The sequence below is a fragment of the Sciurus vulgaris genome, assembly GCF_902686455.1.
Source record: "Sciurus vulgaris genome assembly, chromosome: 6".
In the NCBI taxonomy this organism is placed as follows: Eukaryota; Metazoa; Chordata; class Mammalia; order Rodentia; family Sciuridae; genus Sciurus; species Sciurus vulgaris.
In genome coordinates, this window is record NC_136466.1 from 162,193,911 (window position 1) to 162,338,089 (window position 144,179).

The following is a 144,179-nucleotide window of genomic DNA, read 5'->3' on the forward strand; positions in this document are numbered from 1 at the left end:
GGTCTCCTCCTTTTCTACTTGGACCCACTTTCTTTCTTTTGCTTTATTCCTCTGTTCAAAATAGACTTCCTGATACTACATTAAATGAAAGTGGTAACAACACACTCCTGACAGTCCAGATTTTAGAGGAAACATTTTTTTTTTCTTTCTTATGATATAGTCTGTGGATTCCTATATTTTGCCTTTATTATTATGTATAACATTTTAAATGTGCTATTAGGTTCAGTTTCTCAGTATTTTATTTGAGTTTTGCATCTGTGTTATCTTCATAGATATTTGCTATAGTTTCCTTCCTTTTATTAATTTTATTTTTGCCCTCCTCTGGTGTCAGGGTAATGCTAGTCTCAGAAAGTGAGTAGGGAAGGTCTCCTTCCTTTGTAATATTTTGGAATAGTTTTGGAAGAATAGGCTTTAGTCCTAAAATATTAGGAATCATTCAGAAGTGACACCTTGGACTTTTCCTTATTGGGAGACTTTATTTCTTTTTAACTGATTTAATCTCATTTATTCATTTCTTTGGGTTTCTATGTTTTTATGGTTCAATTTTTCTAGGTTCTGTGTATCTAAAGATGTATCAATTTCTTCTAGATTTTCTAATTTTTTGAGTATTGCTTCTCACAAGACTCCCCAGTGATCCCTTATGCTTCTGTATTATTAGTGGCCATGTTTTATTTATAACTCTGATTTTTTTTCTAGTTGGGTCTTCCTTCTTTATATTTTGGTTAGATTTACTAAAACTTTGTTGATTTTGTGCCTCTTTGCACAGAAATCAATTTTACTATTTATCTTTGTAAGTTTTTCACTCTCTATATTGTTAAATTCTGTTCTGATCTTTGCTGTTTCTTTCCTTCCCTAATTTTGGTTTATTTTTTCATGTTTTCTAGCTCCTGGAGAAGCATCATTATGTTGTTTACTTGAAAATTTTCAGACTATTTAATGTAAGCAAATATTGCTCTAAAATTTCCCTCTTGCCTGCATTTATCTATTGTAAGTACAAAGGGAAAATTCACCCTGAAACAAACAACAAAAACATGCCTGCATGTGATTCTCAACTCAGTGTGGATTGTCATCTAAACTTTGCCAGATGTGAGGTTCATAATTCATCATGAATTTACACTCACGTATACTTGTACTTAAGAAATTCTGAACAATTAATTTTTAAATTTCTTCATTATAATATTTTTGTTATCCTTTCAAATGTTCTTATTGTAAAGATAGGCTTTCTTTAATACCTCATCTGACTACTGAGAAAATAGCTGTGCCGTTTAATATCATGAAGTTATTAAAAATAAATACATCTATGTAAGCAAATTTGAAATGATGTACAAGATGTAGTGTTTCATAAAAATAGTGAGTTAATAACAGAACCTATGCATTGCCTGTCTATTTACCTATAAGTCTCTTTTAGTTAAAAAACAGATAAAATACAATTTTTTCTTAGAGTGAGAGGATGACAAGAGACAAAGAGAAATAGCCTTCTATGGCTCACCTAGTGTGGCTATATTTTAGACTGACTGCCATCTAATGTGGGCCAGGCCATGGGTGGCATTCAGATGTGTGTCCTTTGATTCCTAGATTCCATATAAGTTTCCTATCAAAATTTTGAAGTATCTCAAAATTTTTCACTTAACACGATATGAACTTATTATCCAACAGCTATGGAGGTCAGAAGTTCAAAAATTAAGGTATTGGCAGGGCTCTGCTCTTTCTAGACACTCTAAGGGAAATCGTGGGTTTTTTTTTTTTTTTAATGTTATTGTTGTTTGTCCTTTCTGGTTTCTAAGTTCCTCCCATATTCCTGGACTATCATTCAGCTCCAATTTCTGTTTCTGTCATCATGCACCCTTTCTCTCTCTCTCTCTCTGTCTCTCTCTCTCTCTCTCTCTCTCTCTCTCTCTCTCTTTGTGTGTGTGTGTGTGTCTTTCTCCTATTTTCTTTTTACTAAAAAAATGATCACATCAGATCCACCCAGAAAATGGAAAATTTTCTCCTCACCTCAAGATTCTTAATCACATCTGCAAATCCCTTTGTCCTCTAAGATGGCATATTCAGACACAGAGACTAGTCTGTATATGTTTGGGAGAGAACAATAATTACTCCATTTGCAGAAGTCCAGGCTACAGACTCCTTGGATATTCGCTTCTCAGGAAAGGTGATCAGAGAGCAAGATGGAAGCTAAATGGAACGTTCATTAAAATCTCCAGTTCCCATCTCCCCTACAGCATTCCGCTGGACCAAAGAAGCCACATGGCCACCCACAACAGCAATAGGGTTAGTAAGAATGCTTGGTGCAGAGTAAGAGCACACAAAGTAAAACAGAGCTACTGCTGCATTATGGTAGTTTTCGGCATGGAGTGAAATCTCTTTGCATAAAAATCAGAAAAAAAATTGACGTCATAACCTAAGCCATGATAATTCTACCCAAGTTTCTGTTTTAAAGACATCTTCACTTTTTACAGGTTTTCATAAGTAAATATTGTATTTGTTCATTTCATGCTGCTATAAAAATAACTGATACTGAGTGATTTACTTTTTCAAAGAATGACTTTATGACATTTGGTGGTAAATGGAAGGATCTGGAGACAATCATGCTAAGTGAAATAAGCCAATTCCCAAAACCCAAAGATCAAATGGTCTCTCTGACATGTGGATACTAGCAAGCGGGTGGGGAGGGAATAATAGAAGTTCATTGGATTAGTCAAAGGGCAATGAAGGGAAGGGAGGGGGTGGTAATAGGAAAGACAGGGCAATGAATCCGATATGACTTTCTTATGTTCATATATAAATACACCACAGTGAATCTTCATATAGTGTACAACTACAAGAATGGGATCTTAATTAGAATAAGATATACTCTACATTTGTACAAATGTGTCCAAAAAGACTCTACTGTCACGTATAACTAAAAAGTAAATAAAATAGTATATAACTTAATGCACTTTCAAAAAAAAAAGAATTTTATTTATTACAGTCTGTGGGTTGAGGAGTCCAAGCTCCAAGAGTCAATATCTGAGGAGGTCTTCCTTGATGTAGACCCTATGGTAGAAGGCAGAGGGCAAATAAGGCTAGAAGACCAAGAAAGGGCTGGGGGTAGGGCTCAGTGGTACAGTGCTTGCCTGGCATGCCTGAGGCACTGGGTTCAATTCTCAGCACCTCATATAAATAAATAAAATAAAGATCTATTAAGAACCAAAAATAAATACATTAAATAAAGAAGACAAAGGAAAATAAGTGAGACAAGAGAGAGACAGAAAGACATGGGGCTGAACTTTCCCTTCTGTTGTTTTTCTATAGGAACGTCGCTAATCCGTGCATTCCTTTTTCACTGCCTAATCATGTCTCCTTAGGCTATAACTCCATACGTTGCTGCTGTGGTCATTAAGTTTCTAATGTATGCTCTTTGGAGGATACATTCACACCTCAGCAATTTTCTTCTATTGTCTGACTTTCTTTTTAAAGGGGTTGTGTCCTGATTTTACAGAGTAGGAAAGTAAATAAAAAAGCAGAAAATTAGAGTTTCTGCGAAACAGATGGTAAATTGCTCAAGGAAAACCTTCCTCTTCTGGTTGAGCCTATTTCCTTCAGGGTATTTTTAAGCAGACACATCTATAAGAGGATGCCTTAGCCCTGGTGGGAAGGCACCCTTGTTCTTCCTTCAGCCTCCTGAAGAGAGCTCTACAAATGGGCCAACAGCATCAATATCATGAACTCGATGTGTGGATTCCACAGCAGATATTCTGGGTTGCGCACTGAAAATTGTGCTTATGGAACTCTTATTAGGAAACATTTCCCAACCTTGTTTTATTATTTATGGAGTCCAGCTACTGTAGCTCAAAATGAAATGTTTCTTCTACAGAGGTTAAAAAGAAATTATATTTTAAGATGAAGCTTAGCCATTTTATAAAGAATCAAGCAGCAGATAGTCTCGGATAACTAGAGAAATTAATATTTATCTAATACATGATGGCATTTCCATTACCAGTCTTTGAATAGGGTGACGGAGGATTTTTTCTCCATTATGAAGAAATAAAGCATTATGACTTTGGTACACTAGTCAAACTCATTTTCCGAAAGGTCATCTTGTTGTAACAGCTGTACATTGAAAAATATTTTTATCCAGGCTTATCTGAGTGGGTAGATGTTCACAAAATAATTTTGCTTATGGGATGACACTTTCAGAACTTAACTATAGCCAGAATGGCTGCTGTGTTCAGCTGTTATGTTACCACTGGGGCCTTTCATGGGAATATCACTTTCTGCCTTTTGATTGCATTTTTTAAAATTTATGTCCTAAATTGTTTTGGATTACATCTGGCATTTCACTTTTGTACAGGTAGGCAATATTAACTGCTTAAATGAATAATAAATTCCACACACTTCCAATCTATAAAAAAAGGAAAGCAATAATTTTAAACAATACCATTAAATGGATTTAAAATATCAAAATAATGCATGAAACCTGCTTCAGAATAGAAATATACCAGACTCCTGGTTATAAAACTCATTTCACTATTATAAACAAGTCTCAATAAATAGAAAGTGATTGAAATCACACGTGGTATACTCCCTGACTAGAAATCTTTATAAATTTATGTATTTATTATTTATTGATACATAACATTTCCATAATAACATCAGGAAAACATTCATTAGATTCACCTGTGTTTGCAAATGATGCTTCCCTTAATGTCACATTGACAAAAACAGATTAATTGCAACACTATTTAATCTGCATTTAGACTCTCTTTTAGAACAAATTTTTAAATTACTGCACAATTAAATACTATGGTTTAAAACAAAATGAAAAAATGAATCCTTATTTATTTTGTCTTCCTGTGGCCTACTACCCTTTCCAAATTACTATTTGTATGGAAGAAATCTAAGGAAAAAAGATTCAGATAGGTTAGATTTCTAATTAATTAGAAATAATCTAATTAATTTAAGGTAAAAGATAATTAATATAAGGTAAAAGTTTAATAACTTAAGGTTATTTAAGGTAAATAACCCACACTGATATAAAGATCCTTTGAAAAGGCAAACAAGTATATCTGTATTCTTGCTTAACTTCTTAAGTACAGATGATATTAGTTTATTTAATTTTTTTGAAAAAAATATATATATTACAATCTACTAAGGGAACAGAAGTAAAACAAGATGAAATTTCATAAGCTCAGTAAACTTGTATTTACCTCTACCAAATAATTAGACTCAGATTATAATTTCTTATTTATTAAAATATATTATTCAGAACCATAATTATTTTCTTCATTTAATATAAAAAGATGATTCAAATTAATAAACAAAAATATTTTTTAACTTTTTTAAAACATTTTCAGAATATTCAAGATATTAGTTTCAATAGATAGTAAAACTAGGGATTCAAGGAGAGGTTTTATATTAAAAATTGAGCTAAAAAATGAACAATTTCACCCATTTTCAATATAACTTGTATTATAAGATATAACATTTCTATTAGAAATGATTCATATGTATTTTCATTATGTAATCATTAGAAAGCATAAATCAGTTTGAGGTCCTGTGTTAGTTTTCCATCTCTATATTGAAGTACTTGAGAGAATCTACTTATAAAAAGAGAAGTGTCTCTGGTTCAGTCCACCACTGGTTGGCCCATTTGCTCTGGACATGTGTTGGGGCAGAGCACCTGGTGGGAGCACATTGAGAAACACCCACATCACGGCTAAGAAGCATGAGAGTGAAGAAGGGAGAGTCCCGCAGGCCTTTGGAGGGCATTCCCACACGTCTTACTTCTTCAGGGTCCAACCGTATTCCAATATCTCCTCCTTGGGGACCAAGCTTTTTCTCTTGGGCTTTCAGTGGACATTAAACATCCAAACTACAGCAAAACTGCGTTATCGTTCTAATATCAATAAGAATGTTAAAACAAATCTGCATTCAATGTGAAAGAGTTTAAACTCTTCTTTTTGAAATATTCCTCCCAATCTGCATGCTTATGTGTGTTAATATGGGAGAAAAAAATTAGTTTTAAACATGGAATCTTCACTATTGTACTTGAAAAAAAGTCAGTATGTTAAAATATTGTATGTTGGTCTGCCCGACTCCCACACCGAGGTTGGATGCCATCACTGAGTGACCCCACCTGATCCCCACACCGAGGTCGGACCCATCGCTGAGCCTGCCTGCCTGTCACCCTACTGCTGAGGGACACTGCACTTGCCTCTGTGCTGACTCAGCACACCCTCACTGGGGCTCCCTTCTTTATAGGCTGGTGCAGGGTTTTGGAATTATTCCTCAGGGCGTGGCCATCATCATCAGAAGGGCAGCTCCCTTCCTGAGACACCTACAGGAGACTGGAGGCCCTTTGACAGACTCAGGATTCAAGAAGAGGAAGTAGTGAGAGTCTCAGGACCAACTTAGACACACCAGGTGAGTCTCTCCCAATGGGAGGGCTCCCTGGACAGGGCAGTAGTCCCAAAATGCAGGGAACTTGGTGGAGTAGAGTGGCCCACTGGGACTCCCCCACTGGAGCCATGAACCTGATCAACTGGGAGCATTGCAGAGGAGGGTACCATAGCAAGAGGCTTTGACCCAGAGTGAGGGTCCCAGGGCCGGGCACAGGAGGAGACCACAGGCAGCTTCTAAGAGGAGGGCCAATCAGCAAGACAGTCACTCGCAGGGCCAGGGTCCCTGAACCATGCGATAGTTCCAGACTCCAGGGAACGTCACAGAGGTGGACTGCCCAACGGGAGACTCACTCACAGGGTGAGGCTACCTGGCCCAGGCAGTAGCACCAGTCCCCAGGGAATGTAGCAGAGGAGGACCACTCAGTGAGAGAGTCCCTCTTACAGCCAGGCTCCCCAGTCCAGGAGTAGGTCCGGACCCCTGGGAGTGTCACAGAGGTGGACTGCCCAGTCCAGACGGTAGTTCTGGACTGAAGGGAACTTTGTGAAGGAGAGCTGCCAAGCAAAAGTTCCCCATGAGGTGAGTCTTCTCCACTGGGTGAGGCTTTCTCACCAGGGTAGTAGTACCAGAGACAAAGGCCCAGACCAGATGTGCCCCTGTCCACAGTCTAGACCCTCTTTGGCTGACCTTCAGTCAACAAGTGGAGGTGCCTCTGCCCACTGACAGGGAATATACCCAACCTGAAGTACACCACCCCTAGAGGGGCAGCTTCCTTGTGGAGCACCGCATTATCAAGTTCCTCCAAGACTTCAGGCTACTGAAGGCTAGGAGGTAAGTTATTGAAAACCTACAGGGACACTATAAGTCACTAGAGGAAATCGGCAATATCTCAGAGTTTCACTACTAGAGGGGTAGATACCTGAGCAATATGAGAAACAAGGGAAGAAAATGTCCCTTTTCAAACAAACCTAGTTGCTACATCAACAAAATCCAATGAGAGCATGGGAGAAGAAATGTCACAAAGGGAGATCACAATGTACATAAATAAAATGATCAGAGAAGCAAACGATGAGATGAGAGAGAAATGCAGGCTTTGAATGAACACACTACTCAACAGTTAAAAAAGCAAATGCAGAAAACAAGAGATCATTTCAATAAAGAGTTAGAGATACTGGAAAAAAAAAAAAAAAAAACAGAAATCCTTGAAATGAAGGAAACAATAAACCGAGTTAAAAACTCCATAGAAAGCACAACCAATAGGATAGAACACCTGGAAGACACAACCTTGGACACTGAAGACAAAATATTTAATCTTGAACACAAAGTTGTCCAAACAGAGGAGATGGTAAGAAATCATGAACAGAATCTACAAGAATTATGGGATATCATAAAAAGGCCAAATTTAAGAATTATTGGCATTGAGGAAGGCACAGAGAAACAAACCAAAGGCATGAATGATCTATTCAATGAAATAATATCAGAAAATTTCCCAAATCAGAAGAATGAAATGAAAAATCAAGTACAAGAAGTTTATAGGACTCCAAATATGCAAAATTACAACAAACCCACACCAAGGCACATTATAATGAAAATACCTAACATACAAAATAAAGACAGAATTTAAAGGCTGCAAGAGAAACAAATCAAATTACATTCAGGGGGAAACCAATATGGATATCATCAGATTTTTCAACCCAGACCCTAAAAGCTAGAAGGGCCTGGAACAACATTTTTTAAGCTCTAAAAGAAAACAGTTGCCAACCAAGAATCTTTTAAAACCAGAAAAACTTACCTTCAGATTTGACAACAAAATAAAATTCTTCCACGGTAAACAAAAGCTAAAAGAATTTACAAAAAGAAAGTCAGCGCTACAGAACATTCTCAGCAAAATATTCCATGAGGAAGAGATGAAAAAAAAGGAAAAGCCAAATAAAGGAGAAACCAAGGCATGTTAAAAAAAAATGAGCCAAATGACCAGGAATACAAATCATATCTCAATAATAACCTTGAATATTAATGAACTTGAACTCATCAATAAAAAGACATAGACTGGCAGATTGGATTAAAAAAAAAGATCCAACAATATGCTGCCTGCAAGTGACTCATCTCATAGAAAGAGATATCCACAGACTAAAGGTGAAAGGATGGGAAAAAACATACCAAGCACATGGACTCAGCAAAAAAGCCAGGGTATCCATCCTCATTTGAGATAATGTAGATGTGAAGCCAAAGTTAGTCAGAAGGGATAAAGAAGGACATTTCATACCACTTAAGGGAAGCATCAATCAGCAAGACATAATAATCATAAATATCTATGCCCCAAACAGTGGCTTGTCTATGCACATCAAACAAACCCTTCTCAATTCCAGAAATCAAATAGACCACAATACAATAATACTAGGTTATTTAAACACACCTCTCTCCCCACTGGACAGTTCTTCCAAACAAAAATTGAACAAAGAAACCATAGATCTTAATAACACAATCAATAATTTAGACTTAACGGACATACATAGAATAAACCATCCAACAAAGAACAAACACACTTTCTTCTAAGCAGCACATGGATCGTTTTATAAAATAGACCATATTTTATACCACAAAGCTAAGGTTAGCAAATACAAGAAGATAGAGGTACTACCTTGTATTCTATCAGATCATAATGGATTGAAATTAGAAACAAATGACAGAATAAAAAACAGAAACTACTCCAACACCTGGAGATTAAATAACACACTATTGTATGATGAATGGATAACAAAAGACATCAGGGGGGAAATAAAAAAAAGTTCTTAGAGGTAAACTAGAACAAAGTTACATCAGATCAAAATCTCCGGGACACTATGAAAGCAGTACTACAGGAAAATTTATTTCATGGAGTGCATTCAATGAAAGAAGTTAAAAATCAACAAATAAATGACCCAACACTATCGCTCAAAGCCCTAGAAAGAAGAACAGAGCAACACAAAAAGTAGTAGAAGACAGGAAATAGTTAAAATCAGAGCAGAAATCAATAAAATTGAAACAAAAGAAACAATCGAAAAAATTGACAAACAAAAAAGTTGTTTGTTTCTTTGAAAAAATAAACAAAATTGATAACCCATTAGACACACTAACAAAGAGAAGGGGAGAGAAAACTCAAATTACTAAAATTGAGAATAAACAAGGAAATATCACAACAGACACGATTGAAATAAAAAACATAATTAGAAGTTATTTTGAAAATCTATACTCCAACAAAATAGAAAAATCTCGAAGACATCAACAGGTTTCTAGAGACATATGAATTGCCTAAACTGAACGAGGAGGACATAAACAATTTAAATAGACCAATTTCAAGTACTGAAATAGAAGAAGTCATCAAAAGCCTACCAACAAAGAAGAAAAGTTCAGGACCGGATGGGTTCATAGCCGAGTTCTACAAAACCTTTAGAGAAGAGCTCATTCCAATACTTCTCACAGTATTCCATGAAATAGAAGAGGAGGGAACCCTCCCAAACTCATTCTATGAAGCCAATATCACCCTGATACCTAAACCAGACAGAGACACATCGAGGAAAGAACATTTCAGACCAATATCCTTAATGAACATCAACGCAAAAATTCTCAACAAAATTTTAGCAAATCACATACAAAAACATATTAAAAAGATAGTGCACCACGATCAAGTGGGTTTTATCCCAGGGATGCAAGGCTGGTTCAACATGAGGAAATCAATAAATGTAATTCACCATATTAATAGACTTAGAGTCAAGAATCACATGATTACTTCGATAGATGCAGAAAAAGCATTTGATAAAATGCAGCACCCCTTCATGCTCAAAACACTAGAAAAAATAGGGATATGGGAAGATTCCTTAACATTGTAAGGCCATCTATGCTAAGCCCATGGCTAATATCATTCTAAATGGTGAAAAACTGAAAGCATTCCCCCTAAAAACTGGAACAAGGCAGGGATGCCCTCTTTCACCACTTCTATTCAATATCGTCTTTGAAACTCTAGCCACAGCAATTAGACAGACCAAAGAAATAAAAGGGATATGAATAGGAAAAGAAGAACTCAAACTATCCCTATTTGCTGATGATATGATTATATACTTAGAGGAACCAGGAAATTCCATCAGAAAACTCGTAGAACTCATAAGTGAATTCAGTAAGGCAGCAGGTTACAAGATCAATGCTCATAAATCTAATGCATTTTTATACATAAGTGATGAATCTTCAGAAAGAGAAGTTAGGAAAACTACCTCATTCACAATAGCCTCGAAAAAAATAAAATACTTGGGAATCAATCTTACAAAAGAGGTGAAAGACCTCTACAAGGGAACTACAGAACACTAAAGAAAGAAATTAAAGAAAACCTTAGAAGATGGAAAGATCTCCCATGTTCATGGATTGGCAAAATTAATATTGTCAAAATGGCCATACTACGAAAAGTGCTATACAGATTCAATGCAATTCCAATTAAAATCCCAATGACATACCTCACAGAAATAGAGCAATCATGAAATTCATCTGGAAGAATAAGAAACCCAGAATAGGTACAGCAATCCTTAGCAGAAAGAGCGAAGCAGGGGTATCACAATACCAGATCTTCAACTCTACTACAAAGCAATAGTAACAAAAACAGCATGGTATTGTTACCAAAATAGACAGGTAGATCAATGGTACAGAATAGAGGACATGGTCACAAACCCAAATAAATACAATTTTCTCATACTAGACAAAGGTGCCAAAAATATGTAATGGAGAAAAGATAGCCTCTTCAACAAATGGTGCTTGGAGAATTGGAAATCCATATGCAACAGAATGAAGCTACACCAATATCTCTCATCATGCACGAAACTAAACTCAAAATGGATTAAGGACCTCGGAATCAGACCAGAGACTCTGCATATTATAGAAGAAAAAGTAGATCCAAATCTTCAACATGTCAGTTTAAGACCAGACTTCCTCAACAGGAGTCCCATAGCACAAGAAATAAAAGCAAGAATCAATAACTTGCATAGATTCAAACTAAAAAGCTTTCTCTCAGCAAAGGAAACTATCAGCAATGGGAAGAGAGAGCCTACAGAGTGGGAGAAAATCTTTGCCAATCATACTTCAGATAGAGCACTAATCTCCAGAATATATAGAGAACTCAAAAAACTCTACACCAAGAATGCAAATAACTCAATCGACAAATGGGCTAAGGAAATGAACAGACACTTCAAAGAAGAATATCTACAAGCAATCAACAAATATATGGATAAATGTTCAACATCTCTAGTAACAAGAGAAATGCAAATCAAAACCACCCTAAGATTCTATCTCACCCCAATTAGAATGGTGATTATCAAGAAAAGAACAACAGGTGTTGGCGAGGATGTGGGGAGAATGGTACACTCATACATTGCTGGTGGGCTTGCAAATTAGTGCAGCCACTCTGGAAAGCAGTGTGGAGATTCCTTAGAAAACTTGGAATGGAACCACCTTTTGACCCAGCTATCCCACTCCTTGGCCTATACCAAAAGGACTTAAAATCAGCATACTACAGAGATGCAGCCACATCAATGTTCATAGCTGCTCAATTCACAATAGCCAGACTGTGGACCCAACCTAGATGCCCTTCAGTTGATAAATGGATAAAGAAACTGTGGTTTATATATATATACAATGGAATATTACTCAGCCATAAAAATGATAAAATTATAACATTTGCAGGAAATGGATGAAATTGGAGAATATCATGGTAAGTGAGATAAGCCAATCTCAAAAAAAACAAAGGATGAATGATCGCACTGATAAGTGGATGATGACACATAATGGGGGGTGGGAGGGGTTAGTGTTAGGGTTAGAGTTAGGATTAGGGAGGGAGGCAAGAATGGAGGAAGGACTGTATAGAGGTAAAAGAAGGTTGGGAGGGGTAGGGGGAAGGGAAAAAATAACAGAATGAATCAAACAACATTACCCTATGTAAATTTATGATTACACAAATGGTACTCCTTTACTCCATGTACAAACAGAGAAACAACATGTATCCCATTTGTTTACAATAAAAAAATTTAAAAAAAAAAGAAATCACACTGTGTTTTATTCTTCTAGCAAACTAATATAGCAAGCATGAGTTATAAGTTGATCTACAATGCAAGACATTGTTTTAAAAATACAAAGAAAAAGTGAAATAAGAAAAAAAATCCCAATGACGTACCTCATGGAAATAGAGCAAGCAATCATGAAATTCATCTGGAAGAATAAGAAACCCAGAATAGCTAAAACAATTCTTATCAGGAAGAGTGAAGCAGGGGTATTGCAATACTCGAACTTCAACTATACTACAAAGCAATAGTAACAAAAACGGCATGGTATTGGCACTAACATACACAGGTAGATCAATGGTACAGAATAGAGGACATAGACTCAAACCCAAAAAAATATGCAATTTTCTCATACTAGACAAAGGTGCCAAAAATATGCTATGGAAAAAAGATAACCTCTTTAACAAATGGCGCTGGGAAAACTGAAAATCCATACGCAGCCGAATGAAACTAAACCCTTATCTCTCACCCTGCATAAAAATTAACTCAAAATGTATCAAGGACCTTGGAATCAGACCAGAGACCCTGCATCTTATAGAAGAAAAAGTAGGTCCAAATCTTTGACATTTTGGCTTAGGATCAGACTTCCTTAACAGGACTCCCATAGCCCAAGAAATAAAAGCAAGAATCAATAACTTGGATAGATTCAAACTAAAAAGCTTTCTCTCAGCAAAAGAAACTATCAGCAATTGAAGAGAGAGCTTACAGAGTGGGAGAAAATCTTTGCCATGAATATTTCAGATAAGGCACTAATATCCAGAATATATAAGGAACTCAAAAAACTCTACACTAAGAATGCAAGTAACCCAATCAACAAATGGGCTAAGGAAATGAACAGACATTTCACAGAAGAAAATGTACAAGCAATCAGCAGATACATGAAAAAATGTTCAACATCCTTAGTAATAAGAGAAATGCAAATCAAAACTACCCTAAAATTCCATCTCACCCCAATTAGAATGGCGATTATCAAGAATTCAGGCAACAATAGGTGTTGGCAAGGATGTGGGGAAAAAGGTACACTCATACATTGCTGGTGGGGCTGCAAATTAGTGCAGCCACTCTGGAAAGCAGTGTGGAGATTCCTTAGAAAACTTGGAATGGAACCACCATTTGACCCAGCTTTCCCACTCCTTGGCCTATACCGAAAGGACTTAAAATCAGTATACTACAGAGATATAGCTACAACCATGTTCATAGCTGCTTAGTTCACAATAGCCAGGTTGTGGAACCAACCTAGATGCCCTTTAATTGATGAATGAATAAAGAAACTGTGGTATAAATATAATGGAATATTACTCAGCCATAAAGAATAACAAAATTATGGCATTTGCAGCAAATGGATGAAATTGGAGAATATCATGCTAAGTGAGATAAGCCAATCTCAAAAAATCAAAGGACCAATAATAAATGTATGATGACACATAATGGGGGGTTGTAGGGGGCAACAATGGAGGAAGGAGGGACTGTACAGAGGGAAATAAAGGTGGAAGGGCTGGGGGGAGGAAAAAGTTACAGAATGAATCAAAAACTATTACTCTATGTAAATGTATGATTACACAAATGGTACACCTCTACTTCATGTACAAACAGAGAAACAAGATGTATCCCATTTGTTTACAATAAAAATATATTTAATAAATATTGTATATTGTTAAAAAACAGATAAAGTTTTAAGGTTTATTGCATTCCACATTTAGATAATTAATACTCATTAATTAAAGGTTTAAGGCAAATGATAATAAGTGAATTTTTAAAAAGATGCCACTCATTCAATTCTCCTTTCTCAGTACATATGAAAGTAATAAATAGCTATTCAGATTTTAAATTCTGATGGTTTTTCATGTGTTGTTTGTCTTCTGCCCGGAAAACATATTAGAGTACACACCATTTAAATATTCGAGTATAAGCTGTAGCATTAGAGTACAAAGTCTGTGTTTTTAGCATGTATTTAGGCCTATGTTGAAATTCTTAACTTTAAAATTTTTATCTTAAATCTTAAAGTATTTTCTTTTAGATTTGCCAACAAGCTTACCCACATTAAAGGAAGATGTTTCAGAAGTTCTGGGGCGAGACGGAGGGCCAGAAAAACAGGCACGGGTCTTCTGGGAATGCAGTTTCAGGTTTCATTCTCTTTTCTTTACAAATACTCGATTTTCAAATCCCATGGAGAAAATGGCTCCCAACACCTGTTCGACTGGGTGGGAGTGAAGCCATGGTCTTGCTCCACATCCCAGAGAAGGAGATTTGGACACAGCTTGTACCTTGTGGGCTAAAGAAAATCCTGAGGAAGTGAGTCAGGAACAGGCAGGTCCTGGGAAGAACTTCATGATTGGAATTTCACAGATAACCGCCCATTCCAAAAATTAGTTCTGCGTATGTGCTAGAGAGTTCTGACTCCTGAGAGGCTGGGGTGTGAGAGCCTCTATGGAGGTTTTCTGCCTTTGGAGCTGGAAGGGACACACCAGATGAGAACAGAGGAGGTCATCGCCCAGGTGTCGTGAAGGAAGCAGAGACACACTTCATAACATAAGCTGTGAAAATAAAAACCACGTTTCTTTAATGTTCTGTGGAAATCCTGTTTTTCAGCACCCTCCTGTGACAAGACTTTAGGAGAATGATGAGCTGAAGGAGAAATTGAAAACTGGAGTAAGGGGGAGGAGGACATGAAAGATGTCAGGCGGGTTAGTCAAAATGCAGACGTAGCATGTCAGAATGACCAGAAAAGAGTAACAAAGCTTAACCGAAAAGTTAGAGTAAAGGACAAAATAATTCATGAAAGAAAAAGTAATTTTATGGTCCAAATGTGTGTGTCCCCTCATAATTCATACAATGAAATCCTAACCCTAATGTAATGGGGTTAGGACGCGTGGTCCCGGGAAGTTATTAGGAGTCCTCATGATTGAGATCAGTACCCTTAGGAAAGAAGCCCCAGACAGGTCTCCCCAGCCACCTCCACCTTGTGAGGACAGTGAGAAGTCGCAACCCAGAGGTTGGGCCTCACCGGCATCCCACCCCACCAGCACCCTGACCTTGGACTCCCAACCTCCAGAACTGTGAGAATTAAATTTCCGCTATTGTATAAGCCCCAAATGTATGCCATTTTCTTATGGAAGTCCACAGATTGTGAAAAACAACAATAAAAGTATTCCTCTTTGCTAATTTTCTTAGTACTTTGTAACACAGTACTACTGATTTTGTTTGCAACAGCATGTTTGTCATCTCAAGGACTCTGCGTCTGGGGTCCTGGCCTCTCTCTGCTGGCTCCTCTGCCGAGTCTCACAGGGCTGCCATCAATGCGTTGGCAGAGCTTTGTTCCTTTCGGGAACCGTATCAAAGAGGGTGCTTGCTGGCAGAATTCAGGAATTGTGGTGGTCAGACTGAGACCCACTTTCCTTCGGTCTGTTCTCCTGGGTGCTGCCTGCAGACCCAGGGCAAGCACACCCCACAGGCCTTGGGGAAGAAATCTAGCCTTCCTGACTTCTGAGAAAAAATCGTAGTGATGTAAGTCATCAACATGGCTTTCCTATACACTCTGCCATACGCTGTTGGCTAAAAGCAAGTATTAATTCCCACCTGACTCAGGACACGGCGTTCACAGATGAGCCATTGGTTCACTCCAGTTTATGTCTGCCACACATCAATTAAGTATTTCTGTTGTTCCTTGCCCTTTATCTTCCAGGCCATGTACCCAAGCATAAATAAAAAAAGGAGACGGAATTCATGACAAGGGAGATAAAAAAGCCAAAACAGGCATTCCATAAAAACAAAAATATAACTGGTGGAGAAATGATAATAATAGAAGAGACCATTTCCTTGGTTAGAGTAAGTGGGAAAACGTAGCAAGTAACTCAGACTCATGCACTGCATTACGAACACAGCAAAATGAAGAGTACCCACCATGGAAAAAGCTGTTTGCTAGTTAACATGGCGAAATTTGAAACGCAGAGCAACATGACCCAATCAGAAGGGGAAAACCAGGAGCAGACCGTGTCAAAAATAACATCCTTAAAAAAACTTGAAGAAATCAAATCATGCAAGTTAATGTTCTGATATTCAGGTTAAGACACAAATTTTGCCAAAATTTTGCATGCATTTATTTATATCTGCCAAAAACCCCACATTTGCAGCAAGATTAGCATAGGTTGGAAAAAGGGGTGAGGTAAAGAGATACAGGCAAATGCAAAAAAAAAAAAAAAAAAAAAAAAAAAAGGCTGGATAAAAAAGGTACATTGGAAATCAGAAATCATAAATCACACATCTTATGACTAAAGTGGTCATAAGATGATCTTATGCAAACTTGATGAATTAAAAAAATATACATATATATGGCACAGGAGATAGTACAAGAAAGTGAGGCTTCTGACATATTCATCATTTCTACATAGAAATAGAGTATTTGAGCATTTGAAATTTCTGGCATTTGAGAGATAGGACCTTACAGTGCTCACTCAGGATTAGTATGCAAACATCATTGTACTTTTTATCTATGCCAGCCTGTGTAACAGGCTTAGACATGAATGCCTGCATGAAAATCATTGAATTCCCCATTCCGAATTAAAGGAGTAACCTGGGTAAAAACAAGAGAACTGTGTCCTGAGTTGTAGGTAAACTCGCAGATCTTTAAAAAATATAAATATTTGATTGAAATTAGGCATATGCAACAAATGCTAGCATGTTTGTTTATATATGCCCCTAATTATAATTGTAGCAAGAGTTTAACCAACCATGTTATGGTTTGGCTGTGACGTGTCCCCCCAAAGACATGCAGGAAGGTTCAGAAGAAAAATTATTGAATTGTAAGAGTATTAACCCAATCAGTGATTTAATCCCCTGATAGGGATTAACTGAGTGGTAACTAAAGAGGTGGGGTATGTCTGGAGCCAGTAGGAGTTGGGTCGTGGCTTTGGCTGTACATTTGAATCTGGTGAGTGGATTCTTTCTCTTTGCTTCCAGATCACCATGTGAGCTGCTTCCCTCTCCCATACTTTTCCATCATGATATTCTGGTCACCTTGAGCCTGGAGGCATTGAGCCAGCCTTCTACAGATGCAGACCTCTGAAACCTTGAGCCCTCTAATAAACTTTTCCTTCTCTACAATTGTTCTGGTGGGGCCCTTTAGTCAAAGCAGTGAACAAGCTGACTAAACAAACCTCACATGAACTAGAGATTTCAGCTCCCCTGCCTATCTTCAGGCTATATCTTCAGGACCATCCACCCCACATTGCTATTGCATATTTCTGTCTCAGCATTATTTATCTTCAACCCATCCTGGATAGATTAGAACAATGATAATAGGTGACAGATGACAAAGAGACAGATGGCTCATAGGTAGATAGACAAAGTATTTGAAAGATAAGAAGCAACATGCTATTTTAGGCTTTTAGTAAACATGTGATTGCACATTATTTCTTTATCAGATCCCAAAATATGAATGATGCCCCAATTATATATTGAAATCAATTTTCAAAATGTCAGTTAGTGAACTGATCAATTAGAGAAAGAAAAAGTTTGAGAAAATCAACTCGGTAAAAACTGAGCTATAGTTTAGTATGGGCTCTCAATACAATGTGTTGCCTGGGTTGAGATCATTGGAAGAATGTGTTTCAGTGATTCCTTAACCTTCCTCTTCTGTTTCCTGGTACCTCCTCATAAAGTATATGGGAAGATTAAGCGATTATTTTAAATTTTTGAAGTGACCATTGTCACATCACTTATTTGTAAAAGCTGTTCTCACATCTCCTACCTTTTCATTTATTTTGGCATAGGATATCAATAACAAACTGGGATTACTTAAAGTCATTCCATTCAATATATACACACTCACATTAGTATAGCTGAAATCATTTTGCCCCTGCATGTCAAAATTTAATTAATTCTGGGGAATAAGTTTCTATATTTTGGAATCTATGACATTATAAAATGAGAATGTCACATATGTTTTTGAATTCAAATGTAACACACAGGGCAAGTTTCTTTCTTCCAGACTTTTCATGCTAATGTTTTTCTGATTTTCCTCAATACTAGTTAGCCTGTTGTAGGAAACAGTTTATTCTGCTATTCACATATCTAAAATGGATTTAGTATTTGAAAACTGAAACCAAACTATTGTCATTTCATTGGATAAGACAAAGGCAGCACTAGCTAGGATAAGGTAGCTCAGATGAGCTGTGGGGAAATTAAAACTTCAAAAGAATTTTGAAAATTATTTGTGTAAAATTTATTAACTTTTTAAACAATTGCGATATATCATCTTAGTGAATCAAACTGTTATCCAGTTGCTCTTTACTGAAATGACATTCTCTAAATTGATGAGGCCATTGTGTATGATTCACAGGATTTCATACACACACGTGCACACACACACACATACTCAGATGCATACACATACTATCCACACATGTGGCTGAGAATAACTAAAATTTGCTGGTGTGCTATGAGAAACACTGAAAATAGTTATCAAGTGTGTTCCTAAAATTTTCACTGTTTAAGAGTATAGAAGGATCATTCCTCCTAAGAGTGGAAAAGAGGTGTATTCCATCTAGACTCTTTCAGGCAGAAACAAGGTTATCTTAAGAATGCAGGTCAGTAAAGCACAGAGGTTATGGCATAATATTGGGGACACTCCACTATTGACAGATTTCTGGAGATACAAATCTTAATTTTGAACTTATTTCCAAATAATTAGGGTAGCAAAGAAAAGGTGTGCCTCCTCTTGCATAATTGGGTTGAGTTGTCAATCATTGATTCCAATTATATCCTTGTAATAACTTGATTAAGTACTGGGAACCATAAAAAAAAACAAATGAAAATACAATTAGTTATTGCAGAAAGTTTCTAAGAGGTGACTTTTCTAGATCACTAATGATGGTTATTTATCCAAGAACTATGGTCATTTCAATGTGTCTTGTGGCAAAGGTGAAGTTTAATGAGTTAATGAAAGTGATGGTTTAAACATGGTATTAGAAAACATTTGATTTCATATTGAAGACATCCTTAACTTTTAAAAAATGTCATAATATTTCACCTGATAATACAGTTTGCTATGACTTTTTAAATCTTATAGAATTAAAATTTGATCAGTGGAATGAATTTTAGGATTTTAGAGAATGTGCTATCTAAAGGTAGTGGGAATAGAGGATGTACAGTTAAGAATTTATAAAGGTCACATTTTAATAATATATGTTAGTAAACATTTTTCTAAGTGTAAGTGTATTATTTTAAAATATATTTTAGTCACTTGCTACTACATCCTTCTAGGTTTTTTCTTCTTCAGTATTTTAAAAGGAGAAGAAAATTAAAATTGATATTTTCCTGATTCACACTTCTTTGGTGTTACTAGAGATTGACTCCCTGGTCTCAATATGCCAGGCAAGTACTCTACCACTGATGTACAACCTGACCCCCTTTTTATTAGACAGAGTCTGGATAAGCTAAGTTTCAATACTCCTATGTCAACCTCCTGAGAAATTGAGAGTTCAATTTGGTGCCAATGGTCTACTTTCTTAACCTTCTATTGCATTCCACTTGTTGTCTATACTTGTAATTTGAATAATTATAGGAAATGAATGACTGAATTAAAGCAACTTACTCAAAACATATCATGTGTATCTCAAAATGTTTGAGAATCTAAATAAAAATTCTTATCAAACCTTATTAACTTTAAAATATTGGACAACTTCATGTTAGAATGGATTATGCTGTGAAAAATTAAATACAGAAAGAAAAATTTGGCATCCAATCTTATGCTCATATATTGACAAAAATATCTCTCATGGCACTGATGAGTGATGTTTGTGAGGGTCACCCAAACTATTACCTTAGTCAGGCAAAGAGGACAGAAAGCAAAGCACTCTTTTTTGCTAAACTGAACATACACCATGTCAGTCACATCGTTTTGTCAGTAATTGGTCACCTGACACCCCAAACTTACTGCCTATGGGGTCAAGAAATGCAGGGAGACTTTCACTAGTAAACGCTGCAAGTCTGTGCATTTGCTTCCCTCCCCGAATTCAGATGTCCCTTTTGCATTCTTTTGTCTCACACAGAACTAACTGAATTCCTTCTGGAGGAAACAGTCCAGTGGCCCCTCTTTACGCTGCATCCAGTTAATGTGCTGAATCTCTGGTGGACACATAGATGTTTCTACATTCTCTTCCTCCTTGCTTTTCTTAATTTATCATCCGAGAGCTGGCAAATTGAGTTACCTCCACCGTATGTATGGAGATATGTATGGTGTATAAGTAATGATAAAGACCATCATAATTTTGATATTCATTACAACAAATCCAGAAGACAGTCCATTGTCCTAAAAGTACAAATGTCCCATGAGCCAGGACTAATATTTGTCTTCTGGAAGGGACATTCTTCTCCCTCATTCTCCATTATTCTCTGCCATCTCCTGAATCTAGGACTAGTCCCAGAAATGTTCCTAGCCCATCGTTCCTGGTCAGGCAGGATGGGCATGAATGAGCCTCCATGGGTAGTGGAACAGTCCCAGCCTGTTTCCTTCTTGAGTAAGCTTGTACGCCAAAGGACTGGCACACTTTTAAACATCAACATTTTATTAAGCAGTATGACTCTCTGGAACAAAGACCTCACTTTATGTATTTGACTAGAGTCATTTCCATGTGCATTAACCAAATACATGGTTATTTTGACAAATTAGCAATTTAAATAATAATATTCATACCTTTAGTTTGTTAAAACTAAAGCCTAAAATACAGAATTGTGACATTTGAATGTGAATACAGAAAAGAAAAAGAAAAATGAAAAACTAATATGAATTCTTTACCATTTCACTGACTGGAATTTAAAGCTCTCATTGAACTGATGTCACACTTGACAATGTTTCACTTGGCATAAATGTTGCAATTTATATAATTGCTGCAATAATGTTAAAAATGCCTTGAACTTCTGCACTGTGGATAAGAGCTGGAAAGCACTCAAACTTATATATAATAAAATTAACTACTTTCAGCTATCTCTAAATTAAAACAAGAGCTATCTAGTTTTCAAAAAGGAGTCATACAGAAAATATTTAATGAATATTGAATGCCAAAATAACCATTAATATAGTAAGTTAAAATGCATGGAATTATTAAAGTTTATATGTCCACATGGACCATTGAATTTGTTTTGTAGAGATCATGTGCTTAATTACTTACTATTTAGTATAGATTTCTTTCTTTTTGTATTTCTTCCATAGTCCATTGTTAGGGAAAAAAAAAAAAAACTTATTTACTTCTACAACTTAATTTGTGATAAGCTCTTTACACTATAATTTCCTGTTGAATCAGTAAATAAGCAGTTCATGGATTTAGGAGCTAAATATTCTAACAAATTCATGGATACAAGGCAATATTTGTAAAATGAATGCATAATATACAACCATATCAGCAAAATAAATTTAAAACAATATTTTAAGAATAGTCATATACATTAATATAATGAAAGAAGCTATATAATTTAAAATCAGAAATTGAAACTATTAAAAAGATCAGCAAAAAAGATAGATTTGCAAAGCAGGATCTAACAGATTAAGATAAATTTTGAAATTTATGAGAATATTTTAAAACTGAAGACTACACTAGAAAGAACTTAAAAGCTAAATAGCCCAATGTCTCATTCCATAAAAATAAAAGAAAGAAGGAAAATTTTAAAAAATGAACACAAAGTATGAAACTATTTCAAATTTCATAAATAAAATAAATTAGCCTGTAGTGGCTAAAATAAATTATAGATAAACATGTACTAGAAAAACATAGATGAAAAGATGTCAGAGGACACAAGTCACACATTTGAAAAGGTAGAATCCTGATTATAATATGAAGAGACAAGTGTGGCTATTTTGCAATGCTGCCTAAAGGCTACCATTCACAATACATATGTGGGGTATGAAAGACAGTGGAATGAGACAGACATCATTATCCTATACACATGTATGATTACACGAATGGTGTGAATCTACATCATACACAACCATAGAAATGAAAATTTGTACCCCATTTCTGTACAATGCATCAAAATGCAGTCTGTAAAGATTTTTTTTAAAAAAGAGTGAACAAGAGAAGATCCACCAAAAAATACAGAATACTTCAACACTAAAATATTTTTATATGTTGCTTTTTGGTAACTTCATATTTTTATGAGTTTCTTCTATAATTTGGAGTGCAGAGAGACATATTCTACTTCTACTAGACATGGAGAGCAGTATGAGATTTCCTCAAAATATTAGAAACAGAACTAGCCCTGATCCATGGATCCCACTCTTGGACGTGCAACCCAGGAAGTGAAGTCAGTAAGCTGAAGACACCCCTGCACATCCACGTTCATGGCAGCACTGTTCACAATAGCCAGGAAATAGGAACGACCCAAATGCCCATCCACTGAAATGTGGCACGTGTGCACAAAGAAACAGGACTCGTTATCCCATGTGCGACAACACGGATAGAACTGGAGAGCATCATGTTAAGTGAAAGAAGCCAGGCACTGAGAGACCAGCCCCATCTCATCTCACCCCTGTGGAACCTGGAAAAGTTGGTCTGGTGGAAACTGAGGGTGAATGGTGGTGGCTGGAGGCAGGAGAGAACAGGGGTAGGGAGAGGGGAAAAGCAGATCAATATGCACTGACCCGTAGCTGGAGAGGAGCAAGGGGTTCTGGTGTGCATTTTCACACAATAGGGACTGGAGGGAATAATAATGTGCTATTTACCTAAAAAGCTAGAAGGATTTTGACAGTTTTGACATAAAGAAATAATAAATGTGTAGAATGTATCAGAAGATGTTAACCCCTTAATACATATAAATTTATGCTTTTGTGCATTAGTAAGCATAAATTTAATTGTAAAATAAACTGAACATAGTATTGCCCTATGACTTAGCAGTTATACCCTTGGCATTTTCCCCAATGAATTTCAAAGTTAGATTCACACAAAAACCTACACATTTTTTACAGTAAAATTGTCCATAATTTCCACAACTTGCAAGCAACCGAAGATGCCCTTCTATAGCTGAATGGATAAACAGATGGTGGTATATCCAGGCAGTGGAATACTATTCATGGAATAAAAGAAACGAGCTATCAGGCCAAGGATGTCACAAAGGAACGACAAATGCTTTTTACTACAAGAATGAAATTAGTATGAAAAAGCTATACCACTGTACAATTCCCTCTACCCGCGGTTTGGGCAAACCACTAGGGATACTAAATAGATTACTGGTGGTCAAGATTTGGTGGGAAAGGAAGGATGAACAGGTGGAGCACAGGTTTCTTTTATGACATTTACACTTTCTTTTATTTTCAATTATAGACCATGGAATCTGTGAGAAAGCACCAATTCAAAGCAAGAAACTTAAAGCTCCAAATTTGGAGCTTTTACCATTGATCCTGTTTCCAAGGAGTTGTAGTGTGCTAGTGTTCCAGCAGAAAATTCTGCTGGATTGCCCAACTCTGAAACATCATGGCAGGTTTCCACCTTGCCCAAACTGGAATAGTGCATGTGATTTGAATAAAGTATAACAATAAACATTTTAAAAGGTATTCTGTCCTTGATTTGAAAACACCCATATGATACTTTATATGCTATAATTTTTAGATTACAATCAATCTAAAAAGCAATAAAATCTAAATTGTAATGCATGCACCTTTTGAATCTGAAATCATACTGTTTATAGAAGGTGACAAAAAGCAAATCTACACATACTGTGTATTTGGTACCACTGTGCATTAGTTAATTTATAAGTAAAATGTCACATAATGTTCTTTGACTTTGTCATAATAAAGTGGATTCAAACTGAAATAGTGAAATAACTAATGCCTAGGTCTTAATTACTTACAATGACTAAAACACATAATCAATATTTTGATTCCTACCTGTTATAAATCACCTCTCTCTAGGAAAATAGTGTCTCACATAAAAAACACTAATTGATTTAGCAATTTCAAACAGTGACTGAGTCATAACAGCAATCTATTTTAATTATCTAATTGTAAATTTAAGTGAATTCACTATCCAATTTGTTATAATAACCATTTTTTTGTTGTTGTGCTATGTAAGAGGTTCAGCTATTGTTAACTCTAACATGATGTCTCCATATTTTTTTTAAATCTTGGAGCAGTGAGATTCTATCTCTACTATACTTATATTTCTTCAGTGAACTCCCTGTTTTACAGACTTAAGATGTTCGAAAGAAAATACCCCCAAATCTGCACAGTTTTTTCCGTAATTAATTAAGAGTTGCAACATGGAGCACTCCATTCCTATTCCATGGCTTTAACATATCCCCAGTGCTTAACATTCTTGTCATCTTGTCCGTTTCCAGCAGTCAACATCTGCATACCTTGCCCAAGGAAGATCTCTGTCAGCAGGAGCCTGATTTCCCTTCATGCCTAATCAGCCTCTGTCTTAGAGGGCTCCAGCTGCTATACTTTGGGGAGTTTAAACAAAAGAAATTATTTTCTCACAGTTCTGAAGGCTGGAACATCGAAGAACTTCAATTTATGGAGAGGACTTGTCCTGTTCCTTTTCACTGTGTCTTCACAAGATGTGGGAAATGACTTCCCTTTCCTTTTGTAAAGTTATAGTCTATGGGATTAGGGTTCTGTTCTTAAGACTTCTTTTAATTTTACTTCCTAAAAATCATGTCTCCAGATCAGTCACTTGGGGATTAGGGTTTTGACCCATGAATTTTAGGGGACAAGGTTCAGTCCTTAAGCATCATGTGGTGCTGGGGGAAGTAATGGTTATTGATCCAGACTCTATTCCATGAGCCCTCAATCAATGACTGTAGACAGCTAATGCATAAATACTCCTTCTCAAGTGGGATTATTCTTAGGCAAGTGTTTCTACAGTGGTTTGCAGAATTTTTTAATTGGAATTAAGCTCTAGTTATTCACAAAGATAACTGATTGATAATATGATGCTTAATGTATGCCTTCCTGGAATAACTTACTTTCCTATTCTGTATTTGTGCTTTCTGGGATCATCTTTTAAATAAACTATTTGCATTTGAAACTGTTTGTAGCTGTCCTTTAGGGGAATCTAAACTAAGAGAGTTGGTACTGGATATTTTTCTAGGAAGCAGATTTTCAGAATAGGATTTTGGCATTGACTCTGAACACTGACCAAGTGACCTCCATTACTAATTTTAAATAGGGTGCTGATGCCCCTGATGTGTTTTGCAATTCCTCAGGTTATTACTTGCTGTCCATTGAAAGGTCACACAGTGAGAAAAAGCATTAATTGTCCCATGTCGTGTCCATAGTGCTTTAGATGCCTGAAAAGTAATTATGTTTGGCAGAGTTCCTTGGTTATTGTTAAAGCCGGCAAATATTCGGAAGGAAGCAAATGGTAGATTTCAAGGGAACTAGGTTCCCTTGAACCCGTGAGTGTTGGTGAAAATGGGAACTCCTCTCAGCAAAGGTACTCAACTCCTTGAGGCAAAAGAAAACTACTCATTGACTCTCAGACCTGATTTTAAGAGTATAAACTTTACACAGAAGGAAGGATAAATATGGAGCGCCTGGTATGTCCCGGGCTAGAGTGAGGTCCCTGATAGGGAAGTTAGGAAGCTCTTAGGCCTTGGGTTCTGGCATCTTGATGAATGAATTTTTACCTCTCGAACACCAGATTTGCTTTGGTCCTTACCAGTCTGAACATTCTTCTCACTTGTGCCATTTCCAAAGTCTACATGGGGGCTGCAAGAGACATCCCTCCCTCTTTTGCTTAGCATAACAGAATGGAAATGTCATGAAGACCTCAGATGAAGCATTCAACTACATGACATTTCATGTCATCACAGTCTCTTTAACTTCACCTCAACTGGTTCACAATGAAGAATCAGTTGAACAAAGAGGAATAATAAAGTATCTACTTCAGAAATATTCACCTAAATGTCAGGACCTAAGAGAAATGAACCAAAGTAATGAAAAGGAAGGAAGGAGAGAAAGGAGGAATAGAGGAAGAGAGACAGAGGGGGTAAGGGAGAAGAAGATAGGCATCACGTTATTCAAGAAAAAACAGCACAACAAAAAGCTGTGAACCCTACATCAGCTAGATCTACCCCAAAACAGCAACACATATCACTGGCTAAAGAATTCTTAGACATCGTTCAGCCTTCTAAACAACAGACTTGCTTATCTGAAAGAGGATCTGACTGCAGGAACAGCAATCCTAGCCACCTCGAAGGAGGAACTTCTGCTGTGTTCCATAGCATAGCATGATGGGGCAGCAAGTGAGGTTTCACTAGTATAGAAATGTGGATACCTAAAATATATCTGAGATAGTGGAGTAGAGCTACCTCAAATAATCTTCCTTAGTGTTTCCATGTACTTTTTGCTAACAATGAAAATAGTGAAATGTTTGGTGAAGATGTGTCAGAGGCTGGCATTGATTTTTTTAAACACATTTTTGGTTGTCAGTGGACCTTTACTTTATTCATTTATATGAGATGCTAAGAATCAAATCCAGGGTCTCACACAGGCTAGCAAGCACTCCACCACTTAGCTACAATCCCAGCCCACTGGCATTGACTTTAAATTGGAATTCTTTCATTGATTTCTGCCAATAATTTACAGTGTACTTCTTATAGTAGCATCTTAATTGCACTAAAGTGTGACTGGATGTAAATATGAGTACAAGGTATGTTTCTCCTGTATCATCACAGCCATATGTGAATAGCCTATTGATTTAAAGTTTTGAAATGACCTGATCAACAGTAATTAAATAGATGGACAGAATGTAATACTTTGTCTCACATCCTCACTTGTTCTGTGTTGCTTCAGGGAGTAGTCAGATGAGGCATTTATCACTGGGGAAGAACTCACCTGAGGCACATACATACCTATTGTATATTTATTTTCCATGGATGTATTCACTGCTCTGCTTACATATTGATATGAGACTAAGTGCAAATAGATGGATGTGTTTTTAAGCATGAATTATATATTATGAACTTCACCTTTTGGTATTGTTCCAAATGGCCAGAATACCTATTTTCTTTGTTATTGTTTTTCTTTTTCTCTAATTCTGTTCCTTATAGTAAATAACATTTTCTAATACTCTCAGTAAACGTTTCTTAAATTTATATTTATCACAGTTGGTTGAAATAATTATAAGAAACCAGTCCTTTAAAAGTATTTTAAGACATTTAAATAGACCTGTTATTTAAATTTTCATTTTGAAAATTTTCAAATCTGAAGGAAAACTGCAAGCATGCAGTAGTAGAATAAAAAATGGATTGATATTTGTTCAGATGTGCATACTTCTAACATTGCTTTAGTTATTCCAAATTATCCATAAATATAAATGTGCTATTATTAGCATTATTTATGTTGAAAATCTGAAATTAAGTGGTAAATAGGATGCTTTTTCAACCAAAAATATTTTCAGTATGAATATCCTGAACACTAAAAGTCCATTCTCTTCAAACCACAAGCCAAAAATTACATTAAGAAAATTTACATGGATACACCCCTAACCCTTATCTAATTCGTGTTTAAATTTTATAGTCTTAATGAATTCTTCCAAGAAATTTTCTCCAAAGTAGACTTCACTGCAGGAATATATTTTGTATTTCATTAATATCCTAATAACATACTATTTTCTGGAACCATTTCTCGGCCTTTCCCAACATTGATACCTTCGAACTGTAAAGGTCAAGAGATTGAGGAAGTTACCCCGGTTCTCTTTGCTGGCATATGTCCTTACAACTCAGTCATCATAATGAATTTTTGGCAGAAACACGACATATTTGAAGTTGTGTCATTTTCAGTGCATCATATCCGAGAACACCTGGTGTCTGTTCTTGCATTATTGACGATGATAACCTCAACATGGTGATGTCTGTCAGATTACTCCTACAAAGAATGCTTTCTTCCCTTAAAATTTAATGAGTAATTAATCCCCACCAATGTTTTTGATCCTGTTTTCAAAAAAATCTCACCTAAAGTTTGAATATTCCATTGACACATATTAAAATCAAACTTTCTTGCAAAGATTTTAACTATCATCTCCTATACAAATTTTAGTTGCTATTATAGCTTGAACAACAACCAGACTTCTGCTAATTTCATGTGTTCATTTCTTTTACTCACGTTAAGTATTTTTATTAGCATTTAAAAATTGAGGGTGGGATTCAGAAGGGTTTGCTTTTGTTCTGTGAGCACATAAATATACTAAAATTTTTGAAGAGTAAACATACATTAAAATCAAGTGAATTTTATAACAGGTAGAACTCTAGGATGATTCCTTGTGGCCAAAAATATCATATAATTCCTTCCTTTCCCTGTGATTATAAGACCAGTGGATATGAAGGGTTATAATTTCCATGGTAATTTGCTATAGAATAAAAAGGATTTTTGTAGGTGCAAAGCAATTCTCAAATTTAAAAAAAAATGGGCACTAGTTGAGGAAATATCTATTCAGTCTATAACATTTGTTCTTAAGAAAAAGAGATAATATGATATGTAAAGATAAATGTTATAAAGATATAAAATATCATTAAACTATACTGCTAGTATTCACAGATAGAATATAAAACTTCTTTATTCTATGTTCACCATCAGAAACACCATAGAATTACAGAGCTTCTGGGCTAATAGTTTATTCTTTGAGAGGACATATGTAAGACACACTGAGTGTAACTTTTAGTACATCAGTCCTCTACTTGAGTCTATATGAAGCCTAATTCTGTCACAACACAATGTACTTTAAGTTTTCTTCTACATAGAATGAATCATATGGCTTTGTAGAAAATATGGACAGATTATATTTTAAAAAAATGAAAATAAGTTTTCGGAAGAATTTTAGCAGCTATCACCCCACTCCCATTCCTAATTAAGCTATAGAAACCATAAATTCTCGTAAGATACATTTTTATGTGGGTTTTTATACTGGTTAACTTTTTGGGAGCACATTCTCACAACGTTGGCTACTGTTTATTCTTCAGGCAGGATAGTTGTGGATGATAGATAACACACATTTTAGTCTGTAGCTCAGTGAATTAATTTCGAGTTCCTGCAGAATATTTGAGTGACTGCCATCTGGTCCTGGTGATTTTGTTGCAATATAATTTATTGATATAGTTCATCATCTCTAAGTTAAAAGGTTGTCTAGCATAAAGCCTTACCTCCTACCAATAACAAGAATAACTACCAAGGTAAATGTTGTGTGTTACACTGTGAATGTCACTTCAGAAGAGCTATGTGTTTTTATAGCATTATTCCTGGTTGCCAATATTAATATAGCGATTTAGAAAAATGAGTTTTAGCCTAATATTGGCAATGAGAAGCCTTTCTTCTGATTACTTGCACTTCAATAAGTACTTTTCTCCATATGCACTTTGAACATTATAGGAAGTGCTTGGCAAGGGGCAGATGGATCATCACTGCGTGATTGCTTTATAGTGCATTAATATCCCACACCAGCGTGACTCTCCTTTCCACTCACTTCTTCCTTCCACAGGAACTGGATCTTCCTTCTCTTCTCTACCTTTCCCAGACTTCTACTTCACTTGTCTTCCATCCATATTCTAGAATTCCAAATTTTCACATATTTTTCAACTCTAGTGGAACTTATCATTTTATATAATAGAAATAAGTGAAAATGATTCAATCAAGAAATGTGTAAAAAACTTAGGCCAGTGATGTTGATGAGGAACAGTGAGTGTGTGTGTGTGTGTGTGTGTGTGTTCACAAGTGTCTGGAAATGCTTACAAAAAGGTGAACCCTCAGGTGCTGAAGTAGGTGATCACATCTCCGTATCTGACTCGGAGGGTGCTGTCTCTCTCAAAGGGATGACTGAGATTGTATTTGGCACATCCAGATAAAACAGATTAAACCATGTGGGATCTTAATCCTAGTCTGAATTGTGTCTGCAAAGTGCCTTTTGCCAGGTGAGATAAAGTTCCCAGGCCCCAAGTGTTAGGACATGGGCTTTCGGAGCCCAGGATTGTGCCCATGACACTGATATGCCAACAGCTTTTCCTGTCCTTGGTTTTTAGAATTTTGATATAATGTATCTTGGCTAGATTTATTTTGGCTTTTTTTTTTCTTGAGGTTTATTCAGTTTCTTGAATATGTAGTGTGGTGCCTTTTAGAAAATGTGGAGTTTTTCAGCCATTTTTTCTTTCAGTATTAGTTCAGTTTTACCCTTCTTTCTTTCTTTAAAGGACGGCAGATTCTGTCTTATATCCTGTTTTGCCATTAAGCCTATTCATAGTTTTTTTTTTTTATTTCTGTTATTATATTGCTCAATTGTCCTCAAAGTTAATTTAGTCTTTCTTTATATATTTTATATCTCAAAGTACCTTGTATCTATTTATTTGCTATAGCTTTCCCAGATTGTATGCGTTTCAAGCATGTAATTGGTGAGACATTTTTATGACATCTGCTTTAGTGTCTGTTAGATAATTCTAACTTCCAAAATTAAATCCTATTTTGGAAATTTTTGTTTTTTTTTTTTACATGTAGTTTGTGATCCACCTAGTTCTTGGTGAGGAGTCATTTTGGGTTGAAATCTGGCCTTTTGGATATTGTATAAAACTCTGAGTCTTCAGAAACCTTGCAACTGCTAGAAAAAAAAAAAAAAGTCAACACTCTTATCACATAGGTTGCAGGAACCGACTTCCTCAATAAGACCCCTAAAGCTCAAGAAACAAAACCGAGAATCAATAAGTGGCATATCAGCAAATTAAAAATCTTCTGCACAGCAAAGGAAATGATTAACACAGTGAATAGATCCTAAAAAGTTGAAGTTCTCATACTCCAGTGATTCCTGCACACTCATGTTTATAGCAGCACAATTCACAATAGTCTAACTATGGAACCAGCCTAGGTGTCCATCAATGGAAGAATGGATAAAGAAAATGTGGGATTTATACTCAATGTAGTTTTACTCAGTCACAAAGAAAAATGAAATTACATCATTTGGAAGAAAATGTGTGGAATTAGGAACCATTATGTCAAGCAAAATTAGTCAAACTCAGACAGTCAAAGGACCTATGTTTTCTCTCAAATGTGAAAGTAACTGAGGAAAAGAAAGGTCAGGGCAGAACTCAAGATCAAAAGGAGATCAGTGGTGGATAAAGACCAAGAGGTGAGAGGTAGAGAACAAGGGAGGAAGTAGTGGGGAGAAATATTGGCCAAATTATATTGTTATATTGTGTGCATGTCTAAATATGTAACAACAAATCCCATCACTAAGTACAACTATAATGTACCAACAAAAATGTGGGGGAAATAATATGAATAATAAATGCTGGTAAGGATGTAGGGAAAAAGATACACTCATACACTGCTGGTGGGACTACAAATTAGTACAATCTTATTGGAAAACAGTGTCAAGATTCCTTAAAAATCTAGAAATGGAACCACCATATGACCCAGTTATCCCACTCTGGTATTTATCCCAAAAGAACTAAAATAAGTACAGTACTATAGCCACAACGATGTTTATAGCAGCACAATTCACAGTAACCAAATCGTGGAATCAACCAGATGCCTGTCAACAGATGAATGGATAAAGAAATTGTGCTCTGTGTACACAACGGAGTCTTACTCAGCCATAAATAAAATTGAAATAATGGCATGTCCTGGAGAACGGACAGAAATGGAGAACATCATGCTAGGTGAAATAAGCCAGGCTCAGAAAAGCAAGAGTGGAGTATTTTCTCTCATATGTGGAAGTTAGGGCAGTGTAAGGGAAAGAAAGCAGGGGATCGGATATCACAAAGATTTAGGGAAGATCGGTGGCATAGAAGTAGGAGAATGAGAGGGAGTGAGGAAGACCGTGAAGAAGTGTGGAATGAACCATGTTGTATACACAAGGGGAATTTCTGCTTTATGTCCATGTAGAAAGTGCCAATCAAATAAAAAAGGTAATGCAGGGAAGATCAGAGGAACAGAGGAGGGGAAAAAGGGGCCTGAGGAGAAGAGGAAAGGGGGAGAGAGGAGGGGGAATGAAAATTGAAAAAAAATCCCTTGTGTGGAATCCAAATACTATGTGTAATTATAGTGCTGTAATAAAAAAATCCTCAGGTTTTATTTATTATCATATTATTTTAAGTCATGTACATAAGCAGATTTCCAGCTGTAAATAAAGTGGTTATGACTTTATTTAAATGTGTAGAGTAAAATATTGAGTTATATATAAATATACATAATAATTTTTATATTTAAAAGAGTTTTGAATATTTAATAGGAAAGTTGTCATTTTAATAGTATTTTAATTACTTCTTCTGCATTTAATCTATATTCAGTTTTAGATTCATACTTTCCAACTTGTGTGTTTGTGAACCAAAGAATGAACACTTCCCTGTTACGTTATTTTGCATTTTGCCATTAGCCTGTTGAATAAAAAGTATAGTTCCTACATACCAAGAATTTATAAACTTCATTAGTAGAATGGATTTCCTTTTACTAGAGGAATTTACAAATCACTTACTACAATTGTCTCCATATGTTTTATGAACTTCTGTAGGAGAAATAAGGCACATTTTATCTTAACTCTGATACGGTTTGGGTGTGGTTTGTGTCCCACAAGTGTCCATTATGACCAAAGGCTTGTTCTCTAGGGTGCCGCTGTTGGGACTGGTGGACCTTCAGAAGGTGGAGCTTAGTGGAAGGTCCTGAAGACTCTGGAGATGTGCCCTCAGAAGGGATGGACTCTCTGGCAGTGTAAGTTCTTCCCAGCACTTGTGCCTCTCCCAGGAGAGGGTGGGTGGATCTGGTGTCCTCACCTTGTCCTTGAACCTCCCAAACTGTGCATTAGGTGGACCTGTTCTTTACGATGATCCTGTGTCATGATCTTCATTAAAAGAACAGAAGTCACCTAGTACGAATGCCAAAGACTCACAAACAGCCTGTGATTTCATCCCTTTCACACTCCAGAGAAGGTGATAAAAGGTGACTTGATACTAATGTAACAATTGGCCAGTTTTTAATGAAGTTATTATGTAGCAAAAGCTAGATGCTGAGCAAAAAGTTTGGGATATGGTCAACAATATGAAAACCATGGGGATGATATTGTTACTAAGGGGGAGAACATTTGATAAGAGGATACAATATTTTTTTAAAGAAATGATAAGGGAAACATTTATTTAATCCATGTATGCATTCGACAAAAACAATTGTAGGCAGTCATGCCACAACAGTGAAGGAGAGAATTGGCCCTTGCCCTTAGAAAGCAGATATCCTAGTGGGGAAAAGATCTAATAAGCAAACAGACATTACATATACAAACAGGATAAAACATCAAGTACTGATGAGGATTCTTCAGAATATGAAGTTGATATGACAGAAAGAAAAAGGGACAATACAAAGGTAACCTCTTGGAAAGAGGAGATAGTTAAGATAAGGCCAAAACAACAAGAGAATACAGCAACACTTATTGATCAAGAGAAAGAAAATCCTAGGTAAAAGGGCAAGGGTCCTGTGGCAGAAAAAAAAAAACTTATCTAACTCAGTTGACCATAGTGACCATTGCTAAGACTGTCAGGCAGGAAAAAGTAGGAATTCTAGGCCTGCTATTTCATGTGGCTTGTAAGTTAGGTGTCATTGCATTAAGAAAGTCATTGAAGGGATTAAACCAGTTTGCATATTTGAAGGTACCCTGGTTGCTCTGTGGAGAATGGACTTGAAGGGACTTCAAGAGAAATGTAACTGAAGCGAGAGTGCTGGGGCTTGGTGATCAAGGATCTGCCATTGTGTCAGTAAAGAGGGACCAGCATTACCCTTGATGTAGCAAGGAAGGGGCCTGCACAGGAAGTAGGGAAGTCCACCAACAGGCTTAAAACCAGTGGAAGACAGTAGAGAGCCCAGAAGCAGACCCCAGCTTATGAACACATCTCTAGCAATTAGAGAAATGCAAATTAAAACAACTCTAAGATTTCATCTTACTCCAATTAGAATGGCTATTTTCAAGAACACAAACAATAATAGATGTTGGCAAGGATGTGGGGAAAAAGGCACACTTGTACATTGCTGGTGGAATTGCAAGTTGGTGCAGTCACTCTGGAAAGCAGTGTGGAGAATCCTCAGAAAACTTGGAATGGACCCACTTTTGACCCAGTTATCCCACTCCTCGGTTTATACCCAAAGGATTTAAAATCAGCAAACTACAGTAACCCAGCCACATCAATGTTTATAGCAGCTCAGTTCACAATAGCTAGATTGTGGAACCAACCTAGATGCTCTTCAACAGACGAATATATATATTTGTATATACACAATGGAATACTATTCAGCCATAAAGAAGAATAATATTATGACATTTGCAAATAAATGGATGGAATTGGAGAACATCATGGCTAAGTGAAATAATTCAAGTCCAAAAAACCAAAGGCCAAATATTTTCCATGGTAAGTGGAGAAAGATGTATAATGGGGATGGGGGTGTGGGGAGTGAGAGAAAAATGGAGGAACTTTATATTATGTAGAAGGAAATGAGAGGGAGGGGGGTATGAAAAATGGTGGAATGAGACAGACATCATTACCCTATGTACATGTATGATTACACAAATGGTATGAATCTACATTATGTACAACCATAGAAATGAAATGATGTACCCCATTTGTGTACAATAAATCAAAATGCAGTCTATAAAAAATTAAAGAGATAAATAAAAAATAATTGTAGAATAATAGGGCTATTTTTGGTGGGGAGGTAGACAAAATCAAGAGTGAATGTGTGCATCTTACTCAAGCTTGTGATGTATTTATCCCTTTCTTTGAGAGTTATTTTAAGTTTATAATTTTAGTAGTTGAATTTATCATTCCTTTTTTTTTGATTGATTGTCCTGTGAATTACTTTAAAATATTCCTTGAATATGAGCATTTTTTCCTGATGATTTTTGAGGTTTTAAATATTGTTTTCCACTTTAACATTTTTAGATGGTTTGAAATACCATTTTTCCTCCCATGGAAACAACTAAGGGTCCCAGAAGCAGTTTTTGAACAGCCCCTCTTTCTCTCATTGATCTACAATATTTGATAGTTATGTTTATCAAGAATGTCACTCATTGTTCCTCATTTTCAAATGTTTCAAATATTTTATGTATTTTTCTTAAATGACTTTACTTATTTTTGTTGTGTGTACATTTTTATTGTTTTAAAATGTTGGTCTTTTACAACCGATTTCCAATATTAATAGAAATTTTAATTACAAAATTGTAAAGGTTGTACAGTAGTTTCATGGATGGCATTAGCATTTTACTGCTAGACTACAATACTTCAACACATTCTTTTTAGAGATGGTACAATTTTAAATGTTTTACCATATTTTGTTATTTCTCTATTCTCTTGTAGTACTTTTAGGAAAGTAAATTATTGACTTAAAACTAAGATATGGTAGGACTCTTGATAAAATCATATCATAAGCACACTTTTTTATTTCTTTTTAAATTTAATTGTTCATTTTTTTATTGTTTACAGACAGCATTTTGATTCATTGTACACAAATGGGGTACATCATTGTTGTACATGATGTAGATTCTAATAGTCTCCAAAACATGTTAATAGCAAAATTTATTTTTAGAGAAAAGTGCAATTTAACCATTCTTCAGTTTTTAATATATTAAATTGAATTTTAAAATTGTATTGGAACATTTTATCCTTTGTTCATAACTTCCTGATAATTCCCTTAGCTAAATGAATGATACCAAAAATTCTGATCCTTACAAAAATGTATTTTGCAGGACGTACCCAATCTGCCTCAAAGGTTAATATTTAATACACCTGTAATTAATAATGTTATGGAGCATGTCTGGCTGGCAAATTGAAGACTGTTTTGTTGATGTTCTTCTCTTTGCATGAATATTTGCATATAGAGGGGCTGGGGAAGTAGCTCAGTTGGTAGAGTGCTTGCCTCGCATGCACAAGGCCTCGGGTTCGACCCCAGCACCAAAAAAAAAAAAAAAAAAAAAGAGAGAGAGAATATTGGCATATAGAAGTAAGATTCAAACCCAAAACCTTTCTCCTGAGAACAAGGTTCTCCACATGCTGCTGTTCTTCTATTCCCAAACCAGTAATTCTCCTGTTTCTCATGGAAGTGGAAGCTGGGAAGCTGCACTCAAGAGGACTGGGTCCTCCAGAACAGCTTGGTGCATTTCGTCTGCTCTCTGCCTGTGTATGTGGGATCTGCAGTTGGTGATGGTCTTTGGTAATTCCATCATTCCTCCCTGTAGTCTCATAATCAATCTGTGGTAGTAGACTTTCCAGACCCACTTGCTATTGGGTTTTCCTTTTTTAGCTTGTATTTGTTTAATTCTTAATAAAAGAGAATAAGGATTTGTGCCTCACATTAGTAAGTGTATTTCAGCTCATATCAAAATGTTTTGTTAACAGTTCATATTTTTATTTCATTTTAGTTTACCTTTCAATAGTTACACAAATATCTTAATTAGAAGCCATTGGGTCAACAAATTCATGTCTGATGAAATTCTTTTGAACATGTTTTATCAAGAAAAATTCTGAAGACTTCAGAAAAATCTGAAGAAAATCACTACCCAAATATTAGGGTTTCTGGAGGATCAAAAAATAGTCCTTAAAGTAAGTAGTTGAATTTTTAAATATGATGTTAAGGTGAATTCTTCTATGAAACAATTACTTCTTTTCATAAGAGGATATTATTAAAAGTAATTTCTGGACAAAATTTTATATGAACTTCCTTCATGGTCATTTTATCACATTACCAAAAATAATGAATATTTATAAAAACAATAAGAGGGATATTTAAGCACTAGATTAATTGAATAAGATTGTTGCATTAATGAAGAAGATTGGGATGACCTATAAGAACATGATTTTTAAAAATTTGGAGTATTTTCAGTGTATATGATTCAAGTAGCCATTGTTAAGGACTACTGGATAAAATGATATCTTAGAATTGTTCCTCCTTTAAATATTGTGGTAAGACAAAATCCAACCTTAGTATAGGACTCCTCTATCCACCAATTCTTTAATTTCATCCACAGAATATTCTCAACTGATTTTATTTTATTTTTTAAAATTTTTTATTTGTTCTAATTTGTTGTACATGACAGTAGAATGTATTCATACATTTTGATAGAGCATATATAATGAAGTGTAATCTCTCATTTTTATGATTATACATATTATAGTATCACATGGGTCATGCAGTCATATATGTACATGAGGTAATAATACCTGGAAGGATAATTCCTTCTCCCAAACCCATTCCCCTCCTATCACTCCCCTCTAACTAAAATAAAGTAACTATTTTCTTCCTTATCTCCCCCCTTATTGTGAATTAGCATCTGCATATCAGAGAAAACATTTGGGCTTTGGTTTTTTGGGTTTGGCTTATTTCACTTAGCATGATATTCTCCAACTCCATCCATTTACCAGCAAATGCCAGAATTTCATAATTCTTTAAAGCTGAGTAATAGTCCATTGTGTATATACACCACGTTTTCTTTATCTATTCATCCGTTGAAGAACACCTCGGTTGGTTTCATAGCTTGGTTATTATGAATTGAACTGCTATAAGCTTTGATGTGATTGTGTTACTGTAGTATGTTGATTTTAAGTCCTTTAGGTATAAACCAAGGAATGTGATAACTGGGTCAAATGGTGGTTCCATTCTAAGTTTTCTGAGGAATCTCCATACTGCTTTCCATAATGGTTGCACCAATGTGCATTCCCACCAATAACGTAAGAATGTACCTTTTCCCCTACATTCTTGTCAACATTTATTGTTGCTTGTATTCTTGATAATTGCCGTTCTGATTGGAGTGAGATGAAGTCTTAGAGTAGTTGTGATTTGCACTTCTTTAAATGCTAGAGATGTTGAACATTTTTTCATATATTTGTTGATTGATTTTATACCTTCTTCTGTGAAGTGTCTTTTCAGTTCCTTAGTTTATTTATTGATTGGGTTATTTGTTTTTTTGGTGTTAAGTTTTTTGAGTTCTTTATATATCCTAGAGGTTAATGCTTTATCTGAGGTGTATTTTGTAAGGATTTTCTCCCAATCTCTAGGCTCTCTCTTCACATTATTGATTGTTTCTTTTGCTGAGAAGAACTTTTTAGTTTGGGTCCATCCCATTTATTGATTCTTGATTTAATACCTTGTGCTTTAGGGGTCTTGTTAAGGAAGTCAGGTCCTAAGCCGACAAGATGAATATTTGAGACTTCTTTTTCTTCTACTAGTCCCAGGGTCTCTGTTTTAGTGCCTAAGTCTTTGATTCATTGTGAGTTGAGTTTTGTACAGGGTGAGATATAAAGATCTAATTTCATTTTGTTAAATGTGGTTTTCCATTATTCTCAGCACCATTTGTTGAATAGGCTATCTTTTCTCCAGTGATTGTGTTTGACACCTTTGTTTAATATGAGATAGTGTATTGGTGAGGATTTGTCTCTGTGTTTCTATTCTATGCAATTGGTCTATGTGTCTGTTTTGGTGTCAATACCATGCTGCTTTTATTACTATATCAAATGTTCTCAGAACATTGACAATTTCTTAAAAGCACTTAAATTATACTCATTTTGACATTGAACAATATCTTCTTAATTCAAATGCTGTAGTTGTGAAATCCATCAATCATTGTAAAATGTCTACCTGTTTCACAAAGATCAGTTGCAGTTACTAGTTTAATGTAATCACCCATTTAGCTACACAGTTTTCCTGAGATAATTTGCTGCTGTATATGAAGTGTGGAAATATTTTGATGTCCCAAACACAGGGTCAATTAACAGATATAAGATACAGCCAATCTCACAAAACCAACAGATCTGCCCAAACACTGCTATTGTTGCTAATGTGATCAGAGTGCTCTCTTGCCTTATGTGGGACTCACAAAGAGGTCCACTTTGGAGACAATTTTTTTCTAGCACTCTCCCTCAGAAAAACACCAAGTGTGTTACAGTCTCTTAAAAAGATTATTAAATAAATAAATGCAATATCAGAGTTCTGAAAACATTTCCTGGGCCTTTGAAAACCTTGAATTTCATGTGGAAAACCGTTTCCCTCTTCTTTTCCTTGTCACTAGTTAGAAATTTGCTGCAAACAGAAGGAACCTATTTATCTATTAAGAACAAACATTTCTACTGAACATCAGTAAATTAGACACTGAAGAATGGAGGGAAGGGGTAGCATTGGAAAAGGAAGACAGTGAAATTAATCTGACATAATTTTCCTGTGCACATATATGAAAATATCACAGTGAATTTCAACATGCATATCCTCAAGAATGGAGTTCTAAGTAGAATAAGATATATTCCATGCTTGTCTAGTTATATGGATTCTACATACATGCATAACTAAAAAGAACCAATAAATTTACAAAAAAAAAGAAGAAATAAACTTTTAAGAGCAAACAATTCTCCTGCTACCTTTGTTTTAACACCCATGATATTAATATTGACATGATTTCCAGTTGAGTATGTATTGGTCATATTCTAGCACATTTTGTCCATTGGAATTATGCCAAACTCAGAATTCCAAAACAGAAAACAAGCTCATTTACATCTACACATTTATGAAAAATCTATTCTGCAATTTGAAGATGATGTAAGTATTGAATTATATTTATTCATTTCTTTAAAATGTAAATCCTAAGTAGAGGTCTTTAAATTGAGTATGTCCATTGAAGGGTTTTATAGACACAGTGGAGTGTTCATGGTCAAAGTGTCTGGGATATCTGTAGTATCAATCGTAACAGGCAGCCATCATTGGTTTGGAGATAGTTAAACTAGACATTAGATTTGGCTTTCAAATCTCTACATTGTTTTTATTTTTAAATTTTATTTTAGGGCCCACATTTGGAAAATCAAAAATTTTAAATTATTTATAAAATGTAAAAGCCTAATAAAATTCTTGTGAAGGGTGTTATGAGGGATCTGTAAATAGTCAACTCTTCTACATATTGTATTTTCCCATTTAGTCAAATAATCTAGCAACGTGTGTAGTTTAATGATTGTTGTGTATCCCACAGTTAATTAAGCCAAATGCCATGGGTCAAACTAAGAAGGACCCTGTGATCGCTGCTCCCCACCTGCTCTTCACTTATTCTACACAAAAATGTCTGAATAAATAGGAAGGTAAGTGACAAATCTTTGTTCATTAAAAGATACCAATAAAAGAAAAGATATTTGCAAAATGTGATATATGAGGAATACTATTTTTATCCAAAGGTACAAATTTGTAAGAAAAAGACAAGGCTACAGGGAAAGAAAGTGCAAAAATCTGAAACAGATTTTTCTCAAAGCAGAGTTTCAGAATGTGCAATAAGATTTTCTAGTAAGCACAGGAAATGATGCTCAACTTTATGAGGAGTCAGAAAACAGTGGTTGAATCCATCATGGCTAAGTAAATTGAACACAATTTTAAAAAATTCTGATTGTGTGCAGTGTGGGAAGTAAATGGAAACACTGGACTATTATACATTCTGCTGGACTATAAACCAGTACACAGAGATTGGAAGTGTGCTGTGGATTTAAGCAAGGGTGTGTATGTGTCTAATAAAAAACTTGTGCTGATATTGCATGAACCCTGAGTAAAATTACTCTTTAATTTTTACTAATTCATATTTTTACCCATCATTACATAAATTCCATTAGATACATTTACAAAGCATTCATTGGGTGCTATTTTTTTCTTGTATTAGGTGCCATGCTGAAACATAATTTGCAAATACATAGTCTTTCAATATGTTTTGCTGGGAGAGTTTATAAATCTCATCAGGAAGGACCAGAACAAAACAGTCCAATAACAGACTCATTTACTAACATCAAGATATGACTTTGACAGGAATAGTTTTCAGCAACACCTGTTCCTAACTATTCTAAACCATAATACACTTTTCCCTAAATTGTTTTGATGGAGAAATTAAATTGGTTGGAGCAGATGCTATAATCTCAGATGGTACCTAGTTTTTGTTATTTTTGACTCTGAGGAACCACATCATGACCTGTCAGTTATAATTTGAAATATAAAGCAGTGCTTGCTTGGGCAAAAGATAAAGAAGACTCTCAGTAACATGAGAATCAAAAGGTATTAATTATCTTACAATCTGTTCCCCATTGAGATGGTAAATGAGATATGTAAGTAGAGGAAACAAGCATCAGTACTTTTAAAAAGAAATTGGCAAAGATGCCTTAGAAAGATTGCAAATGAGTAAAAAATGAAGGCAGGTCAACCTAACACATAATCATCTGAATGTGAAGAAAATCAATGGGACATTCATACCAGCAAGTTCAGTTTGCTCAGCTTGACAGGACTGGAGGTCATGGTTTTATACTATTTTTCGCACAGATTTCTGTTGCTAGCAATAGATAAAGAAATACATGAAAAGGGCAAATAATGAATAAAATTCACCCATGCCTCTTGATAAAAGAAGTAAGAGAAATATTCACTAGTAGAATTTATCACTGCATTAAGAATGTGGCAAAAGATTGATAGATTAGGAACCTTAGAAGACTTCATTACTAGAAATCATTTTAATATTTCATGTTAATGCTTAATATATCAAAAAGAAACATTATATTTACCACATATACTGATTGACATATGAAGAAGACAGAAAGATTGAAGCTCAGATGATCAAAAGGATATTTATTGAACATATTATAAATATGAAACTCAAAAGAAATGCCCTTAACAGATGAAGAAACATATGAGATATGAATAACCACTTTTGTGTCTGCTTTTCAAAAAACATGTTTAAGTGTTGATTTGAGGTAATCTTGTTAACACAGGAGTACTATAGCATATGAGGATTATCAACTTCGAAAACCCTGGGAAATCATTAAAATATCAGAATTTCAGTAAGGCTATTTATTTAAATACATAAACAAAAATCAATAGCTTTACTATGTAACAGAAATTACCAATTATGATACATAATGAAAAGAAAATCTCAGTCACAAAAGCTATAAAACTTTAAATTCAGTGGATATGAATTTTGTAACAAATTAAGGAAGTTCACATTAAGAAAACCATATAAGTTTCACACTTTTAAAGTAGGAAGAAAAATGATACAAACCACCTGAGTCAGGTCAAAATAATGCATAAATTTAATGTGATCTTAAGACAAAATATCAGAATTTCTTTGGTTGGTAAGTTAATAAATCAATTTTAAATCTCCTGAAGAAAAGAGAGGTGTGAGAATATACAAAATATTTTAAGATGCTTAGTTACATTGTTTCACATGTGATTGTACTACACAACTACATTTTTAAAAAGTGACAGGTTTTCCCTTAAGGAACAGTGAATACATCTGTGTAGTGATAAAATATATAGGCAGAGGCACAGAAAAGTATCTCAACTTCACAATGCTTTTGAAAGTAAATTCTAAATGGTTTAAGAGCTTATAATGCAGGGATATCTACAAAAATATTACTTGCAGCCAACACAAGACATGTGCTACATTATCTTGTGTAAGAAGTGACTTCTAACTGTTGCAAGGGCAAAACCTGTGATAGAATATATTGGCTGAATAAACTGCATAATATTATAAAATCAATGGCAGATGTGCAATGCCGAGAACTGGAAAATATGTGCAGTACACAGAAATATTCCAAAGAATGATTCGAAGTGTAAACCAGGGCTATTTAGGGTAAAGGCAAGAAACGTTATTATTACAAGGAACAGAAGAAGCAGGAATTTTTGCTGAAGAAGGACCAGAGTAGAAATGTCCTGAGGACCAAGTTTGCTGACTCAGAGGATAAGGGTCTTCCTGTTATCTTTCGACATTCCCCTTGTCTTTGCCGTTAGCCAGCTCCTACTCAGGAAGGTCCATAGTACACATTTGCAATCTCCAAGATAATCTCTCCTCAAAGTATGTAACACGTTTCTGGTTTCCTCAACCCTGAAAGAGCCTGCTGCAAAGAAGTGAAAGTCAGCAAGAGAGGAGGACAGCTTCTCAGAGACCTGAACTTTACCAGCAATAGGAAACCAAATTAAATGGAGGACAGCATAGAGAAACATCGTCATCGCCCGCATTGGAATGCCGTGCCTCAAGTAGGACTGCAGGAACACCCGAGTCCCTCCACATAATCACTTCCAATTGCGTGTCCCTGTGTGACTCTGTTTTCACACATCCTCTGTGTGTGGACGTGGGGAGTACATGAACTGTCGACAGCTTGAGTGATTACATGTTTATTATTTATATGCAGCCAGATGAAGATGACAGAAATTACCATCAGTTTTATAAATACTATTCCAGAGCTCTCTCTCATCTTCCCAAAGTAGGTCTCCTTCCGGTTACTAATCCCATGTGACCCTGAGTAGGTCTTTTCCCCCAACTCATGAATATAAGTGATAAGCCAGCTTCTGTGGGTCTCATTGGACCATGCTTGGTGTTATTGTACATCCATGCCTAAAACGCCCAGGTGGGAATCTCTCTTCCACCAACAGAGTGCAAAGGAGATCCTCTAAACACTGCCCATCTAGAAGTGTTCATTTAGTTATGATTTTAATAGTACATAGTAAGGGAGTACAGAATAATAATTGAATACAAATATATAACGTATAATTATCAAATCAGGGTAGTTAGCATTTCCATCTTCTTAGACACTTTTAACATTTTCTGATTAACATAAAATAGTACATATTTGAGAAGTGTTATGATAGTTCAGTACATGTATATGATATGTTTTAAGCAGATCAAAGCAAATAGTGTTTCCTTCTTTTACTTTTTTTTTTTTTGAGCCTTTGAACTTCTCTAGTTGAGCTATTAAGTATATAATAGCTTATTGTGAACTAGAGACCATCTAATTTAAAATAAAAACTCTTATCTGCTTGCCCAGTTTTAACTTCACTTACATGACTAATAAGTATCTCAAATTAAAAATTTCAGAAACTGAGCTCCCGTAACTCTGGCGTGCAGCGTAGAGGGTGGTACCCTGTGTGCATCCACTGTGTATTGGAACGCAAATGGAACCATAGCTTGAATCTTCTTTTCACCTGTCTGTTCTCACAAGTACACAAATAACTAGAAAGTCTGGCAGGAATTTAACATTTTCTGATTTTAATAACCATCCTGAATACATGCGTGTGTGTTTCAGTCAGCTTTCTCACTGCTGTAACTAAAAGACCGGACAAGAACAACTAGAGGAGGAAAAGCTTATCTGGATCTCGTGGTTTCTAGGGCCTCAGCCATAGGCAGCTGGCTCCATTCCTCGGGGCTCCAGCTGAGGCAGAACCTCATGGCAGAAGAGTGTGGTGGAGGGAAGTGTCTCATGTGAGGATCAGGAGGCAGAGAGACAGGTCTCCACTTGTCGATTACAAATACATACCCCAAAGCCATGCCACCAATGACATACCTCCTCTAGTCACATCCTACCACTTCAGTTGCCACTCAGTTAATTCGGGTAAGGGATTAATTCACTGACTTAATTAAGGTTTTCATAACCCAGTCATTTCACCTCTAAACCTTCTCTCATACAAGAGCTTCTGGGGGATACCTCACATCCAAACCATAATAGTGTGCGTATGTGTGTGTGTGTGTAGGTCTAAATTCAGACAAGTGGATTTGAAGTGTATTTCTATGTATATGTATGTTTCTCTATGGTATTAAACTTCTGGCTTTCCCTTTTTTCAATTCAAATACAAATAATTCTAAATGGTGATCTTGTTCATATTATAATATTTGTTCCTGGAATTCCTTACTTAAAATCAGCACACTACAGTGACACAGTCACATCAATGTTTATAGCAGCTCAATTCACAATAGCTAAACTATGGAACCAATATAGGTGCCCTTCAATAGATGAATGAATAAAGAATCTATGGAATATATACACAATAGAATATTACTCAGCCTTAGTGAAGAATGAAATTATGGCATTTGCAGCTAAATGGATGGAGTTGGAGAATTTCATGGTAAGCATAATAAGCTAATCCCCAAAAATCAAAGACCAAATGTTTTCGTTGATAAGTGGATGCTGATCCATAATAGGCAGAGGCAAGGGAAGAATGGAGGAACTTTGGATTGGGCAGAGGGGAGGGAGGAAAAGGGAAGGGGTATGGGGTGGGAAAGATGGCAGAATGAGAGTGACACTATTAACCTATGTACATGTACGAAGGCAGGAATAGTGTGACTCTGTGTCATGTACTACTAGAGAAATGAAAAGTTGTGCTCCACTTGTGTACAATGATCGAAATGCATCCTGCTGTTATGTATAACTAGTCAGAACAAAGAAAAAAGCACTGCACTTTGATGATTAAAAAAAAAAAAAGGTTCATCAATGTATGTTCTCCTCAGACACCTCTGACAGATCATGTCAGACGAATCTTGGTTTCCATGGCAAATGTGACATTTCCTGTGATGTAGTCATAAAGTCATGAAGCACCAGTTTTCTCAGAGCAAGGTGGGATTCTTGGCTTCCACTTCATATGTTTGCTGCTAAGATGAAAGAACCAAATGCTTAAATTAATCTCCTGCATGCCAAGCATCTGCCATAAATAATATAGTTTACTTTTTCCTTTTTCTCCCCCCACCCCCTTTTTTTCCTCTAGGAAAATTTCAAAGGCAAATTTAGATGCCAATACTCTAATTTTCTATAATTTCTCTGAAATTTATGATTAAAAATTTACACTAACAGGATTAGTCTTGTCTTCTCCATCATCATTAGGCAGTGAAATAATTCACTCTACAGGAGTATCCATCAGATAACTGAGGCAATTTAATGAAGCCAGTAGAGGATTCTCAGCCTCAGACCCATTAGACAAGAACCCAGGATAAGTGGCTATCAGCTAATGACAACTTCATGCTTCTCCAACAAACTGAAGAATTCTATTAGTAAATATTATATTTGCTCAGTCAACAGCCTAGTTTCTGAGTTTGCTCATGGCATTCTACCCTGGAGCTCTAAATTATCTGCCTGGCACCTGCCTCCTCTGTGCGCTCTGACCATTTTCCCCACAACCCCAACCTTGGCTCTGCATCCTCTGAAAAAGTGACCCATCATATAGAACAAGCTTAAAGTTGCTCTACCTGATAAATGCCCCGCAAGTCCACTTCTCTGTGCTTACACAAAGAACTGGGTCAACTGAAAAATTAATGTCCAATTCTCTAGTAATATTTGGAAAAGAAATATCTACCTCCTGCCAGCACGTCTTTTCCCAAACCATTTATTTACTGCTGTTCTTGACCCCTCTCACTCCCAAGGCATGGAGACACTCACCATGGGCTTGTCTGAGTAGCCAACAGAAAATCTGTCACTCAGAATGTGTCTGTCACAGAGCAGAGATGTCTGCAAGACTGTGACTGCTCAATATTTTCTCACCTTACATTTTCTTTCCTTAGTATTTTAAAATTCCTCTGGCACAGAAAAAAAGTGACTTGTTTTAATTATAATTATAACAATCGTAGTTAATGTATGGGCTCCATAAATAGCATTACCACTTGAACACGGCTTCTATCCAACTTCTTCTTTGTGTCTTTTTTCATATATATTTTTATACATATACATTTGTGCATATATATATGTATGTTTGTGGATTATCACGATATCTTTATTTTTATTTATTTATTTTTATATGTGGTGCTGAGGATCAAACCCAGTGCTTCACAAGTGCTAGACAAGTGTTCTACCACTGAGATACAACCCAGCCTTTCTATGTTTTAAAATTTTTTTTAGTTGCAGATTGACCTTCATTTTATTTATTTATTTGTAGTGCTGAGAATCAAACCCAGTGCCTCACACACGCTAGGCAAGTGCTGCACCACAGAACCACAACCCCAGCCCTTAACCCTTCTTTATATCTTTGAGGGTCAACAAAAATATTTTACATTTTTTATTTACATGCAAATGTTATTACTTTCAATTAAGATGTGTTTATTGTAGTAGGTATTATACAACATGCTGTAATGTAAAAAGATATGAGAGATTAATAAAAATCTATATTCTATGATAGTAACAGTAATAGAAAAATGAACACTTAAAGCCCTGTAGTTTCAAGGAACAGAAACAATACATTTCCAAAACCACTAAATTTTTATGCACCCATGCTTTTGAGAGTTTCCTGATTTTGAATTTAGAGTCAATTAGCTCCAACTCAGCCAGGACATTTTCCCACTAGCAACATTGGTAATGTTTTACTAATTTTGAAAAATTCTATTCTAAATCCAGAAACAATAAATGCCAAATAGTGGGATGATTGTAATCATGAAGTGCACTAGAAAGGTGTACCTCCCTCTGGATACCACTGCATCACTCTCTTCTAGATAGTGGATGTACAATTGACACCTGCTTTGCCTTGGTTCAATTTCATTTGCGGATTCTTGGATATTTCAAGAATATTATCAGGATTCCCTCTACTGGTCTCTTAGGAATGATGGTGGAGTGTTCCTGAGTAGAGACCATGTCTTTGAAATAATATTTGAAATATTATCATCAGTAGCTAGTTCTGAATAGTTGATTCATTCCATTTTATACCAGCTGATGTCACTGGGTGAGCAGTCTCAGGTGTGTAGACTCTGAATTATAGTAATCGCATTCAGAAATGATGAAGCTAGGGACATCTGTGACTTGCACTGTATTCCTGGGATGAGGTTGTGACCACAATGTTATCTGCAGGTGCAGATTTATTTCATTTGCTCTAAAATGAAAATTTATTCTCTCACATTCCATCAGAGCATATCAAGTAGCAAATTACTTCTTGCCTTAGAGCTAGGTTGAGTCAAAGGCTTCTACCAATAGTGACACCTGAGGAATTTGTGACAGATGACTAAGCAGATACGTCTCTCAACAATAGTGAATGAAATATTCCACATGGGAACTGCAATGGCTTTGAGTGTCACAGAGATCTAGGTCAACTCTAAATACTGAACACTTAGATGTTTGTACAGAAATTGCACCTCTGAATTACAGATCAGGTTTACAAAATTTGGCATCCATAATAATATTTACTGAGTTAGTTCTCAAAGCCTCTTCCCACTTCAATATAAAAGTTCTTTTACTGAAACTTTGTGAATGTCTTTCTTATTTGGACAATTGTCAGATAAGATAAATATAATTTTGATTCTCTTCTAGGAAGAAAAAGTTCTTTCAGGCACATATTTTCAGGTAATTTCAGAGTGTATGGTTAATGTTATCACCTGGATTTTTAAAGTGATAATCTGCAAATGTTCTCTGCAGGTGCAGGTTCTCTCTGGTACCCTCCTGAGGCTCTCTGTGAATTGCTATGGCTAATTATAACTAAATGTGCATCCATTTCCTCCTCTTCTCCATTTCCTTTCAAAGTCATGCTCTTTTCCTGGCCTCCAACTGGTGTGTCCTGATTGTGTCCGACTCCTTCCCTTTCATGAAAAGCAATGGTATTATCAATGTCAGCATGTCCTTCCTTTATTCAGGCATCGTTCTTGTGTTCATTCATTTAACACTTAGCCTTTATTTCAGGTCAAGGGGAGGCATAAGGAATATGAGGTAAAAAGGTGAATAAATCAGCATGTCAACTGAAATATATTTATTTTGGAAATGTGGAAGAGAGTGTTAATATTCAACAGATTTTATCCTTAAAAATTATTGACGTGTCTTCCAGACAGAATGAGGTAGCAGAAATCAAATTTACCCTCCGTCTTTAAAGAAGCAAAGCATCAATCAAACATATGAAACAGTTTCAAATTTTGATGACCTTACAGCCCTGGACACGTATCACTGACACAAGGGGGAAAAGGATTATAGATTACAGAGAATTTCCAAGTTATAATACAGGGCAACAGAAAACATGAAGTGAGCATAGCGATCTTGTTGAGTTTAGGCAACAAAGTTAAGTATTGGGGATAGAAAGGTAGCTGCAATTCATTGACCGAGGACTCAGTAGAGAACTTCTTAAGGGAACTGTATAGATGGACCCAAGGATCTGGCAAGTTTCCTCAAGTGTTCCATTGAATACTGATCAGTGCATTCATGCGAAGAAACTATTGCAGCTGACTGAGGAGAACCACCAAGTATAGGTGGGATACTCCCAGAACTCATATCCATGAATTGTAAATAAACATAGTGTAACTGTATGTTTTCGCATCGGAATCTAGGTTCATTGATAGACCCACAAGATACACTAGTATTGACAAAGGTGCAAGACATTTTCAAGGAGAAAGGATGAGATTATCAACAAAGAGTGCTGGATCAATTACAGATGTGGTGGAAAAATCTTGGGTCTTTGTGTGTATGTGGTGGGGAGGTGTACCAGGGACTGAACTCAGTGGCACTGGAGTACTGAGCCACATCCACAGTCCTATTTTGTATCTTATTTAGAGATTTATTTTTAATAGCTAAAAACTGTAAACAAACACCAATTGGTAAATATTTCTGAACTGGTTAATGGATTTTAAAAGTATAAGGGAAGTACTAGGGATTGAAATGGAACAAATTTGTTACATGCATTTATGAATGTGTCAAAATGAATCCCACTCCTACATATAATTAAAATATACTAATAAAAATATTAGAAAGTGCAGTAGCATTCCAGAACAGTGTAATAGTCTTTAACAATAAACACAAATGATGTGCTATTATACATTCAAAAGAATAGATTTGAAATTAATCTCAAATTAATTATAAATAAATGAAAACCCTCAACAATAAATGCAAACTAAATACTTGCATTTATGTAAAATGTCTAGAAAATTCTAAGTAATCTGTAGAGACACAGAATAGAGCATTGTCTGAGAATTGAAAGATGTAAGGGGAGGAAGATTACAAGACCTCAAGGTAGTTTTGACTTCATGGATCTGGTTGTGAGGATGGTTTCATTGGTATAAACACATGCCAGCATCATCAAATGGTCCACTTTTTGTGCTAATGAGTCTCAAGTTGCTGTGACTAATATACCCTACAAGACTTATCTGTTCCCAGATGTATAGAAGATTTAGAGGTAAGACCTGAAACTATTAAAAAACAGGGAAACACTTTCAGATATCAGCAAAGGCAATGTTTTTTTTTAAATACAACAACCCCCCACACACAGAAAATGAAAGCAAAAATAGAAAAAAAATGGAAATCTCTGAAACTGAAGAGCCACTGCTCAGCAGAGGAGACAATTAACAGAGTGGGAAAAAAAGTGTCATATTCATGTGACAAAGGATTAATATATATAGGATCAGAATATATAATGAACTCAATAAATAAATCAAACATCCAAACAATCCAATTTTTAAGTGGGCAAGTGATATGAATAAACACTTCTTAAAAGAAGAAATACTTTCTTATCTGCATGAAACTTCTGTGGGGAACAAATATTTGCTTTCTAACTTTAAATCTTATATTTTGATTACAAGAATATTTATTGGGTGAAATTCAGAAAGTATTAAAATTATGAATCATACAGAAGGAAAGTGTATAAAGAATATATATTGAATATTGAAAAGTAACCTGTAATTTTACTACCATACTGCTAATTATTTTAGTGTATTTTATTCATTAAAAAATACATTGGCAATTGAACAAAAAGAAGAAATACTAATGACCAGGAAATATGTGAAAAATGCTCAATGTCATTGGCCATTGGGGAAATGGAAATCAAAACTACAACAAGATATCTCCCAATTTGAATGGCTGTTATCTAAACAAACAAATAAAATCACAAGAAGAGAATAACAAATGGTGAGTATATGGGAACTCTCATGTACTGTTAGTGAAAATGGAAATTAGTCCAGGTACCATGGAGAACAATATGGCAGCTGCCCAGAAACTTTTTTTTTTTTTTTTCCGGCATGTATTGTAAACAGGATTACTTTCTCGATTTAGAAATCAAGATCATTTGTTATTGGCATGTAGCAATACTATTATATTTGACCTATAAAAGTAGGTCAAATATTGATTTGGTTTTCTACCATATTGCTAAATTCATTTATTAATGCTAATCATTTTGGTGGAGTCTTTGGGGTTTTCTACATATAAAATTGGGCCCTTCATTCTGTTTATGTCATCTACTATGCTTACTGAATTGTAAATATTGAATCGTCCTTGCAATCCTGAAATGAATCCTACTTGGGAAATGGAATAATGTCTTCATGTGCTGTCCAATTCAGTTTGCTAGCATTTTGTGGATGATTTTGGCATTTATGTTCATCAAGGATATTGGCTTTTATTATTTTCTTTTAGGCTGTGTCCATATTTGGTTTGGGTATCAGGGTAATTCTAGTTTCATAAGAAGTGTTTGGAAGAATTTTCTTCTCATATTTTTTTGGGGGAATAATGTAATTTCAATTGACATCTCATAGTTAGCATCAATATTTTAGCAGCATAATTTCAATTTGCTATTTTTATAACAATTTTACTAAATTGAATTATAATTTATTTTATTTTTATTGAATTATAATTTATAATTATAATTTATTTTATTTTATTTTCATTTTTCCATTTTTCTCATTTTTATATCCAAAAGGTATTTGTTGTAAATAAGAAATTCTATATATTTAGGAGTATAAATTTCCCTCTAATCACAGTTTTACGTATATCCCACAGATTTGTATATGCTTACATTTTTATTATTATGCAGGTTGAAATAGTCTCTTAAATTTTTGTTTGACTTACAGATTATTCTGAAACTCGTTTGGACGTATATTTTTAATTTTTTAATTAATCTAAAATTTAATTCAATTGTGATTGAAAAATATTAAATGATTACAATGCTTTGAAATTAGCTTTTGTTATTGTACTCATCAATTTTTGTAATTGTTCAATATTGAAATATGTAATGTAGCTGTTTATGATTTTGTTTTGATCTTCTGCATCTATGATAGTTCTATTTATGCTGATTATACAGGCTGGAAACATTACAGCACTTCCTAGAAGTGTATTTGGGGAATTGTTTAGTTTTTCAGATAGATAGGGTATTTTTCCTTCACCGAAAGGCATCTACTATTTACATAGGAACTCCTGCTTGCTCTTCTGTGGTCAGGTAAGGTTTCATCTGAATGCTTTTGGGATTTTATTTTTCTCTTTTAGCATCATGTTTGTCTTAGTTTAGTTTGACTTCAATTCTTTTGGTGCCTGTTAATCTTTATGAATTTGTAAATTCTTGTCTTTTTAGTCCATTTATGAAATTATCAGTCTCTCTTTTTCAAATGCCTTCCTTGCTTTATGCCACATTCTCTTAACTTTCTTATTCTCTTTTGGCTGATGTTATTCTTATTGTATTTTTGTTAAAATTTTACTATTATTCCAAAATTCTATGAGGAGGAATTACTTTCTGTCTTCATTTTCTGTAACTCTGTTTGAGATGATTTCCATTGACCTACTTTCATATTATTGACTCCTTTCTGTAAATCCACCGTAGTTTGAATTACTTCCTCTCCCCAAAGTTGAGCACTAGAGTCTAGGATGTGTTAGGTATTCCTGTATAAGCTCAAAGAATGTGAACTTCAGAGATGATAAGATAAGGTAAAATGAGGTCATCAGAGCTGGCCTTAATTCAATGTTGCTGGACCTTAGTGAGAGGGAAATTCTGGACATTTACTCACAAGGAGAATGACATGTTAAGATGAAGAAGAGACTGGAAAATGCTTCCACAAGCTAAGAAATATCACAGATTACCAACCACTACCAGAAGCTAGGTGCCAAGTACTGAATGATTGTGTCCCCCTAAATTTAATATGTTGAATATGAGCCCTCGATGCGATGCTATTTGGAGGTGGAGCTTTGAGACCGGGAAGGCAGAGCCCTCAGGACTGGGTTTAGCCCCTGCCTGAGGGTTCTGAGCGAGCCTGCCTCAGCTGCTCTCAGCTTCTCAGCACACAAACTCCCAGTACTTGATCTAAGGATTCCCAGCTCCCAGAACTAAGGAAAGTGAACCACTTTTATTGAGACAACAGTAGTTTGTTACCCAGTTCACCCATAGGACACCCGGTGATGACATGGAGCAGACAGACCTTCACTTTCCGCTTTCAGGAAGAACCAACCCTGGCGTAATCCCCAGTACACTATTAATCTCAGTCAGTAAATTTTCATTTGAGATGTACTTCCACTTCTTCGGTTTTCATTTGTATTTAGTGTTCCTTTGTCCTGCTTCTAATTTTCTACCTTTACCATTCATGGAAAGGCATTTATTTTTCCTTTACAACCCTGAGCATTCTTAAAAATATATATAGAAATCCTAGCTTGCTATTTCCAAAATACGGGTCGTTTCAATTTGGAATCTATCTTTTCTTTTGATAGTGGGATATATTTTTCTGCTTCTTTTAAGTCCAACAATTTTAAATTGTGCTGCATACATTGTGAGGGTTATGCTATGGACTGACTGAATTCTGTCATATTCAACTAGATACTGTTAAGATTCTCATTTGTTTGTTGCAGTAGAGAAATAATTTAATCAGGAAATGCTCCCTCTTGGTTAGCATCTCAGAGTGTGGACATTTTATTCTTCATGGTGCTTCTTTTATCTTGTGCCATGCATAGAGGCTTAAGTATTAGCTGGAGATGGCTGCAGAGTTTATTCATACATCCAGTGTCTACTTGTTCCAGACTCTCCTTGCTGGGGCTCACTCCAACCAATCCAACACACAGTCTTTCAGGTGTCTGTGCTTGTCCCTGCTTCTCTCTCTCCTCCTTCTTTTGTGAATATTCTATCCAAGTTCTAGCTTATGTATGTGAAGTGCCATGTGTTTGAAGTCTACATGCTTTCGTTTGACAGGGGAGGTGGCTAACAAGGAATTGAACCCAGTGGAACTTTTCCATTGAGCTACCTCCCCAGTCCTTTTTATTTATTTTCACATAGGGTCTCTACATTGCCAAGGCAGCCCTCAAACTTGCAGGTCCCCTGCTTCCGCCTCCTGAGTGACCAAGATCACAGGTGTATGCAGCTGGCCTTAGGAGGTCTAAAAGCTTCTAACAGCAAGACCTTCATCTGCTGCCATTCTGCTCTTGGAAAATCCCACTTCTTTTGGGAATCTAACTGCTTTTATTTATGCTGTAATATATTCAGGTTTAGGTTCACTCCACCCCAAGACTGTACAATATTTTCCTTCAATATTTTCAAATGATTTAATTTGAATGATTTAATTCACTCTGTATGAATTCATTTGTGGTCACAAGGTTTTAGGGACAAAGATTATATACACAAATTTTCAAATAAAACTGAAGGCATTTTTATTTATTTTTGAATTCAAAAATTCTGCATTATTTACTGATTCATATAATAAAAGAGTATGTTTTTCACTTTCAGGATATTGAGCACTATATGTTACACACTCTCTTGTTCTATTATATTTTTTGAATACATTATGACATAGTCCTCATGAGCAGGATAATTTTTTAAGCACATATTGCTTTTTTAAAATTATATAAACAGAAAAAGGCTACTTTAGAACATTTTTCATTACATTCTTTGGATCTCTAATTCCATTTCCTCAATTTCTTTACAAAATCATTTTGAGCAAATTCTTTCTTGCCTGAGATATTGTTTGCTAAGAGCTAAACTAAGTCATATTTAATGTTTTGATTTGATAATCCTGATGAGAAGAAATGTAATGGGAGTGTTGGCTTCAAATTAAATGTGATAATTGGCACCATAATAACAGCTTTATTTATTAATTGTAATCTCTATCATAAAACCTGTAGATTGTTTCATTTACAAATGCAAGGCAGTATCATGAAGAAAATTTATTATAATGTCACTAACAGAGAAAAGCAAAAGAAAAATAAATATGCATATATGTTTCAGTCACCCTTTTCATGGCCGTGAACAAGACATTTGATAAGAACAATTAGAGGAGAAAAAGTTTATTTGAAGTTTCAATCCATAGATAGCCAGCTTCATTATTCAGGGCTCAAAGTGGAGCAGAACATCAAGGCCGAAGGGCGTGATGAAGGGAAGTAGCTCATAGGATGAACAGAGAGCAGAGAGAGAAAGACTCCATTCACCTCAAAGGCACACCCCAGTGACCCACCTCCTCCTCAGCCACACTTACCTGCCTTCGGTTACCTCTAGTTAACCCATCTCAGGATTATCACTGATTGGGTTAAAGCTCTCACAAAGCAGTCAGTTCGCATCTGAATGTTCCTACACTGTCTCTCACATGAACTTTTAGGGATACCTAAATTTTATTTATACCTAAATAAATTTATACCTACATAATATTTATTTATATCTAAAATATTTAAATATTTAGAATATACAATATAAATATACTTGTTTTGTTCCAGAGGGGAAAACTTTGGTGCCATGAGCATGCAGTCTGAGTCTGATTAGTTTCTGCTTACTGGAAGATTCAGTCTCTTAAAAATGTACTTTGTGAAGTAGCATATTCACATTTATCAGAAATCATTTATATTGTTAGCTTACAAATATTTAAATAAACAATAAACTTAAAAATGTGACGGTTACCTGCCAATGTGTTTGCTAAAAGAAAAAACGCTTAGTTTTTATTATAAAATCCCAAGGTTTTCCATTGATAATTAGTTTCTTTGTTATCCTGAAAAATAAAAGATAAGGTTAGTATTGATGTAAGAGTATTTCTTAGTATTAAATCCACAATAAAAATATTCATATTATTTATTTTTAAAAATAATAACTTGCAAATCACAGATAAATTAGTCTAAATCATGTGTTCTTCATTAGAGTGAACTTTATATTCACTTACATACGTATTAAAAGCAAGTAAACAGCAGACTCAAATAATAATATAAACTATATTGACATGCTTGATATAATCTGTTAAAAGGATTTACGTTTTGTCCTATCAATTGTTACATAGACACATGGGGTAAGAATTTGGACATTCAGATCACCTATACCCATTTGAAAGGTTTAAAATCTACCTATCCTAAATAATACTCTTCTAACTTTAAATTCATAATTTATATACTTGATAAGTGAACATAGATCCCTAATCTATAGTTTTAGAGAAATTAGTTCTTAATGAGGTTGTATATTTTTTAATCTAACTAACTTTTTACTTGAAAATAATATTTCTGATTCTAAACCTAATCATGTATCTATATTTTTAAAATTATTCATAGTTGAATCACATATTGAAATTCTTTGATTTGTTACATCAAGTTGATTTTGAGATAGGATTTTCATAGATTCCTTGTCAAAATCAAGTCCAGTATGGAAATGCTGAGCACCTGTAATATGCACAACACAGATTTTGAACAAACTTTCATAGCTTTCCAGTCTAATTGCTGTCATCCATCACATATATTTTATTATAATAGTCTAATTTATATAGTATGATACTAATAACTTACAATTTAATGCTTATAAACTCCAATCCATGCTTATATTTAATGTTTGAAGTTTGCATTATTATAATACTTCCACATACTTATTAGAAATTCTGAAATTGAACTATCTTACACTACTTTTATTTTCCTTCCATTGTGAATACTTTAATTTTCACCTTGTATTATCCTTTGCATGGTATATTATTTTTCTTTCAATTTATTAGACTTTTGTTAAGCATATTGATAGAGATGTCATTAGATAACAGAAATTTTAAGAAAAGTACATTCTTTGCTCACATAAAAAATGAGGGATGCTCAGCTTGCACACATCCCTGTTACCCAAAGCCTTACAGACACCCGTTCCTCCCAGTTCACCATTCCACAATGCCTGGATACTACCGTGTTTCAATGATGTGGCCCAACCTACTGCTCATCTGAAGGGGCTGAGTTCCTCCCCAGATTGGCCCTCTGTGTTGTAGGGAAACTGCTCATTGGCCTGGAAAATCCCTATCTTTGTAATCAAGATACTGGCAATTTATCTACAGAATGTTCCTCAGTTCCTAGGGCTTCACTTAGGTTCCCAGTTTTAACATTAGAGAGTCCTTCCAATGCAAAGTATCGGCCCTGTTACACTGGGTATTCTCTTTCATGCATTCCCTTCTCGTGTATCTTACCCTTGCTTTCTTAATATCTGTTTGTGAAGATTTTTTTTTTTTTTTTTTTTGACCAGGGCTCAAAATGCTAAATTCTCAACCATCTCTCTACTATCATTGCAGCTCATCCTCAGATGCACCTTAAGGAACACCTGTCTTCTCGTGTGTAAACACACATCCACACAGGAGAATGCTGGCCTGCAGCTCCACACCACAGATGGAAACTCCCTGCTCCTGTCAAACTCACCACCATGCCGCGGGGTAGCTCCTCCTTTGCATTTCTGGTGTGCATACTATGACTACAGACAGAGCTGAAGTCTCCTTCTCCAGATCTTTCTGATAGAGGTTGCTGCTCTTGAACACAGGACCATTTTGTTAAAGCCTAGGACTGAGGCCCAGCTTAGTTCCATGTTGGAGACTTAAGGTGGGAGGGTAAATATGTACTTCTCTGTGGGGAGGTCCTGAGTGGACCCTTCTCTGAGGGGGGAAAAGAGCCTGAGTTGTCCTCTTTAATTCACAGAGGGGACCTTTGTAGTCAGTTTTCTAAAAGTCAGATGGAGAAAGACAGAGGACCCCAGACAGAAGGCTGAAATGCGGGAGGTCTGGTTGTAGCTCAGTAGATTGCTTGCCTTAGTACACAAGAGGCCCTGGCTTCAATCCCCAGCAATACAGATCCTGAAAACAAAACAAAACAACAGAGGTGCCTGCCATGTAGAAACCTAGTACATACCATAATGATAATTGCATTCCCTAATTCAACCCAGGAACGGGGACTAAGAGTAAAGAGAATTCCTCGTAATGGGTAACAGTGCTCCAGAATTAGACTAACATGGAAGCTCAGTCAGGCCCATTTGCTGGACCAACAGGTCAGAAAATATGAAACAAATCTCTTCAGAACAGGGCATTACAGAATTTTTATGACAAATCATCTAGTTGTTCCTCTCTTTGAATCCTTCTTGGGAATGTGGGCATTTCCACTGACCCATCCTGGTTTCCTTATGTAAATTTTGGTTGAAGTAAGAATTTAACAAATGCAGACATAAAAAGGAACTCATCACCCATGCATATGCTATATAATATTTTTTGCAGTACAATTTTTGCTTCTTTTGCAAATTATTAACTCACTGTCACATCTGTGACTAGAGATCTGAATCTCTGCATGTAGGGAGAATGAAAAAAAAAAATCTCTGTGAATTTTGCTCTGGAACATCTGCTCTATTTTTGGAAAAACTGAAAAAAAAAAAAATAAGGAGACCTGGATGCAGTGGCACATGTCTGTCATCCCAGAGGCTGAGGAGGCCTAGGCAGGAGAATTGGGAGTTCGAAATCAGCCTCAGCAAAAGCAAGACACTAAGCATCTCAGTGAGACCCTGTCTCTAAATAAAAGTACAAAATAGGGCTGGGGATATGGCTCAGTGGTCAAGTGCCCCTGAGTTCAACCCTCAGTACCCCTTCCCGCAAAAAAGTGAAAACAGAAAAAATAAGGAGAGAAAGCACTATTCACTTGAAAATGACATCTTGTTTTCCCCAAATAATATTTACCTTCACTAAGGGATGGTTTTCTTAAATGGTAGAGGTACAGATAAGCCAAGGGGTATATAGCACAAATATACAAAAGAAAATGTCAAATTACTTTAATGATCTGTCCCTTTGTCAAGCTGTTTCTGATTTTTCCACACAAGAAGTTCAAATAAAGTATGTATTATATTTAAAAGAAATTGCATTAATACAGTAAACTTTAATCAAATGTATACAAATACACTTCAAACAACAGTGGGTTTATTGAAATACTTAGTAGCAAGGTGCAAGTGACAGAAAACTTGAAGTTTTGTCATAAAATAGATTTTTTTAAAATATTTTTAGTTGTCTATGAACACGATGCCTTTATTTTATTTATTTACCCTTATGTGGTGCTAAGGATTGAACCCAGTGCCTCACACATGTAAAGCAAGCACTCAACCACTGAACCACAATTCCAGCCCCAAAATAGAAATACTTTTATGAAATAGTTCATGAGCTAGTAAATAAAACCAATTCTATGTGGGAATATTCTCCAAAATGAAAAGTAATAGAACCTAGTTTTTTAAAATATCTGAAGGAAAGAGAAGGAATTGGGTCAATTCAGAAGAACTCACAATGTGCAAAATCTGTTTTATGTTGTTTTACAGATATGACAAAATTACCTTTACCACTGGTTGAAAAGAAGAGGAAATTGTTTCTTGATTTTTTCACTATTTTTATAAATGTTTTTGAAAGTTTCAGAGGATTAGGTCCTAATATTCTAAGACTTTTAACATTTTTGATACAGTCACCATTTTATCATATATAAAACAAATATTATAAACTCCAGTAAAAAATGAGTGGAAACTCATTGCATTGTTAGTGAACTTCAAAATACTAATCAATGATAATTAAAACACAAATATCATACATCATAAAACTCACAATCACTATTAGGCAATCTTATACTACTTCAAAAGAAATACAATGTGTGACCAAATTTATTTTTGTGACATTGCCATGTGTTATATAATAAGTGAGGGTTTTAAGAATTTTTATAAAAGCTTTATGTCATGTCATAGTTGCTCACTGTAGAGTGCAGTCACTGGTTGTCATCACCAATGAATTTTCTGCATCTTTTACCCTTTAGTACATCAATGACACGTTAACTCAGTGGCAATAAAATTCTCAGCCACAAAATTTTAATCTCAGACAAATCCAATACCTTTACTTAATGATTTTTATATATGGGGATTTAAGCTGAGACATATAAATTTTGAAGAAAACATAGTTCTGGAGGAACAGGGTAATGTTGGACAGGAAGGCTGCTAATCCTTTGATGTTTGAAAAAACATCTAAGAGATAGTAGTTATCAACAAAGTATTGCACATTCATAAAACAGGAGACTAGGAACCCAGTGGAGTTAGTGATGTACATACACATTTATCAAATAAGAAAAGATCTTCATTTAGTAACAAAGGAACTCTCTAGGGTGCAAGTGAATATTTTTCATGTTAAAAAATATCAGACTGTATTCTTCAGCTAACAAGTTTGAGAAGAACTGGAACTATCTCTGTCTCACCAGCAGATTTTCCTGAGCATTTCAGCCATTTTTTGACCAACCCATTCCTAATCTGGGTGTGTCTTACTAAAGTCTGTTTTTCAATCTCCCTATAGATATTTCATTCTGGTCACTTGGTCACTTGGTTTTACTACTTCAGATGGAGATGTTTGTGTTAGTTTACTAGGACTTTGTTAAAATTTCAAGGATGAATGACTTAAACAATAAAAATTTAATTTCTCACAGCTATGGATGCTAGAAGTCCCAGCAGGATCTGTTTCCTCTGAGGCCCCCTTCCTGGGTTTTAGGATGACTTCCCTCCCACTGTGTCTTCACATGGTCCTTTCTTTGTGCACACCTCCTGGTGTGTCTGAATTTCCTCAGGAGAATCGTCAGATTGAATTAGAGCCCACACCCGCAATCTCAGTTGGTGCTTACTAAAAGGCCCTATCTCCAAATACAGCCATAGTGTGATAGACAGGGGTAAGGTGTTCACTTATATTTTGCAGTTTGATGTCAGATAGTCAGGCTGATAATCTTGTGATACCAAGATTTTGTAGATGAAGCCTCTGAGCTGACTTATGACATCACCAAACCTAGTTTCCTTGTCTCTCTCACCATGTCCTCCATGTGACTCCTCAAGAACAACAGTCCTACCCTTTCCTGGCTTACCTTCAAAGGTCAACCTCTACCCCTGCATTCATACAAGCATTCTTGCCTTGCACAACTCAGGATTCTAGTTCTGCTGATTTCCAGTCCTGAGTCTAGGTGCACCAAAGAGGTCAACACAAATGAGTTTTTTTTGAATTTTATGGATGACAATTTATTCAAATGTCATCTTGGTTGTAATCAAAGTTTTTCCTAACTATATGACTTTCCATAATTCATTCATTATTTCTGCATAACTGGACTGGCACCTTTAGAGGATCTTGGTATGTGAACTCCAACATCTAGTTTGACATAAATTCAGACACAGTGCTGTTACAAGTGGCTTGGTTTTCTTTTTACATTTTTACCATAAACTGGGTGAAGAAAAAAAAATTAGGTACCTATTTCCATTTCCCATTTTTGTATACCAATGTGAATCCTCACCTTATAGATAACAGCTTCCAGAATAAGTAATTATATGAGTATTGATAAATCCTTTATAGAATATATCTTATACAAGTATTTATGTTTGAAAGTTGCCACAACTTCTAACAAATTTTATGATTACAAAATCATGGTATAAAGTTTTTGCATTCCCATTTAACAGTTGAGAGAATTATGGAAAACTGAATTTACTTAAATTTTCTTGGTGGAGGCAAAGCCTCCCAAATTCTTGCTGGAGGGCATTGCTGTGTTCTCGGTTGTTTGTCCAGTCCCTCTTCTATTAAGTTATTCCCATAAGTGCATGTGTTGGTCAATGAGATATAAGGAAAAATAAAAAGTAAATGACTGGGGGTATTTTCGATGGTGGAAGCTGGGACAGAAAAGTACCCCTTGGGAAACCAACCAATATCAGCAGTGAATTTGTATTAAAATGCAATAAAGATTATTATTAGTTTATTAGTCTCCTGCTCTAAGATGATGAGATTGACTGTAATAAAGGAGTTGCATTTCCTCTAAAGAGTTCAAGCCATTTCAAACTGCAGCTTCTTGGTTATATTTGTATGTGCAAAGAGTCATTTGTTTCTCCTCTCCTCTCCTGAATCACAGTTTTATTGTCATTAACAGCATTATCATCACTCTGAGTCATTTACATATGAAAACTACTTCATTTGTTTTAGTTTTCTTTTTTAAGCACTTGTTCCATTGCCATTTAGCCAATTTTTGTGAAGCTCAGAGTAAATTTTTTTCTCAATTGTGGGTTTCATGGTTTGCATTAAATAGACTTCAGATTGATTCCAAAATGCCTTCCAACTCAAAGCAGCCTTCTTTAAATGCTGATTACACAAAGGGAACTCTAAGAACTCAGATGGCATCGAAAGCTTACCTGAAAATATCTCACACAGGTCTCTTCTACCACTAGGAATTTCATAAACTATGCCTCCTAAATAACTGTAGACTTTTAGACAGAGTCGTACTATAATGGGATTAAGAGTGCCATTTAGGACAAGCAAACCCCGTGAACTCTAGTTAAGCTAAGCTAATCATTACATAATAGGTATATACCAAGGCATTTCAGTTTTATGTATGTGATCCTGTATTCTCTTCCAAGATTCATACTCAAATATTTATGCCCACCTTTATGTGTAACAGATATCTAAAAGTAAACATTAGTGGAATTTGATTTTTAATGCCCATCCCAAATATTTACTGCTTCATTTCATGAAAGATGCGTCTGCTTCAGTCAGTAGCATAATCTAGAGACATGAGACTGTTGACACTTCTTCAATATTCGAACCCAGTTAATCACTCAATCGTGTTAATTCTGTCCCCATACATACCAATCCTCCCCATTGCTGCAGATTCCCTCTCCTTTAGTCCAAGTTGTTCTTTTGTCCAAACTTCTTCATGGGTGTCCTCACTTCTTCTTTTCTCACTTCCTCCAAGTTGTATTTTTTTGCAAAATAGTAAGAGAGATATTTAATGTTATACCTCTTTAACTTTTAATGGCTGAAATGTAAAGCTTGCACAGTGAGGAAGACCATACTAATTTATCTTGCTCAAGTTGGTAGCAATCGTTTTCCAGCTCTGCTTCCTGACCATCTTGATCTTGTTCTGGTTGTTTTCAGATCTTCCTTATTAAACATGTAACATCATGAACAATTTTTTTGACTCATTAGGAAAATCTTCATTTTCTTCTTGACCTTCTCAACTTAAATCAGTCTGTAAGGAATTATTTATATTTGAATATTTGGTTAAATGTGATTAATTCAGGGGGTAACTTTTGAGCCCCAGTGGTTTTATAAGTTTCTCATAAAACCTGCAATTATCTTTCTGCATGTATTTCAACAATATATTTATTTGTTTATTTAATGTGTGTCTGCACTCAAAAGACTATAGAATCAACAAAGTGAATTTTATTTATCACTACATATTCTTTGCCACAAAACTAGGCAGTTGATAGATTTTGAATCAGTGATTAAGTCACATGAAAGTATGATGTGGATATTTGTATTGAAGTGGCTCATAATCCATTGGGAAAATATATTTGTAAGATAAAATAATTAACAACCCAAGATAAATATCTCAACTGTTTTATTTTCTTTTTAAATGTTTTTTTGTTTTTTATTAATTTTTAAATTTATTCTAATTAGTTGTACAGGACAGTATTCAACTGATTTTTTATTACACAAACTAATATGTATTTGCATATTTCCAGTTTTTCCATTAATGCCTTTCCTGTCTCAGATTCCAATCCACATGGCATTCAGCCATTTGAATTCTAAGGAGGAACTTCCATGAGTGTGAAAAATGGTAACCTCACAGAAAGTCAGTAGGACCATCTTAGAACATGGTGGTGGGAAACCCAATTTTCCACCGCCCTGGAGAAGAGTGTGTCTCCCTCTGATTTGTGCAGTGGGATGCAGAAAAGTTTCCAACAAGCTCAGACACAGAGGAAAACTCTACAAAGACTCAAACATGCACACGTGTTAGAAAACAAGTGTTAGTGAGGAAACCTCTTTTGTAAAAGCATCATTGTATCTCTTTGATAATCAGAATCAGTCTTCTCCAAACAATGCCTTTTAAATATGCCTGTTCATTCACAGACAATCACAGTCCTAAGTGACCAGGGTACGTGGATCTGATTTCAGTTGTGTTTGTCCTACAATGTCAATTACGTGAGATTATTTAGGTTTTTTGTTCAACCTATCTGTATTCTAACTGACTTTGCATTTTATCATTTACTGTGGGTGGTAAGACAAAACTTTCAAATATGATGGTGGGTTTGCCTGTTTCTGTTATTTTAGTCAATTTTTGTTCACATATTTTTTCAGTGTTTTTAAGGTATAATTCACAAATAAAAATCGTACTTGTATACAGAAGGTGTATAAAGTGATTTTTAATTTATGAATGTGGTGAAATGATTACCACAATGAAGCTAATTAACATATCCATAACCTCACATTGTTATCTTTTTTCTGGCCAAAGAATACTTAACATGTACACCCAGCACATCTCAGTGCACAAATGAGTTAAAATCAAATACAGTCATGAATCTTGACATCAAGTTTCCAGAGCCTACTTGTAAATATAAGCCCTATCAAACTTTTTTAACCAATGTTATTCAGTGAATACGAATTTTTACTGGAATATTTTTCTTGCTGAAGTCATATCCTTTTTTACATTTTGAAATAACCTATTTTTACTCAAGTGACAAATTTTCCTCAAAGCCTACTTTATTTAATACTAATATAAGATGTTTTCTTTAAAATTAGGATTTTAGGATGTATGTGGCAGACACTCTTTTTTTCCCAATTCTTTATACTTACATGATATTCTTCTCATATTTAAAGTGTACATCTTACAAACCATCTGTCCATCTATTTTCTTCCAAAGGACATCAATACCTTCGATGCCTTTCTGCTTCTTGCAACATATTTTTTCATAGTGACAGTTCTGAGACTCACCATGCTGACTGCTGACATTGCTTCATCACTGAGTATTAGTCTCTCAAGTAGTTTATATCCATCCCATTGAATTAGAGTGGAGTACATTTGTACCCGTGATTTCAACCTTAAATTAGTATGCATGGACACAGAAAGTTTTTTAATTAGCAAATGACAAAAGGCTCACCTAATAATAATAGGCTTACTTGTCCTGCCACCAGGGCGTCACATGGCCTATCAACAATTAACCAGCCTCTCTCTTCAGCTTTCAGAGTGTTCCCGGATCTCAGGTTGCCCTTTCCTTTGGCGCCAAGTCTCATGCCTAAATTCACAGGAAGCATGGGTGACTTCTTTTTGGATGGATCTTTTCCTTGTTAAGAAACCCACCGAAAATTTAATTTCACAGGATGTAATTATAATTCATGGCTATGTTCATTTGCAAACTGAGCTTAGAAGCCAAGTATCTGGAAAATGGTCCTGAAATATCAATCACCCCCCAAATTAGTAGTTTTTGTTTGTTTTGTTATTTGCAAGCAATAGGATAGAATGACTTTTAAATTGCCAAATACGAATTCCATGAATCTTACACTGACTAAAAGAATTAAAAATGTCGAGAGTAGTTATGTGGAGAATTCAATATCTACTTACCATTTTCAGTAAGCAAGACCAGTGCTGGTCTTTGCATGTGTTATCCGATTTGCAATTATGACCATTCTATTTGTTGTCTGTAAAGCTTGCTCTGGTGTACTTGAAACCCCTTATTCAAATAAATCAATGAATGTCCAAAGAAACTTAGTTGACTTTTTTAAGCCATCTATTAACCTCCTCATAATTTTGCATGTTTGGTCTATTGATCTGTTAGAATGATCCGAGTTGCTTGTGCAAATAACCTGGAGAGATTATCAGTATTAAGCAGAAAGGGCACCCAAAGCTTTTCTATTTTCAAATTGATGACCTGAAGTACTCATTCTGTTGATGGACAACAAAGTAAACAACATAACAAAAAAGGAGCTTGAATCTTATCAAGAAAGGCACTCAACTCCCGGTATCTATAAATATATGCATATATTATATATTTATCTTTTTATAGTAACTGTGTTTTCAAGAACTTGAGTATGTTCTCTCTCTTCTCTTAGAGATATATCCAAGGTTTCTATATAAAACCATTCATGTAGAGTTGCAAGGTTCTATATAAAATTCAATGAAATGCTCTTTTTTTCCTTCGAATAAAGAATAATTGCAACAGAGCACATGAGCTTGCGGATCTACCAAAGAAGTACAGTTAAGTATTCTAAAGAATTCTAACAACTAAATGAACAAACCCAGTAGCTTTTGATAGTTTTTTTCTGTATTTTATTCTATTGAAATGGAAATAATTGTACCATAAAGTTAAGTATTGTCTTGCACACTGTTTCAGAGAACATTTCCATGGATAAGCATTTCATACAAATAATTTGATATGACATTGAGAGTTTATATCTTCCTGAAAGTAAAGTGTCTATCATTCACTTATATGAGTGGTATTTCTTTTGAGATTATATTTACCAGCAGATGAGTAAAATTAGGAAATTCTATAATTTTATCAATGATGAACACACTGGAACCTAGAAACATTTACAAATCTTTTCACGGTTACATAGGTTTTTTGTTTGTTTGTTTATTTATTTGTTTGTGTTGTGTTGTTTTTAGCAGGGATTGAACTCAGGGACACATAACCGCTCCAGCCCATTTTTGTATTTTTTTAGAGGCAGAGCATCACTGAGTTCTTAGGCCCTTGCTAAGTTGCTGAGGCTGGCTTTGAACTTGTGATACTCCTGCCTCAGACTCCAGAGCCACTGGGTGTTACATAGTTTTTGAAGTGGAGATAGGACACTAACAATTAGAGTAATGCAAATTAAAACAGAGAAAACAGAGCCACGTGCGGTGGGGCACGCCTGTAATCCCAGCTGCTCCTGACAGGCTGAGGCAGAAGGATCATGAGTTCAAAACCAGCCTCAACAAAAGTTAAGAGCTAAGCAACTCTGTGAGACCTTATCTCTAAATAAAACACAAAATAGGGCTTGGGATGAGGCTCAGTAGTTAAGTGCCCCTGAGTTCTCTCCCTGGTATCTGTCCAAAAAAGAAAATAAAAGAAAAGAAAACTACACGGAGATTTCATCTTGCTCCAGTCAGAATAGCAATTATCAAGAAAAAAAGTAACAATAAATGTTGACAAGGATTTTGGGAAAATGGTACACTGTGGTATGCTGATTTTAAGTCATTTGAGTATAAACAGAGGAGTGGGATAACTGGGTCAAATGATGGGTCCCTTCCAAGTTTTCTATTTTAAAAATGTTGGAGCTGGGCATGTGGCATACACCTATAATCCCAGCATGTCTGGAGGCTGAAGGAGGAGGACTGAGAGTTCAAAGTCAGCCTTAGCAAATTAGAGAGGTCCTAATCAACTTAATGAGACCCTATTTCTAAATAAAGTGTAAAAAAGGTGGGGAATGTGGCTCAGTGGGTAAGCACCCCTGGGTTCAATTCTGGATTCCCCCAAAAGCTGTTGATGGAAATTTGGTAAATTTTTAAAAAGTACTACTCTACTTTATTAGCCACACAGAAGTCTCCTCACAGAATAATTAGTGAGTCCTTGCAGAGAGACAAAACAGTGATATAATTACATAGAGAGTTTTGGAGAGAAACACTGAATATTTTTCTGGTATTTTCATATTTTAAATCTTATACAGTGATTACAAATTCTTTAGGTTTTCCTACATAATATCGTTACATTTTTCAAATTATGAGTATACAAAATTTTCAATAGCCTTTAAAAATAACACATTTTTGTTCATGTAAGAATTAGTAATATTCATTCCCATGCATATATATGGCCCATGTTTTCTATAAATACAAACCCAAAACAGGCAACTGCCTACCGAATATATCATTTCTGTGTCTGCTGTGAGGACTCCTTAATGATCTTTAAAGCTGCCTTATGAAATAGAGGATGGAATTATGTGAAGCCCAGGTCCCCAACTCCACTCTGACTGCCTCACTTCACACCACAAACAATGTCTTCTGCCTGTAACGTAGGTCATTTAGAGCTGAGAAGAGAAAGAGACTCATTCTTTCACCATTCGAAGATGGCACAAGTCTTTAGGATGCACTTCCATATTAAAATAATTTAATTTTAAAATGAGTAAATACATTTACAGTGCAGGATACAGTTTTGCATTATACTAAAGCTGAATGTTACCAATACTATCTATATAAACACATATTATATAACTATATATTATATTTACATTTGTGTAGAGATAATTACATATATATATGATATGTATATTGATTTTCTTAGTTTTATGCTTTTTAAATGAAGTATTTTTTTGGATTACAACATAAATGCAACAAAACTTAGGTTAGGGAAACAATGAAGCACCTTACTATTTTGCTGTTTGAACTAATCCTTTAATTTGCTAAATATCATCAAAGATTTCTAAAGAAACACATGTACTTTCATATGAGTATCCTATACCCAAATGAGGATCTTGAAGCTTCCTATACACCTTAGGAACCTTGGTTAAGATTGGGAAAATATCACACCAGAAAAAAATATAAGGAAATGGGTCACTGAACAATCACTCATTCTCCATTTTAAATAGAAGGTCCATAGCACATTCAAATTTGTTCATATTTATATCTAAGGTTTTGGGATATTTACTAATTGAAATTTGACTTAAGGTTATGGAATTAACTTTATCACACTGGCATATTAGAAACCACTAGGTAAGTGAGGATCTTATGAAATGTGGTATAAAAGTTAAATGCCCCAAGCATAATACAAAGTTAGAGGCATCTTTTTCCTCCAGTAAACTGAGAAAATGTCATATATATAAATATATGTAAACAGTGGAATATTTCTCAGCTTTGAAGAAGAAGGAAATGATGGCATTTGCTGGCAAATGGAAGGAATTGGAGACTATCATGCTAAGCTAAATAAGTCAAACCCAAAAACTAAAGGTCAAATGTTTTCTCTGATAAGTAGATGCTAATTCACAATAAGGTGGGTAGGGTGCTAGGGAAAAATACTTTATATTAGTTAGAAGGGAGTGAAGGGAGGAGAGGGAGAATGGGGGTAGGAAGGATAGTGGAGTGAAACAGACATTTTACTTCTTGTACATGTATGACTGCATGGCCAATGAGATCCTATTTTATTTACAATCTGAAAAATGAGAAATTACACTCCATTTATGTATGATTTATCGAAATGTATAAATACATTCTGTCATGTAAAATTAATTAGAACAAATTAAAAATTAATTTTTAGAAAAGCAAATAGATGCTTTTAAAAACTTTTTTCTGCATTTTATTAGAGTTCACATAGACATGCTCAGGAACTCATATTTATAGTTTCATATTGCATTAGGAAAAGAGGAAAATATTAAAGTCATATATATATATATATACATGTCATATATACATACATATATATATTTAAGATTATATTCTCAAAGTCACTTATAACAATCTTTCTATTTAATGTTTGGCTTATTAAATTATTTTCTTCCTCTTCCCCTCACAGAGACCATATATGCATCACCAAGTAATAACTGTTCCTTATTTTACTGGACCATTTTAAGCTAATTTACCAAAAAATAACCATTGGTATTACATTGCATCAAACGTGGCTGCTTTGTCTTGGAAAGTGTATGGCACTGGCAGGCAGGCTTAGTCTCACAAGGGGGTTGAGTGTTGCAGTGAGAGCACCATCTTTCCTCCCTTACCGTAGCTTATCGGAACATGGAACTCTTTGGATCAGAAGTTGTAGTATCTCAAATGCCAGAATGAGTGTCAGGGCCCATGAAATAAGAAGTCATTTGATCTAGGGTAGGGAGACCAGAGGGACTACCCACGTTTAGGCAGCAGAAACCTAGCACGAGAGGTGTTTATCTTGGGAAGTGGCTGGGATATGCCCCACTGCCTTCTGTAGTTTCCCCTTCAGACTTGCTCAGAACTGAACATGCTTACGTGCAAGTAAATTAGGACACATTTCTCAATGGATGGTGCATAACTTTTTTGTAAATCTTCATAAGAAAAGTAAGAATTTGGATGGCAAGTTACAATTTTATGCAGCAGCCATGGCTATTAATCACCATTTTAGTATCTGTAAATAAGAATGTTCAAAGAATCATTTAAAAAAAAAAACTTAAAAAAAAGTTATTTTAAAATATGAACGTGTTTAGTCATGTTAATTAAAACTAAATGTAACATCACTGAAAATCTAGTGGTCAAGATTTTGGAGTATCAGAATGCAAACTAAAATTAAGGATTATAGAAACGTGTGTACATGTTTATTACATTCTTTACAATGTGAATATTATAAATTATTTGTGGATGAATCATTTGCCTTGATTTTACTAATTCTTCTTCCTACTGTCTAGGAAGAATATTTTCCTATTACTTAAATATGTACATCACACAAACTAGTATATGCATTTGAAATTGTTAGGAGAGATGAGTTTGGGAAAAATTGGTAATTAAAATGTTATAGAAGTAAAATCCTAATAGGATTGGCTCTAACCCTCAATTTTCATATCATTATTAACTTGCAAGAGTTGGTTTCACTTGAGCTTTGAAGATAAGCGTCATGAGTTGGATAACAGCATTAAAGCAAGGATATAACTTACCTACTATGATAGTTCATTCATACTTCACTTATGATTTGCTCTTGGCAAATTAATACTTTATTTGGAATCAACATTAAGTGATAATTAAAATTAAAATGTAGATATCCCTTTTGTTAAAGATTCCATTCTTATGTAGAATAAATTAAAGAGATCAATGCAGGTCAGTAATGTTTTGGGAGCAAAGAAGTTTAACTGTCAATCGAACTTCTGGCAAAGTCTTGGTTTTTTAAATATTTCAAAGTTTTGGACAGAAGAGCACTTACCGATTTTAAAGGAACTAAAATTAATATGTTTATAAAAACCCATGTTAAATGGAGAAATACAAATGAAAGAAAATGTTGATTGTGCCATTGTTACATCTTCATATAAAACCTGTGATCTTTGAAATAATCTACATGGCTACATAATGTCTTTAAAAAATATGTGTTGCATTTGGAATACAAGAAATTTATTCTCAACAGCTAAGAACCATCTTTGATGTGAAAGATGCTAAAGGGCATGTGAAAAAAAAAAAAAAAAAAACTGTAGTAACTTACCTGTATAACTGCCAGGCAGGAGAGATTCAGATGATAAATTATTTAAAGAAATAAAAAGAAGACACTGCAGGGTTCTCGTTGCTTATTAAGGGTGAATGATTTTCAAATTCAGTTCAGTTTTATTTCAGCACATTCTTTCTTCTACTTAAGCTTTATTTCATTACGAATATAACAGTAAAAAATGTTAAAACTGTTTTTATAATTTCCCAGAAAAGATCATGGGAATTCCTGGTTAGTATTTCCTCCCTCACATCATATTGAACCATTAACTTGTAATTTTATTGGAATGATAAATCATTAAGTGGCTAATACAATTAAAGATTCATAATGATCAATTTCTTGCTGATACTACTATAAGAGAAAGTTATTAAAAGATTCATGAGATGCATGGAAAAAAGTCCTGTTTAACAGCCACGTTGGTTCATTGTATAGTATTAAAGGAAAAATAGACAATCGTGAATTAACCTAGCAGCTGTGTGCTCCAAGGCTGAGTCTGTTCTCCGGCAGTGAAGCTGGCCACTTCTAGAAAGAACTTGGAGATGGGAGCTGTCTTCAGGAGTGTGCTGATAAATGTCTGTCAGTTTTCTGATGTAAAGAAAGGCATTTCAATAACATTTATTAAAGCTCTGAGGTAGACTTTTCTCAGTCTCCATGGTGCAAATCTTTTAGGACTGAAGTCAGGCCTACGTGACCTCCAATGGGGAGAGAGAGAGAGTTAGTCCTCACATGCCACATACACCGGTTCTGGCCTATCTCTAGCTGTCTTCCAGCAGTTGTAAAGCTGCAGTGTGCAAAAGGAACTGGACGTGACCCTCCCAGCCCCAAAGTAGGCTGGGATCAGCACAGGAAAGTCAACTAGGCCACCATGGTTAGGAAAACCTCAAAAGGGCAACCTCACCACTGGGGCGCGGGGAACCTGCATCTTTGCCCCTTAGCCCTCACTTTTGAGATGACTTTAAGGTAGATTCTCTTCACAGCCTTGTAGAATTCTCCAGAACATATGGTTTCAGATGCTCCCAGTGGGTTTCTGCCTTGTGCTCACACTTTGCCCTTGCTGGTTCTTCCCGGAATCCTGGGATTTCCTCCACATAAACTACTTGCCTGCTAACCCTTGTCTTAATGTCTGGGATAACAACCAAAAAGGTTGCCCTTCTTGCCCTTCTACATCCTGAATCTCCTCAGTTGTCCTGCTTCCTACCAGCCGCCTACTTCATCTCCAAATGGTCTGCTCAGATGAGGTCCAGCCCCTGCTCTAACCAGGCTTCCTCGCTCTGTGCATGGCAGGCTCTGCACCTCTGCAGCGGACTCACTGGGTAGGCAGTACCTCTCCAGGAGTGCCACGACTTAGCGGTGCCTGCTCTGATCCTGCTCTTGGTCCTTCCCAAGCTTGAGCCTCCAGAAAACTGGGAGGGGAAGCCGTTCTCCCATACTTTGTCTACAACACCGACTCGCTTCCTCTTTTGGAGACTTTAGGTATTGAGTAGCCTTGGCTCCATGTCTCCCATAGAAGTAGGACATGCTTTGTGGACTTGAAATTTGTTCTGCTTCTATGGTCCTATATAGCAGAGTTACTCAATGACTAGACCATTGTACTAGTCATTGTATCCTCTTGTACTGGATAATTCTTTACTGTGTGGGGGGTTGTCTCTATAGGGGAAGCCACTGCCCTGGCCTCTGCCTACTAAATGCCAATAGCTTCCCCACTCCTAGTTGCAATAACCAAAAAAGTCTCCATCTTCAAATGCCCTTTGGAGGAGGCAGAAGCTGCTCTTTGAGAACCACTCCATACCTTTAAGAAATGCCCATTTGTGTCTGCAGCACTTGGAGAGTTGTCTGGAAAAGATACACACAGGACTCCACTTGACTGGATCTGAATGTTTCCGTACTTTACATTTTTTTTATGATAACAATAAAAATAATCACTATAGTAATGTTAGCACCTTTGTTTTTTGGCATTTATGGTTGGCTTTAGTTCACATTCAGTGACTTCTTTCCCTATCATCATTATAAGCAAACTAAATGATTCATATTAAAATAAATAGTTCTAGTCATGTTAGAACTAAATTCTTACGTGGTTCAAATACTAGTTAACTCATAATCATAACTGTTACAAAGAAAAAACTGTATATGAGAAAGGACGAAATCTTCCACAAACCTCCTCTATTCCAGCCTCGGTTTAGGCAGTTTCTTGGGGATTATTTCACTCAAGGACAGTTGTTTGCTTCCTCTCTGTCTTCTCAGTTATTAGCAAACAAGAGAAGAAATATTTTAATTAAATTTAAAATATATTAAGCAGTGCAGATTATAAATTATTCAATATATTTCACAACACAACACAGATACACAAAGAAATTTTGTATCATTGCAGGCTTCAAAGAATGCATATATAATGCAATTTTTCTAACCCAAATTTAAAACATTCATTCAAAACTAACAGCTATCATTAGTCATTGAGTGTTTGTTTGTGTCATATACTATGCTTACTTCATGATATCTGGGGTGTTTTTTTGCATGAAAGCTCACAGTTTGAAACTATCACAACAGCTCCCCTGTTGAAATTATGCTCATTTTTATAATGTAAGTCCTTAACACAAGCATGCAAGTGACAAATTCACAGGTCTGCCATCCAAGAGAAAACAGAGCAAAGATGGCCAGCTTTAGAAATCCATGAACAGATGATGAAAGTTATCAATTTCCTAATTTGACCTGTAGAGAAATATTGAAGCAATTGAATGTTAAATGTTTTGACAACTTGAAAATGACAGGTATTCTTAGTTTCAGTGAAATAAAAAAATTAAACACCATATTTTAGTATATAATCCATGCAGCCAGGAATTAAAAAGGGAGAAAACAATGGAGGTGAATATACTAAAAATTAGATCTTATATTTTGTAAAGAATAAAGCAAAATATTGAACACATATGCACACCCACTATAGTGAAGAATATTTAAGAATCACTGTCAAGGAGCAGAACCAGAAAAAGTTGACTTTATTACCAAGAGCAACTTGGAGTAAAGAAGAAATAATGTTGTATTTCCTTGCATGGATGCAAATTTCAATATGAACATTGAATCCCAACGTCCTGAAATATTTCCCTAATCCCATTCATTTTAATCAGAGTATTCTCATAGATTTGTATGAAGTTATTCAGCAATTTACACTTTAATTTCACACTATTAGTCTGAATAGATCTAGTAGTGTTCAGTCTAAAGTGTCATAAGTGATACTTGAACATTACTTTTTCAATCAAGGCAAATGCTGGGACACTTTTAGTAGACAACACATTTATTCTAACTGCCCTGAATTATTATCACTAGTTTTCTAGTCTATGAAAATAGTAGAAACTGATTCTCATGGTTTCATTAAAAACTAGAGAAGTTAGTCATATTAGCAACAAATCAATGAAATAAAACTTAGAAGCACATCAAATTTTCATGTAAGGTAACTGAAGAATCTTTTGGATATAGATTTAAGTCACAGTGATTAAAAAAGTTCTTTATAGAAAATAATTCACTTTATATTATCATGAAAGCCCAACACTGGAAAAACAGCCCAAAGGTCTGAAGAGATTCTTGGAAATCTGTAAGATGAAAAGTAGAGATGCTATAACATTAAAATTTCCCCAGGGTCTTATCACTCACTCCTTCACCCCTTCACCAGTTTATTCAATATTCAGTATCTGTTTGGAACCAGACACTGTTTTCACTTCTGAACTTGGAATAATGAACAAAATGATGAAAATTCCTATAGACTTGATATCAGAGTATTTACATTTTAGTCTGCAATATTGGAAAATGAGCAAAATGGATTGAATCAATTTCAAGTTAAATTACTTTAAGGGCAAAAGGTAAAATTAGGTACTTCTGGGACAAAAGGGATTGTAAATGTAATTAGTGTTGTTAGAAATTCATATACTGACAAACATGATATTTAAGGTAAAAATGAAAAATAATCTGGAAAGGAAATAGAGAGAAGGGAGTCCAGGCAGCTGGAGCATCAGGCCTAGGTTTATGACCTGAGATGGGCAACTGCTAGGTGAATAGTCATCAGGGGAAGGACTGGCTCAGGCTGAACTAGGCGGAGTTAGTGAAGGACAATATCAAGGACCAGAGGCAAAGGGATTTTTATAGGGCTTTGGAGGCCATTCATGCTGAAGAAATGAGAAGAGGTTTTGGCAAAGGACTGAGTATATCCATCTTCCAAAGGAACATTCACCATCTTCCAAAGGAACACAGTAACTGAATTATTTTCTAAAAGGATCATTGACAAAGGGTTTAGGAGTCGAGTGTGGTGTTTAATGGGGTGTCAAGGACAATCCACAAACCCAGGGGAAAAACACTGAAGTCGAGAGGTATGAAATGATGGGAAATGAAGAGAAGTCAGGCTCTGGACCTATTCCGAAGGTAAAACAAGCAGGATTTGCGTGAATAGACATGGAAGATAAAGGGGAGAGACAAGAATCATGCCGATGGTGACCACTGGAAAGAAGAGACTCTGGCAGGAATTTAACCAGGTAAGAAAAATAGAAGTTTTCTTTCAACGTGCACTTTGCTTTCCCAGAGTCTGCTTCCAAAATTTACAGCCACGCTCCAATGGGAATTTTGACTTTCTGTTTTTCTCTGCCTCTTTTTGGCCCTTTACCACAGCAATCTAAGAACTATGGTTCTGATTTATTCTCATCTCATATGTTGGCACCAGACAGAATATGTTGTCACCATGTGTGGCAGACATATATGGCTTCCAATAATTAAAAATCATTCCAGGAGATCCAATATGGCGGACTAGAGGGAGGCTGCGTCCCTTGTTGCTGCGTAACTCTGGTTTCAAGCAGAGGATATCTGTTTCTTGGTGAGGCAAGATCCCCTTCTGTTTACCCCCTTTGTCTGCTGTGATCACCTACAGTCTGCCAGCATCTCAACGCCTTTTTTGAGCGCAGATTACTCACTGTCAGCACCTATCATCCACCATTTGCCTGCCTCTCGCCTGTCCATCAACTGCCTTACACCTATCCATCACCCAATGCATGAGGTTCACCTCCCGATCGTCAGACAACAGTCAGCAAACTGATTGCCAACCACCCATGGAGCACCAGCTGCCTACTGCTGCCTGGAAGTTCACTGTTACAGTAACTGGAGGTTTGATTACACTTGGCTGCTGCCATTTTCAGACAACAGCCAGGCCTCATAAGACCCCTGGCCAGACTGACTGAGTCCATCTCCAGAATCCCTCAACCCGACTGATCACTCCCTGCCTATGGGGCCCTAACATCGACTGACTGCTCCCTGCTGCCAGGACCCCCAGACCAACTGACTGTGCCCTATCACCGGGACCCCAGATCAACTGATTGCACCTGGCCTCCAGTATCCCGCAACCACACCAAACACACCCGACCTCCAGGAACCCTGCCTGACCAACCACATCCCGCTTTCAGGACCTCCAGCCAACCACGTCCACACCCAGAGCTGCAGCTCCCCATTTGCCAACACATTTCGAAGCCAGAGCAGCTATCTTGGATAATTCTGGAAGCCTTAGCTCTGATCTTTAGGTGGGACAAATCCCATCCTGAGATGCCTGCTAGAGACTTGAAGCTCATTGTCAGGTACCTCTTATGCATCAGGTTACTGAAGACTGGGAGATTTGATTACTATATGACTGTTATACTGTAGATTTTCTTTTTTCTCCTTATTGAAAAATTTTAAGATTTTATTTCTTTACTTTTCTTGCTCTCTTTTCCTTTTGTTTACCTGTTCCCTCAGAGTCTCTTTCTACCTTTTTTGCATGCTAACATCCAATTTCTTTTGATTACATTCTCACCCTTTCTATTATCTAGAACTTCTGTATAGTCTTTTCTTATCCCATTAACAGCTACATTCTACATCCCTCTGCATCCTCTTTGCCCTCTGTTAGAAGCTGCAGACGTTATTACAAATCTGTATGTTTTACTGAAGTTAATATTTGAACTCATTCTGTTTATTATGACAATATTGTTATTATCCTCATAGGGGTTATTTGGTCTAGGATTGCATAGTGTCTGAATTGGGCACTGCTAATATTGATCTCCCCTTAAAGAAATGGTTTTGGAAACCTATAGGGCCACTATAAGCTGATGGGGGAAATCTGCAATACCCCAGATCTGTACTGCTAGAGGGGAAGATACCAGAACAACATGAAAAAACAAGGGAAGAAAATGACCCAAACAAATCTCGATTCTATATTAACAGAATCCAATGACAGTATGTTAGAAGAAATGTCAGAAAAGGACTTCAGATTGTACATGATTAAGATGATTCGCAAAGCAAAGGATGAGATAAGAGAGCAAATGCAGGCAATGAATGATAATACCAATAAGCTGAAAGAGCAACTGCAGGAAGCAGAAGATCATTTCAACAAAGAGAGATTCTCAAAAAACACCATGTGGAAATCCTTGAAATGATGGAAACAAAAAACCAAATAAAAAAGTCAATGAAAAACATCACCAAAAGACTAGACCACTTGGAAGACAGACCCTCAGACAATGAAGACAAAATATTTAATCTTGAAAATAAAGTTGCCCAAAGAGAGAAGATGGTAAGAAATCATGAACAGAATCTCCAAGAACTACAGGACATCATAAAAAGATAAAATTTAAGAATTATTGGGATTGAGGAAGGCACACAGATACACACCAAAGGCATGAAAAACCCTATTCAATGAAATAATATCAGAAAATTTCCCAAAATTCCCTGAGGAATGAAATGGAAAGTCAAACACAAGACTCTTACAGAACACCAAATGCACAAAATCACAGCAGATCCACACCAAGGCACATTATAATGAAAATGCCTAACATTCAAAATAAAGATAGGATTTTGAAGGCCATGAGAGAAAAGCATCAGATTACATATAGGGGGAAACCAATACGGAGAGCAGCCGACATCTCAACCCAGACTCTAAAGATAGAAGGGCCTGGAACAACATATTTCAAACTCTGAAAGAACATGGTTGCCAACCAAGAATCTCTATACCCAGCAAAACTAACCTTCAGATTTGAAGATGAAATAAAATCCTTCCAGGATAAACAAGTTAAAAGAATTTACAAATACAAAGCCTGTGCTACAGAATGTTCTCAACAAAATATTCCATGAGGAAGAAATGAAAAACAACAATGTAGGCCATCAAAGGGAGGAACTACCTTAGCAAAAAACCCACTCAAAGGAGAATCCAAGCCACATTAAAAACCATAAATAAGCCCAAATGACTGGGAATATAAATCATATCTCAATAATAACCCTGAATATTAATAGACTAAACTCATCAATCAAAAGACCAACTCTGGCAGAATGGATTAAAAAGAAAAACCCAACAATATGCTGCCTGAAAGAGATTCATCTCGTAGAAAAAGACATCCACAGACTAAAGGTGAAAGGATGGGAAAAAACCTACCACGCACATGGACTCAGTAAAAAAGTGGGGGTTTCCATCCTTATATCAGATAAAGTGAACTTCAAGCCAAAGTTAGTCACAAGGGATAAAGAAGGACATTTCATACTGCTTAAGGGAAACATAAATCAGGAAGACATAATGATAGTAAATATTTATGCCCTAAACAATGGTGCATCCCTGTACATCAAACAAATCTTTCTCAACTTCAGGAATCATGTAGACCACAACACAATAATTCTGGGTGACTTTAATGCACCATTGTCACCACTAGATAGATCTTCCAAACAAAAACCAACCAAAGAAACCATAGAACTCAATAACATAACCAATAACCTAGACTTAATAAACATATATAGAACACTCCATCCATCAACGAGCGGATTCACTTTCTTCTCAGCAGCATATGGCACCTTCTCAAAAATAGACCATATGTTATGCCACAAAGCAGCCCTTAGGAAACGCAAAAAAATAGAGATACTGTCTTGTGTTCTATCAGATCATAATGGACTGAGAGTAGAAATCAATGACAAAATAAAAAACAGAAATTACTCCGACACCTAGAGACTAAATAATATGCTATTTAATGAAACTTGGATAACAGAAAACATCAGGGAGGAGATAAAAAAATTTTTAGAGGTCAATGAGAACAACGATACAACACATCAAAATCTCTGGGACACTATGAAAGCGGTACTAAGAGGAAAATACATTGCATGGAGCGCATTCCACAAAAGAATGAAAAGTCATCAACTAAATGACCTAACATTACAGCTCAAAGTCTAGAAAATAACAGAATAACAGCAAAAGTAGTAGAAGACAGGAAACAATTGAAATCAGAGCTGAAATCAATGAAATTGAAACAAAAACAATTCAAAAAATTCACAAAACAAAATGTTGGTTCTTTGAAAGAGTAAACAAAATAGACAAAACCTTAGCCACACTAACAAAGAAAAGGAGAGAGAAAACTCAAATTACCAAAATTCATGATGAAAAAGGAAATTTCATGACAGACACCACTGAGATACATAACATAATGAGAAGCTACTTTGAAAATCTGTATTCCAACAAAATAGAAAGTACCGAAGACATTGACAAATTTCTAGAGACATATGTTACTCCCAAACTGAACCAGGAGGACATACAATTTTAACAGATCAATAACAAGCAATGAAATAGAAGAAGCCATTAAAAAAATACCATCCAAGAAAAGTCCAGGACCAGACGGATTCTCAGCCGAGTTTTATAAGAGCTTCAAAGAAGAACTCATTCCAATACTTCTCAAAGTATTCCAGGAAATAGAAAAGGAGGGTACCCTACCAAACTCATTCTATGAAGCTAATATCACCCTCATACCCAAACCAGGAAAAGACACATCAAAGAAAGAAAATTTTAGACCAATATCCTTGAAGAATATAGATGCCGAGATCCTTAACAAAATATTGGCAAAATGTATCCAAAAACATAGTAAGAAAATTGTGCACCACGATCAAGTGGGGTTCATCCCTGGAATGCAAGGATGGTTTAACATCCATAAATCAATAAACGTAATTGATCATGTCAATAGACTTAAGGATAAGAATCATGGTTATTTCAATTGACGCAGAAAAAGTGTTCGACAAAACACAACACCCCTTCATGCTCAAAACACTAGAAAAAATAAGGATAGTAGGAACATACCTGAATATTGTAAAGGCTATTTATGCTAAGCCCATGGCCAACATCATTCTTTTTTTTTTTTTTTTTTTAATTTGTTTCAGTCATCTTTATTTTTTTTTTATTGTAAACAAATGGGATACATGTTGTTTCTCTGTTTGTACATGGCGTAAAGGCATACCATTTGTGTAATCATAAATTTACATAGAGTAATGTTGTTTGATTCATTCTGTTATTTTTTCCCTTCCCCCCACCCCTCCCACCACTCTTTACCCTCTATACAGTACTTCCTTCCTCCATACTTGCCCCCCTCCCTAACCCTAACTCTAACCCTAACACTAACCCTTCCCTCCCCCTCATTATGTGTCACACTCCACTTATTAGCGATATCATTCGTCCTTTGGCTTTTTGAGATTGGCTTATCTCACTTAGCATGATATTCTCCAATTTCATCCATTTGCCTGCAAATGCCATAATTTTATCATTCTTTATGGCTGAGTAATATTCCATTGTATATATATACCACAGTTTCTTTATCCACTCATCAATTGAAGGGCATCTAGGTTGGTTCCACAGTCTGGCTATTGTGAATTGAGCAGCTATGAACATTGATGTGGCTGTATCTCTGTAGTATGCTGATTTTAAGTCCTTTGGGTATAGGCCAAGGAGTGGGATAGCTGGGTCAAATGGCGGGTCCATTCCAAGTTTTCTAAGGAACCTCCACATTGCTTTCCAGAGTGGCTGCACTAATTTGCAGCCCTACCAGCAATGTATGAGTGTACCTTTCTCCCCACATCCTCGCCAACACCTGTTGTTGCTCGTATTCTTCATAATCGCCATTCTAATTGGGGTGAGACAGAATCTTAGGGTGGTTTTGATTTGCATTTCTCTTGTTACTAGAGATGTTGAACATTTTTCCATATGTTTGTTGATTGCTTGTAGATCTTCTTCTGTGAAGTGTCTATTCATTTCCTTAGCCCATTTGTCGACTGGATTATTTGAATTCTTGGAGTAAAGTTTTTTGAGTTCTTTATAGATTCTGGAGATTAGTGCTCTATCTGAAGTATGATTGGCAAAGATATTCTCCCATTCTGTAGGCTCTTTCTTCGCATTGCTGATAGTTTCCTTTGCTGAGAGAAAGCTTTTTAGTTTGAATCTATCCCAGTGGTTGATTCTAGCTTTTATTTCTTGTGCTATGGGAGTCCTGTTAAGGAAGTCTGATCCTAGACCAACAAGGTGAAGATTTGGACCTACTTTTTCTTCTATAATCTGCAGGGTCTCTGGTCTGATTCCAAGGTCCTTAATCCATTTTGAGTTTAGTTTCGTGCATGGTGAGAGATATGGGTTTAGTTTCATTCTGTTGCATATGGATTTCCAATTCTCCCAGCACCATTTGTTGAAGAGGCTATCTTTTCTCCATTGCATATTTTTGGCACCTTTGTCTAGTATGAGAAAATTGTATTTATTTGGGTTTGTGTCCGTGTCCTCTATTCTGTACCATTGATCTACCTTTCTATTTTGCTACCAATACCAATGTTATTATTGCTTTGTAGTAGAGTTCAAGATCTGGTATTGCAATACCCCCTGTTTCACTCTTCCTGCTAAGGATTGCTTTAGCTATTCTGGGTTTCTTATTCTTCCAGATGAATTTCATAATTGCTTGCTCTATTTCTGTAAGGTACATCATTGGGATTTTAATTGGAATTGCATTGAATTTGTATAGCACTTTAGGTAGTATGGCCATTTTGACAATATTAATTCTTCCTATCCAAGAACATGGAAGATCTTTCCATCTTCTAAGGTGTTCTTTAATTTCTTTCTTTAGTGTTGTATAGTTCTCATTGTAGAGGTCTTTCACCTCTTTTGTGAGATTGATTCCCAAGTATTTTATTTTTTTCGAGGCTATTGTGAATGGGGTAGTTTTCCTAATTTCTCTTTCTGAAGATTCATCACTTATGTATAAAAATGCATTGGATTTATGGGCATTGATCTTGTAACCTGCTACTTTACTGAATTCACTTATGAGTTCTAAGAGTTTTCTGGTGGAATTTCCAGGTTCCTCTAAATATATAATCATGTCATCAGCGAACAGGGATAGTTTGAGTTCTTCTTTCCCAATTCGTATCCCTTTAATTTCTTTGGTTTGTCTAATTGCTCTGGCCAGAGTCTCAATAACGATGTTGAATAGAAGTGGTGAAAGAGGGCATCCCTGCCTTGTTCCAGTTTTTAGGGGGAATGCTTTCAGTTTTTCACCATTTATAATGATATTAGCCATGGGCTTAGCATAAATGGCCTTTACAATGTTAAGGAATGTTCCCACTATCCCTATTTTTTCTAGTGTTTTGAGCATGAAGGGGTGCTGTATTTTATCAAATGCTTTCTCTGCATCTATTGAAATAATCATGTGATTCTTGACTTTAAGTCTATTGATATGGTGAATTACGTTTATTGTTTTCCTGTTGTTGAACCAACCTTGCATCCCTGGGATGAAACTCACTTGATCGTGGTGCACTATCTTTTTAATATGTTTTTGTATGCGATTTGCTAAAATTTTGTTGAGAATTTTTGCATTGATGTTCATTAAGGATATTGGTCTGAAATTTTCTTTCCTTGATGAGTCTCTGTCTGAATTAGGTATCAGGGTGATATTGGCTTCATAGAATGAGTTTGGGAGGGTTCCCTCCTCTTCTATTTTATGGAATACTTTGAGAAGTATTGGAATGAGCTCTTCTTTAAAGGTTTTGTAGAACTTGGCTGAGAACCCATCTGATCCCAGACTTTTCTTTGTTGGTAGGCTTTTGATGACTTCTTCAATTTCAGTACTTGAAATTGGTCTATTTAAATTGTGTATGTCCTCCTCGTTCAGTTTAGGCAATTCATATGTCTCTGGAAACCTGTTGATGTCTTCGAAATTTTCTATTTTGTTGGAGTATAGATTTTCAAAATAGCTTCTAATTATGTTTTGTATTTCAATCCTGTCTGTTGTGATATTTCCTTGTTCATTCCGAATTTTAGTGATTTGGGTTTTCTCTCGTCTTCTCTTTGTTAGTGTGGCTAAAGGTTTATCAATTTTGTTTATTTTTTCGAAGAACCAACTATTTATTTTGTCAATTTTTTGTATTGTTTCTTTTGTTTCAATTTCATTGATTTCAGCTCTGAGTTTAACTATTTCCTGTCTTCTACTACTTTTGGTGCTGTTCTGTTCTTCTTTTTCTAGGGATTTGAGCTGTAGTGTTAGGTCGTTTATTTGTTGAGTTTTACTTCTTTTATTAAATGCGCTCCATGAAATAAATTTCCCTCTAAGTACTGCTTTCATAGTGTCCCAGAGATTTTGATATGATGTTTCTTTGTTCTCATTTACCTCTAAGAATTTTTTAATTTCCTTCCTAATATCTTCTGTTATCCATTCATCGTATAATAGCATATTGTTTAATCTCCAGATGTTGGAATAGTTTCTGTGTTTTGCTCTTTCATTTATTTCTAACTTCAATCCATTATGATCTGATAGAATCCATGCTAGTGTCTCTATCTTCTTGTATTTGCTAACATTAGCTTTGTGGCATAATATATGGTCTATTTTAGAGAAGGATCCATGTGCTGCTGAGAAGAAAGTGTATTCGCTCTTGGTTGGATGGTATATTCTATCAATGTCCGTTAAGTCTAAATTATTGATTGTGTTGTTGAGATCTATGGTTTCTTTGTTCAATTTTTGTCTGGAAGATCTGTCCAGTGGTGAGAGAGGTGTGTTAAAATCACCTAGTATTATTGTGTTATGGTCTATTTGGTTTCTGAAATTGAGAAGGATTTGTTTGACATACATGGATGAGCCACTGTTTGGGGCATAGATGTTTATGATTGTTATATCTTGCTGATTTATGCTTCCCTTAAGCAGTATGAAATGACCTTCTTTATCCCTTCTGACTAACTTTGGCTTGAAGTCCACATTATCGGAAATGAGGATGGATACTCCAGCTTTTTTGCTGAGTCCATGTGCATGGTATGTTTTTCCCCATCCTTTCACCTTTAGTCTGTGGGTATCTTTTTCTATGAGGTGAGTCTCTTGCAGGCAACATATTGTTGGATCTTTCTTTTTAATCCAATCTGCCAGTCAATGTCTTTTGATTGATGAATTTAGGCCATTAACATTCAGGGTTATTATTGAGATTTGATTTGGTTTCCCAGTCGTTTGGTTCATTTTTTAAATTTTATTTCTTTATTTATTTGACACAACTTGTTTCCTCCTTTATTTGACAATTCCTTTAGGATAATTCCTCCCTTTGCTGATTTGCTGCTTTGTTTTTCATCTCTTCCTCATGGAATATTTTGCTGAGAATGTTCTGTAATGCTGGCTTTCTTTTTGTAAATTCTTTTAGCTTTTGTTTATCATGGAAGGATTTTATTTCATCGTCAAATTTGAAGGTAAGTTTTGCTGGGTATAAGATTCTTGGTTGGCATCCATTTTCTTTCAGGGCTTGAAAAATGTTGTTCCAGGCCCTTCTAGCTTTTAGGGTCTGGATTGAAAAATCTGCCGATATCTGTATTGGTTTCCCCCTGAATGTAATTTGGTTCTTTTCTCTCACAGCCTTTAAAATTCTGTCTTTATTTTGTATGTTCGGTATTTTCATTATAATGTGCCTTGGTGTGGGTCTGTTGTAATTTTGTGTATTTGGAGTCCTATAAGCCTCTTGAACTTGATTTTTCATTTCATTCTTCAGATTTGGGAAATTTTCTGATATTATTTCATTGAACAAATAGTTCATTCCTTTGGCTTGTTTCTCTAGGCCTTCCTCAATCCCAATAATTCTTAAATTTGGCCTTTTCATGATATCCCATAGTTCTTGTAGATTCTGTTCATGATTTCTTACCATCTTCTCTGTTTGTTCAACTTTGTTTTCAAGGTTAAATATTTTGTCTTCAATGTCTGAGGTTCTGTCTTCCAGGTGTTCTCTCCTATTGGATATGCTTTCTATGGAGTTCTTAATTTGGTTTATTGTTTCCTTCATGTCAAGGATTGCTGTTTGGTTTTTTTTCAATATCTCTAACTCTTTATTGAAATGATCTTTTGCTTCCTGTATTTGCTCTTTTAAGTGTCGATTGGTGCGATCAATCAATGCTTGCATTTGCTCTTTCATCTCATCATTCAGTGCGTGCATTTGCTCTTTCATCTCATCGTTTGCTTCTCTGATCATTTTAATTATGTACATTCTGAACTCCTTTTCTGTCATTTCTTCTGCCATGCTGTCATTGGGTTTTATTGATGTAACATCTAGATTTGTTTGCAGCATTTTCTTTCCTTGTTTTCTCATATTGTTCAGGTATCAGAGGACTGCTGAGATATTGCAGATTTCCTCTATTGACTTACAATGTCCCTGAAGATTTCTATATATATCCCCCCTTAGCCTTCAGTCGGCTGAAGTCTTAGAGGAAGTTGATAATGCGGTGCGACACAAGGAAGCTGCCTCTCTAGGAGTGGTGGCCTTCAGGTGGGGTATAATCCCTGCTAGTGGGCAGAGGTGCCTCCACTTGTTGACCAATGGTCATCCAAAGGGGACCTAGGCTGCGGGCTGAGGCAAGGCCTGTTTGGGCCTGAGTCTCTAGTTTTACCGTCCTTGTGGGGAAACCTCACCTAGCAGGGAAGACTCACCCGGTGGGGAGGTCTCGCTGGTCAGTTCCCTCCTAGAGGTTCCCCTCAATTTACAGCTACCGCCTGGGCTGGGCTGCCTTCCTCTGCAGAGTTCCCAGGGGCCCGGCCCTACCTCCTGGGCCTGGGAGCCTCACCCTTTGCAGATGAATCTCCTTAGGCTGCTGTTCCTCAGAGAATCTGCCTGCAGGCCTGGAACCTTTGCTCCGCCCTAAGCCTGTCTCTGTGTGGCTCTTCCACCAAGAAGCCTCCTAGATCCTGGGACCCTGCTCTGCACGTAATCGCCTGGCTATGTGGCCCCTTCTCTGAGCAGCCATCTGGGGCCCTGTACAATCGCTCTGAATCCCAGAGACCCGCCACACGCCTCTTCCTCCAGACAGCCGCCCAGTATTCCGGTGCGGTCACTAGGAGTCCAAGAAACTCACTGTGTGCCTCCACCTCCACCAACCACCTGTAGCCCTGGGCAATCAATCACTCCGAGTCGAAGTGACCCTCCCCGTTCCTCCTCCTTCTCCAGATAACTCCCCGGGTGTTCAGGAGCGGTGTCTCTGAATGGCTCTGAGTCCACGTGACCCACAGCACGGGTCCTCTGGGCAACCGCCCAGAGCTCTGGCGAGGCCACTCAAGACCAAGCGTCCCACCACGCTTCTCCTCCAGGCAGCCCCCCTGTGTTCAGGAGCTGTCACTTTAAGTCCAAACAACTCACCACTCGCCTTCTCCTCTGAGCAGCCGCCTGGAGCGCTAATGCAGTCACTGCGAATCCAAAGGACCCGCCGCGCTCCTCCTCCTCCTCCTCCTACTCCTCCGGGCAGGCCCCGGGGTTCAGAAGTGGTCTGAGTCCAAACAGCTCGCCACGCAGCCCCTTCTCTGGCAACCGCCTGTAGCTCTGGTGTAGTCACCCCGAATCCAAGCGGCCGCGCTCCTCTTCCTCCTCCTCGTCCTCAGGGCAGGCCCCGGGGTTCAGAAGCGTCGTTCTGAGTCCAAACAGCTCGCCGCGCGGCTTCTCCTCTGGCAAGCGCCTGTAGCTCTGGTACAGTCACTCCGAATCCAAGCGGCCACGCTCCTCCTCCTCCTCCTCAGGGCAGGCCCCGGTGTCCTGAGTCCACACAGCTCTCCTCGCCACTCCTCCCCTGGGCAGCCGCCGGAGCCCCAGTGGTTGCTCCGAGTCCCAGCGCTGTGCCGAGCGGCCTCCTTTACGGCGCTCCCAGCTGTCCGCGTTCACTGTTCCAGCAGGGGGAGGGGCGTCTCGCCGGCAGCTCTACTTCACAAAGTTTCCTGCGTTCCGGGACTCCAACATCATTCTTAATGGAGAAAAACTGAAAGCATTCCCTTGAAAGACAGGAAGAAGACAGGGATGTCCTCTTTCACCACTTCTATTCAACATTGTCCTTGAAACTCTAGCCAGAGCAATTATGCACACTAAAGAAATTAAAGAGATACGAATAGGAAAAGAGGAACTTAAGCTGTCACTATTTGCGGTTGACATGATTCTATTCTTAGAGGATCCGAAAACCTCCTCGAGAAAACTTCTAGACCTAATCAATGAATTCAGCAAAATAGCAGGCTATAAAATCAACACGCATAAATATAAAGCATTTTTATATGCAAGCGATGAAACAGCTGAAAGGGAAATGAGGAAAACAACTCCATTTGCAATAGCCTCAAAAAAAAAAAAAAATACTTGGGAATCAATCTAACCAAAGAGTTAAAACATCTCTACAAAGAAAATTACAAAACATTGATGAAAGAAATTGAAGAAGACCTTAGAAGATGGAAAGATCTCTCATGTACTTGGATAGGCAGAATTAATATTATCAAAATGGCCATACTACCAAATGTTCTATACAGATTCAATACAATTCCATTAAAATCCCAATGATGTACCTTACAGAAATACAGCAAGAAATCATGAAATTCATCTGGAAGAATAAAAGAAACCCAGAATAGCTAAAACAATCCTTAGCAGGAAGAATAAAACAGGGGGTATCGCAATACCAGAACTTCAACTATACTACAAAGCAATAGTAACAAAAATGGCATGGTATTGCCACCAAAATAGACAGGTAGATCAATGGTACAGAATTCAGGACATGGACACAAACCCAAATAAATACAATTTTCTCATACTAGACAAAGGTGCCAAAAATATGCAATGGAGAAAAGATAGCCTCTTCAACAAATGGTACTGGAAAAACTGGAAATCCATATGTAACAGAATGAAACTAAACCCCTATCTCTCACCCTGCACAAAAATCAACTCACAATGGATCAAGAACCTTGAAATCAGACCAGAGACTCTGCATCTTATAGAAGAAAAAGTAGGTCCAAATCTTCAACTTGTTGGCTTAGGATCAGACTTTTTTTTAGAGGGATTCTAATAGGACAAGAAATAAAAGCAAGAGTCAATAACGGGGATAGATTCAAACTAAATAGCTTTCTCTCAACAAAGGAAACTATCAGCAATGCGAAGAGAGAGCCAACAGAGTGGGAGAATATCTTTGCCACTCATACTTCAGATAGAGCACTAATTTCCAGAATATATAAAGAAATCAAAAAATTATACACGAAGAATACAAATAGCCCAATCAACAAATGGGCTAAGGATATAAATAGACACTTCACAGAAGATCTACAAGCAATCTATAATCATAGGAAAAAATGTTCGCCCTTTTTAGTACTAAGAGAAATGCAAATCAAAACTACCCTAAGATTCCATCTCACCACAATTAGAATGGCGATTATCAAGAATACGAGCAACAACAGGTGTTGGCGAGGATGTGGGGAGAAAGGTACACTCATACATTGCTGGTGGGGCTGCAAATTAGTGCAGCCACTCTGGAAAGCAATGTGGAGATTCCTTAGAAAACTTGGAATGGACCCACCATTGGACCCAGCTATCCCACTCCTTGGCCTATACCCAAAGGACTTAAAATCAGCATACTACAGAGATACAGCTACATCAATGTTCATAGCTCCTCAATTCACAATAGCCAGATTGTGGAACCGACCTAGATGTCCTTCAATTGATGAATGGATAAAGAAACTGTGATATATATATATATATATATATATATATATATATATATTTATATATGTACATATATATATGAATATTACTCAACTATAAAGAATAATAAAATTATGACATTTGCAATCAAATGGATGAAATTGGAGAATATCATGCTAAGTGAGATAAGTCAATCTCAAAAACCAAAGGATGAATGATCTCACTGATAAGCGGATGATGACACATATTGGGGGGTGGGAAGGGGCAAGAATGGAGGAAGTAGGGACTATATATAGGGAAAAGAGGGGTGGGAGGGGTGGGGGTGAAGGAAAAAATAACAGAATGAATCAAACATCATAACCCTATGTAAATGCACGATTACGCAAATGGTATGCTGTTACTCCATGTACAAACAGAAACAACATGTATCCCATTTGTTTACAATAAAAATAAATTTAAAAAAAAATCATTCCATCAGAAGATAAAGAATATCTTTTACCTTTTATCTTTATTCTTGCCCCTTGGTTTTTGGGGGCTTTGGTGACTACTTGGGGAAAGACCACCAGGTGCCGGTGACACCATACTGATTCTCTTGAAACAAATCACTTCCATTCCATGAAATGTCCTTCTAGTTTACTGATGAATTGAAGTTCTACATGATAGTAGGAGTGCAGAGGTGGCTCAGTGGTAGAGAACTGACCTGGCATGTTGGAGGGCCAGGGATCAACCCCCATCGACCAAAAACCAAGCAATTGTATGTAAGAGTGGGATTCATTTCACCACATATGTACATGCACCTAACTATTGATCAATCCTTTTCTGCCAATTAATTGTTTTCCTCCCTTCATCATGTCTGCTTGCTCTGCTCTTCTGATCCATGGTCTGTTTTTAGTATTATCTTTATTAGTGCATTATAACCACATACAAATGCTCTATTTATTGTGGTTTATTTGTATACGGACATGGCATAATTTGATAGATGTCATTGTTGAGTACTTCCCCATGCCATCCCTGTCTCTCCTTCTCAATTCCCTTCTTGTACTCTGTTAGTCACCCTTCTACTTTCCTGAAATCCCCCCCACTTTTTTTTTATTTGTTCTTTTACTTCCCTCTGTCCCTAACATCCCCATAAGAGTAGAAGCATTCAACCCTTGAATTTCTGTGTCTGGCTTCTTTGACTTAGCATGTTTTCCAGTTCTAACTATTTTTTAGTAAATGACATAATTTCGTTCTTCTACTTGGTTGGGTAAAACTCAATTGTGTATGTGAACCACAGTTTCTCTGGTCATTCATCTGTTGATGGACAATTAGGCTGGTACTTTAACTTGGCCATTGTGAATTGTGTGTCAATCAACGCTGGCACGCCTGTGTCACTGTGGCCTGCTGACTTCTATCTCTTGAACAAATACCAGTGGACCTTTTCACACACCTTCTTGTCAGTAATTACTAGTATTTGTATTCTTTTTAAAAGTTTCTGTATTCTAGTCAGTTAACCATGACAGTAGAATACATTTATGCACTTTGATGTATCATGCATAAGTGGAGTATAATTTCTTATTTTTCTGATTGTACACATTGTAGGATCACATCGGTCATGCAGTTATACATATACATGGTAATAATGTCTGTTTCACTTTACTAACTTTCCTACTCCCATACCCCTTCCCCTCCCTTTACTCCTCTCTGTGTAATCTGAAGTAACTCTATTATTCCCTAGTGTCCCCCACATCCTTATTGTGAATTAGCATCCACATATCAGAGGAAACATTCAGTCTTGGATTTTTTAGATTGGTTTATGTAGCTTAGCATGATATTCTCCAGCTCCATCCATCTACCCATATGTGACATATCAGTGTATATGCCAATACATATACATATACCAACATATATATATATACCATTTACCAACATATATATATATATATATATATATATATATATATATATATATATATATATATATATATATATATATATATCATGTTTTCTTTATCCATTCATCTGTTGAATGGCACCTGTGTTGTTTCCTTAGTTTAGCTATTGTTGAGTTGAACTGCTATAAACATTGATGTGGCCACATAGTGATTTAGTAGGCTGATTTTTAACTCCTTTGGGTATAAAGCGAGGATTTGGATAGCTGGGTCAAATAGTGGTTTCATTCCAAATTTTCGGAGGAATCTACATACTGCTTTGCATAATGGTTGTAATAATTCGCAATCCTACCAGCAATGTATGAATATACCTTTTCCCCCACATCCTCATGAACATTTATTGTTGCTTGTATTCTTGCTTGATAATCGCCATACTGATTGGAGTGAGATAAAATCTTAGAGTACTTTTGATTTTCATTTCTCTAATTGCCGGAGATATTGAACATTTTTTCATACATTTGTTGATGGATTTACTTCTTCTGTGAAGTGTCTGTTCAGTTGCTTAGTCCACTTATTGATTGGGCTATTTTCTTTTTTTTTTTTCTTTTTTTTTTTTTTTGGTGTTTTCTGAGTTTTTTAAAAATTATGGAAATAAGATCTTTATCTGAGGTACATAGGGTAAAGATTTGTATTCTTGATCATTGCGATTCCAACTGGAAATTTCAGTGGTGTTTTGATTTTCATTTCCCTAATGGCTCTAGATTTTAAATATTTTATCGTATATTTGATAGACATTTGTATTTCTTCTTTAGAAAAGTGTCTATTTAGATCTTCCTCCCATTTTTTTTTTGTTTGGGTTTTATTTCTGAAGTAGCCTTTTGTTTTCTTTATATGTTCTGGATATTAAACCCTGTTCCAAAAGAATCTGGTGAGGATTTCTCTCATCTTGAAACATCTTTCTTCATACTCTGGTTTCTTCTGCTGTGCTGAAGCATATTAATTGATGCCAAAATGCTTCCTGGCTCTTGGTTTTTATTTTCCGGTTTTTATTTTAAAAGTCTTTTTATGAAAGTCAATGCATATACCCACATGTTGGACTGTTAACCCTATATTCTCGTCTATCACTTTCACTGTTTCTCATCTATTCCCTAGGTCTTCGATCCATTTTGAGTTGATTTTGTGCAAGGGAAGAGATGGGGTTCTAGCTTTATTCTTCTATATTCAGTTTTCTCAGACCATTTATTTAAAAGGCTATCTTTGTTCAAACTTATTTTTGGCACCTTTGTCAAGGATCAGATAAGTATACCTAATGGGGTTTATCTTTGTCTTTTCTACTCTGTTCCATTGGTCTTTGTGTCTGTTTTCATGATGATTCCTCAATGTTTTTGTTACTACAGCTCTGAAGTATAATTTGAGGTTGAGAATCATGATACCATCAACACTCTTCTTCATCCTTCTTTTTGCTCAGGATTGTTTTAGCGCTTCTAAGTTATTTATTCTTTTTTCTCCCCTGAGGATTTAACTCAGGGATGCTTTTACAACTGAGTTACTCTCTCAGTCCTTTCTGTTTTTTATTGTGAGGTCTTAAGTTGCTTAGGCCCTCACTAAGTCGCTGAGGCTGACCTTGACCTCGTGATTCTACTGTCTCATCCTCCCAAGCTGCTGGGACGACAGGCATGCATCACTGCACCCAGCAGCTTGTTTATTCTTACACATGAATTTTAGGACTGATTTTTCTAGTTCTTGAAGAATGTCACTGTTTATTTTTAATTTTTTTTTTTTTTAGTTTTAGACAGACAACATATCTTTATTTAGAGGCAAGTGCTCTACCACTGAGCTACAACCCATGGCCACCATTGGTATCTTGATGGGGACTGCTTTGAATCTGTATTGCTGTGGAAATATAGTCATTTTGATAATATTAATTTTGTCTATTCAAGAACATGGGAGACTTTTTCATCTTCTTAGACCTTTAATTTATTCCTCAGTGCTCTATAATTTTCATAGTAAAGGACTTTCACATCCTTTATTTGATTTATTCCCAGTTTTTGGTTTTTTTTTTTATTTTTTTTTATTTTTTGTAGAGGCTTTGTAATCAGACTATTTTCCTAATTTCTGTCTAAGCAGGTTCACTATTGGTATATAGGAAAGATTGTTATTTGGTGTTGATCTTGGAACCTCCTACTTTGATCCATTTATTCATCAGATCTAGAAGTCTTCTGGTGCAGGGTTTTAGTCTTCTAAGTACTAGATACTTTCTTCAGCAAAGGGAGACAATTTGACTTCTCTTTTTCCTATCTGTTTTCCTTCTCTTGTCTGATTCCTCTGGTTTGGGTTTCAAGAACTATATGGAATAGAAGTGGTGAGAGTTGGCATTCTTTACTTGTTCCTGATTTTAGGGGAAATGCTTTCAGATTTTCTTCCTTCAGTAGGATGTTGGTTTGGGGTTTTTCTTCTGGTCACAGAAGGGTAAGGAGCCCAAGCTCTAAGCCTTGGTTCTTGTGATCCAACACCAACAAAAACAGAGTGAAAATCAAACACCAAAAACCATGCAAAAGAACTTTATTACGAGTCAAGTAGGAATGGAGCCAAGAGCACTTTCAAGAGAGGGAGTGGGCTGACCGAGCAGAGCAGAAGGAGACCGTGTAGTCTCCAGGTTTACTGCGGTGTCACGATTGCCTCGAGAACCGGGGTCCACTTCTCATGCTTCACCGGTCACGTTTGACTCCTCTGAATTTTTGGCCCTAGGTGGTTCTCTCTGGAACTCTCATGTTGACCTTCATATTCAGGGGGCTTCAGCTACCAATCAATCCTCGGCTAATGTGGTCACCCAGGTCAGTGGCTGGTGGGAAATTACCTCAGTGCACCTGCTTTAATCAGGTAACCTTCCTCCTGAAATACACGGAGTCACCCATGTCCACGACTCCTACCTTCTCCCTGATCTCAGTGGACCCTGTCAAGAGATAGCCCGCTAATCCTCCTTTTTTTATTCATGTCCCCAATTAATTCCCCAGTTAGCTCCTTCTGTTCCTGTTTACTTATAGAAAATAGAAAGGTCAATTGCATGTGATGTTTTTCTATAAGTTATCTGCTACAAGTTCTTACTCCTCTTGGTGGAAGAAGTTTAAAGAAGACACTAATAATAACTTAAAGGAAACCTGTAACCTTCCCATGAATTCGCTGCGCATTACTAACTACTACCTCACAATATGTAGACTTGATTTTCTGATGTCAAGGTAAGTTTCCTGTATTCCTACTTCTTCATGTTCCAGTTATGGTTTTTTTGGTGGGTTCAGTGGTCTACCAGGGATTGAACTCAGGGGCTCTGGACCACTGAGTCACTCCCTAGCCCTATTTTATATTTTATTTAGAAACAGGTCTCACTGAGTTGATTAGCACCTCTTTTTTCCTGAGACTGGCTTTGAACTCGCGACCCTTCTGCCCCAGCTTCCAGAACCACAGGGATTACTAGTGTGTGCCACAGAACCTGGTTCATTCATGTTTTAACATAAATAAGTGCTGAATTTTGTCAGGATTTTCCCGAAACTGTTGAGATGAACACGTGATTTTTTCCTTAAATATATTTATTTGATGAATTGTATTTATTGATTTAATTTGTTGAACCAACCTTTCACCTCTAGGAAGAAACACAAATAATCACAGTGTATCTTCTTCTTCCTGTGTTTTTGAAATACAGATTGCTAATATTTTAAATATCTTTGCAAGTATACTCATCAGGAGAATTGGTCTACAGTTTTCTTTCCTTGATGTGTCCTTGTTTGCTTCAGAAATATCCTAAATAATCCATCTATCTCAAGGCCCTAGAAAAGCAAGAATAAACTAATTCCAAAATCAACATAAGACACAAGAGTACTAAGATCAGACCTGAAATTAATGAAGATAGAATATAAAATTCATACAAATAATCAATATAACAGAGATCTTCCTTCAGAAAAGATAAACTATATTGATAAATTCTTAGTAAAACTAACCATAAGAAAGAGAGAGAAAACTTATACCATTAAAATTAGAAATTAAAATGAACATATCACCATAGATAATTCTAAAATATAGGGAATCCTTACGAAGTATTTGAAAAACTTACAATTCCAATAAATTGGTAAATCTGGAAGATATTGACAAATGTCTAAACACATAGGAAGGATGTAGCCAAATTGAACCAAAAGGATACATAAATTCTAAACATACCAATATCCCTTGAATTGTACTATCTGGACTTTCTGAGCCATCAGGTAAGAGCTCATTTTACTTCTTAATCATCATTCAGGAGATTTTTCAACCAGTTTATACTTTAAGCTAATCCATCCTTCCTTCCGAGGTTGCAGGCACATAAAGCATGCTGTACATGGCTCTTCCAATCAGACCAGCTACTAGCTGAACACCACTGAGAGGATTTAGCCAATATCGCAGCCTTGAGCCCTACCCGACACGCTGAACTGACTCCTGCCAAAAAGTTGCAAAATTAATAAAATACGTGTTTAAAAGCACATGTTTAAGGTAATATTTCATGCAGCATTAAATAACTGAAACATTTATTTATCTTGCAAATGTTGTCCATGAACTTTGATCCTCTTATCCAAGTTGCTTTGGGTGGACAGATCAATTCCTTGTATCTATGTCACCATACTCTTTCCAAAATTCTTGCTATTGATTCTTATGGTGGTCCATCAACCTTGTTTCTCAAAAAGAAAATGATTTTGTATTAATGTGAAATCCACAGATTTTAGTTGCTAAACCATAAACGTAATGAATGCTTTAAATCAAAAAGTAACATTATCATGGCCTTTTATCAAAGACAGAATACATAAATTTGGCAAACCAAGGGTCCATGTGGGAAAGGATCATCTTCTTATGCCTCACAATACATTCATTTAAAAAATAAATTCTTCCTCAATATTGCGGATTTTATTGGTTCTGGCATTTTAATTCCAAGGGATAGAACAATTCTTTCACATTTCACCATGATTCCTAAAATTCAATATAGCACACAGCCACTGTAGTGTCTTCATGCAACTGAACCAAAAGGAAAATAAGAGATTCCTATGTACCTTGGAGTGATTGATGGTCATCAGGGGGAATGCACACAAAGGACCTGTCAGAAACTCAGGGCATCCTCTTAGGTAATCTTTTGCTTTCCTAGGATTAAAGTAACTCATCAAGTCAGAAGCAACGAAGTCTTAGATTCTTTGCAAAAAGAATTTGAATCATTCCACCATGTAAAGAACTGCATCTTACTAATGTGTTTGTTAAGGATAGTAACCACAATAGAATGGAAAAAATAATTGGATCCAATATGACCATTTGTGAAGTATTCATGTCTGTTCACTTGGAAAACTGCTGGATAATCCCAGGTATCCCTGATTATCTATTAATGTTTACTTTTACTCTCAAAATTGTCTTAGAATAGAAGATAAGTTACATGAGCAACTTATAGGTAAAAGCTATCATTTCCTCTCAGATTACAGAATATCCAGGTTGGAAGGGATTGCACTAGAAGACAGTTAACATAACCAGATATTAATGTATCTCTTGGTCTTTTAAGCTCCTATTTTGTAATCTGCATCCCAATAGTTCATAGCCCCAACAGTATAGTACTATCCAGACCAACCGATGTTTACCAAAGTTAAGTAAACTTTCCTCATCTTCATGACAAAGGGGAGAGCAAGTTTTCAGCTTGAGGAAGACACATTGCTGAAGATGGACCCCTGATGTCCACCAAGACTGCTAAAGAGAGACTTTGTCTCCTGGATGAGTTACATTCCAGAAGAAAGGTTCTCCCGTCTTTCAGAAAGACAATGTGAGTGGAAAACTGGCAAGAGCATTTGCAAAAGATTTACATTTCTACTGGGGACTCAAATGGGCTCATCATCCTCATAAAAAAGATTCCCAGTGAGAAGCTTCAGAAAGTAAATGTTCAGAGAAAAGGAAGATTAGGGACATAGAGATGATAAGAAACCCATCTAAGCTTCAGTCAGCTGAGGAAACAGTTCTCTATTTCTTCGTTGAAAACAGAAGACACGATATCATTATCTTGCAGTAAATTTCAAAAGGATAAGGTAGTGGAGTCCTAAGGTATTAGAAGTGTCATATTATATATCTCTAGGAGAAAGAAAAGTGAATGACCTGAAGAAATGTGCCAGGCTTAGGCCAGTTAAGGAGTGAGGGTGTGAAGTGTGTGGCTTATGGGGAGAGCCCTCTGAAGTGCCCCATGCTTCTCTCCAGCCATGCTGTGCTCTGCAGGTGAAAGCAGAAAACAGGTGCAGGTATGGATTCAATTAGCATCACAGTATAGCCTTACACAGTTGGAACAAGGGAGTTGATATGAGTAAGAGAATGATTATAATGATTAACTGCATGATTTATGATATATGCTTGTGCATAGCACAATAAATGAGTAATATTTGGGGAGGCTGAGGCAGAAGGATCATTAATTCAAGGCCAGCCTCAGCAATTTAGTAAGACTTTAAGAAACTTGAATGTGGGAATGTTGGGAATGTGGGTCATTGTTTAGCTTCCTATGGATTCAATCTCTGGTATAAATAAATAAACAAGTAAGTGATAAAACCAATGGATTTTGAGTCCTGGAGTAATTGAAGGAATAATGAATTTGGAATGAAAGGAAGGGTGATTTAGAAACAGAGAAGTTGCTCCTGAAGAAAGAGAATGATAGATATTAAGAAAAGGAACTGCAGTCACTGGTAATGTATGAGAAGGCTAGGAAATGACCTTGGACGTGAATAGCTAAAATCAGAAATGAGAAGGCCATCAGAAGAGAAGACGCCAATCAGAGTACTTTTCTTAATTGTATGTTACAATATTATAGAAAATCAACTTTTGTTGATACCTTTACCTTGTCCTTCCTATATTTGTCACGCTATAGTATAATATTAAAAGTTCATTTGGAAATGGTCGTTGAGACTGAAATTTAATTTTCTAATGCTACTTCTTTTTTCACATACCATTACCTGAAAATTTTTAAACAATAGATTTGATTGCAGGTATCGTTTTCCCTTTTCTTTTATAAAATTACCACTACTGTTTAATAATTGAAATATCTGCTCCATTGTTTTGATAGCTGTTACATACCTGAATAAGCCTGCTGTCTTCTTTTTCTACTCTGTGAGAACAATTTTTTTTGGACCTTTAATGGACACTGATTATGGAATTTTTTATGAGGAGAAATATACTTCTAGTTCTTCTTAGTCTAATAAAAATTCTAACTTCATATTTGTATATGTATAACTTACTTTATACATATAAAACTTATTTATATAGATTTTTTTCTACTTTCTTACATCATATTTGAATTTGTGAAATGGAGATTTCTTTGAATATAAGCTAATAAATATTTTAATTTAAAATTTCTAAAGATGTTTACTTTGAGGATGAAAATTATTCATAAAATTCTCTCCTACTGAACTATCATTGTGTAGTGTTATTCTCAATGTCTTCAGAGTCCAGTCATAATATGTGGAAGTCTTTCTAGTTTGTTTTTTGGCTGAACCCTATAATAAGAAAATGACATAGTTAGGATGTTTTCTAGATAGGTCATATTTGTAAAACCAGGTATGCTTATTGTCTTTTTTGTGCAATATCTTTAGTCACAATTATATTTCATGCGTGCTAATCTCTTCTGGTTTTCAGATTTTCCATCATATGAAGATTGAAGAATCTTTGTATGTTTTTCTATTTTATGATCATTTCATCTTGGATTTCAGATAGGCTTTGCAATGTTTTACCTGTTCTCCTGGGATTTGTCATTCATTCACTTCTCAGTGTCACGCCTGGACTGGCAAACGTCCTTCAACACAGTCGATTTTCCTCACCTACACCAGCACTTCCCCCAGACTGCACACAGTGGTGATCCCTGCATCCCGCAGGTCAGCTGACTAGTCTTCGTAGCTTTCTTTTGCATCTTCCTCTTTTCATTATTTCGGGGCCTGTCTTTGGAATGCTTCATCTAAATCACTTTCTAAGTTGCATACTTTTAGGTTTCATACAGTTTCTGATGTTTCCAAAATTTATGGCCCCAGAACATATCTATCATGAATTCCAAAATGACAAAAACAAATTACTGACTTTAAGCCCCTTGAACATTTCATAAAATCATCAAAACTCTCTTCCTATGAAGATCATTTTTTCATCCAATCTTAACAGGCGTGAAACAGGCTTCTGCATCCCTGGGGACAAGCGTGCAGCAAAACACACACTGAGCCTTCTGATTCCTGAAGTATCCTGCTCGCTTGCTCTTCCTTCAGGGGGTGGTGGCCCTGGTGTTCTCACTGACAGGCCCTTGGGATCACTCTTATCTCCTCTTTCACATATCATATATCCCACATGCAACATGTTAACAAATTTTTTTATCCACCATTCAATATAATACTAGACCCTCGTCTCATCCCTAAATTTTCACTGCAGGTAAATTTAACATCTGTCTAAACAATGAACAGCCTTGAGAGGGAAGAGAGTATTTCCAAAGGAAAATGCAAAGGCTGTTTTCTCCTGGTGAGTAAAGAATATTGCATTTCAGCTCCAGCGTGGCCACAATCACATCTTCCTAAACACAAAAGTTCTCAAGGATTCTTGGTTTCATTTATGAAATAAATGTGAAGGAAAAAAAGGTAGAAATGTTAGTATATTCATTTCACATATATACACCCTATTTATGTAAATTATGTTCTTTTAAAATATTTCTACTGTCTTGAACATATTCTTGCTACAGATATTCAAATTAGTTATATATACACATCAGGAATTAAACATTTTCAGGCTTATCTTTTCCACACCTTTATTGGTGCTTTATAGATTATAATCGTACATAACTGTATGATTTTACAGATTCGTTGCTGCATATCTGTACCTGCACACAATATGACAATATGATTTGACCAGTATGATTCCCCAGGATTCCCCCATCCCTCCCGTCCTACGTCCCCTGGTTTTTTCCTCTACTCTACTGATCTCACTTCAGTTTGCAGGAGAATCTCCCCCAACACACACTTTTCTTTACCTTTTTCCTCTCTAGCTTCCACAGGTGAAAGCAAGCATTTGATGCTTGACCTTGGTTTCACTTAACATAATGTTCTCAAGTTCCATCCATTTTTCTGCAAATGACATAATTTCATTTTTCTTTATGGCTGAATAAAACTCCACTGTGTATATGCACCACATTTTCTTCATTCATTCATCCACTGATGGACACCTAGGCTGGTTCCATAGTTTAGCTATTGTGAACTGTGCTGCTATAAACACGAGTATGCACGTATCGCTGTAGTATAATGACTTTGATTCTTTAGAATAAATGCTAAGGAGTGGGAGATCTGGATCATATGGTGGTTCCATCCCTAGTCATTTAAGGAACGTCTGTTCTGATTTTCATAATGGTTATGCTAATTTACAATCCCAACAATACAGTAAAAGTGCCCCTTTTCTTCCATATCCTCTCCAGTATTTATTATTGTTTGTATTCTTGATGGCTGCCATTGGACTGGTGTGAGATAAATTCTCAGTATATGCATTTTCCTAATTGCTAGTGATGTTGAACATTTTTTCACATTTTTTGTTACCCGTTTGCATTTCTTCTTTGGAGAAGTGTCTGTTTAATTCATTTGCCCATTTATTAATTGGGTTATATGTTTCTTCACTGTGAAGTATTCAGAATTCTTTATATATTCTAGTTACTAGTCCTCTGTCAGAAGAATAACTAGCAATTTTTTTCTTCCATTCTCTAAGTTCTCTCTTCACATTCTTAATTGTTTCCTTGGCTGTGAAGAAGCTTTTTAATTTGATACTATTCCATTTATTGACTCATTTTTTTTCAATTAACTTAGTAATCAAAACACATGTTTATTGTTTTTTATTTTTTTTCTAATTACCAATGAAACCAATGTTTGTCGCATTGCATTCTGTAATGCATTCTGTAAAAATGGCCACATTGGTCTGTTCCACCCTTGAAATATATGAACCCAAAAGTTCCACTACTTATTTTTAAATGACCAATGTGGTCATTTTTATAGCATGCTATATTACCCAGAGATAAATATCGGTTACCTTGCTTACATTTGGTTCAAATATCATCAGAAAACAGTCATCTGTAATTCACTTCTTGAACAGTGGATAAAATATAATTTCAAGAATAAATGAAATCTGGCATGGTGGCAGACACTTGTAATCCCAGCAGCTCGGGAGGCTGAGGCAAGAGGATCATGAGTTCAAAGCCAGCCTCAGCAAAAGGAGGCACAAAGCAATTCAGTGAGACCCTGTCTCTAAATACAAAATAGGGCTGGGGTTGTGGCTAAGTGTCAAATTCTCCTGTTCAATCCCTGGTACCTGATAGATGTCTTGGGAAAAATTAAATTTTAAAATGTGTAGAGCAGAGTATTGAAGGAAATAAGAAGAACATGGAACAAAAATGAAGGTAGCTTATCAAAGAATCTGAGACCTGGAAATGGGAAGTTTGGAACTTTAGAAGGATGTGAAGGAGAATCCTCTGTCCTCAAGATGCTTACGATTCTGTAGTCATGAGGTGACTTCTGTTGTCAGACACAATGCTAGTTACTTTCATGTGTCATCCAGAGCTGACCCTGCAGATCAGCTTTCTCAACTCCATGAGAAACCACTTTGCACTTGCCTTCCTGTACAATAAAGACAGGAAGCTAAAAACTGCATTCACAGGTTCCTTGGCAGTCAGGAACTTGTGTTCTACTTGGGAGTTTCTTAAGCCTTCATTGTTCCTGGCTGTGTAGCCTCCAAAATCAAATCCCTAGATTTCCTAGAACCTTCTTTATTCTATACAACACTCTACAATAAACCACTTTCTCCTTGGATTAGCTTATCTGCACAGTTCTCCAGAGAAACAGATCTGAAAGGATGGTTCTATTTTTGCACATGTGTGTTTTGAGAGGGAGAGAGAGAAATTTTAAGGAATTGATTGGCTGACACCACTGGGAAGGTGGGCAAATCCAAACTGCTCAGGGTGGGCCACTGGGCTGGGGACTGGGGGATGAGTTGCAAAAGTAATCTTCTGGCAGAATTCCCTCTCTGAGGAGGCCAGCCTTTCTATAGAAGCCTTCGACTGATTGGCTGAAGCCCACTCACATTATAGAAGGTAATCAGATTGACTCAAAGTCACGGATTCACATACTGATACCATCTTGAGAAAATCTTCATAGAAACATTAAGAATAAAGTTTGATCAAGTATCTGGGTACTATGACCTAATTCACAACATAAAATAAACCATCACAACTAGTTGGACTTGATTTTCTTGTCCACGTGAAAAACTCTCATATCACATAATTTACATAATTGGAGGTTGAGGATTGCAGTCCTTCTTTCATTCAAGATAAAAACAGATGATGAAACAGATGATGTACATGAAGCTAACAAGTAGAAGAAAATGATTTGAAGCTGGAACCTGAGATTCCAAGTCCAATGCTCTTTCTATGATGGTGCTAGTAAGTCCACCTGGTAAGACGGCACTAGCCATGTGGAGAGTTAAGGGCTAATACAGTGTCAGGTCCCGCCCCTAATTACGTCACCATTCTGTAATTTGGTGTCCTGTAGGGTTTTATGGAATAGGTGGTTTGTAAAATGGGTAAGATTTGAATATATGTCAAGGACAAAGAGAATATTTCAGATGAAGGGAACAGCAAGCAAAAACAGAGGGTGGGTATAGATACACACATGTCGGGAGGGTGAGGTGGGCTGACTAGGAAAGTGGCGATGACAGAAGGGAGAGGCCTGTTGGGGCAGATCGAGGAGATGTTAACGTCTGTGGCACAGGTAGCCTGTCCTGGGGCAGGGACAACTGATGAGCCTCGTGCCCAGCTAGTCCTCCTCTTCTGGCTCCTGGTCTTCATTTCTAGTCCTGGCAAGTCAAACCACAGTTCCTCCTGGTCCCATAACTGGCTTTATTATCACCTCCTGGCTCTCACTTCCAGTGACAGGCATTTTTCTCTCCGACTCTTTCTTCAATTTCTTTTTTCTTTTCATTTATCAATGATTGACATGTTTCCTGAGTCTTTGTCTGAACTTACACGGAGGAGCATGGACCCTGCACTTTCCTGTAGGTGTCCCGTAGGTTTGAGGCTAATTCCCTAAAACACTTTGTGTTGATTTTTGTGCAGATTGAGAGATACGGATCTAGTTTTAGTCTTCTGCATATGGATAAGCAGGTTTCCCAGCCCCGTTGTCAGAAAGCCTGTCTTCTCCAATGTGAGTTTTGGCACCTTGTCAAGGGTCAGGTAACTAACCACCTGTGTGGGTTTGTCCCATGTCTTCTCTTCTGCACTGCTGCTCTGTGTGTCTGTCCATGCCAGTACCAGGCAGCTTCTGTTACTACAGCTGGTCGTAGAATTTGATGTCAGGTACTGCCGTATTTCCCACGTCGGATTTTTGTATTGGAATTGTAATGTCTATTCTGGGTATTTTATTTTTCTAAAATAATTTTAGAACTATTTTTTCTAGTTCTGTGAAGACGATCATCAGTATTTTCATGGTGATCGCATTGAATCTACGTTTTTCTTTTCTTATTATGGCTCATTATTTTTAAATTCATTATATAATATTATCATTTTTGAAATTATTTACTTATTTTTTAATTTTTTTATGGACTGCATTTTGATTCGCTATACACAAGTGGGGTACATCATTTCATTTCCATGGTTGTACACGATGTAGATTCACGCCATTCCTGTAATCATACATGTACACAGGGTCATGATGTCTGTCTCACTCCACCATTTTTCATACCCCCCTCTCATTTCCTTCTACATAATCTAAAGTTCTCCCATTTTTCTCTCACTGCCCACCACCATTATATATTATCATCCACTCATCAGGGAAAACATTCAGTCTTTAATGCAGATTTATTATTCCAAAGAAGTAATTTAAACATCATATAATAAAAGTTTTTTTTCAAATTTTTTGTTTAAGATGATATTAATAAATTATTTAAAAATCAAGTATGATGATATACTCTGTCCTTTTACTTGTTCTCTACAATGTGACATATGATATGATTTTAATGATCTACTTGTAAAGCAAAATTTAACAAAAGTTTTCTAAGCAAATTGCATTCAGGTTAAAATACATATGACATTTTAGGTAGAACACATTTTTAATAAGTTAAGGTTTGAATCATTCTTGATATTATTTTTAATACCAGTCAACATTTAAAAGTAGTAATTGATTTCACTTACAATGCATTTTCTTACACTTGAAATTGAAAAAGAAATTAGAATAAACAATTTTTTACTTTATTTCACAAAATTAAAGTGCAAAATCCACAGAGCAGAAAGTAGTAGCAAATATATTTCTAATAATGTATCCATATTTATAAATACAAACTATAAGAATTTTATATTTTATTTATTTGATTTGGAAAGTTTTCTACTATTATGTATACATATGTACTATTAATAATAGATAAATTTTTAATATCTCATCTCAAATTGGAATCTACTAATATATGTTAGACAGTTTAAAAGTATATTATTCTTTTTTTAATTTTAATTTATTTTAATTGTAAACAAATGGGATACATGTTGTTTCTGTTTGTACATGGAGTAACAAAATACCATTTGCATAATCATACATTTACATAGGGTAATGTTTGATTCATTCTGTTATTTTTTCCTTCCCCCCCACCCCTCCCACCCCTCTTTTCCCTCTATACAGTTCCTCCTTCCTCCATTCTTGCCCCCCTCCCACCCACCATTATGTGTCATCATCTACTTATCAGCAAGATCATTCTTCCTTTAGTTTTTTTGAGATTGGCTTATCTCACTTAGCATGATATTCTCCAATTTCATCCATTTGCCTGCAAATGCCATAATTTTATTATTCTTTATAGCTGAGTAATATTCCATTGTGTATATATATATATATATATATATATACACACACACACACACACACACACCACAGTTTCTTTATTCATCAATTGAAGGGCATCTAGGTTGGTTCCACAATCTGGCTATTGTGAATTGAGCAGCTATGAACATTGATGTGGCTGTATCTCTGTAGTATGCTGATTTTAAGTCCTTTGGGTATAGGCCGAGGGGTGGGATAGCTGGGTCAAATGGTGGGTACATTCCAAGTTTTCTAAGGAATCTCCACACTACTTTCCAGAGTGGCTGCACTAATTTGCAGTACCACCAGCAATGTATGAGTGTACCTTTTTCCCCACATCCTCGCTATCACCTATTGTTGCTTGTATTCTTGATAATCACCATTCTAATTAGGGTGAATGGAATCTTAGTGTAGTTTTGATTTGCATTTCTCTTATTACTAAAGATGGTGAACATTTTTCCATATGTTTGTTGATTGCTTGTAGATCTTCTTCTGTGAAGCATCTGTTCATATCCTTAGCCCATGTGTTGATTGGGTTATTTGTATTCTTGGTGTAGAGTTTTTTGAGTTCTTTATATATTCTGGAAATTAGTGCTCTATCTGAAGTATGAGTGTTCTTTATAGAGAAGGATCAGGAAGCTTAACTTAATAAATAGCCTTTCTAAAGTGATAATAAATCTTGTTTCTCAATTCCTTCATGCTTTTTCTAACACTTTAATAAATATATGACCCAGTATACTGTAACCAATCAAAAATCAAAATTTAATTGCCATCTCTTACAATAGGCAAAGAATTAGATGCTTCAGAAGTAAAAGAAAATGAGATGTTCCTCATCTTGAAGAGCTCAATAATAAGAGGAATGTAAAACACAAAGGTGACCTATTTTTGTACCTTGTAGTTAGTGAAATTTTATTTCATGACAGATTTTATTATATGAAATTTGTTTAGTAGTTGTTCCATTTATTGAAACATTACTTATGTACATATAATGCACCAATAATATATTTAGTTAAGGCAACATGACTATTTGGATTTTGATTATTGACTCTAGAAAAATAATATCTAAAGGAGATTTGATAGGAATTTATAATCGTAGAAGCATTTGCATTTTTATCAGATAATCTATGGAAGAGTAATGTTCTAATAGGTAATAGAAGCACACTGTCAAAAATGGTCAAGGTAACCAAACATATACCCTTGAAATATCAAAGATACAAAAACGTAGGTAATCTTTGAACCATTCCAAATACAATAACATTTCTTGATGTGTCATGATTATGCATCACAGTGGACGACATTATGCCACATTTACACAGGCACATGATACCGTTCGACCAATCTCAACCCACACTACCTCCCTCCCACCCACCTCCCTCACCCAGTTTACTTGCTCTGATCTACTGGCCTCCCAATTGTTATTATTGTGAATACTACTATTACTTTAATTAGAGCATTATTATTATACATATACATCTGAAATTCACTGTGGTATATTCACACATGGACATAGCATAACTTCAAGATTTTTGAGCAAGTACCTTAACTCCTCTGGGGTTAGTAATCTAATATGTAAAACTAGAAAACCAATAGTAAAGACAAGGTTTTAATATCCCACAGGATCATTGGAATCAAGTGCACCAGTATTTGCAAAGTGCTTAAAAGAGTTGGCCCAAAGGATCGATAAATGTCAGCTATATATGGTCAAAGCACTGACCATGTACCAAAGTGTATTTATTTTATTTCAGATTTTATTTTATTTTATTTTTTGTCAATTACCTGTATAGAAGTCATTTTATTTCTATCTTTGGTTTATATTTTCATTTAGTTTTTGGTGCCTTAATATGTAAATGCTTTTTTATTGTTTGTTTTATTTAGTTATTCATGATAGCATAATGCAGTTTGATCCATTCTATACAAATGGGGTATAACTTTCATTCTCTTGTTGTACACAATGTGGAGTCACACCATTTGTGTAATCATAAATGTACATAGGGTAATGATGTTTGTCTCATTCCACCATCTATCCTTCCTCTCACTCCCTCCTCTCCCCTCATTTCCCTCAACACAATCCAAAATTCCTTCATTCTTCCCTTGCCTGCTCCCCACCCCTGGTATGCATCAGCATTTACTTATCAGAGAAAACATTTGGCCTTTGATTTTGGGGGATTTGCTTATTTCACTTCGCATGATATTCTCTAATTCCATCCATTTATCTGCAAATGCCATAATTTTATTCTTCTTTATGGTTGAGTAATACTCCATTGTGTTTATATACCACAATTTCTTTATCCATTCATCTATTGAAGGGCATCTAGGTTGGTTCCACAATCTAGCTATAGTGAATTGAGCGCCTATGAACTTTGATGTGGCTGTTTCTCTGTAGCATGCTGATGTTAAGTCCTTTGGGTATAAACCAAGGGGTGGGATACCTGGTTCAAATGGTGGTTTCACTCCAACTTTTCTGAGGAATGTCCACACTGCTTTCCAGAGTGGCTGCACCAATTTACAATCCAACCAGCAATGTATGAGTGTATCTTTTTCCCCACATCCTCCCCAACACCTATGGTTGATGTATTCTTTATAATAGCCATTCTCTTTGGAGTGAGATGAATTCTTAGGGTAATTTTGATGTCATTTCTCTAATTACCAGAGATGTTGAACACTTTTTCAAACATCTGTTGATCATTTGTATATCTTCTTCTATGAAGTGTCTGCTCAGTTCCTTAGCCCATTTATTGATTGGGTTACTTGTATTTTTGGTGTAAAGTTTTTTCCAGAATTTTTGGTATAAATTCTGGAGATTAGTGCTCTATTTGAAGTTTGTGTGGTAAAGGTTTTCTCCTCTCCATAGACTCTTTCTTCACTTTATTGATTATTTCCTTTGCTGAGAAAAAAATTTTTAGTTTGAATCCATTTCATTTATTGATTCATACTTTTATTTCTTGTACTCTGAGAGCCTTGTTAAGGAATTCTGGTCCTAAGCCAACATGATGAAGATTTGGCCTACTTTTTCTTCTATTTGGTGCAGGGTCTTTGGACTGATTCCTAGGTCCTTGATTCATTGTGAGTTGAGTTTTGTGCAGGGTAGGAGATAGGGGTTTAATTTCATTTTACTACATATGAATTTCCAGTTTTCCCAGCACATTTGTTGAACAGGCTATCTTCTCTACATATTTTGGCTCCTTTGTCTAGTATGAGATACCTGTATTTATATGGGTTTGTCTTCTATTCTGTACCATTGGACTACCTAGCTATTTTGGTTCCAATACCATGCTATTTTTGTTACTATTGCTCTGTAGTATGGTTGAAGTTCCGGTATTGTGATAAGTCCTGTTTCACTCTTCCTACTAAGAATTGCTTTAGCTCTCCAGGTCTCTTATTTGTTCAAAAGAATTTCATGATTGCTTCCTCTATTTTTATGAGATACAATCATTGAAATTTTAATTGGAATTGCATTGAATCTGTATAGCACCTTCAGTAGTATAGTCTTTTTAACAATATTAATTCTGCCTATCCAAGAACATGGGAGATCTTTCCATCTTCTAAGGTTTTCTTTAATTTCTTTCTTTAGTAGTTCTGTAGTTTTCATTATAGAGGAATTTCACCTCTTTTGTTAGTTTTATTCCCAAGTATTTAGTTTCAGGTTATTGTGAATGGGGTAGTTTTCCTAATTTTTCTTTCAGAGGATTCATCACTTATGAATAGAAATGCATTAGATTTAAGTGTGTTGATTTTATATCTGCTACTTTGCTGAATTCATTTATTAGTTCTAGAAGTTTTATGGTGGAATTTTTTGTATTCTAAATATAGAATCCTGTTATCACCAAATAGTGATAGCTTGAATTCTTTCCCTATTCCTATCCCTTTAATTTTTTGGTCTGTCTAATTGTTCTGTCTAGTGTTTCATGGGTGATGCTGAATAGAAGTGGTGAAAGAGGGCATCCTTTTCTTGTTCCAGTTGTCAGAGGGAATTCTTTCAGTCTTCCTCCTTTTAGTATAATGTTGGCCATAGCTTTAGCATAGATAGCCTTTACAATGTTGTGGTATGTTTCTACTATTCCTATTTTTTTTTCTAGTGTTTTGAGCATGAAAGGATGCTTTATTTCATCAAATGCTTTTTCTGCATATATTGAGATAATAATATGATACTTGACTTTAAGTCTGTTTATATGGTGAATTATGTTTATTGATTTCCAGATGCAATCCTGCATCCCTGGGATGAACCCCATTTGATCAGGGGATACTATCATTTTAGTATGTTTTTTGTGCAATTTGTCAGATTCTTTTGAGTATTTTTTTTATTTTAGTTATAGATGGACATTTATTTAATTAATTTATTTATTTGTGTTGCTGAGGATTGAATCTAGGCAAACACACATGCCAGGCAAGTGTTGTACCACTGAGCCCAAATCCCAGCCCAATTTGCCAGAATTCTGCTGAGAATTTTTGCATCTATATTCATCAGGGATATTGTATGAAGTTTTATTTCCTTGGTGTGTCTTTGTCTGGTTTGATATCTGGGTGAATCTAGCTTCATAGAATGAGTTTGGAAGGCTTTCCTCCTTTTGTATTTCATGGAATACTTTGAGGAATATTGGAATTAGTTATTCTTTGAAGGTCTTATAGAACCGGGCTGAGAATCCATCTGGTCCTGGTCTTTTATTGGTTGGTAGACTTTTGATGTCACCTTCTATTTCATTGCTTGAAATTTAGCTGTTTAAATTGTGTATGTTCTCCTGATTCAGTTTGCGTGAATAATATATCTCTAGAAATTTGTCAATGGCTTTGAGATTTTCTCTTTTGTTGGAGTATAGATTTTCAAAGTAGCTTCCTAATTGTGTTTTATATTTCAATAGTGTCTGTCATGATATTTCCTTTTTCCTCATGAATTTCATTAATTTGAGTTTTCTCTCTCTTCTCTTTGTTAGTGTGGCTAAGAGTTTATCAACTTTGTTTATTTTTTTCAAAGAACCAACTTTTTGCTTTGTCCATTTTTTGAATTGTTTCTTTTGCTTTCAATTTTGTTGATTTCAACTCTTAATTCTTTCCTGTCTTCTACTACTTTTGGTGTTTATCTGTTCATTTTCTAGGTCTTTGAGATATAATATTAGGTCATTTATTTGTTGACTTTTTATTTTATTTTTTTTTAATTAGCTCCATGCCATGAATTTTCCCCTTGGTATTGCTTTCATGGTATCCCATTGATTTTGATATGTTCTATTATTATTCTCATTTATCTCTAAGAATTTTTAACTCTCCTCCCTGATGTCTTCTGCTATCTATGCAACATTTAATAACATATTATTTAGTCTCTGGGTATTGGAGTGGTTTCTTTTTTTTTATTTTATCATTGATTTCTAATTTTATTCCATTGTGATCTGATAGAATACAAGGTAGTATCTCCATTTTTTGTATTTGCTAAGAGTTGCTTTGTGGCATAGTTTATGGTCCACTTTAGAGAAGGATCCACGTGTTGCTGAAAAGAATGTGTATTCTCACGTCTCTAATGGAATATTCTATATATGTCTGATAAGTCCAAATTATTGATTATGTTATTGAGTTCTATGGTTTCTTGTTCAGTTTTTGTTTGGGTGATCTATTCTTGGTGAAAAAGGTATGGTAAAGTCACCCAGTATTATTGGGTTGTGATATAGTTGATTCCTGAAATTGAGAAAGGTTTGTTTGATGTACATAGATCCTCCATGGTTTGGAGCATAGATTGTTATGTCTTATTGATTTATGGTTCCCTTCAGCAGTATCAAATGTCCTTCCTTATCCTTTCTGACTAACTTTGGCTTGAAGTGCATTTAATCTGATATGATGATGGAAACCCCTGTTTTTTTTTTTTGTTGTTGTTGTTGTTTGTTTGTTTTTTTACTGAGTCTGTGGGTGTGTTATGTTTTATCCCATCCTTTCACATTCAGTCTGTGAATGTCTTTTCCTATGAGATGAGTCTTTTGAAGGCGGTATATTGCTGAGTCTTTTTCTTTTAATTCAATCTGCCAGTCTAGGTCTTTTGATTAAAGAGTTTAGGCCATTAATATTCAATGTTGTTATTGAGATATTTCCAGCCACTGTGGCTTATTTTTGGTTTTTAACTTGACTTGGGTTCTCCTTTGATTGACTTTTACTTTACTTCCTCCCTTTGCTGACTTTCACTGATTTTCATTTCCTCCTTCTCATGGAGTATTTTGCTGTGAATGTTCTGTAGTAAAGGCTTTCTATTTGTAAATTCTTTTAACACTTGTTTATCGTGGAAAGATTTTATTTCATCATCAAATCTGAAGGTTAGTTTTGCTGGGTATAAGATTCTTGGTTGCCATTCATGTTCTTTCAGAGCTTGAAATATGTTGTTCCAGGCCCTTTTTGCTTTTAGGGTCTGGCTGACAAATCTGCTGATATCCATATTGGTTTCCCCCTGTATATAATCTGATGCTTTTCTCTTACAGCCTTCAAAATTCTAACTTTATTTTTTATGTTGGGCATTTTTATTATAATGTGACTTAGTGCGGATCTGTTGTAATTTTATGCACTTGGTGTCCTGTAAGCCTCTTGTATTTGATTTTCCACTTCATTCTTCAGATTTGGGAAATTTTCTGATATTCTGATATTTCTGAATAGATTGTGCATTTCTTTGGTTTGTATCTCTGTGCCTTCCTCTATCCTGATAATTCTTAAATTTGGTCTTTTCATGATATCTCATAACTCTTGGAGTTTCTGTTCATGATTTCTTATCATCTTCTCTGTGTGGTCAACTTTATATTCAGTATTAACTATCTTGTCTTCGTTGTCTGAGGTTCTGTGTTCCAAGTGTTGTAGTCTGTTGGTGATTCTTTCTATTGAGGCTTTAGTTTGGCTTATTATTTCCTACATTTCAAGGATTTCTGTTTGTTTGTTTTTCAGAATCTCTAACTCTTTATTGAAATGATCTTTTGCTTCCCCCATTGGCTCCTTCAACCGTTTATTGAAGTCATCATTCATTGCCTGCATTTGCTCTCTTATCTCCATCCTTTACTTAGGGGATCATTTCAATTATGCACATTCCAAACTGCTCTCTCTCCCAACATTTTTTTCTACCTTGCTATCAATGGATTCTGTTACTTCACCTTTAAGGGGGAGATCAATATTAGCAGCACACAATACAAACAATATGCAGTCTTTAGCACAGGCCTGGGCCAGTGGGTGCTATTGGTTCCCCAAAGTATATTTAAAATTAATTCTGCAAATTTAGACAGGAGCCAGATTGTGATTTCTTAAATACTAAGCTTAGAAATTTGAAATTTATAGGACACTACTGATTATTTTAAAGACACAATCTGTTTCTTATTTTAGAATTTTTTTGGTAGTAGTGAGAAAACAGAGTATAAGGACATTAGACAAAGGAAAGAAAAATATATAGGGATGTTTGGTATTAATCAGAAAAACTGAGTCCATTTATGAAGGATAGGGATAGAAAAAATAGAAATTTTGAAAATTATTTAGAAAATAGGCATAAATTGGGTATGTGTTGAATTTGTGTAGCATAGGATAAAGTGGCTTGGTTGCCGATAGTAATTAAATCTAGTTATAATGATTAGACCTTCTGCAGTATGGTTCTAAGCGGCTGTTTTAAATTTGTTTCTTAGGAGTGTGGTTACTATAGATAATATAAATTAAAATAACATTCACTCTCATAGAGAGGTATAAAAATAATATTAAAAATTTAATCATTTTTTTCTGAGTAGTCAAATAATACTTTAACAGAATGTTAATTAACAAAAAAAAAAAGAGAGAGGGGCTGGGGAGATAGCTCAGTAGATAGAGTGCTTGACTTGTAAGGACAAGGCCCTGGGTTTGAGCCCCAGCACCCCCCCAAAAAATAAAGAAGAAGAAGAGAGAGTCAATTAATTATGTCAATTGTTTCTTTGTTCTAAAGGATGGGATGTTCTCAATATTTGAAGGGAACCTCCTAACCCTTTTGTTGTATGGTATAAATGTGCACATGAGCATCTCTTCCTATAAAATCAAAACACATCTAGTTGTGTGGTATGATTTACTATTTCTGTACGTGTTCATTTCTTTCCTGGATCATTTCTTCCACAGAGACAGGCATTTGTTTTCTAGATAATATTATTTCTCACAAACAGAAAGAAATCACTCTTGAAGCCTACCTAGTTGATCCCAAATATTCCGTTTCCCAGTGCTTGTTGAGTTTGCTGTGGGAAAACAAGAGACCAGAGCTCAGGGACACTTACAAAAGCCATCTCTCCTAGAGACTGCCTGACGCTGTGCATCTGGCTAAGGGTGCGCTTAGCTTGGCTTCATTACTGTTCATTCTCCTCATTCTGAGATCCAGGAGGGAACACGCAGTCTCTCAATGGAACCAGTCTGCCAACGTGGTGGTAGAGGAATCTGATGAAATCACATGACATGTACAGTTTGGATGGCTTCTTAGCTCAGCAAAACATTTTGAGATCTGTCATACAGTTTGTGTATGACAATGCATTCATTCTCATATGAACGAGTAGTATCTCATAAACAAAAATGTTCAATGTGTTTATCATTTACCTATTGGGACATGTGAGTTGTTAAAAATTTTTGTCATTTATGAATAAAGCTCCTGTGAAATTTCACATAAAAAGAATTTTCATGAAACTAGATTTTCTTTTCTCTTGAGCAAATATCTTGAGGTAGAAATGCAGAGTCACATAGAAGATATAGGTTTATGTACATTAAAAATTATGTTGTTTTCTAAAGTCACTAAAATATTTTCAGTTCCCCCATCCACATAAAATTTATTGTTTCACATTCTTAACAGCACTTGATATTATCTGTCTTTAATTTTAGCCATTATGAGGCAAGCATATTGGAATCTGTTATGTTTTAGTTTGCATCTCTCTAGAAAAAATTAGGTCGAATGACTCTTCAAATGTTTATTGCCCATTTCTGAGTCCTTTAGTGAAGTGTCTGCTCAGATATTTTGTCCATTTTTTATTTCGTATTTTCAATAATGATAAGTATTTTTCATGTACTCTGTATACAGGAAGTGATTGTCTTGTTTATGCTAACAAAATTATCTAGTTTGCATATTACATTTCCATTTTCTTCATGGTCACTTAAAGTAGAAAGTATATTATATTGATTCACTTATCAAAATATTATTTGGGCTTTTTATCTTCCAGCTAATAAATCTTTGCTTGCTCAAACCCCATTGAAAGTGATCTTTATTTATTTCCTAAGAACATTTACGTCCGTGATCTATTTAATTTTAATTATTGTATACAGCATGAAGCAAGACTTACTTTATTTTTTTCCATTGATATTCAGTATATCTTACACAGATTGTTGAAAGGAAGACCATTGAATTACCTTAGGCCTATTACCATAGGCCTGGAGCAAAGGGAGTAATCAGAAACACTGAATTAAAAAAGGAACACTTTTAACAAAATATAATAATACTGTCTACTCTGTGTCAGATCCTGTTTAGACACAGTAGTTAATAATGTATTAATGAAGTCTTCTAGAGAGCAAGCTCTGCACCTGTGACACATTCTGTTCCTGGTGCCAGAAACATATTTCAAAAGTACTTTCGAATGATGTGCTGTGTTAGAGGATGCTGTATGCTGATGGGAAGGAAAAGCAAGCTAAGGGTGTTTGGTAGCACTGGGGCAGCATGGAGACTTGGTTGCAGTGGTCAATGGGGTCATCAAGACAAGACTCATTGAGAAAATGAGACTGTGCAGACATGGAGAAATAGAGTGTTAGTGATGCACTGCATGCAATGTGTATACAAAAACACAGTCCATCACTTGACTCCACTGGATGTCTCCCCTCCTGTCGTAATCACGATTTAGTTGACTTATTACCATGTACTAATTGGACATGAAGTCATTTAATGTAATTCTTAAAGTGCCCTTAGACACCAAGACTCTCCTGCAGGGCAATGTGCTGAAATATCATTTCCCATCCTCCTGACCAGCGCCAACTGAAGGAAGCTATCCTGACACAGAGATGATGCTCCCTGGAGATAAAAGGCAAGATGGAACTGCAAAGCGTCAAACAGCCGAAGCTGACACGTGAGAACATCTCGAAAGGCAGATGTCACAGCCACATGACAAGAGCTGCAGGTGATTCAGGAAGACTTTGAATTTCTTCTTTAGTCAAATAAACAACAAGTCCAGCTCTGTGTTTTTATACCCTATGACAATAAATGTCTGTGGATTCTTTAGAGGAATTATTACTTCTTAGGGTACTTCGTAACTTGTTGAGTTCAAAGTTTTTCATGAAATAGTCCCGAGACCCGGTGGCATTTCATCAATTGTCAAAGCACCATCTGCAGATTTGACCCTATCTTAAAATGAAATCTGTAACTGCACTTTAGACAGTTTTAAGAAAGCAGCCTAATCCATTACCATCCTCCATAGCTTTTACAGGGTTAAAAGACAGTCTTAAACATGAGAATTGCTTTCTGACTTAATGTCATGGTCACCCAATAAAGCAAAAGGACTCTGGTACCTGTTAGCCTGACCCTACACAGTCCTCTCCAAACATAAATTACCATATTGCATCCAGTAAGGTACACTGCTCATGTTTCATTTGACAACATCATTATTAATATAGAAAGGAGATCAGTTAAGAAGAGTTTATGAAACTAATTCTGGAGGCACATGTTCTGAAGTTCCAGTGATTGTGTTCGCTAGTGGTTTTCCCTTTGCCTCCACAGACTGTGTGTGAACTGCACTTAACTCAAAAATAAAGAGAGAGGTAACTGAACTGTGACTTACTAGACGTACCTTTCACCATCTACTTTCCTGTCCTTAAAATGGCATTTCCCTTATCTCAACTGCCTCTCTTAGGTTGCTATACTATTTCAAGAGGCATCCTGTCAGTGTGAGTCAAAGGACAGAAACAGCTGAGAACTGCATTAAAGGTCAATCAATGTTCCCATTACCAGCTTCAGATCTTACTTTATCATGTTAACTTTCCTGGTAATACAACATGCTTATATGTTTCCTGTGCATTTGGATTTCAGATTTATAAATGATAAGACAAGAGAAAGCTGGTATTTGACATATTTTAACATTCACCCGGAATAGCATTTTTGACAGTTGTTTCTTTTGGTGAAAAGTAGAATACAAGACAAGATAGAAAAAAACTAAATTCCATTTTATTTTATATAAGACATTGGCAAATAGATTTAGAGATGTGTGAAGAATGGACTAAAGCAGACATATTCTTATTTTCCCCAGAAAAGGTAAAATGAAAGAAAATAACCTAGAAATTCCTTTGAGGGTCTTTGTCACAAGGTTGGTGACAATGTAATTTCAAGGTGGAGAAAATTAAACTTTTGTTTTCTTGCATTTTTCTCTATAAGGTTAAAATATTGGACTAACTATAGACATTAGATTACAGAAAACATATTTAGATGGAGCAAACTCAGACAATAAACCTGATACCTTAAAACATATCTAAATTTCCTAAATTTCCTTAAACACTGGATAAAGAACATTAATTATCTATTAAAGAAAACACAGGGGACAGAACACAGTTGAAGCAATGTGTCCTAGAATGAAAATTGAAGCTGAAGGCCACTGACTGAATCTTCTGTGTATGTATGTATATAAATACCTTAACAATATAAGTTAAGTAAAAATGTAAAGAGTAACTCAATGAAGGTAAATATCCATGGAGTGACTGAGTTTTGTTGTTTATACTTATGCTCTACCACATTCTTTATGTAGAGAATTGAACCAAACCTGAGCTAACTAGTTTTTAAATTGTATTAAGTTTCAGTCCCATACTCTTGATACATATTCTGTGGAACTATCACAAAAAGACACACATGCAAACGGACAATCTCAACAGTATCAGAATCTAGCCCATTTGGTGGAGTAACAGTCAGTCTGGTGTCTTATCCTTGGCATGGTAGCCAGCTCCTTCTACATGCCAGCTACTAGGTAGTAGCACACATTCTCAGATGTATTTCTGTTAAAATCACTGCCTTCTTGGGACCGTAATTTGCTTTCTATTTCTCCTGGCTCTCTCAATGTCTGTCCCCCTTTTAGGGTCATATGACTTGGAAGTGCTCCATCTTGGACTTGTTTTTCATCAGATCTGTTGCACATTCTCTGGGTTATTTAACTTGCTACCCTCAGTTAGTATGTATACAAGCTGAAGACTTATGATGCAGAATCTTTTGACTATAATTACACCTGCTAAATACCAATAACTCAAAATGGCATTCCCCATATCTCATACAGACATAACACCTTCTCCATGACACACCACAGGATTCCTCTTTGAGTTCCAGTAGTGACAAACTGCTCTGTATTTGACTCCAGCTTCCTCCCTATCACAGACATCTTCCAACTTTCCTCTGCCATATTTTCCATTTTGTCTGTTAATGTTTGATCTTGGTTTCCCCCCTGCTCTGTGACGGTTCCCTCTGTTGATCATGCTGTCTTCATTTTTCCTGTCCTCCAGGAACATTTCTCCTGACTCCTCACAACATGCTCCTCCTCCTGCTCACATTTGTCAGAGAAGTCAGCATTTCCTTCCTCAGAGTTTCCCCTTTTAGCCTATCACAATCAACCTCCTCAAATCCTGAACTATTCTGTTACCATCAGCAGTTCTCTCTTATGAAACTTTCTCATACCTACACATCTTCTTTCTAAGAGGGTTGATGCATTTGTATTTCCTCCAAGCAGATTGCTAGCTCTCAAGGCCTACCCTTCCCATCATATCATTCCTAGGAGATAATGCCTACTGCATAATGGATTTGGTAACTATTGGTAATAAGCATATGTCCTTCCTCTAGCAAACAAACATTTATCAGGTCACAAAATCACAGTTTCAAATTATTCTATGCTATCTATAAAGGATGCTATAAAGAAGGATGTGTTTTTCTTTGATGAGAATTAGTATGAATTTTCAAAGAATAGCCATTTTGCTAGTTTATTACACATATACATAACATTGGGGTTCATTTTGACATAAACATAAAAGCATGGGATATAATTTGCTCCAATTAGGTCCCCAGTGCTTCCCCTTTCCATCTCCTCCTCCCTCACCCTGTTCTCTTTCATCTACTCTGCTGATCATTCTTCTATTAATTATAGTTTTCAATGAGTGCTTCATAGATATACATAAAGGTGGGATTCACTGTGCTATAGACATGCACATACATAGGAAAGTTTGGTTAGATTCGTTTCACTAATCCTTTTATCTTTTGCCTGTCCTCCCACCTCTTCTCAATCCCCTTCCTCTTCTCTATGAATCACTCTTCCATTTTTATGGGATGTCCCCAAAACTTTCCTTCTCCCCCTTTTTATGTTCTGGCTTCTGCACATGTGAGTAAATATTCAACCCTTGACTTTCTGGGCCTATCTTCTTTCACTTATCATGATAATCTCTAGTTCCATTCAGTTACCAGAAAAGACATAATTTCCTTCTTCTTTATGACTGAGTCAGACCCCCTTGTGTATGTGCACCACGTTTTCTTTATGTGTTCATCTGTTTATGGGCACCTAGGCTTGTTCCATAGCTTGGCTACTTTGAATTGCATGGCTAATGTGACTGGTGGCCCTACACTATGCTTATTTTAAATGTTTGGATGTGTACCAAGGAGCTGGGAAGCTGGGTGGTGAATATTTAAGGAATCTCCATAGTTCTCTGCAGAGTGAGTGTACTCATTTGCAGTCTCACCAACAAAGAATGAGTGTACTCTTCCCACAGCTTTGCTGCCAAAATTAATTAGTATATGTATTCTTGGGAATCATCATTCTGACTGCAATAAAATGAAATCTCATTGCAGTTTGAGATGCATTTTCCTGATTTCTAGAAATGTTGAACATTTTTTCATATATTTATTGTCCATTTGTATTTTCTTTTGAGAGGGATGTCTTTAGTTCTTTTGTTCTTTATTAATTGGATTATAAATTTTTGGTGTTTATAAAGTTCTTAATACATTCTGAAAGTTAATCCCATATCTGAGGAGCAGGTGGCAAAGATTTTCTCCCCAAAGGGTATCCTATCAAGAACAACACCTTCAAAATTTAAAATTGAGGATTGCAAGAGATTAGGTCACTACCTTTGATACAAAATCACTACCTTTGTCTTTAGAGGAAGAGTTCTAATAATCCCTTTAGTATGATTTTGACATTCGAATCAAACATTATGTTTTCCAATAATTTTCTATTCTTTCTTACAATCATGTTATTAATATTAACATACAGTCCAAAACATATTCATGTAAGAAATGCAGGAGGCTTACATATCTGATTACCATTCCATGGTTCGGAAATGGTATTGAATAATGCTTATCCACCATACAGTTTACTTTGATTATACAAGATAGAAAAAAATATAGACATGACATTTTACATACATTAAATTATTCCTTAAATGAAAATATAGTAAAATCGTTTCTTTAATCAGTTAGTGTTAATATTAAATGACATTCAATGCTTCATTCAGAGAGAAACACAATAGAATATGTCATAAATTTCCTTGAGCTGGAGAAAGGAATAAAATAGGTCTTGTAATAAATGTTATTTCTAAATTAACCTGTTGAAAACCTTATATTTGTTATCAAACAATTGTGTTGCTGAATAATTTTACTGCTACAGAACAAATCAATGTTTGCTCCTCAGAAAATTGAAATTTGGTGATATTCCACTGCACCGATTTTCAGAATTAAAACTAAAAATTGATTCTGAAATATATTCTTCTTTGCTTATCATCATGTTTGAGTAGATCGTCTAGATCTAATTAAAAAGTAAAAGACAATCACAGAGTATCTCATGTCAGGTTTATTTCACTTGATCTTATATTAAAAAAATCAACATCACAAATAGACTTTATGAAATATGAGACTCCCAGAGGTTTTCATGTGGTATCGAGTGAAAAAGTTCATTACAATATCCTTGACCCCATGAAAAATCAGGATTTATCTTCTGATGCAAACTTTAAAATCATTAACTTTCTTAAAAAACATCATGAAAATTATCCCTTCTTTTCCCCAAGACTGAGAGTAATATTGGAACAAAGAAACAACCCTCAGCGTTCTTATGAAGTTCCCAGTTTTCCTTTATTTATATTGGTTCTTTTTCACTATATGTGGCAGTAGAATCCATATTGATAAAATTATACAAGCATGGAGTGTAACTTGTTCAAATGAGGACCCTGTTCTTGTTATGTACAGGATAGGTGGGATTCAGAGGTATTTTCATATACGTACAGAGGAAAATTAGGTTAGATCCGTCCACTGTCTTTCCTATTCCCATGCCCTAGTTCGCCTTCCCTTCATTCTTCTTTATCTACTGAACTTCTCTCCCTCCTGCCTTTTATTGTGGTTTTAACTTCCACATATCAGCAAAAACATTCAAGCTTTGAGTTGGATTGGCTTTTTCACTTTGGATGACTTTTTAAGGTGCAGGTGACTAGACCCTAACTTCGGTGTTGTTACTTGTTCATTACTTTGTGGCATGGACTGCTACTCTGAGCCTGGAGTATGCTCCATATGTTTCTTTTGACTGTGACTCAGGATCCAAGCACATGAATCCTCTACAGGATTAATTCTAACATGTCCTAATACCTTGTACTGAACTCATAAAAGACTTTCACTTTTGAAAGAGTAGTATCTATACACATTTCTCCAGAACTGACCACCTTTCGAAATCACTGTTCTTGGGACTTGTTCTCCTGTCATTTTATTGTGCATCTATTTGTATATTTATATTTAAGTTAGGTGCAGTACCAGCAGCACATGATTGTGTGTTACTTTTCCTCTGATAACCACTGCTGTTGAACTGAGGTCTTGGACCATGCACACGATGTGACTATTGATATGATTGTCCAATACTTACTATTTATTATCTTTTGCACCATCTTTTTTGTTGTTTTCTGCCTTATTTTAATTCAAGTGGGTGTGTTTCAGGATTTTATTACACCCCCTTCATTGTCGGTTATTCATTTATATCTCGTGTGTGTGTGTGTGTGTGTTTGTAGTTACCTCAGGATTTGTTGCCTATATTTTACTTCTCAAAGTTACATACCATGTCACATATATTATTTATAAAAATGTGCTAACAGTTCATTGTTGCTTCTGCTTATTCTTTATGATGAAACTTCCTGTAAGGCACACACAGGAGAGCACACAAACACAAACACACATATCTTCTACCTAGTCATAAACTCCACAATGCGTTTGGACTGGTTTTGCTTTAGGATAGATTATGTTTTCCAAGTACTACAAATAAGAAAACATTTAGATGATCCTTCTTTGTACCATTTCCAGTAGTCTTCATTCTTTTGTGTGGATCCAGATTTCCATCTGATATAATTATTTTTTGTTTGTTTGAAAATCTTTCTTTAACATTTCTTTGAGTCAGGAGATCCTGGTGCTGAATTCATTTAGTTTTCATGCATCTTAATATGTTCTAATTTTTTTTCTTGGGTATTGAATGAATTTCTTTTGTGAAACCTAAGTCAAAAACTATGATTTTAGTACTTCAAAGACATTTCTCAAGGGTTTCCTGGTTTGAATTTAATTCACAGATCCTTATATCAGAGGCCTATTTATTTTGACTGCATGTTAAGAGAAAAGGAAATAGGGTTAGTAATTGTGGATCTCTTTTAGTGCTCTCTATTGATTCAAAGCATGCTGATATATGTGCCCACATCCTCTCACACAGAGAGGGGAGACTAGTATTGTCTGCTTTTCATTGCTATGACAAAACACCTGGGGAACTCAGCTTAAGAGAGAAGGAAAGACACACTTTGGTTCAAGGTTTCAGGGGTTTTTGTTCATGGCCCACTGGCTCTGCTGCTTTGAGCCTGATGTGAGACAGACATCATGGCAGGGGTGCATACGGCAGAAGCAGTTATCACCTCATGGCAATCAGGAAACACAGAGAGACAGGGAGGGGACCGGGGACAATACACACCTTCCAAGATGTGACCCAATAGCCAACCTCATCCTCCCAGGTTATGCCTCCTGGAATTTCCTTCGCCTTCCCAGGGCACCTCCCGTTAGGGACCAAGTCACCACTGGAACCCACAGGATCCCTTCCAGACTCAAATCCTAAGAGTAGTCATGGCTCCTAGGTTTGGAATCTGGAATTTTTTTGCTGTATTTCTCTTAAGAAGATACTTATTTTTAGAAAGAAATAAGGTAAAATGACATTTAAAACTTTATTTTAAAGAAGTAAAATAAAAATGATGTTTTAAGGCTTTTTTTATTTCTAGTATTTCATTTTTATTCTTTCTTAGAGTTTTTGTCTTTCACTAACATTAGCTTTTTCCCCCTGTGTGTTGTCCACATTTTTTCATTTCAGCCATTTCCTATTAATTACAGATATTTAAAACCCCTGTTCTGATAATCCCAAAATCCTATCAACCTCATAGGCTGATTCTGCCACTCGTCCTATTTCTTCCAGATTTTGAGGGGGAAGGAACACATTAGTATGCTTGGTAATTTTTGTTGAACACCTGACCTAATGTATTCAGTTAAAGGAATTGAGTTAAATCTCTGAATGGGAGGTTCATGTTTACCTGGGGCAGGAGTTAGGTGGCTTGCTGACTGCTGTGGTTGTGGATGTCAGAGTCTTCAATTTCTACTTTTGCTATTTGTCTCTCCTGATATCTTTAAGTTTCCCTAGAGATGCTTTCTAAAATAGAACAAGACCCTTGAAGTTTTTTCCAGTTGTAGTACCTTTTTGTTTCATAGGATCTCCACAGATGGTATGGTGAAATGTGGGGCAACAGGAAGTCTTCCATGATCCCCTAGTGAGCTCTCCATCTTTTAATAGGTCCATCAACCTGTATCATTCACAGGCTTTCCAGAGAAGGTTTTTTTGTTTGTTTGTTTTTTTATTTGTTTGTTTGTTTTTGCGGTACTGGGGATCGAACTCAGGGCCTTGTGCTTGCCAGGCAAGCACTTTACCAGCTGAGCTATCTCCCCAGTCCCCAGAGAAGGTTTTGTTGTTGTTTTTGTTTCTTTAACTTTGAAGTGAGACAGAAGGGCTAAACTGGGCTGGAGATGAGTGTTTTCCTTCTTTCACTTTTGTAAGGCTCTAATAAAACTTATACTAATTAGTATCTGGAAAAACAGTTTCCTTTGAGATCAAGCCCTTGTTAAGAAGAGCCAGCCAGGGCTGGGGAGATAGCTCAGTTGGTAGAGTACTTGCCTCACAAGCCAAGGCCCTGGGTTCAATCCCCAGCACCACCAAAAAAAAAAAAAAAAAGAGTCAGCCATAGTGCAAGCCGGTAATCCCAGCATCTCAGGATGCTATGGAATGAGAATCTCCACTTTGAGACCAGCCTCAGCAATTTGATGAGTCCATAAGTAAGTCACCGAGATCCTGTCTTAAAATTTAAAAGGCTGGGAATGTAATTCATTGGTAAAGGACCTACGGATTCAATCCCCTGTAACAACAACAAAGAAGGACAAAATAAAAATTGAGCATATTTCTAAGTGGTTACATTTTCTTTTCTCCTATTAGAAACATGAAGTCATTTTTCTCCAGTCCTGACAGTGAGCATCAGGTGTGTGTGACCCCTGATGATAAAATGCACAAATTGGGTCATCCTGCTTAAGACTTTCCTTCCAGAAGTGTGTGCCCTGCCATTCTAAAGCAGCCTGTCAGCTAGCGCCAGCTCTGCTAGTCTGTGCCAGTATCTCTGCAGCCGCCAAGGTGGGGCTGCCCTGGGTTTTCAGTTTTCTGATGGTTCCTGCAACAGGGATTGATTTTCTGTTTTCTAGTTTTTTCCTTGTTATGAGGATAGAAGTGATTATTTCCAAAAGTGTTTGTATGTTGGATTGGAAACCAGAAGTTAGAAATGAATGTTTAAGTACTAATAATGTGTATTATTTGCTAAACATATTAATTCACATTTAAATCAAAATATTGACATTTATGTTTAGAAATAAGAAATAAGGAAGATCTCTAATATTGTTTTTTGGCATCTTATATGAGTCACATTAGCACTAATATAAATTAAACTTATGAAAATATTCTTTTAGGACTGCTTGTGTAAATTTCTCAACATAGTGGGAACTTCTTCACTGTGGTCATCAAATTTTTAACTTCTTGTGGTTAGATAAAATAATCGATGTTACATTTAGATTTCCTAAATTTATTGATATGTTTATAAGTTTTACAGATGATTTTTAAGTGTTCTATTTATGTTTTGATAATCATGTTAATTTTCTTTTTATCTGGATTAAGAAGATATAGACGTGCTAAATTCTATCAATTCTTATGTCATATTTCATAAGTTTGCAATTATGATTTTACTTCTTGAGAATAAGTTAATACATATTAACCCATGATTATTCTGCATTCTTATTGAATTAGTTGGTCCTCTCTCTATATATATGTTTTTTGGATGTACGAGTTTCTTCCTTTATTCTTAAATTTTCCGTGGTTAGCTCTTCTGACAATGCACCATTTTTAATTTTTTATTTATTCTAATTAGTTGTACATGATAGTAGAATGCATGTATGCACTGCTTCTCTATTTTTTATATTTTCCATTAAGTTGGAAATTTTAATTTTTTTTTCTCAAACTAGTTCATTAAAAACTTTGCTAAACTCATCATCTAAATATATTATTGCATACTTTTTGCATAATAATACATATTTCATACTTGCCATTTTTGGTGTACTCCGTAAATGCATACAATTATTATTCATCAATTAAAAGTAAAACTAATTTGAATTGAGAATTTGTTATTATTGCTTTATTTCTAGCATTGATTGTACAGTTCCTATAAAGTTTTTTTAAAATCTTTTAATTTTGCTGTAACTTCAGACTTAATAGTGCCCACATTTTCTTTATATCTTTTCTCCACTTGTCACAGGTGCCAATATTCCATCATATTTCTGTACTTTTCAAATTCTCTTATTTTCATTCTTTGTGTCTCTGTCTCCCTCATTTCTGTGTCAATCATGTCCCTTCATTTTTATTTTTTGTGAACTTCGTGGCAGGAATTTTGCAGAATTGCAAAAGCATGCTATATCCTGTTGATTAGGCTGTCCTGATTATTCCTCATGATTTGGTCCATGAGGTTATAGAAATTTCACAGGAAATCACAGTAACTTTGTATTCTCCTCTGTGCTTCTGGTCATGGGTACATGATGCTTCTTGTCCCATACATTGTCATTTTAATTATAATCACTTGTTTAGAGAAGTATCTGCCAGTTATCTCTGTTGTAAATTACTCTTTCCTGTCATAGGCAGTAAGTTGTTGTTTGGAGGTACTTTGAGCTGATTCATGTGGTTCTTTTTGGTGACCTGTCAGAGTGGCAAAGTGTGGTGAATTTTGTTTGTTTGCTTGATTAGTTGTGTGGAGGGTAGCACAAAGAATGGTTGTGGATTTCTCTTTATTTTCTGTTTTCTTGCAGGAAAAATAAATTGCCCATGTTCCTTCTATTTCTTTTTACCATCTTTGGAAAAAGTACTTTTTATTTTTATATTCTTCTCCCCTGAAGCATAATATCCACTGGTTCAGAAGCTATAAACAAACTTTATTCTTTCAGTGTCTATATAAAATTTTTAAAATTTATATTTCAGTATATTTTCCAGCAGTTTTAAATGTTTCAAATCTCTTTTCTTTTCTTATTTATATATCTTAGTATACTTTAACAACAGATACTCCTAGGCCAACACTCCAGAACATCTTTCTTTTTATACAATCTGCAGTATCTATTTACTTTTTAAATTACCAAAATATTGTTAATATGTATTGAAAGTCAGTGACACAATGCTTTTTTCATGCATTTATTTTCAATTTGTCTTTCTGCTTTTTCCCACATTTTGGAAGAATGATGTGCATTCTATAATAATGCTTTCTGTGAGTGTGCGTCTATGGATAGGGATGATCTCTTGGTCTTTGTGGATCTGAGACAGTAGTTTACCTAGAGTGAATCCAATTCTAATTCGTATATATCTTCATGTTATCCTGGCTTGCAGCTTTATTTTGTGTGCATGTTAGTATATTTGGTTAAATCTCTTTCACCTTGGCATTCTTCCCCAAGTCTTGTCTGATATCTGGAGGATTGGATTTGCTAGGAGCCCCAAGGCTGCCAGTTCAAAACCACATCTTTGAGTTTGCTCACAGCATCTGAAATCAATCACTCAGCAATGTGTGCTTGACGCAATCCGAATAGGAAACTGTGACTCTACTCAATCTCTCTGAAAGAAGCCACCTCTTTCAGCATGTGCTTTGGCTGAGCTCCAACTTTCTCATGGAGCACATTTAATCTCCAGCTCACTGTGAACAAATGACTCACCTTTGCTTTTGTCCAGAGCCAGAACTCAGCTAACTTATAAGCTAATGAAAATAAGAAGAAATGATACTTTAAATCATAAATTTGGATATATATTTCCCTATTATTTGGCATTTAACAAAGTACAAGAAGCGATGCATGAATTAAATTGAACTTAGAAATGCAAATTAAAATGAAGTAATAATTTTGTAAAAAAAAATTTTGAGAAACTTCTTCAGTTTTATAGGAATTGGTCATGACCCTTTGGAGTCCTTCTAAGTCTTGCTAGGTGTTTGTTTGGCTGAGCGCTAGGTCTTACTTTGCTTTCGTTAGCTTTAAAACCTGATCCACCATCTTCTAACTTGTTCTATAGCAAAATCATCTGCTAATTTACACATTTATTCAGTCAGATATTCACTTAACATGTGGTATACATCTGGCAATGGTAGTTGACAAACTAATAGACAGTGTAGACAAAATTGCCAATACCATAATTCTATACACTTATGGAGGTGTTTAAGCATACACAAACACAAAACTGCACACACAATTACAAACATATTATACTGTAAACTGGTGGTGTATTATAAAGCAAGCAACAATGGAGGACAGTCCAGGAAATGTACATCAGAGGCATCACAACCACAGGGTAAGTGAACTGAGGGATGTGAGTCCAAAAGAAGCTACTTGAAAATGTGTATGAAAGAGTAAAGAGTTTGTACATTTTCTCCTTTTAAATTCATCTTTTATTTGTATGTGCTCTTAACTATATATATGTAACACATATGCTATTTTATGCAGAATATTCTAAAGTACAATACATAAAATGACATCATATACTAATAATGATATATAATTATATGGTATGCTCTTGACATTCCTAATAAAAATCGTTTTGTGTTTTAATGGAATTATTATTTTTTTAAATTTATTTTTTATTGTAAACAAGTGGGATACATGTTGTTTCTGTTTGTACATGGAGTAACAGCATACCATTTGCATATTCATACATTTACATAGAGTAATGATGTTTGATTCATTCCATTATCTTTTTCCTTACTCCACCCCTCCCACCTCTCTTTTCCCTCTATACAGTCCCTCCTTCCTCCATTCTTGCCCCCTTCCCACCCCCCATTACGTGTCATCATCCGCTTATCAGTGAGATCATTCGTCTTTTGGATTTTTGAGATTGGCTTATCTCACTTAACATGATATTCTCCAATTTCATCCATTTGCCTGCAAATGCCATAATTTTATTATTCTTTATAGCTGAGTAATATTCCATTGAATGTACCTCAGTTTCTTTATCCATTCATCAATTGAAGGGCATCTAGTTTGGTTCCATAGTCTGGCTATTGTGAATTGAGCAGCTATGAACATTGAGGTGGCTGGATCTCTATATTATGCTGATTTTAAGTCCTTTGGGTATAGGCTGAGGAGTGAGATAGCTTGGTCAAATGGTAGGTCCATTCTAAGTTTTCTGAGGAATCTCTACACTGCTTTCCAGAGTGGCTGCACTAATTTGCAGTCCCACCAGCAATGTATGAGTGTACCTTTTTCCCCACATCCTCTCTTAATGGAATTATTTTGTTATGGGTATTCTCACAATCTTATGAATGTGTATGATACATGACAAATTAGAAGGCTTCAAAAGTGGTCAACTTAAGTAAAATGTAATTATTTTGACACCTGTTATCACATAAGTAGTTACTAGCTAAAGTAGTAATCACATAAGTAATTATCAGTTACTAGCTAAAGCTACATTGTCTTTCATCTTAAATGGACAGATTTTCAGATCAGGTTTTAGAAATATATCTTTTATAGACAATTTATTTTTTCCAAAATAGGCATTGATGATCAGGAAGATATGGGACCATTCAGAAATAATAACAACAACAATAATAATTATAATTACAATAATAGAAACTATTATTCTTCCTAAAAAAAAAAAAAAAAAGAATGAACTAAATAAGACGTCCTCATGCCAGATGTGGCAATATATTGCTATCCTTCATAATTTAAGTATGATAATAGCCATTCTAATTGGAGTGAGATGAAATCTTAGAGTTCTTTTAATTTGCATTTATCTAATATCTAGAGATGTTGAACACTTTTTAATATGTTTATTAATCACCTGTGTGTCTTCTTCTGTAAAGTGTCTGTCCAGTTCCTTGGCCTATTTATTGATTGGGTTCTTTGTACTTTTGGTGTAAAATCTTGTAAGTTCTTTATAAATTTTGGAGATAAGTGCTCTATCTGAAGTGTGTGTGTGGAAAAGATTTTCTCCCACTCTGTAGGCTCTCTCTTCACTTTCTTGATTGTATCCTTGCTGAGAAAAAGCTTTTTAGTTTGAGTCCATCCCACTTATTGATTCTTGCTTTGATTTCTTGCGCTTTGGGAGTCTTGTTGAGGAAGTCTGATCCTAAGCCAAGATGATGAAGATTCAGGCCTTTGTCTTCTATTTGGTGCAGGGTCTCTGGTCTAATTCCTAGGTCCTTCATCCATTTTGAGTTGAGTTTTGTGCAGGGTAAGAGACAGAGGTTTAATTTCATTTTACAGCATGTGTATTTCCAGTTTTCAACAAGCACCACTTGTTGAACAGGCTATCTTTTCTACATTGTATGATTTGACTACTTTGTCTAGTATGAGGTGACTATATTTATGTGAGTTCATCTCTCTGTCTCCTCTTCTGTACCATTGGTCTGCCTGTCTAATTTGGTGCCAATACCATGTCATTTTTGTTACTACAGATGTGGGAAAAAAGGTATGCTTTTACATTCCTGGTGGAGTTACAAATTGGTGCAACCAGTCTGGAAAGTAGTGTGAAGAATTCTCAGAAACCTTGGCATGGACCCACTTTTGACCCAATTATCCCGCTTCTCAGTTTATACTTAAAATTAGCATACTACAGTAACACAGTCACATCAATATTTATAGCAACTCAATTCACAATAGCTATATTGTGGAACCAACCTAGATGCCCTTCAATAGATGACCGGATAAAGAAACTATGGTATATATACACAATGAAATATTATTCAGCCATAAAGAATAATAATATTATGGCATTTGCAAATAAATGGATGAAATTGGAGAATATCGTGCTAAGTGAAATAAGCCAATCCCAAGAAACCAAAGGCCAAATGTTTTGACTGATAAGTGGATGATGATATATAATGGGGATTGACGGGTGGAGAGTGAGAGAAGAATGAAGAAACTTTATGTAGAAGGAAATGAGAGGGAAGGGGTATGAAAAATTATGGAATGAGGCAGACATCATTACCGTATGTATATGTATGATTACATGAATGGTATGAATTTACATCATGCACAAACAGAAATGAAATGATGGACACTATTTGTGTACAATGAATCAAAATGCAGTCTGCAAAAAATAAAAAAATAATTAAAATAATAATAATAATAATAATGTAAGTATGGATCTATTGGAAAAATAGAAAACAAAGCTGACAAATGGAAGAGAATAGAAAGCTCTGATATATACATACACATGCATAGGTAGTACATATATTAAACATAATGCTTAATAAAGATAATACAACAAATTGATGATAAAATAATCTTCAGAAAAACATATAAACAGAAATATTGTAAGGGTTCAATTAATATACCAAAAGGCAAACTCAAGGTTTTTATAATCGTATGTAAGAATATTATGAGTAAAATAAAGTATTAGAGAATATGTCATTTAAAATGGTCATCAAGGTCTTTACATTGAATCTTCAAACACAAAATTTTTGAAATGTTAATAAATAGACAAACATTAATCTTTGAAAATATTTATTTGAAAGGAATGAAAGGAAGAAAAGAAGGAAGGAAACAGAAGGCAAGAGCAAACCACAGAGGTGGGCAAGGTATTCTTCCGTTCATGTTCAGGATATATAAAACACAGCTAAAATCAAGATGAAAGAGTAGACAATCTGCTAAGTAAGCTGAAGAGAGATTTAACTAAGCCTTTAAAGGAGGGTACTCAAATACCCAGAAAACTTAAGGACACTTGCTCCTTTTATTTGCTATTAGGAAAATGCAAAACGAAGTTCAGAGGAAGTACAGCTGCAGACCACCAGAACAGACTTCCCCACCTACAAGGGTGTCTCCCATATTGCAGTGAGAGTAGAAGTTTCTGGAATCAGTCTGGGGCAATGTTCTTAGTGTTTTCTAAAGCTTTACAAATCAATGTAAGATTCAGTAGTAGTATTTTTTTTTTTTTTGTATTATATTCTGTTTTATGAAAGCTATATTTTATAAATCCTCAAAATTGGCAATGCAGGCTTTGGTTATTATTTGTTTTACCATAAAAATATGTCCATGCATCATTACGTACATTGCATTCCTCTATCGCAGATTTAAAAGTAAAATTAATTTTATGGTGTTAGAAGTCATACTTTTAACTTTTAAAAAGATGAAGAATCAGTGACTAGGATGTTATCAGAAGACTCATGAAGTGCTGTTTCAACACTATTTCTAAATTTTCCTGTTACCTATTTACAGAACTACCTCTGGCAAGGGAATAGAGGGTCACGCTAATGTAAGTAACCTTTGCAAGTGCTCTGTGGGATTAAAAATAAGAGAAACAAAGCACTAGCACTGTTTCTCAGTTGGTAACACCACTCCCCGAGGTATATGAGTTAATAATTTTGAAAATAACATGTGTGAGTACTGGGACCCAGTCAACGAGAAATGTCAGGGGTACTGGGAACTGGGTTTCTCATTGCTGAAGCGGAGGTTATGGATGGGACAGGGGAGGAAGCTGAAATTCGTCACCTGACGATTGAGATTGCAGAAATCAACATAAACTCATTTTTTTAAAAAAGACATAAATTCAGATAGAGAAATGTGGATATATTTATAGATATATATTGTTTATGCAGGAGTCAAAAACAGCACTGTCAGCCCAGAAGGCTCAGAAGCAGCAATACCCTGGGAGCAATGAACACATCTAACACCTCTCTTAAATGAACGGAAGGAGGGGTCCTTGAAAAGGCAGATTCTAGAACAGGGGCAGGGAATACCATGAGCAGGTGATTTTCTAATTGCAAAACGTAAGGAAGCACTCGAAAAATAAGTAAAAATCCTATAAAGGTCAGTGCACATGGAAGAACCCAAGAGCTGACCGAAGTAATCTCTCAACAACAGAAGTTGTAAGAATTTGAGCAGTAAAAGTCCATGCCCACTGTGCATGGATAGCCCACAGTATAAGCCACGTACCCGCAAGTCCATATTTTAAAGGCAAACCATGCCATTAACAAACAAGTGAAGGGGAAGAGTAAATCACCAGGAGAGTAAAATTCCAAATAATGTATACAGACTCTCCTCCCTCACAGAGGCGGACAGAAATTCCCCACTGGAACGTGGGATGGGCACATTTACATTTCCAAAATTAGTACAGTATGGAACCGGGCCGGAAAGAGAGTACTGACAGCAGAATTCAACAAATCTACTTCCTTGTGTGTAGGCTTGGCGTGGTGGGGTGAGACTGATGCATGACCTGCATTGTCTTCCCATGCAGCTGTTCTAACCAAGGGACACCCAAACAGATTCCAGTTGTGAAGATTCTACAACCAATTGGACCATCACCCTTTAGAATCTCAAGGTCATTAAAAACAGGAAAAAGCATGAGAATCTGACAGACACACGCGTCTAGAGTGATGTGCAAGGGAAAAGCAGCATTAGGATACATTAAGAAATCTGAATAAAATATGAACTTCAATTAATAATAAATTTCAAGATTGGTTTTATAATTCTCACAAATGTACCATACAGATAATAAGATTTTAATAATAGGGCAACCAGCAATTCAGCCTCTGTACTATCCTTACATTTGCATAAGTCTAAAACTATTCTCACATATGCTTAGGACTGTAAAATATATATATGGAGAAACTGTGCACCTGTCCACTCAGAAAACAAATGATAAATCTGTACTTGCCATTTAAATTCACTGTGAAAGTAATATTGTTCTAAATTGATCTATTAACAAGAAATGCAAGTATGTCTGTGTGCATGTGTGTTTGTGTGTATAACAGGAAGACTCAGAGTATTCCACATATGAAACAAGATTTGAAATTATATAAACTTTAAAAGAAATAATAATATATTTGTCTCAATCATTCCAATCAATCCATATAGTTTAGTTAATTATAGGAAAATACCATTCAAATTTTATAAAATGGGTTGCATTTCAAGATCTTATCAAAAACTATTCAGTGAGTTCATGCTACCCATGGACATGTAATTTTGCTTACCTTTTTGATAACCTAGATTCCAATACAAACCCTTTGTAATACAAACAGTTAATAAAAACGATCATAATACCATCTTTGGCAATAGTTAACATCTGTTGTTATCTTTTTCCTGCCTTTGTGTAAAGTGATTTTGAACACATTGATTTCTTTAGTTTTGAGACATCTTCTGGAGGAATCCATACCATGAAAACCTTTGTGTTGCTGGAGAAATGGAGATACAGACCTGTTGCAATGGGTCTTCAAGGGAATGCGGCTTAGGAGGAGATCTTCCTTGGTTTTTTCATTCTTATGAAAGTGGGAGAAAAACCATCTGTTCGAGTTTTAAGACCAGATATTAGTTAAAAAAAAAAAAAAAAAAAAAAGGTATTCTTGAAGATTTAAAGTCTCCTCAGATTGGACTTTTTCATTCAATAAAACATCAATGAAATGAACACAGTTCTAGCTTTTTGAATAAAATCTCAAGGTGACTTTAAATCTAACAAAATGAAAAAAGTTGAGTCAAGACAATCTTAAAGAATAAAAAAAAAAAAAACAGCCATTTACCCTTTTAGATATGAAGGCATTCTGAAATGACAATATTTGAAACTGTGGGATATCAGCAAACAAATGGAAAATTTTATAAGATAAACTTAGAAAACAGATTTCAAGAGTCCATATATTGTGGATCCTTGATTTATTATGAAGACATCTCCTAAGGGCAGCATGAGAAAGATGGCTCTTTTAAGAAGTGGTTTCCCCAAAGGGGTGTTTAGTGTTTCTATTTGTTTTAGAATTAATTCCTCAAGGAAAGAAGCCATTATGCACATCAACCTTGGAATGGATAAAAAGCTTGAAGTGCAAATGATGTTACAATAAATACTTCAACAGGAAATTTTATGTGTCAACTTCACAGGGCCCTTGTGCCAGGACAATTGGTCAAACATTAGGCTGTGTGTTTCTGGGTGTATGGGGGGTATTTTATGAGATTAGGATTTAAATCAATGGACTAAGTAAAGCAGATTTCCCTCTAGAATATCAGTAGACCTCAAACCATCAGTTGTGGATTGAATAAAACAAAAAGACAGACTTTGCCCAACTAAGGATTCTTCTACCAGTGCAGTAGTGCATACCTGTAACCCCAAAATCTTGGGAGGCTGAGACAGGAGGATCTTAAGTTCACATCCAACCTCAGCAACTGTGTGAGGTCCTAACAACTTAGTGAGACCCGTCACAAGACAAAAACTGAAAAAAGCTGAGATGTGGCTCAGTACTTAAGCACCCTGGTACCAAAAAAAAAAAAAAAAAAAAAAAAATTCTTGCCTCTGGACTAGAACTGCATGTCCTGGCTCTGTAGCTTACCAATTCATCCTAAAATTCTTGGGGCTACAAAATCTCCATAATTTCTTGGGCCAGTTCCTTATAATAAAAAAGAAGGTACACAGGACCAGGGTTGTGGCTCAGTGGTAGAGTGTTTGCCTAGCACATGTAGGTACCATGTTCAATCCTCAGCACCAAAAAAAAAAAAAATATATATATATATATATGAATAAATAAATAAATAAATAATAAAGGTATTGTGTCCATCTACAACTAAAAATATTTTTAAAAAAAATAATGTATCCATATATGTATATACATATATTCATATATGGAGAGAGAAAAAATACACATATGTGGAGAAGAGAAAAATAATATAACCATACACATAGTGTATGTATGCATTTTTTCTCTCTAGAGAATTCTTACTAATACACATGTCAGTGGCAATGATGACATATCACAATAAGCTGTATATGTTATTTGTCAATCATAATCAGACAGTTGAGCATAAGAAGTCATAATGAAAAAAGAAATAATATGATTCAGTATGATTCTAGAGGAAAACATGTGACGTTAGCACTCAGGACAGCTGTTTCTTCTGGGGCAGGGGCATGTGATGAAGAGCTGGAGCAGGAGGCCCTATGTGAATATCCAGATATTCAGAGGTGTGTGCATTCACATCTATTTCCTGACACAGCTGTCCACAACAACTGTGTGTTCATTTCTTGGTAGTTGAATTGTACACTAAGAATTCATTCAAAGATTAGTGCTTCTATAATGTGGTCTCTGTCTATCTGTGTGTATTTAGGGAGACCCATCATCTTTTATTTAGTAACAGTCCAACAAAACTTCAGAAAAAAATGACTTCAAAAGTGGCCAGGGCTACTCCTTTATGTGTGATTATATCAGCTGTTAACCAGATAGCTAATGAGAATCTTAATATTGTATTATAAACTTTGCTTTTTTATGAAACAAGCAACATAAATTCAAATTATCTTCACAGGATGCTTAATTGCAGGAAGTAATATTTCAACAATAAGCAATAATAGCTTCATGGATTGGAAATATTAAGAGCGATGGAGGTGTTACTAAGGCCACAGGTCACCTGGCCCAATGGCAGTAACAAGGAGAGGGACGATGGTCCACACTGAGAAAGCTGCCCTGCACAGAGTGCGTCCTGTGTGTCCGAGGACCTCGCTAGAACTTGGGCGTTTCAGCTGGAAGTCACATATCCCTGCATTAGTTCATGGCACATCATTCATTAAAAACTTAATGAATACCATGAGGCTCCCTCATCAACTTTTTTCTAGGTATTTTTCTTTTTTTTACTTCAGCTCTCCATTTTGAAGCAAAATTAAAAAAAAAAAAAAAAAAAAGAACTTTTGAGGAGAAACTGAAGAGAATATTTACTTCTGTGGAAACTGAGGCGCAAGCATGAAACCCATTTCTCCAAGGCAGATGGGGTCCACCTCTATCCATGTGAAGGGCTTTCCTTTGTGCATTGTACCCAGGAAATGCCTGGTGAGTGGAGCCAAGGGGGACAAGCAGATTGGTCTCTAAATATGTTTTTAAGTGAATGTCAAAAAGATTTTGTGTATTTTCCCATTCTTAATTACGAAAAATTTTTATTAGTACCTTTTAGGGTTCATTCTACATAACGATCCAAGCATGGCATATGATTTGCTCCACATGCGTCCCCAGTACTTCCGCTTTCCCTCCCCTCTCCCTTTCCCTGTTCCCTTCTCTCTACTCTGCTGATCTTCTTGCTATTTTTTTATAGTTTTTTTTTTTTTCTTTAACATTAGTTCCTTAGGTATATTGTGAAAGGGCCTTTGAATATCAAGGTGAGAGGATATAACATAAAATAAATCCAGTTGCTTTAGAATAATGAATGGATGAACTGAAGTTTTGTTCACAGAATGACTGAATCAGGATTCATCGCCAGACAGCTCAGGAAGAAGATTATTTAGTCACATGGTTTTACAATCTCTAGTTTTACAAAAAGCATTGCTTGGTACTCATATCTGAGAGAATTCAATTTTACATGCATTTATAAAAAGAACATTGAATATAGAACTTAGTCATCTATTTTATCACCTTAGTAATTTATGTGTACAAAATAACACAAGTGATATTTAGGATATAATAGGTATGATAGACATAGACATAGATGTAATGGCTGTTCCTCTTTTAGCAGAATGCACAGTGGCATAACGCAATGTTGTTTTCAGTAAAATTAGTTTCTACAACTGAAACACAGAACTCTAATTGGTAGACTTGTATAACTTGAAAATGACTTTAAAAACCAAATTCAAGTTTGATGTGGAATTACCTTTACATCCCATGATATTGCTGTGCTCACTCGGTACAGGGGTGGTTTTGTATTTTTAATTAATATATGTGTATAATATATTTGTATATTTATTTGGCATTTTCTTCGTGGATAATCACAAGTCACATCGCCTGCCTAGACAGTATTCTTTCTTTCTTCCCAATACGGGTACAGTCTATTTCTGTTTTTCATTTTATTGTACTGGCTAGGATTTTGCGTACTATGTTGAATCACAGCAGTCAGAGAGGACCTATTGGCCTTGCTCCTGATCGTGCAGGGAAAGAGTCTCATTTTTAATCTCAGTATGAAGTGGCTGAAGTTTTTCATAGAGCGTTAACAAGTTGGTAAAGTTTTGTATTCCTAGAATGCTGACAGGTTTGTCGTTGGTACTACCATTGTGTTAAATTATGAATAGCTAAGGGATGTATTTTCAAACGTTTGCCCATTATATGAAGTGATATGAACATGCAACTTTTTTTCCTTTACTCATTTGATAAATGAATGCATTGGTTGATTGTCAAGTGCTGAATCTGGGAAAGACAGTTATATTGTGTGATCATTTTGATACATTTCAGCATTTGATTTGCTAATGGTAGTGATTGTAGTTTTGCAGCGCTATCTTCAAGATTGCCTTATGTGTACTAGTGGCCTCATAGAATGAAATGAATTGTGTTCCCACATCTCTCTATTTTGGAAAAATTTGTGAAGAATTTTTAAATCATTCTTTAGCAGTTTTGTAAACTTCAGCTATCTAACTAGGGAAGCTATCTGGTCCTGGGCTTCTTTTTGTCTTATTACTAATTCAATCTCATTTTTGTCTATCAGATTTTCAATTTCTTGTTGAGTCCTCTTTGGAAGTCTGTTTCTTCCTTGGAATTTTTCAGTTTCATCGAAGTTTTATACTTTGTTGGCAGGAAGTTGTTCATAATATTATTTTTTTTTTTTTTTTTTTTTTTTTTTTACTTGTGTAAGGTCAGTGGTAATAAATCCTCGTTTTCTCCTGTCTTTCATAATTTTAGTAGTCTCTGTTTTTCTTAGTCACTTACATAAATATTATGAATTTTGTTGACTTTTTTCAAAGATCTAACTTTGAATTTGTTGATATTTGTAATTCTTCACAATTTCTGATCATTGATTTCCACTATAAATCTCATTATTTTCTTTCTTTTCACTTTGGGAATTAACCTGATATTGGTTTTCTTCTATTTCTTCTTTGGGTATGTGTGGGTGGAATAAATAAATTCTCAATTAAGATCTTTTTTATTTCCATTTTAAATGATTGATTGATTGATTGATTGATTGATTTTTTGCGGTGCTGGAGATTGAACCCAGGGCCTTGTGCTTGCGAGGCAAGCACTCTACTTACTGAGCTCTCTCCCCGGCCAGATTTATTTATTTTTGTTTTGGTGTTTGCATCTATAAATTTTCTTTTAAACTGTGCTTTAAGTCTATGACTTAATCTTGGTGATGTTGTGTTCTCATTTTAATTCGTTACTAATTTCCCTTGTAGATTCTTCTTTGAGTATATAGTTAACTGCAAGTGCAATTTTTAATTTACATCTATTTGTATATTTCCTAAATTTCTTTGTCATTAATTTCTAATTATTCTCACATTTCTGAGAATGCTTTGTACATGCCCAATTATTTTAAGACTTGCCTATCTCTTAGTATGTCTTCTTACCTAGAAAATGTTCCACATGAATTTGGAAACAAAATATGCTTTCTGCTTTGCTGAGCGTGTGGATCTCTGTGTGCTCCTTAGGTCAAGGTCTTACCTAGTACAGTTATTGCCCACTTTCTACTTCTTTGCTGATATTCCGTATAATTTTCTGTCCACATTGAAGATGGAGTACTAAGTGTTCCTCACTGATATTCTTGTCATTTAAAAATACCTGTCTTTATCTTGAGTAACTTTTTGTTCTTTTTATGACCATTGTGTAATAGTTGTAGCTATTGCAACTTTTCTATGGTTACTGTTTGACATAATAATGCTTCTTTCGTTCCTTTGTGATGAGCCTACTTGTATCTTTGAATATGAATATTTGCTTCAGATGGTACATAGTTGTATTTTGTTTTCTCATTAGCCATTCTGTTACCATTTTATTGCATTGTTTAATATATTGACATTTAATGATAATGTTGACAAAATTAGTTTTGAATGGACCATATTACTTTGATTTCCTTATTTTCCCTGCATCTTTTTGGTTCCACTTTGTTCCTTTATTTTTTTTCCTAAAGTGAAAATGTTCAGGGTAACTCTTGAATAATCATTTTGAATACTATTTGAGTTAATTTTACTATGTTCTCTAACTTCATCAATTTTTGAGAAACTAAATTTGTTCTCACTACTTTGAGGTGACACAGAGCATGTTCTGCCCATACAGTTTTATTTTTCTCTACCCCCTTTTGGACTAGCATTGTTAGACATATTACATTTATGCTTGCTTTTTCTCTGAAGCTTATTAGGATTTTACTAAAATTTCTTTAGTATACTCAACATGTGTCTTAATCTCTGCCTTAATTTTTAGTGATCTGAGCATCCTTGTAAAATAGTCAGTTTTAGGTACATGATCTTTTTACCATAATAATTTTTAGATATTATATTCCTTGTTTATTTTGAGATTACAGTAATCTTTATAACAAAATTCAGTCTTTTGAACACAACTCTAATTGAGTTCAAATCTAGCCTATTTTGGAGCCATTCTAACATGGAGCAAGGTGAGAGGAAGAGCCTTATCTCAGGAAAGTCAGCACTTTTGACAAATAACACAACACAACGTTACATCTAAACCATGAATCAAACAAAAGCTAAAAGAGCGTTTAACTTTCTTTTTATGGAAAAAGTGATAAAATGCTTCCATGTTTTACAATGTCACCTTTAAACAGATCAGGCTTTCCTTATTACCTTTCAAAAATACATTTAAATTCCAATTCCAGTGTGGAGAGTAACACAAAATTGTATGTATAACTTATTGACAACAGGTTACTTTATCCAGCTATAAAACATTAAATAACATGAATAAATAATGATTTTTTGTTTTTGCACAAATCCAGACTATTGCTATAGAAATTTTAGTTTGGAACCATAATAATTCTAATTTCCATCTTCCATTGCTCAATCACAATCAATTAGCCTCATTACAAATAACTATAACTACTTAATTTTTACATAAGCTATCACTTATATATTTCATGTCATGAACCCAGTTTTCCAACCTCCAAAATCTTTTTACTCCTCCAGAGCAGAATGTCAAATGCAGCAAAAACAAAAAACAAAACAAACAACCAAAAAAGCACACAGGTAACAACCAGCTAAATTTAAATTTCACAAGATACTTTTTAGTATACCTTATGCAATATTTAGAACATAATTGTTTATGAAATTATTGTTCATTTGAAACTGAAATTTAACTAGAAACCTTATATTTTACCAGGAAGTCTTACTCCAGAATGGATTTTTAAATCAATCTTTTCATGAATTTGATCTCTGCCCCTGTTTCTTTTTATTCAAATTTTTATAGTTTATGATTAGATTCACTCTCTTGAAAATACTCAGTTCTAGAAAATGTAGTCTTGCCTGCTTCCTAGGTATTTGAATTTTAAAACCTCAATCCTGCAAACAGGGTTGGAAATTGAAACCCAGCTCTGCTCTGCCCTAAGCTTGCACATTTGATCATGACTGAGGGTAAATTTTGGACGTGTGGCCACTATCTTCAGGTGAGTCATTGATGCTCCACAGAGATCCCAAGTGTCCCTGATTTAATCACACTTTTTCCTAACGTCTCTGATGCTCAGGACGGACTGGTGACTGCCTTCATTTCATTGAGGAAGCAAGATATATCAGTAGCACACTGTTTCATTCATTTACCAACCTGGCTTCTTCTGAGCTAGATACTCTACCATCATCATTATTGTCACCAAACTGTTCATAATTCAAATGTTAAATTTCTCCACATTTAATTTGTCACTCACTTAAACTTCTCTTGTACTGAGAACATATTTTTCTAGAAATTGTGTGTTTACCTTGATCACCTCTCACCCGCTTCTCTACTTAATCATATTTGTTATGGTTAGATATGAGGTATCCCCCAAAAGGTCTCAAGTGAGACAATTCAAGAAGGTTCAGAGAAGAAATGCTTGGGTTACAAGAACCTCAACATAATCAGTGAATTAATGGCCTGATGGGATTAATTGAGTGCTAAGTGAAGGCAGGTGGGGTGTACCTGGAGGAGGTGGGGCACTGGGGGATGTGTCTTTGAGTATATATTTGTGTCTGGCAAGTGGAGTCTCTATCTGCTTTCTGATAGCCAAGTGAGCTGCTTCCCTCCACCACCCTCTCCCACCATGATGTTCTGCCTCTCCTCAATCCTTGAAGAATGGAGCCTGCTGTCTATGGACTGAAACCTCTAAAACCATGAACCCCCAAATAAACTTTTCCTCCTCTGCAATTGTACTAGTGAGGCCATTTAGCCTCAGCAGTTAAAAAGTTGACTAACATTTTAAATAATGTTTTTATGTTCAAATTTTGTTTTGCATTTACAGCCTCCCTTCTCCATGGCTTTCTGAAGATTTTGAGGAAGGGATGACTTATGTGTGTGCATGTGTATGTGTATGTTTAAAATTTCTTTGACACATTTTCTATAAATATCTGTGGGGTGCAATGTGATATCTCAGTTCACACGTGGAATGATGAGGTCTGAGTAATTAGCATATCCATAGAAGAATAATTAATATTAACCATAGTACATTGAAATATCTCTATCAGAACACAACATGTTTTTATTCCTTTAATCCCATACAAACATTACAAAACATCTCTCATTGTTACCCATCCAACATATTCCACTATATTTCTTTGTTCCCTTTTTGTAGAACAAAACTTAGGAGGATGGTGTATATTTTTGTCCTCAGTTTTCCCCTTTTCCTTTTCCTAAGCTCCTTTCAGTCAGTTCCTCCAGACCACCACTGTGATGCTCTTTCCTAAGTCACTAATGACATCCACTTTGCCAATGCAGTCACTCGTGGCAACACTTAATTTCTTGACCACTCAGAGTATCTAATACAGATGATTAGACCCCATTTCTTGAACAACCTTTATTCATGGCTTTCCAGGAGACTTCCCTTTCCTGGCCTACATCTATCTTCACTGCTCGTATCTTCTGACTCTTTGAAGTTCTGATCATCTTCTGGGCCATCACAGTGGGTATTTCTGAGATTCTTCCTTGGCCCTATTTGTATCTATCTTTGGCCATTCCCTGGGTGATGTTGCTGAGGACCACTAAATGCTTCAAGTCCAATGAGTGTATTCTACTAATTATCTGACATGAATATATTAAGCATTTTGCATGTTGCATTTAACCTGTCTAGAACTAATATCTTCTCTTCCTTCCATGTGCCCACTACTCAGATCTGTACTTTCCACCACCTGTGCCACCAGGTGTCTGTCTTGCCTGCTAGTCCAAGGGTACCTTTTGGAAACAAAGGAAAGCTCCTAACCGTGGTTTGCTCCCAAGCTGCTTCATCAGAGAAAAGACACTGTCTACAACACACAAATCAGTTGGCAATTCCTCCTTGAATCCAGGACTCTACTATGTGCCTGTGCTCACTCTAGCCACATTGGATTCCTTATTGCTGTTTAATATTATTTTACATTACCCACTCCTAAATCAGATTCACTGACTAGAATGGTCTTCCTACTCAAATCTCCATGTCTTTTTCAAAAGGTGCCTCCTCAGGAAGGCTTTCCCTGACAACCCTGCTCACAACTATATCCTGTCCCAAACAACTTGTTCTTTGCTGGATTAATTTCTTTAAATAAAGCTTATGAGCAATAAACTTTTCACATTTGTTCCAGATTAATTTTGAATAGTGATGAAATCATTTGGTTCCTAGAGAGGAAATCCTAAGGTTAAAAAAAAAAAATGTTTCAGTTATCCTTTAATTTTTTTTTTCTTGGAATTAGACCCAGGAGAGCTCCACCATTGAGCTACATCTCCAGCTCTTTTTACTTTTTATTTTAATATGGTCTCACTTAAATGCTGAGGCTGGCCTTGAACTTGTGATCCTCCTGCTTCAGCCTCCTGTGTCACAGGGATGACAGGTGTGCTCTACTATATTCAGCCAGATATCTTTACGTGGGTAATAATTTACTCATTCTCTCCCATCTCCTTGTCCAAATAAGTATTTTATTATGTCAATAAAACAAATGTTCCCCACACTTTTCCACATTTGATGTTATTTAATCAATTTGGGTACTTTTTCAGAAATGCAAGATTACAAATTTCATTTTAATAACGATTATTTTTAAAATATCCTAGATGTCTTTGAAAAAGTCAACAATACCATGTGTATTTCTCCTGCTAGAAAAATAAATGTATACTCTGATTTTTTTGGTTAAAATCTATCTATACAGTAGCCTTCCTTTTCAATTTAGCTGCTATTTCATGTTTTCTGCTCAGAAATAAATGACAAAAAGAAAACTTGGTAAGTGATCTTAAGTTAAACATAACCAGGTAATTGGAATTCTCTTGAATTCCTTTATAGGTGCATGAAAGAAATCATGTTTTTAATACATTCAGTCACAAAATAAGTTTCACAATTTTTGTCAGATTTTGAAGCATGCTTAGGACTTGCATATATGGGACCATATCATGTGTTATCTGGGATAATTTTATTTCTTTTTTGACAATTTCAATGACATTTGCTGTTTTCTTTTCTTATTATTCTTTTTTTTTCTGCCCATTTTATTGGTTCTTTTTATTTACATCCCTTTGGTCAGTTTTTTTTTTAATACACAAATAATTGTGAACTTATTAATACATGGAAGTATGAATGAATACAGAGATGCCAGTGCTGATGTTGATTTAGACATTGTCAGGACCTTAGTGACAACTCCAGACTCATGTTAGCTGGAAAATATTTAAAGCACATATTAAAATATTGGGTGCGATGCAACCTGTGATAGTTCTTCCTTTATCCACAAGCAAGTCATTCTGAACACACTGAAAATAACAGTATGTACAAATCTATTACTTCTACAATATATGATGGATCATATAGACACAGAAAATAATGTATATTATCAGAGAACATATGAAACCTTTGACGACATAAGATAAATGCTATCTTCCAGTAATTTTAGGGGTTTAGGTATTTGGGAACAACACAAATCGATATATAAATTAAATGTAAAGAAAACTATTTCTACGGCAATTCTAAACACATTGCTAAATTGTGTTTCCCAATACCCGGCAACACAGAATACAGGAAATAGGGGCACAACAGCTCTTCTTTCTGTAGTGAGTGGTTTTGTTCAGAAGGTAAGTGCAGGAGTAGCTGAAGAAAAAAAATGTTCCTGTAGTTACTCTCATGTTTAACTATGGAAATTGCTAGAATCAACTTATTATCAATTATACGGGAATGGAATGAATGAAGAACCTATGAGGAAATAGTGTGCAAGAAGTAACTTAATTTCATGAAGAGAAGAACCATTTGTTTAGAAACATGGACCTTATATAGGGATCTCTCTCTTTTTCCTTTCCTTTGACTCCCTCCTTCACCCTTTACTCTCTTGTTCTACCATTTTGTGTAGAGAATAGGTCTAAATCCCTGATTTTACTTAGAATTTAAGATGTGGAATATCTCAAAGTTTTAGGAGATCAAAAACATATTGATATCCATTTACAGATTCCTGAACATCTAAGGTTGAAAAAAAATTGAATCTAGAGTTCTACAGTGAATTTTAACCACTCAATAAGTTGTCATCAATTAATATGTAGTGAAAGAATGGTAAGGAAATAAAGGAAAAAATAGAATAGAAAATAAGTAAGGTGTAGAAGAACACTGATATTCTTTCAAAGTTAAAAAGCATCTGATGCTTTATAAAATCTGGAAATCCCACTAGTCTGGCACAAGCACCTACTACCACATAGCTGCTGGTGGAGTCCATGAGGGCAGATGAAAGTTACTTGTTACCTTCACCTCAGTTTCTGTATTTCTGAGACTTCAAATCAGTCACCAACACTTTGTCTGAAATTTTAAAACCAAAAATCTTCATAACCAAAACATTTTCATAGGCCCTTTTCTGAATCCATATATCTTTATTGAACTATTCACAATTGAGATAGATAAAATGTTTTAGATTGTGAAAATTGTGTGTGAATAATATGAATCTGAGATACATTTATTTAGAAATATTGATGGAATGATGAAAATTAAATAAAAATCTTTTAAATCATAAATAACCTGAAAAGACATGTATATATATTGACATATCTTGGGTTTTTCATCAATTCAAATATCAATAAATAGTTTCTGTATTATGAGAATGATGTGTAATGAATTAAGGACTATCAACTAAAATTGTGAAATACCAGATATACATTGATATGTAAATAGATAGATATATATGGAAATATTGTATATATATATATAAATATCATATGGAAATTGCTGCATAGAAGAAACCTGTGAACGTATTGCCACACTTAATGTCACCTGAAACCTTATTTTATTCTGA